The following is a 142,778-nucleotide window of genomic DNA, read 5'->3' on the forward strand; positions in this document are numbered from 1 at the left end:
TGTCATCAGTTCAAGCTTAGCAGGGCACCCTCAGAGGAGCTGGACCTCCCTCTGGGTCTCAAACCTTAGTTGCACAGAAGTGCTAACCCATGGGATTCTGAGGTTCACTTGTCTTGGAGAAAACCGAAGTGGAATGCATTTCCCCCCCTGCCGGTGTCTTCCCCCAGAGCCGTTAGCCAGCCCCTGCTTGAATGCCTCCCCAACTTCTGATTTCCTTCAGGACCTAAAGTTCCTTCCCTGCTTCCTTACCCTCAATTATCCTGCTCCTTTCCACTCTGACTTAATTACCACACCGGAGCCCATCAGAGCTCATTACCCCTGCTGCTCAGACTTGCTGTGAGGTTAACGACGCTGGCAGCACTCATGAGGGTTCCAAGCATGGTGGGGGCCTCTGGGAGCCCACTCGGGGATCTGCGAGAGGTGAGGGTTCTGCCGTTTGGATACACCCACCCCTACACTTGGTGTCTGACAACATCAGTGCTCGAAGCTTACGCAGTTAGGATCTGGCTAGGTGGAGGTGTGGGGGATTCGACTCTGGACTGCCATCTCACTCAAGTCCAGATTTTGCTGTTGTTTGTTTGTTTTTGTTTGTTTTACTGTTTAGGTTAGTACCTTTTTCTGTTAGTTTTTAGTTTCATTAGTGTTGCTATTGTGGCACCTATTATGACATTTTTACACATGTGTGATATTGCATTTGGCTTATATTCATGACCCTCCTCACCCTCTCCTATTCTTCCGACACCCATCCCTGCTAGCCTTCTTTCTATCAAACGGACCCCCTTTGCTCTCACACAATGTATATTTATACCTAGATTCTGCATGTAGGAGAAAATATGATGTTTTATTAGTCTTTCCCCACACGTTCTCTTGTTCCCCAACTTTCCTCCGTAGTCTCCCTGCACTACTAGGCTGTCAACGTCATTTCTTGCAAGATTTCATCCGTCAGCACACTTGGATGTCTGTTTTCATGATCTGTGTGATTCCCAGAAATTCACGGCCCAGGTCCTCTGTACCTGACTCCGAAAGGCTCTGCTCATTGGAATCGTGGGCTCAGTAGATGCCAGGGGAAAAACTGGCAGCTAAGCTTGCCTTGTGGGAATGCTATCATGGAGCTAGTCACTCAGGGCAATGGCCTGGCATACCACCTCTGCCTCCTTCCACAGCATAGATGCCTCCAGGCAGAAGGGCTGTGAAAACCCTTAGCTCAGTGCACAACCCAGAGCCCTGCCAGCCAGCAACAGAAGTCAGACACTAAGGATGCTCTTCTGGGCCTAGCCCTGATGCAGGCCAGCCCTCTGTCCAGCCCCAAAGTCAGAAAGGTCACAGTCTTTGAAGCTGGAACTGCCTCTCTGCTGCAATGAGAGCAGATCTGAAGGCAGAGCTCCATTTGTTCAGGACCAAGATATTCCCCACACAGCAGAGTCCTGTATCCTGCTCTAACCTCTTCACTCCTGCATCCCCTAACTCATCTGGCAGCAGGTCACTTCTTGAGTGATGTTCTTGTCTGTGAGTGTGTGAGCTTGTGAGCTGACACTGAGGATCAGAGCGAGCAGTGTTTGCCTGTGAGTGAGTAGAAGAGTGTGCTCGTGCAGGAACAACACTGCATGAAATCAGATACAAGCCAGAGACCGCTGGCCCCATCAGTCTCCAAGTCAAGGTGTGCGGTCCCAACAAGGGGCCCCAAGAGGAAGCCTTAGAGAAGGCTGTTTCAGGGACTCCAAGCCAGCAGACTCCCAGCCCTGTATTTTTTCCAGGGTCTGTGTGTATCTCGGGGCGAAGGGCCCTTTTGGCCACTAGGGGGGCTTTGCTGGGTTGGAGGAGCTGAGGAGATCATCTGGGTCATTCAGAGCAAACACAATCTCTTTTTTGTCAGAGCAAAAACTCGTTGGGCTGGAGAGATGGCTTAGCAGTCAAGAGCACTGGTTGCTCTCTGTGGGACCCAGGTTCACTGCCCTCCTAGCAGCTCAGTGTCCTCCTCCTTCAGATGGTCACCTCACAGAGTCTCCTTTCTGAGGCTCCCGTCTTACCATGGCTCTGTGCCTACCTTCCTTCCTTCCTTCCTTCCTTCCTTCCTTCCTTCCATCCACCCTCCATTCTCTCACGTCCACTATGCTGCCCGTCTGACTTCAAACACATTGTCAGCAGCTTCAGGACAACCCCATGCGATGTCCCCATGCTCTGTAGACTCAGCCTATAAAGAGGGAGGTCACCCAAACCCAGGCCTACTGCTTCCTCCTTCTTGACTCAAATCACACTCCATTGACAAACTCCCAGAGATCTTTCTGGATGTTCTCAATTCCCTGGGGAGTTAGTGTCCCACCTCAGCCGGGTGTTCATTTCTTACCTCCATTCTGGCATCTGAACAGTGTGGTTCACCTGTCCTACTCACGGCTCCGAGTGTCATCCTAGAGGGACTGTGTGTAATGCCCTTGTTCGGGTATCCCCGGGGCCAGGGCCTGGGACAGGGTAAATATCACCAAGTCATGAAAATTAAACTATGCAGACTCATGCGCCTGACCTCACTTCACTGAAAGAAGCAAGGTGGCATAGAGGGAGTGCGGAACGCTTTTATACACATAAGTTAATGCAGGATTTTGACATTCAGCGTCAGGAAGTCCCTGAAAAACCAAAGTAGTCTGGTTGCCATGGTCTTCGCACCATAAAGGCATCCAACAAGAAGCTAATTCATACAAATTAAAAAGAGGGCTGATTATCTGTATTTTTAAATTAACGTTTAAAGGTAGCATGCAAAGTGGAGTCCATTGTGACATTTCACAGGCGTGTACCGTCATGTTTTGTTTTTTACTCAGCCTCTCTCCCCTACTACCCTCCTCTTCTTCCTCTGCCCAGATACTGTGCCTACATTTTTAGGAAAAAGCCGTAAAACGATCACATTCAGAGGGGAGTAGAGTACAGCTACCTCTCTTCGTCTACAGAGGATTTGGTTTAGGACCCTGCATGAATCCCCAAGTCCGTGCACACCCCAGTCTCTCATATTCAATAGCATGCACATAAACTGTACAGACGGAGCACCTACTTTAAACCGCCCTGGGTGAATACTTAAGACAGAGTAAAAACCACAGAATCGGTTATCATGGTGCCTCGATTAGAAAATAATGACAAGAAAAAAATTGTACATGTTAAGAACAGAGACAGTGTTATTTTTAAAAAATTTAAAGACCATTTTTATCACATTTAGAAACTGTGTGTGTGTGTGTGTGTGTGTGAGAGAGAGAGAGAGAGAGAGAGAGAGAGAGAGAGAGAGAGAGAGAGAGAGAGGGGCAGCCATGGCACGGATACGAACCCGGAGCACACCTTGCCAGTGCTCGTTCTCTCGCTCCTCCATGTGGGTTTCAGGGATTGAATTTAGACTATTAATCTTAGCAGCAATCACCTTTATCCCCTGAGAAATCTCACTGAGCAATCGAAAGACCTTATTCTTTATTTACTTATGTATTAGCGTCTGCTTGTTTAAATATTTGTCACATCTATGCAGAGGCCCACAGAAGCCACAGGGCGCTGGTTCCCCAGAGTTTGGTGTCACAGGTATCTGTGAGCTGGTTGACATGGCTGCTGGGAACTGAACTCAGATCCTCTAGAACAGCAAGTGCTCTTAACCACTGGACTATCTCTTCAGCCCATGAGAGATTTTTGAGAGAGAGAGAGAGAGAAAAAGAGAGAGAGAGAGAGAGAGAGAGAGAGAGAGAGAGAGAGAGAGAATGTAAATGGTGCTATCTTGGGTATAAGGATCTATGGAGAACACCTTCCATCCTTCTTGTATTGGTAGCTACTTAGGGTGTCTGGCTATGTTTACTGATCATTCTAGAATCTAAGTGGGGGCACGACTATAAGAGAAGCATACTAAAATGCCACTTTATGGTCTTTCTTTCCTTTCCCTCCTCCTCCTCCTCTTCTCCTGCCCCTCTCAGCAATATCTCAGGTAGCCCAAGCTAACCTTGAGTCCACCGTACAGCAATATAGCTACCTCCCAAAGGCTCGAATGACAGGCACGAGCCACCACACCTAGTTTATATGGTGCTGGAGACTGAACTCGGAGCTTCATGTGTGCTAGGCTGGCGCTCTACCAACTTAGCCACATCATCAGCGATTCTCCCCACGCCCTACGCATACACTTTGGAAAATGTCTTCCTTAATGAGAGAGTTATGACTGAACCTGGCCTCAGAGTCCTTGGCGTGGTTTTCCTTGCAGTGTTGCTGATTATCATGGCGCCTGCCCTGCCCAGGGGAGTAAAGGTCCTGAGGAAGGCGATGGTGGAGCAGAGACACACTGAGAACCACCTGACAGCTTATGGGTACCTGGGAAAATGACCCCTGATTGCTGAGGGGAGCCAGACCCACTCATAGGATGTATGTTCCCAGCTGGTGACCGACACAGCCGTCCTTCGCAACCGTTGGAGGGAGTCATGGCAGAACGCCATGACTGGGTGGGTCAGCAGTGTGGTCAGGAAAGGGGCTATAATTTGGGTGTAATTAGAATGTTTCATAGGCTCAAAATAAACAACCTCCAGACCCCTGCGATGACCCAGAGGAGAAAAGGGAACAGGAATCTTAACTGTGAGAAGATGATGGTGCCTTCCTCCACCCCACAGGAGAGCTAGGACCTTGGGTCAAGCAGGCAGGGCTGCCAGGCAAGAAACCCAAATGTGCAGCCTGGTCTGTGGTGGGTCAAGTCCTGAGATGCCCGTGGCGATCTGGCAAAAGGCCTGCTTCAGGTGGCTGAACTTGTTTCTGTGTGACATTACCCCATGTTGAGGGAGGTGTGACAGTGGCCAGAGCTACTGGAGCCCAGACACCCAGTGTACATTATTGGAGGGTGGGGGAGGGAGAGGGAGGTGGGGAGGATTTGGGAGGAAGTTGGCGGAGGGGAAACAGCTCACAATACATTGTATTAAAATTTTGGATAAAAAGATAGAATAATGTTTTTAAAAATGAAAAGGGGAAGTGCTTTTCCTCACACTTAAGAAACAGTAGTCTGAAAACTGGAAAGGATTCCTATAAACAAACAAACAAACAAACAACCCACTAACCCAGTAAACCAAACCAGAGAGCTGGGCAAAGCATTCAAATAAGAAAGCCATAGAAGGAACAGGAAGGGTTCACACATGCGACCATGTCCTCCATGCTGCTTGTCAGGGGGTGAAACTCTGAAATACCATCGATTGAAATCAGTTCTCATCTGAGAGACTGAGAGACTATTGATGATATCTGCATCCACTATGATAGCAAAACACACAAGGCTTTTCATAGGACTCAGTTTATATACAGAAATTAGTTTAGCTCACAGTTCTGGGGGCTCACGGGTCCCCCAGCCAGTATGGACTCAGCTCTGGTAAAGGCTTTTTGGTAGATAATGTCACAGTGGCTGCAAGGTGGATGGGGAGAAGTGACCAGCTTCTCAGACAGGAAGGTTTGCTTAAATTCTTTCCAAACACAGCGGTGAGTGACCTAAGGACCCATCTCTGAAAGGTCCATCCCATCTCTCAGTATTATTATAGTAATGGCTAATTTTTCATGAACCACTGAAGACCAAACCACAACCAACTCATAGCAATACCCAGTGTTGACAAGAGTTGCTATATAATGTGGGGACTAGCGAGAGCCCTCTACTCTTCCGTGGGACCCAAGTTCAGTTTCCAGAATCCGCATAGGGCGGCTCACAACGTGTCATAACTTAGTCCCCATGGGGTGTGGGTGCCCACACTCATGTGTACATACCTATACAGAGACACGTAATTAAAAATAAAATACATCTTGGAGAAATAAAAAGCATTGCTGGCCATGTAAGTTGGAACAACTTTCTTGGAGACCATCTGACACATTCTACTGGAATTTAAAATATATGGTATTTACCCCAGCAATTCACCCCCAGGCATCTACCCACTGAAGAAACACCTGGATGCATGCACAGAGAAGTCTCCTGAAACACTGTTCATTACACTAAAGATTGGGAGAAACAAGAGCCAGTGTGGGTTTCAGAGGGAGTTCCAGGACAGTCAAGGCTACACAGAGAAGGCTGTCTTGGGGGAGAGAGAGAGAGAGAGAGAGAGAGAGAGAGAGAGAGAGAGAGAGAGAGAGAGAGAGAGAGGGAGAAGAGAGAGAGAGAGAGGGAGAGAGGGAGAGAGAGAAAAGAAAAGGAAAAGGAAATCTGGCATGCTCATGATTCCACACAGCAACAGAGCAAGGCGTCCATGCAAGTGTTGTCCGAGGGTGAAGGCCTGTGCTTATTTGCCTGCCTGTCCAATGCTCCAAATGTACTAGAAGCTGAGTAAGGGATGGAGCAGTGAAGGCTGAGGGAGAGGCCTGGGCAGGTGCCCATGAGAGCTCAGATTCTCAGAGCTCAATTGTAGGCAGCTCAGGCAGAGGCATTCCTGAACTGGCTAAAAAGACCCCCAAGTTCATGAGTTGGGAACCCTCCCGAGGAACCTTGTGACTGGACAGGTGGGAGTTTGACCTGTGGAGGCAGAGGACATCGATGAGCATGCCTCTTCAGAGTAACCTTCCTACTTAGGTATCCGAGCCCCCAACAGACCCCACTTACCCTCAACATTTCCCCACACTCGAGTAGAACCAACACTGCCTGAAGGTTGACAAAAGTGATGGCCTTAGTCATTAAGTTTTAAGTTTTTAGGCAGAGTCTCATGTAGCCAAGGCTAGCCTCAAAATTCCTGTGTAGACAAGGTCAACCATTCTTGAAATTCTGATTCTCCCACCTCTACTTCCAAATGCTGGGGCCACTGTGCCTGGTTGTCTGCAGTGCCAGGGCCTGAATCCAGGGCCTCAAGCATGCAAGGCATGAACTCTCCCAACCTGAGCTACACATCCAGCTTCATAGTTAGATACAAGGCAGCGTGGTACCTGGGTACATAAAAAGATCTTCGCAGACTGAGCTTTTAAAAATATACTCAGTAACATGATGTAAGTCTTCCCTGTCAACCTAAGGAAGAGACAGGGAGGAGTTCGGGAGAAAAGTCACATTAGTAATAACATAATTACAGCTTCCTTGTGCATCAGAGCAGTGAGCTGAATCTTGTAACGCCTCTGCCAAATGCTTGGCTTCCTCTGTTTTCTCTGCCTCTCGTGGTTTCCCATTTTCCTCCTCCGGATTACTTCCTACTCCACTTTTAGGTTAGCCTTTGGTGTCTTCCTCCGGAAGCTACCCTGTGTCCAGACAGACTTCCCCTATCCTAGCTATCCTTTATGGTGGCACTCAGTGTGCAGTGACGCCTGCCTCTGTCCTCTGACTATGAACTGAGACTACCTAATGTCCCCTTAGCATTTAGCATGATACTCAGTTCACGGCAAGGTTGTTAAGGATGGCTAAATGGATAACCACGCATCAAACAGATGCCTGGGTAAGTAGGGCTTCGTTTATAGGAGGCCTGAAACAGTATGACTTCAGCATGTTCTCCTCTTTCCAACCCGGACCTTGGTTTTGATCTGTAAAGAGCTGGGGATAGGGGCTGAGGGCTGGAAATGTAGCCCAGTTGTACAGCACTTCAACACATGAGCAAAGCAAGTTTGAAGCCAGATCCTGTCAGAGACAGGGAGGAGTGTGTGTGTGTGTGTGTGTGAGAGAGAGAGAGAGAGAGAGAGAGAGAGAGAGAGAGAGAGAGACCCAGCCAAGACTGCTAAATCTTCTATGCCCCAGGCTCAGTCTTAGACCAGAGTCGTAGATCTGCTGTGCCTCCCTGCACTCGGTACTCAGGCCTCTGTTGAATCCTCTTCTGTGTGAGGCATCTGCCCAGCTCTCTCCTCAGCCCTCAGTCTGGAGGGAGCCTGTGAGAATGGCCTTTGTTCTTTTCCAGAGTCCAGCAGGCAGGCAGTGCAGCCAGTTGAAGAGCTGTTCCTGGGAGACAGCCTTCTCCCCTCCTCTGACTTGTCTGCTTGGTGGTCTTGGTGCCCTTCAGACTCTGGGTCTGCCCTTTGTGTCTGTCTCTGTCTTGGCCTTATTATTTCTTCTTTCTTCTTCTTCTTCTTCTTCTTCTTCTTCTTCTTCTTCTTCTTCTTCTTCTTCTTCTTCTTCTTCTTCTTCTTCTTCTTCTTCTTCTTCTTCTTCTCTTCTTCTCCTTCCTCTTCTTCTTCCTCCTCCTCCTCCTCCTCCTCCTTCCTCTTCCTTCCTCCTCCCCCTCTTCCCCCCCTCCTCCCCTCCTCCTCCTCTTCTTCTTCCTCTTCCTCCTCCCCCTCCTCCTCCCCCCTTCCCCTCCTATTTCCTCCTCCTCCTCTTCTTCTTCCTCCTCTTCCTCATCTTCTTCCTCCTCCTCTTCCTCTTCTCTCTCTCTTTACACACACACACACACACACACACACACAGAGAGAGAGAGAGAGAGAGAGAGAGAGAGAGAGAGAGAGAGAGAACTGTGGAGGGCAGAGGACAATCTTGAGTATCAATCCTCACCTTCCACCTTGTCTGAGAGAGGATCTGTTGTTTGTCTCTTGCCTCAGGCCAGGCTACGTGGCCTGAGGGCTTCTGGTTTCCTGCCTCTGCCCTTCTGCCTCATTGTAGGAACATTACGAGCACAGGTATGGGGCTCCTGATTCTGGCTTTCTGTCGGTTCTGGGTCTTGAACTCAGGTTCCTGCTTACACCGCCAGCACTTTATCCACGGAACCATTTCTGCTGTCCCTGTCTTCCACCTGCTGTTTCTCTGCACTGCCCTCTCAGTCTCTGTCTCCTGAACTTTGCTTTCCGAGACCTCCTAGGCTCCTTCCTCCCCTCCATACTCCTGTTGAACCAGCTATACTCTCCCCCTACCCAGGCCTTCCCCTCCTGCAGCCTGGCAAAAGGTGGCTCTCAGTTTCCCCAAGTCCTTTCCCTGCCCCTAGAAGCCTGAATCCTGCCTGGCTGTCTCCTTCACACTTCCCCCACTGGTTAGGCTCCACAAAGGTCTGTGGGCATGGGCCAGACTCACACTTTCCTAACATTGCTTTGCTGAGGCAGTAGTGGGACAGCTATGACTCATGGGTAAGGTCATCTGTGCCTTTTCTACCTAGCAATGTCACACCTCCATCCTGTATAGGCAGCCTGGGCCTCTTCCTGTCCCTTATTGCCCTAGTGTTCTGGCCAGGGAGCAACCCCTTACTAGGCTGATTTCCCCCAGGGGACTGCATTCCTCAAACACCTTTATCTGCCTGCTAGGCTATTAGACATCTGGGAGGAATTAGCACCCAGGACAGGTGGGGTATAAGAAAAGCCAAGCAGGAGGTGACAAGGGAGAGGAAGTAAGAATGGATTGTGACACTGGAATGTGGGAATTCAGGGATTTCAGGTCCTGGGATCCGCTCTCCCGGCAACCCCCTGAATATAGGGAGGGGGGTGTTGGGTCTTAGTCAAACTGCTTTCCTCTTCTTAATCCCTGCTTCCTTTCCTGAAAATAATAATAATAATAATAATAAGCAGGTTCCTGCAATGCACTGTCGTAAGAATTAAAGGTTAAGTCATAGATAAAACTCCCAACATAGACGTCTCAAATTTTACTTGAGGTAGAATTTGAATGCTTCATGAAGGAATAGGCTAAGAGTCAGGGAGCCGGCTTTAAGCTCCAGCCATGCCTCCTGTGAGTGACACAGGGAGAGTGCTCAGAATAAAGAGAAAATGAAAGATGAGTTGTAACCAAAGGCAGTGGGTCCCCATCTTAGTGAATACCATGCCCCAAAGCACAACCAGGACATAAGTGGAGAAAGACACATTATAGCAAATACGAAGGTTGGGGTTATTTGTGAAAGAGTGCTTTCTGGGAACAAGGGGGAAGCATGGGGATTTATTGGGAAGCCTATACATACTAATATACGTGCGGAAGAGGGCACATTTCCAAGAACCATCAATCAGTTCAAGGTCAGAGAGAGCATGTTCAGGAAGAAAAGATGGCTGACATGAATACTTCTGGGCATGCTCAGCTCAGTACTGCAATGAGCCAAGATTACTCTAGATTCCCTAAAAGAGTAAGTCAGAATGGTTCTGTGACCTTGGCTGGTTCTTGTTAAATTTCCCCGGAGAATTTCAGCTGAAACAAAGGGAAAGAGGCTTTGAAGATGTATTAACATTCTTTAAAGGGATGGCAGCCTCAGGTAGCCGCTCAATGAATGGCTGAATCTCAGTCATTGATCAACTGTGGCCTTGCATACATCACAGGTCCTCAGTGAAACAGAGATGGAACATGCATATTGCAGTTTGCAGGAGACCGGAATTAAATAAGAAACCTCAGTAAATACCATCCACATATAAATTATAAATACCATAGCATAAGAATTGAAATTTAAAATCCATCATATAAAGACAAGACAATACAACATGGGGGAACAGTTGCCCCATTTAAACCTGTACTGCTAAGGGTCCATGGTAAAAGGGCCTGGCCTGTTCACAGTGGCCCTTAGGCGCACAGCAATTGAGAGATGGTGCCTGAATGTTACTCCTGCAGGTTTTTGATCAAGTGCCCAGGGGGTTGCTGAGGAGAGAGTCGTCCAGATCCAGAGGAACTGTGACTGGAGCAAGCACAAGGAGGCTGAGGTCAAAGGGACAGTTCTGCCAATGAGGATGCAGGCCCAGGGGCTTGGCTGTTTCCGTGACTATAGCTTTATTCTTTCTTGTGGTAATGATCTGGGCATCAGACTTCTGTCTCACCTAGCACGGGTCAAGACCACATACTAGGAAGACAAGCCATTTTCTGATTCTGGCTGCCCTTGGTCATACTGCCATGTCACCTTCTCTGTACCTCGGACCCTGCTGTCCCTAACACCAGGGTCATGTAGTTCTGCCCTCTCTTCCTGCTAATACCTGCCTACCCTCAACTCTACTGTAACCCCTGAGATCTCCGTTGGTCAGGATGACACATTGCTAACTGACTCTGGGAAGGTTAGTACACCACAGAGCCTCAGTTCACCTACTTGCAAATTGATGTCTACATCTGTGAGTCCTACAAACATTGAGTGAGAGAATTTACATGAAATTACGACTCTGGCACATAAATTCATCCTGGCACTTTCTTCAGTGAAAAATGGGTCTCGCTTTCTGCCTTATGTTAGTTGGCATATGTCCCTCCTCAGAATGAGGAGTCCTTGAGACCTGGGTCATTTCTAGTCCTGATTCCTAACCCAGGACCCATCACAGTATCTGTGGATGGTAGTGTCCCAACTTTCCACAGACAAACAGAGTCACGTGCTCTGTATGGTCAAAGTGTGAAACGTTTTCTGACCACCCAGTCATTTAACGAATGCTCAGTGATCCTCTGCTAGGCACCAGTTCTGTCCACAGGGCTTGGGTGACATCAGTGATAATCTTCATGCCTTCCGGTAGAGGGAACAGACAGCCAATAGCAGTGGACATTAGAAGGTGACAAGTGCCTTGGCTGGAAATAGATTAAAGCTAGAATGATGGGGGTGGGGCAGCAAATTTATTTCGGGCTAATACAGGCCTCTTTAGAGGGTCTGGAAATAGAGGAGGGTATTTGGAGACAGAGATCCTCGGAGAGTGTGTTCTTGGTCACATGGGGCAGCAGGGCAAAGTCCCTGAGGTGGAGCAGACCTGGCTTCCTGAGGTGTTGCTGAGGTCAGTGGAGTCCAAGCGTGCTGAACGAGGTTACAGTTTAGCAGAGGCATTACAGGGCACTGGAATGTTGGTTTTTTTCAAGTGACTTTGGAACCTTGGGAAGCTTCTAACAGAGAAGTCACCCTGTTTGCCATTGCTTTGGAAGGATCACCCCACTTGGTTTCCTGATGGGCCCCCAGGCTCAGCCCCCACCGCCCCCCGATTTGTAACTGTATCAATGACTGAGTGATTTCTCCACCCTGCCTCACTCTTCTCTGAAAAAAGAAGATTAATACTATGTCCCGCCCAGATCCTTGGCAGACATTCCTGTCTGCTTCTAGACCTAAGAATAGCGTCCTTCTGAGCAGTTGCTCTGCTTGTCTCATGAGCACAGGGTGGCTCACGCTTCCCGGCTGGCTGCTCGGGAACCCAGAGTGCAGTGTTGAGCAGCACAGCAAGAGTGACCGTCTTCACAGTCTGACGTGGTTCCTGGGCTTGCTTTTTCTTTCACACCTACTTTAAAAATACATTTGAAATGTTACCTCCTTTAAATATTGCCTTTCAAATAACATTCTCCCCTCAATTGCAGAAATCAGACCTGTTACTGTTAGATATTTTGGGAAATATATAAGAAAAGGACCGTGAATGAAAATATGCGTAACTCAAAGATAATACTTAAATCGTTCTGTAGTATATTTTTGTCACCACGAGTGTGCATGTGTGTGTATGGACATGTGTGTGTGCTTGTGCATATGTGTCAGTGTGTGTGTGTGTGTGTGTGTGTGTGTGTGTGTGTGTGCGCGCGCGCGCGTGCGCACATGGCCAGAAGAAAATGAAGCTATTAAACATATTCCACCCTTTCCCCAGGCCCCTTAGCCCTATGCCCTTGGCCTTCCTCGTTGTTGAGAATAATGCCTTAGGCTAAGGTAGGTTCCTTCCTGGACCCACCCAGCCTCTGTGGTTGGAGGATCAGCTGGTCATTCAGAAGGCCTGATGAAGGGTGACAACCTCACACCCCAAAGCAGACAGCACTCCGAGTGAGAGAGAGCTGGAAAAAAGGTGAGGCGTCTGGCATCATACACCCCATCAAACTGTGCCCCAGAGAGAGAACTTGGGGACCAGCTGCCAGAGGCAGAGGCTGTTGTGGGACTCCAGGAGCAGGCTGGGGGTAGGTGATCAGATCCTGTCCAGAAGAGCAGAGGCAGCTGAGGGGAGTCCAGGGAAACAGACCAAAGGAGCCTCATAAATGTCCCCAGCCCTGGAAAAGCTCAGGACAGCTGAGGGAAGCTCGGAGTCCGGGAAGAGTGGGGAAAGACATCGAACCTTGGCAAAACGCCCACTCCACAAGTAAAGTGACCTGCAGCCTGCACGCTAGGCAGCTGCATGTGATTCCTGAAGCAGTGTGTCCTTCTGTAACCCTGGGCATCCCAAGCTGGCAGTGGTGTCAGAGGCTGAAACAGTGCGTTTGCAGGCTGCACACCTCTGGAGCCTCTGGGTCAGACGTTTCCCTTCCTCTGCAGGCTCCTGGTGGCTCTCAGTCCTCTTTAGGCAGCTGCATGCTTCCCTGTGCCTTCTGCACAGGGTCTTCTCTGTGTGTCTGTCAACCTCTTTCTTGACTGCTCCCTTTGCGGTAACTCGAGATAGGCCCCTCCCTTCAAGAGTCTCGTCTTAACCAGACCTTTTGCCATATAAGGTCACATTCCCTGGTTCCAGGGCTTTTGAAGTAGGTGTATCTGGGAGTTGGGGACACTGCAGTAGCCAAGAATATGGCTTGGAAGCAATAGCCTTATGACTGGGGCAGTGAGCAGTGGGAACTGACCAGCTGGGGCTCAGACAGGATCCTGAGATGTCTGTCTTAGGGCTTGCCACTGCAGGCAGATGACATCTGAGGACCTGCCTATCAGAATAGAGACAACAAGACAGACTCTCAGAAGTGATTGAGGATAAATTTCTACCTCGTAGAGTGTTATCTTAAACTTAAAAAAAAATGAAATTAGCGATTTTGTGTCCTTGTGTGGTCTAAGGTTGTAATGCATTATTTATGTGCATGCAGACGTAAGTAAGTATAATTCTTAATACCCAAATGAGTTCTCACCCATTATTTTGTGGGCTAATTATTCTAACCTAATAATGCACTTTAAACTATTTTCCTTGTTGTTGCTGAAAATCCTTGATTTGACTGCCTTTGACAGTCCGCTGATAATTGAGTATATAGTTTTATATCCGTCATATTATCTTGTATTTTTATGAAATCATAGCTGGGCCACTACACCTGTATGTTACCCTGTCTCAAAAGATGTGATACAGACAGGAGGTGGGGGGACTCTTATAAGTCACATAAAATCCGGCTTTTCTCTTTTGACAAATGCGAAATCAACTTACTTATTGAGTTGCTATGAGGTTGCTATGAGGATTAACTATAATTCTGTGTATGTAAAATTTAGATATAAAATTTTAAAAATTGAATCCAAGTTGAATTTTTAAAATTGGATCCAAAGCTCATTAAAACTGGAACTCCTCAGAATCCATTATCTCTTACTGCAGGAAAGGTGCCACCCAACTTGGAAACCCTCTCTCTCTCCCTACCCCTATATCTAGTCATTGCCCCGGTTCTGCCCACTCTCATGGCCTCTTTCCTGCGTCAGTGTTTGACATCCACCCCACCAGCTCAGCCTGCCCCTGGCTATCTTCCTTTGGGCTGCTCCAAAGCAGATCCTGAGGTGATTTAGAACATGGCATTTATTTGTAAGGTCTGTGACCATAGAAATAAATAAGCATTGAAGAACGTGGGGAGGAATGACAATAAAGTAGGTAGGGCATGAGCTCTGGTCACTGTGGAACCTGAGGTACCTGCAGGTGGAGCAGGCTTCTGTGAAAGCCCTTCTCTTTCTAGCTACAGAGGCAGGAGGTGGGAATCATGGCAGCAGCAATGAACTGTTCATGGAAGCCAGAATGGTCTGCTCCAGTATCATAGTATCTGCTAGCCTAGTCTCCTGCCTCAGTCTTTTCTCTCTCTCTCTCTCTCTCTCTCTCTCTCTCTCTCTCTCTCTCTCTCTCTCTCTGTCTTTCTCTCCATGTCTCTGTCCCTCTGTCTCTCTGTCTCTGTCTCTCTCTCTGTCTCTCTCCTGCCTGTCTCTCCACTGTCTCTTCTCTCTCCTATAGCCAGAAGACAGCTTCTTGAGACTGTGGATGCAAGGCTGTGCTGTGTGAGGGTAGAGCAGTGGTTCTCAACCTTCCTAAGGTTGCAGCCCTTTAATGCAGCTCCTCATGTTGTGCTGACCCCCAACATAAAGTGATTTTTGTTGCTACTTCATAACTGCAGTCTTGCTTCTGTTATGGATTGTAATGTAAATGTCTGCTTGGCAGGATATCTGATGTGTGACCCCTGTGAAAGGGTCATTCAACCCCCAAAGGGGTTTCAACCCACAAGTGGAGAAATGTTGGTATAGAGGAACAGGCAGAGGGGCAGTGAGACAGACACAGGAGGACTACAGTTGGGCTTCCTTTTGTCCCAAAGTCACTTTAAAACTGAACAGGATGGAGCTGGATTGAGCTATAGGTAAAGATGAGTGACCACCAGGGCTGCGGGTCCTCCTTGGTTCAGACTAAATTGGAAAGCAGGTGTTCTTAGCTTCAGGTTTTAGGGGGTGGGGGCAAGGAACCATATCAGACTGCACATTGGCTGTGGCTAATCCTCACACACAGCACTGAGTGTGCTCTGCGGCTCTGACCATGCCATGGAGGGCTAAGAATGTATTTCAGACAACACAGATGCCAACTCATGTCTTCATAAATTCCCTGCCGATCTTAATAGGGGAAAAAAAAAGACTGCTCCTACTGGAATCCTGCCAGTGTCGACGAATTAAGGGACTCTCGTGTCTGTCATGAGATGTGCTGAGAATCAGCTGTCTGATGACAGTGACTTTTCCCTGCAGCTCTGTGACTCCTATACAGAACTCCCTAAGAAGATGGGGCTCCTGAGGATGGCTATTAACAGACCATGTGGCTTTCAGCAGAACAGGCCCTCCTGGGTCCTTTCAGAAGAACAGCTTTCCTTACGTATTGATCAAATATTGGATCCAGCAGCTACTTCCTGGGCCAAGCTTTGCCCCAGTCAAGAACTGGGGTCTGACGTGCATAGACATCTCCCATGTGATCTCTGCTGATGGAGATGCTGGGTCAGAGTTGATCAAGTCGGGAGGCCCACTTCAATGCTGGTGACTACCGCAGGAAGACGGCTGTAGAAAATGTCAGTGTTACTTTTAAAGAATGACAGATGAGCATCCCAGAGCTCATCAGAAATAAGAGAAACAAGTCCAGAGATTACAAGCTTCTTGGAATGGCATTGCACTCACACATGAAGACTTGTTAACAATACCTTATCAGATGAGAGATGTTTTCGTTAGACATTCTCAAGAAGAAACTGGAAATGTTAGAAGCAGCAGACAAAATTTGCAGGAAGAGATTGACGCCTTAGAATGCAGTTGGAGATCCATTCAAATTGTCTTTAAATGGTATGGAAAGGAGGTTGGGGGTTGGAGAGATGGCTTAGCGAGTTAAGGGCCCTTAACACTTTCTAGAAGACCTCAGCTTGGTTCTTACAACTCTGTAACTTCAGCTCCAGGAGATCTGATACCCTCTTCTGGCCTCCTTGGGGACCTGCATGCTCATGCACACGCGCACACATACACACACACATACACACACACACACACACACACACACAGATAGACACAGACGCACGCAGAGAGAGAGAGACAGACAGACAGACACACATGTACATACTTTAAAAATAAAATAAATCGTTAAAACCTCTCATTTATTTAATGGAAACTAGCCTATTTTCACATCTTGCTTATTTATTTTATATTTTTGAAGAAGACAATATTCATAATGTATTTTGCATAATGATTAATTCAAGTTTAGGAGCTATGTGTTATGTTATAGATAATAGATACACAGACGAACAGATAAGGAGATGATAATAGATAGGTAGATAAATAGAATACAGACAGACAGACTTCCTTGCCAGGATGGAAGGAAGCTTGGGGCTACATGGTGGCTTGGTGAGATAAAGGAAAAGGAAGCTTCCTAGACGCAGTCATCGTGAGATGGGTATTGAAAATGACTGGAAGCAGGAGTTTAGGTAATGCCCACATTGTGGGCATCCCTGCTGCTCTGTTTATAGTCAGACTTCCTGATGTACGCGGGCTCTATGCAAGTGATATGCACAGGACTCCAGGGGCTAAAGAACCAAAATGGCCTGCCCTGAGTCATAGAGCACTTGGAGACAGGTCAGAGATGCCAACTGTCTGGGTTCAAACCTTTGCTCCCCAGTATTGAACATGACTCCAGAGGGCAGACTGGCATCCAGTGAGTACCCAGCCTCCGGCTCAGAGTGCCCACGCAGGTTTACCCTCAACCCCAACATACTCCTCCTGCTTCAACTGGACCCCTCAGCACACACAGGTATTCAATAGTCCTTTAATCTCCGAGTTCTGTGCTCCTCTCCGCTTCTCAAGCTGGGTGAAAGTCAACATTCAGATTCCTAGATCCGCGCATGGTGTCACCTGACTGAGTGGGCTGAGCAACGGCGCTCAGCTCAGCCAATCAGCTTCTTAAGCACTGGTGTGATCCCGACCCCTGGCAGGAACAGGGAGTGAGGGCTTATCTTGCTTCACATTCCCAGAAGGCATGGAGCTCACAGGGTTGGGAGCACTTGACAGCTGGAGAGGAAGCAGAGAACTGTGCCATGTGACCCTCAAAGACCTGCCTCTATCGGCTGTTTCTGCCAGCTAGGCCCAACCTTAAGGGCCTCACATCCTCCCAAAATATTGCCACCAGCTGGGGAATGAGTGAGACTTTGAGGACAGTCGCCACAGGATGAGACTGAAATGTGTGGCTTTTTACGACCTAATTCAGTAGTTATATGACACCATGCTGGCTGCATCCTGTCACTCAAGGCAGTCCCCAGAGTTTGCGCAGTTCCAGGCTATGAACTTTCCCTCTTGCCTGTGAGTGGCAGGGCCCTCAGAAAGCATTTAAGACAGGTGTTGTCCCTGCTATCTTTGGAAGATAGAGCCTGCCGTGCTGTGCCCGTTCATGCCTGCGTTTTTTGATCCCTATCTGACACCTTTCCGCCAGCCAAGCTTCCGATCTCTACGGTAATTGAGTTTGTTGCAGGCGCCCTTTCTGTTTGCGTGTTAAAAGGTCTTGCTGGAGTTCTTCCCTACCCCAACTTCATAAAAGAATGTTCTTATCTTTTCTTCAAAAGCTGACCAAACTCTCGGCCAGCCATGTTAAAGACCTTAATCCACCTGAAACTGGTTTGTAAGTTTGTCGTTAAGTGTGTGACTCGTGTTACAGCTTTTCCATATGGACAACCACAAGTGCCAGGCCGTTTGGAAGCATTTTCCCCTCTTCCTCCCTGTGCAGCTGTCATTTATCGGGTTTCTATATGTGCCCAGCTGGTTTCTGGGCTCTCTCTCATTCCTCGCTGTGTTCACCCTTCAGCAACCGCATTTTCTTAATTTCCATACGGCCTGTGATACCTCTCAATAGCTTGTTGGACAGGCCTGATAACCTTATTTCTCCTTTGGGGGGAAGTATTTTGGGGGGGACCTTTTGCTCATCCACTGAGAATAAAAGCTTATATTGGGGACTATGGATGACTCAGAGGTTAAGGACATGCACGGCCTGGTAGAGGACCCAAGTTTAGTTCCCAGCATAGTTCCCATACACCGTGGCTTGTCTGTAACTCCAGTTTTTAGGGATCCTATACGTTCTTCTGGCCCCCACGGTCTTCCACACACACCCTCATATGCAGAAAATTAAAAATAATTCATTTTGTTTCAAAGTCCACTTTAACTTCCGTTACTATTATAAATACACCTTTTCACATTATGTTTCTGAGCTCTACGTCGTCAGGATACAGTGCTCCTGTTTTATATGTGTGTCGTATACCCATGCATCTCACTAAACTCTTGTTTTAGTAATTCGTGGATATTTATGGTTTCTATGTAGACAATAATATCTTCTGCAAACAATGAGTTTTCGTTCTTTTTTGTTTTGTTTTTTTTTCCTTATCTTTGTTTCTCGTTCTTGGCATTATTTTATAAGGCTGTTTAGTGTCTCCAGGAGAGAATTCAATAGAAATTATGACAGCCAGAATGCTTATCTCCTTCAGCGTTCTAAAGATTTAAACAACAAAACTTCCTGGTGAACTCAGTCTAGTGCTTGTTCGTGGGGCTTTTGTAGGTGTTCCTTTATGAAATCAAAGCCGTTTTTTGTCTCTTTTAAGTTTGCTAAGAGTTATTTTTAGAATCATGAGTGAGCATCAAACTTTATTGAATTCATTTTTTTTTCATTAAGAGATGAAGTATACTTCTTTATTTCCCTGCTGAATGCTCAAATTAGGTTTGGTTGCAAATGACATACCCCTGCCCCAAATACTGGCTTTCCTGTGGAGGGAGTTGTTAGCATGTTGTCTAGGCTCCACCCTATTGTTACCTGGCAATAGCCAGGTGTGCCTGACTCTATAAAAGGGACTGCCTGCCCCTCCTCTCTTTCTTTCTTGCTTCCTGCTGCCCCTTTCCCCTCTCTCCCCATTCCCTTCCCCTCTGTCTCTCCTCGTGCTCATGGCCAGCCTCTACTTCTCTACTTCTCTCTCTCTGTTTTTCTCTGACCCCACTACCCTCTCATCTCTGCTCCACATTCCCTGAATAAACTCTATTCCATACCGTACTGTCTGTCATGTGGCTGTTCCCTCAAGGGGAAGGGATGACTCAGCATGGGCCTCAGGAGCACCACCTTACCACACATCCACCAAACATATTCATTCCCTCATCTTTTTATATAACACAACAGGAGTTGTCCTTCTTACAGATGAATTTAGAGCCAACAGTACAGGAGCAGTTTGGTGAGAGTGCTCCAGGAAGTGCTCCAGGCCACAGACTCCTCCTTCAGGGTGCTACACCTCTTCCAGTGAACTGTCACTGTTGATCCAAGATGGCACCCTAGCTAGCACAAACCTTTGTCCCAAGGTGGGGAGGAGGGTGGGACAGGGCCAGAAGGCCGGCTCACCTGAGAACCGGCTCTTGGAATCTAGTGCCTGAGACCTCGCATGTTTTATTGGGTATCTTCGCATTCACGAGCCTATAAACATGATTTTACTTCACGTATAAGCTTCCATTTTGATAGGGCTGAGTTATAAAACTAGGGGGTTTTTCATTTCTGGGAAGCTTGGTATTTATTATGGGAAAACTCTCTTTTGAAAATCGTACTGTATGTACACACAAAAAAGTATTCAACTGTGCAAGCAGAATGAATGTTCATGTTTTCCTGAACAGACATCCCATTGTAACCTACGAAACAAGGCCATCTCCCTGTATAACCACATGGGGACCATCAAACAACAACAGCAGCACAGCAGGAGTGTCCGAGTGTGGCTGTGTTATCTCCACCTACTACTTAGGCTCCTTGTGGGTTTCTGAAAACAACCCAGCAAAGTCCTTTACAGCCAATGATCCAGTTTAAAGTCTCCTAGGGTCCGCCCCTTAGACCAGACTGAGGCAGAGCTGCCCCGCCTTTCATGTGCTTAATACTTTCAAAGCCGACAGGCCCGTTTCCTGTAGGGTCTGTTTCAACGCTGTTTTGCCTGGTGTCTCCTCGTGACTAGACTCAGATTAGACTCCTCAGCAAGAATGTTCCAGGCATTGCTCTGTTGTAGCCCGCTGTCTGACGCACAGGACTTCAACCTGTCCTGATTCTGATGGGGTGCTCTTTGATCTCCTGACAAGGGCTTGCCAGGTTTTTCCACTCTAAAACCTTTGGAGGAAAGGAATCCTTTGCCATCCCCTGAACAGTGAACAAGCATTTCGTGGGAAGGTGTTGTGTGGGAAGGTGGGAGGCATGTGTAAATATCCCATGCCTCATTAAATGTCCCCTCCCTCCTTCCTCCTGTCTCCAACAGCTTGGGGTCCTGATCTCATTATTTTATTCAAGGACTCATAGTCTGTTGTGACCAGTATCTATTCTGATGCACAGAGAATTCCAGCTTTGCCCTGTGGGAACTCTTCCAGGGAACCTTCTGGTTCTTTCTGACATGTCTCACCATTCTTTGAGCATGGACTTCTGACATCTCAAGCTGTCCTGGGAGTGAGGAAGACGGAGCCCAGCACCAGCTGTCAGCCTATAGACAGGGAGAGGAGGATGCCCACACACTGGACCAGTGCTCGTCGTGGGTGTGCACTTGTATATGTCTGAATGAGAAGACAGGGAGAGCATGATTGGGGTGGAGGCATGAACTCACAGACAGGTACATTCTTTTGCTTTCTCTACTGACAGGGCTCCGGGGCACCCCGCCCCCAAAAGCAATGGACTCAGAGGTCCTTGCAGGCATGACTGACACTAAGCCCAGGGATAGGGGATAAAGGTTGCGGCTGCCATGTTGGAGCCTTTGTCCTCTCATCTCAGGCACGGGAGGGGGTTGACCACTGTAAATTCTGTCTTTTCCAAGCACAAGCCCTGAGCCACATCCTTTTATTTGTTCTGGTCTGTCATTGCACGTTCTTTCCCCTAACTCTCATTCTCTTCCGGTATCCCTCCCCCTCCTTCCTCTTTTTACGATCCCCCTCCCTCTGCCTTCCAGCATTTACTTCCCGCCTTAACTTCCTCAAAATCTAGCTCTACTCCTTTCTGTCTTTCTGTTTCTGCCTGTGACTCTTTGCCTCCCTCCACCTTCTCTCTTTTCTGTCCATGGCAGCTTTGATGTGAATCTTTTTCTGACCTCATGGCTATTTGGTTCCTGCCTCCTGCTTCCTCCCTGCCACTGCTGCCCAGTTCTTCCCTTGCCATGGTTTCCGGTTCTGATCCATTTCACTAACCCTGCTCAGAGCCCCCTTACCATGGCATCCTGGCTGTGGATTGGGAGTTGATGCTACATGGCTTCTACTGAGCCAGCCCCCACTTCCCTCCCCTCGCTCGCACGCACCCACAGCAGCAAGAGCTACTTGCGGCCAGTTCTGGGAAGCATGCGGTCCAGCTGGCTGCCTCCGTCTCAAAGGAGGTTTCCCAAGCCGAAATGGGCACTCAGATGGCAGAAAGCCGGCCACAGCCCAACCCTTAAGTGTAGACATCAGCAGCTTCTAGCAAACCAAGCAGCCCTGGTGGGCAGTACAGTCATATGCCACGTACACACCACACACACACACACACACACACACACACATTCTTATACTCACACACTTGTATACACACACATACTCACACACACTCATGTTCTCACACTCATGTATATACACACAGGCATATAAAGACACACTCATACACATACACTCATGCACACTCATATACACACATACACTCACATATATGCTCTCACACATATATACCCACACACTCACACACATGCTTGCATTCACACCCAATCACATACATACACTCACACACTTGTACACATGCACACACATACACACTCACACACACTCATGCTCTCTCTCTCTCTTCCACACACTCACATACTCACATACAGGCATACACACACATACACTCATGCACACTCATATACACACATACACTCGCATACATATGCTCACACACATATGCACTCACACTCATGCATGCACTCATACTCACGGGCATACACACACACACACACACACACACACACACACACACACACACACACCTCCCCACAGCTGGACACTTCGCTTCCATGGGAACAGCTGCTGTTGTTCAGGCTGCACTTAGGATCTCTTTCCCTGTCCCTTGAAGCTGACTCCAACCTTAGTTGTCAGCTCTGGCGCCAGTCTGGCCCTTGGGATGTTCCCCATGCAAGTGTGGATGAAGATTTAGCAGGGAGGGAACATGGATGGACCCATCTGAGGTCTTGGAGTTGTTTGACACCCCATCAGGCAGGCATCTTGTAGCCTGGCTTCCAAGGTTTTTTTTTAGAACTCAGATCTAATGTGACATTTGCTGTGTATCCACAGTTCCAAGAGCGCACCACTCTATGGGACCACCATAGTCACCCTGAGAGGAAGGCAGCATGGTCCTCTATGTCACAGGTGAGGCAACTTGGGCTCCAGAGGTCACAGATCATCTGGGGACAGAATTATCACCCTGGCACCTGCCCTATTACCCACAGTGACAACCCAGGCTTGAAGAGTTGGCTATAGGGGGGTTCAGCTGAGTTTGCAGTTAGGCCAGCCTTGGGGACTGCTCAGCAGAATGAAGCACGTTAGACTTGCTGTCCCAACAGGGACTGGGCTAGATTTAGCCAGGATGAGGCCTTATATAAGGGAAGGCGCTTTATGGTAAGAGCTGAGGGATTAGACACATCACATCCTCATCCAGAGGAAGGGCCAGGCCTGCCTGTCTAGGGATGGCAGCTGGTGATCTATCAGCATAGAGGACCTGCTTCCTTCCTGGGTCACCATCTAGGGCCAGGGAAACCCTGAAAACTCAGCATCAATGCTGTGCACTCTGCAACTCCTAAAATACCAAGTTAGGTTGGATCTACTGGGTCATTGGCCGGGAATCAGGGTAGACAGCTGTTTAGGCTACAAATGCTTGCACCCCATGTCTCAGGGCACTGCCAAGGCTCCCTTTGGCCATATATTATGGTTCATGGCTTCTGTATCTCTCACTTGTACCTATTTGCTGTCACCTTTATGCAGGAGGCAGGTTCCCCTGCAGTCTGCCCACCGTTGCTTCTGTTATTTAGCTGTGGGTGGTGATGGACTAGTAGACAGCTCATTCACCTGCATGAGAATGGAGGGGCAGGAATTCAGATTGGGGACCCCCTTTCCAAGTTGCTCTCCACTTCTGCTGTGCCTCAGCTTCTACTGGGTGCTAGCAGTCTGCCTCCTCCACCAGGTTACAGCAGTTACCCTGTCTACTGACATCAAAACACCTTGCAGAGCAGAAGATGGGAGCCGATGGAACTCCCATGGGCATGGAGGCTTCATTGCAACAAAAAAGACTACTAGATGGGATTCTCTTGAGTGCTTCATGAGGGATGAAGGCAAAAGAAAGGCCCTTTGAGCCCAAGCCTTGGAGCTTGGCCACTCACTGCCAGAAGGTGCTGACCCTCCTGTGTAGAGGATGTTGGCTTGCTTTGCGCGAACCACACTGAGGCTGTAAAGATACAGAAGTGGTCTCATGATGCAGCACCAGCAGGAGTGGTCATGGACCAGGATGCATGTGGTTCTGGCCACTGCCTTCCCCATGGGGGCCTTTCTCCATCTTCAGACCTGCTCCAAAGAAGCCAGGGAGCCTGTTCTGCATGACATCTTGTGACTATTTGGGTTCTGGGCAGTACATCCATTCAGCCCAGAACAGAGAGTTCTCTCTCTCTCTCCCTTCCTCCTCTCCCCAACTCCTGTCTTGTCTCTCTCTGTCTCCCCCCCCACTAACCCCTCCCCCTCTGTGTGTGTGTGTGTGTGTGTGTGTGTGTGTGTATGCACATGCACACTGGGGATGGAGTGCAGGGCTTTGTATATGCTTAGTAAGTGCTTTATTACTGAGCAATACCTTAGCTCACAGTTTTTGAGACCGAGTCTCACTATATAGTTTAAGTTGACCCCAAACTGATGATCTTCCTGTCCCCAAACCCCAAATCCTGGGATTATAGGTGCGTACAACTGTCCTCAGTTTTTTATTTGCTTTTTGAAGCCGTGTAGGACCTGGCTTTGATTTCTGCAGAGTGTCCCCTGTGGACACAGAGCCCACAGGTCCATTCCTAGTCCTAAGATACATCTCTGGCATGGATCAGGAGTGACTGACAAACCCCAAAGAGAAAAGTCAGTGTTCTTATTCCCCTTAAGATGCAAGCCAAGCCCCTGCTTTTGCACACTGCCGACTTACATCCATAGCTCACCATGGCGTGTGAAGCATGCACTTGACATTCTCCCAAGTGGCAGGATGAGTCCACTCAACACATCCTCATGTTGTATCTTCAAGGATCTTCCCTATCCTCAGAGCAACCCCTCCCCACTGTCCCTATCCCCTGAGGAACCCCCTCTACGTTAACCAGACTTCCCTTCCTTTCAGAAAGACCTCTCCAGGCTCCTCAGATACTGGACAACTTGAGTCCCACCTCACACTTGTTGGGTGGTCTGGGGTAACTCTCTGGGTTCCAAATGCTTCATTCTGTAGCACATTCCGTTCAGTTCTTAGACAAGTACTGACCGCAATTATGTCACTAATTCCCCCTGAGATTCCATAGCGAGTGTCAGGTGCCACTGAGCTTCTAGCCTGTGCTTTCTGTCTCTGTCCTGTGCCCTGGGATTCTGGCCTAGCTCTCTGCACCTTGAGCCTCTCACCCACTGCCATGAAGCCCAGCATTTACAGCAGAGGTACTCATTGGAACGCTAATGGAGCCAGTGAGTGCAGTCTTGGCGCCCTCTGCTGGAAGAGACGCTGACTGGACTGCACATCTAAACATGTATTCTTTCATCTACCTGTCAACACCATTCTCTATTCACTCACTCATCTGCCTATCCAGGTACCAATCACCCCTCCATCACCCATAAATCCTTGGATCTACTCATCTGTCTGTACGCTTACCATCTATCCACCCATCTAATCACACAATCATCATCCATCTACCACAATCCTTTAATCTACGCATCCAGCTACCATCTGTCTATCCATCCATCCACTTATCTATCTTTATCATCCATCCATCTATCCACCCATCTAACCATATAGTCATCCATGAATCCACCCATTTATTCATCTAGTTATCTTCCATCCATCCATCCACCCATCCATTCATCCATCTATCCACCCATCCATTTATCCATCCATCCATCATCCATCCATCCACCTACGAGTCCATGCTCTATCCAGACACCTACTCCTACAGTTGCAATGGCTCCCTTCCTCCCTCCCTCCCTCCCTCTCAGTATCACTTATGTCCGAAAGACACCATCCCCTTCCACCATGCCTTTCATTGCAGCACCACCAGCTCTTCATCTGGCCCAGTTCCTGCACAGCCTCAATGCCAGAGTGAAGGAGAAATAAAGGTCCCAATCTGTGTGCTTTTTTCCCATTTGCAGAGCACTTTCCCATCCACCAGTAGCTATCAAAGGCTTAGTCAGGACTCCACTTAACTGATGGGAAACTGACACATGGCACCACCTAATAGCAGTACATTAGAAATAGTCTTTGCAGACAGTGAGGTGTCACTAATCTTGTCACACTGGTCAGGTGCCTCAGGCGCTTGAGCCTTAGCTCATCAATGCTAACGTTAACCATTTAATGGCTACTTGCTGTGTATGGCATGGCTCACGGACACATCTGGGGGCAGGTCACCAGGGGACCCCAATTGTCTTCAGCTTGCACTGTGACATTATACTGAAGCTTATGTGACACAAGAACATCACACAATGCCAAGGTGTATTATGTTTATGTATGTGTGTCTGACAAGCCCAGGAGGATGAACGGAACCCAAACCAACCTTTCCTCCCTCAGGTTGTTTTGTCAACTGCCATTCCCAAATTACAGATTCAGGAACAAAATAGCCTAGGGTTCCACTTCAGGTATCTTCCCCTTGTTACATAACTAGATCGCATAATGCAATGCCACACTCTGCTTGTCCCCTTCAGAATTCAGAGAGATGCTCTAGAACATAGAGTCTGTACCTTGCACAACTGCGTCACCCCATGAAAGTCACCTTCTATGGGTCTCAGTTTCCTCATCTGCAAAATGGGATAACAGTTGTAACACTTGGAACGTGCGGGCCGAGCCACACCACTCCACACAAGCTTGATTTCTATTCTCTCAGCTCAGATGCTGCGATCTGGTGTAGCATTTCACCAGAGGACACTGCATCTCCCCAGGCAGCCAGCTGTCTGTGAGACCCCTGAAAGCACCCTCTCCACAGCCTGCCCCATCTTCTAAATTCTTTAGTTATTAATTTATTTAGAGTGTATGTATGTTAGAGGAAAACTGGGAGTTGTTTTTCACTCTCTTCCATGTGGGTCCCCAGAACTGAACCCAGGTGGTTAGGTTTGGCAACAAACCTCATTTGCTGAGCCACCTCATCAGCCTTACTACCTCCATCTTGAGCAAAGAACCTTTCGCAAGGCCTCTTGGAGTTACCCCAGTTTAACCGCACAGTCTCTGTGGTGGTCCTAGTATTACCGGTGGCCTTAGAAAATGACCAACCCAGCAAAGCAATGGAGTTGAGTTGTTGGAAGTAGAAATAAAATTCTGTGGCAAAGCATTTGCCTAAGCAGTAGGCCTGGATTCCATTTCTGGAATTTAGAGCTAACTAAACAATGAATTGAGTCACGAAATGCATAAATACTCTGTTTTGCGCAAGCCTGGGAAAATCTCTTCACTGAGGAGACAGGGAGTAAGCAACTTGTCCTAGGTGGTAGTATGGGACAATACATAGATTGGGGTATCACAGGGCTCTGGTACTAAGCCCCTGTGACAATGATGACTGTAAAGATGGCAGAGGGGCCTGGGCCATTACAGCCCAAGAGAACATGCTTAAAGTTGTGTATTCCTAAACAGGGGTGCAGCCGAAGAGTGTATTGCTAGGCACTTGCATCACACAATAATGGCTGGTCTGTGCACACAAACCTAGATGGCATAATGATACATGCTTAGACCATACCATGCACACTCATGTATGTAGTCTGTCGCTGACTGCTATGTGATGTGTATGTTAGGTGAGAAATAAAGGGTGTAAATTATGATCACACAATTTGAGGGCATGATCATGGATGGCTTCCATGACACCTAATAAAGTCCCTCAAGCCCTGTAGGGACAGGTAAGATGTAGTGGAGGCCTGAACTCAGGGTATGGTGATAGCATTGCTTCTACCCTAAGGGAGGGGCAAGGACGGGATCCCAAGTCCCATGGGGGAGACGTTTAGGAGACCAGAGATGGGTCTGAGAATTCTCAAATTTCAAGTTGCCCTGAAGTTGTCCTTTGCTGGCAAAGGGAGGCCCTCTGTCCTTTCTGAGCACTCCCAAAGCTACATAAAATCCTCCCGGAGCAGGCTTACATCATTTTATTGCTTTCAGACCACAGCCAGAATTCCACCCCAGCAGAGCCTGGAGAACCCCACAGTTCAAACTACCAGCAAAATTGGAGCTGACCCCTGACAGCAGAAGCCAAGGGAGCGGGTGGGGGAAGTTTTATTACCATGAACTTAGCTGACTGGAAGATGGAGGACCACCTTGTCCTGGGGAGTGATCCTCCTGGGAGGTGGTCTTAGGGGAGGGATAAGATGAGGGTCAACTAAAATGTTCTCAGTGCTCAGCATTTCACATGCAGGGAAAGACTGTAAGTCCACGCCAACCCCCAAAAGTTTAGATCAAGAGTAAAAAGCTAAGGTTAAACTGGGCCTAATTCACTGATATGAGAGCTGGTTTCGGGATCTGATATTTTGCCTCAGTCATCTGTTGGGTTTGGATTCAACAGTGTCCCTGCTCATAAAGAAGAAATGGTAGAACCTCTTTGGAACAGCCAGAGGGAAGCATCTGGAGGTCGAGACGAGCAGACAAACTGAAGCAGGTGAAGTCTGTGGCACATGCTAGCCATCTAGGAGAGCGGAAGGAGGCTCCCTCCACCACAGCAAAGAGGAATGCATGCATGGAGTGGGCTAAACCACCCCCCCACGCTCTTGCTGAAGACCTCTGGGAGCCAGAGGGGACTGTGGGAGTGATGTAGTAGATGCTCTTTGAGAGCCTTTGACTATTGGAAGCAAATGAGGGAATACAATTACCACAGGACAGGGTGATTGTGGAGGTGTTTCTGGGATCCGTGGAGATTCTTAACTAATTGCAGTGTCCCTGACACCATAGGTGGGATGTTCTCACATGAGACCAATAGAGAGAAAACAAACATAAAGGTCATGGGTCAGACAAAGTGGCTTGGGCGTGCAGCTGGGTGATAGCATATTTCCCTGGTATATGCAAGGTCCTGCAAGGTCCTGGATTCAATCAAACACTCCAAAAACTAAAATCATTTTTAAGAAGGTAGACAAGACTTTACTAGGGCTTGAGCTTGTGGGTAGAAAGAGGTGAGGTGGCACTGGCCAAAGAGGTGACCAGACTGCCTACTGAAGGGAAGAAAGTCAAACATTCCGCTGATCTGTTGCAGTGAGCTAAACTGGGTATAGCTTCAAAAGATGTCTTTTTGTTCTGTGTTCAAACAACTGGCCTTGAGGTTTGCAAGCTAGCGAGGTGCTTATATTAACTCAGGAGCTGCTGAGTTGCTTCTGCTGTTGGCACCACCATCAAGGATGCCCTGGCCTTATAGTTTAGTCTTGGCCCTACGATAGGAAGAAAAACTTTCAGTGTTTGGGCTGCTAAAGAAGCAGCAAGGTGAGGTAGAGCACGTTCCAGCTCCAGAGGGCATTAGGCCAAGTGAACTCCGTGTGATTGTTCATGGACAGAACACTGTAAAGGAGAAAAGTGTTTCTATGTGCAGAGTCAAGTAGAATCTGGTTCCCGGGGCAGGGTAGCAAAGGGGCAAATGCACTATGAAGACAGAGATGCCAAGCCTTTCACCTGGTCAGACATCCTTCAGACAGATGCAAGGAGAGTTGGCGTTCTCACTGAAAGTGGTTGTTTTCCACAACGAAGTTAGTGGGAGCTAAGGATGTACTGCCCAGTCGAAGGACTTCAAAATAAGTGATTTTTCAAATTAACCAAAATCAGGAGTTGTCACTGGACTCTGACTGGACCTTTGAGTCTGTTCTTGGGGTTTACCAAAGGCATTTCTAAGATGAGTTTTTCCCTTGGTAGTGGTTTCCATCTTGTCTTCATTTACCCCTTCATCTTGAGATATTTGGGATCCATTAGAGGCCGTGTGTGGCCATCCTGAACCCCACCTGCTCAGCTGGTTTCATCACAGGGGCTCCTAGAAACCTTCTGGCCCCTCAGCCTGACCCAGCATTCTATGACAAGGCTGTTGAGAGGGAGCAAGGATAGATCAGAAGTTGTGCTGTCAGTGGGTAGCAGATTAAGGGCTGGGAGGGGTCCCCCCATTTTGTCCCCTTGTGGCGATTTCTGTATCATCCCCCATATAGAGAAAGAGATAGCAGCTTTCTACAGTTCTGCCTGGCAGCCAAAATCTCTCTGTAGTCACCACAGTGTGGGCGCCTTGCTTCCCACACAGCTCCCAGACTGCCATTCCCAGTCTCAGAGCCTCATGGGGATTGGATGAGGGTGGATACCAAGGCCCTTTGAGGTAATCAGATGCTTACGGGTCTTCCTCCATGGAGTGGGGAGGCTGGGAGGTGACTAGACACAGCTCTGACTGCCACTGAGCACTAACTACTAGGCAGGAGCAAGCAGGGCAGTCTGGGCCTGAGCCTTCCTAATGGAGGATATGGTGGCTCATTTCCCAGCTGCAGAATGAACAAATGAAAGTGGGCGGAGCACAGCAAGTAGCCAGCTCACCATGTGGCCTCTCTGACCTGGGGAATAAGGGCTCTAGGAGATAAACTATGAGGCAGAAACATTGAACCACCCCACCCATCTATCCCCTGCCCAGAGAACAGAGCCAAAGCAATGCTAGATTCCCAAAATCCTGAAGTGAACGAGAGGTATGGGGACAGTCATTCCTCTTACAACCCTGACAACTAGCATTTCTTTTGTAAATTAATTTATTATTTATTATGCATGTGTATGTATGCATGGCACATGTAGGCAGGTGCTCATGGAGACTAGAAGAGGGAGTCAGACGCCCTCGATCGGCTGTCACAGGCTGTTGCGAACAGCCCAGCATGGGCTCTGAACTTGAGTCCTCCGGAAGAGCAGCATGTGTTTTTAACCCCTGATCCATCTCTCTAGCACCTGTACTTGCATTTTGACTGAGGAAAAGGCTAGCAGGGTCCTGGAGGACACAGATGGTTGTCACCAATGCAGTCTGAGGTGATGCTGAAGAAAGCTTCTGTCTCACCCGTCTATACTGGACCGAGCCAACACAGCCCTTGACACCTGCTCTGTGGCTCTTGTCCTAGTGGATATCTTCCCTCCCACCTCCATCTAGAAGTGCATTAGAGGTGCTGTGGAGAACAGCAGAGGTCTCTATTGTTTGGTCCCCAGAGCTATCCAGCACTCCAGTTCTCTGTCATAACAGGGCTCGCGGGGACCTTGGATCAGCTGGATAGCCCACAGAGTATCATGGCAGCAGATTATGCTGGTGCCATTTTGCTAATTGGATCTGGTGCTAAGGAGGCAGCTAGAATCCTAGCTGTCACAGTGGGAAGTGTCAGGGAAAGACAACAATTCAGGAATTGTCCCCCAGGGCCCAGATGACCTAAAGCCATGTTGGGACACCTTTTCTTCTTCCCTCCCTCCTTCCCTCCTTCCCTCCCTCCTTCCCTCCCTCCTTCCCTCCTTCCCTCTCTCCTTTCCATCCTATTTTCTTCCCTTTTTCTGTGTGTGTGTATGTTTGTGGGGTGGGGGTGGGGGGGGGTAGGGGTGGGGTGGGGCTGTAGGTGTCAGTGCATCTGTGGTGGTTGAAGAACAGAGTCTACCTTGAACACTGTTTCCCAATTAAATTTAATTGTTAAAGAGTAGAATCGATATTTTATTGTCATTTATAATCGAGGGATGTTGGATATAAATTTTCATACTTCATATTTTTTTCACAAATTAAAAATTGGCAAGTTTTAACCAGCTGGTGGCTATTTTGCTTTTTCAGGACATGATTAGGAAAATTTATTAACATGGATTCAAGCTTTTCTTTGTTAGCTCCAGAAAATTTCACCCAGCTTTTGACCCCTTTTCTGAGACGTTGAAGATTAGCATGCCTTTGGCCTCACAGTTTGCAGCAATGTCCCAGCAGTCGTCCGCATCCACATCAAGGAACAGCACATTGGAATACAGTTCAGAGAGGGATGAAAGGAATCTGGTCATTCTGCAAGGTCCACAGCACGGGCCTGGGAAGTCCAACACCGTAGAGTCATCTCCTGAAGCGTCCAAGGCCTCCTGAAAAGCTTCCAAGCTCACGGGGTTGTGGATTTAGCTCAGTGGTAGAGTACTTGCCTAGCATGCACAACGCCCTGAGTTCGGTCCCCAACTCGAAAAAAAAAAAAAAAGCTTCCAAGCTCTTAATCTGCTTCATCCTTTTGGCTGTTGTAGGAAGGCACCTGATGAGCTACTGAAGAAACAGATCTGAGGCGCCAGATAACATGCACTAAATCTAATATAACTTATTATTGTCCCGTGTGCGTCCTTGCATGCGCAGGCGCGCGCATGCACGTCCTTAGCTCTTAGTTATACAAAATGACCCGTAGCTGTCAGCCAGCTGTTTCTCCCACACCCTAGAGCTCCATCAATAGGTGGAAGTAGCCTTGACAGTCAGAATGTAGCCTACACACGTGCACGTGACCCATAGACTTCGAGTTTGACTATGCAACGCTGTGTATCCAAGCTTCGAACAGCAGAGGTCGCTGCTGAGCAACAGTTCCTGTAGCGGGGAGGGTATCAGCCAGGTACTGGAGATGGGCTGACTCTACAGATCTCTCCCTCTCAGAAGAGTGGAGAGTTAGAAGCTGACCTACGCATACATTCGTTTTTCCCACCCCCAGTGCTTTTGCTGACGCTGTGATTATAGTCGTTCTGACCATCCCATCTTTTAGCGGCACCGGACGTCGCCCATGACTGTAGGAGGCATTTTACTGCAAGAGCACAGAAACAGGAGCTGACTGGCTTCACCTCCTCTGTCACCCAAGAGCATCGGCTGATGGGACAGAGAAAGGGAGTACCTGGGGTACTCCAAGTAGGTAAAAGGGAGTACAGTGACGGGTCGGTTGGAACAACATCCTGCATGATAGGGTGCAGTCTAGTAGCCAAATGTGTCTTCTCACAGTCAGAGCAATGGGCCAGGAGTGAAGATAGAGGGGTCTCTTTCACAGGCGGGCTAAAGGAAGCTCATTTGTTGCCATGTCTATGAGCTTGGGCTTGGAGTTTGGAGGACCTTGGTTCCCTAAAGCAGTGGTTCTCAACCGCTCTTTTCCTAGTGTCACGACCCTTTAACAGAGTATCTCACGTTGTGGTGATTTCCAGCTATAAAATTATGTCGTTGCTACCTAACCACTGTAATCTTGTTTGCCACTGTTATGAATCGTAACATAAATAACTGATATGCAACTTCCAAAGGGATTACGACCCCCAGGTTGAGAACCACTGCTCTAGAGCGTCCAGAGGTTCTTCTAGCGAAGTGGGCTGGGCTTATCCCCGGCCAGATGGACTTCTCATGACTCCAGGTCAATCCAAGAACGGAGCTGCTACATAAGAATCTCCTTTATAAGAAGTTTTGTTGGTACCCCATAGGTTGCAAGGACTATGGTAAGAATACACAATGTTAGCCCCCAGAACTGCTTCACCCTACAACCCTGGCTAACCCTGTAAAGACTTGACTCAGATCTTCCAGGAAGGAAGCTTAGCTTTACCCACCTAGCAGTTTCAGATTTTTATATAATTGTTTATATAATTGTTTTATATAAAGTTTATATAATTGTTCCTTATATAGAAAACTGTCCTGTCCCCAATGATTGTCAATGTGTTTGAGTGAAAGTCACCCTGTTGGACCACAAGACATCTTGTTGTCTTTGTTCCAAGCAGCCATGTAAGGGCAGAAGTGTCGCAGGCCACTGTCAGTCCTGCAGTAAGAACAGACTCCACAGGGACCTTCCTAATAGATGGGCTCAGATAAAGGACAGGTCCCACCTGGAGCACGGAGCAGGTCTGGAAAGAGAAGGAAGGAGTCCGGGTGGAGGGAAGCAGCTTCGCTCTTTCCTAGCAGCACTCTGAGGTGGTGAGGAGTGTGCAGCGAGGCCTGGGTCCTAGGTCAATCTCTGATCCTGCTCACGAAAGAAAGCATTTTATCTTTGAACCTCTGTGGGCTGTCGGTTCCTTCCACTGTGAACATACAGTGAGCATACTGGGATATGGTGCCTGCCTCATGCAAGCCCCATTCCCCGTGAGTAAGGGGTCCAAACAAAGGACACAGCAGAGATGGTGACATTAGATCAATTAACATTATACCATGAAAGGTGGGCTTGCTGGCAGACTCTGTGCTGCTGGCTTTGAAGAGACAAGTGGATCCCATGGCCCATGGGCAGAAGAGCTTGGAAACGTATTTTCCTGGTTGAGTTTCTAGATGAGACAGACCAAGGTTTGGACCCTTGATTGAAGCCTGTCAGACACTCAGCAGAGGTCTCCAGCTACCCCCTTGTTCAAACTCAGGACCTACAGAACCCGTGGGGCAATACTGACTTTGGGGAAATATATAATGTGACATAAAAATATATAATTCAGGATTTTTTAAAAGTGCTGTGTAAGGAAAAAACCCTTAATTATTGGTACTGAAGAGTGTATGGTAAAATGTGTATCCCTACATTGTTCACTGGAATTATTAAATTACAGAAAAATTTCAAATACACACAGAAATAGAAAAGTAGCATGAACCCAAAATACTCATGGAGAGTGAGGGGGAGAACATCCCAGTGTCTCCCTTTCTCTGTTCTGATGTCTATGAGTATCTCCTATTGGCTGAAAGCGGCCAGAAGCCATGGCAAAGGATGCTGAGAAGGGCAGCTTCTGGGTTAGCCCCCGCAGTGCATGCAGACACAGCTTTCCTTTCCTGCTCCTTCCTCTGAGACTGGGCAGCCTGCTGAGGGATATGAGAGCCAATGGGCCTGTGTCTGGCAATCAACAGGGGCCTGAAGCCCTCTCAGAGCATTATTGGGCCTACATGAAAATGCACAACCAAAATTAACCTATGACAGATGTGTCTACCTTTCTTTTTAAATTTTATTTCTTCGTGTATTTTATGTATACAAGTATTCTATTTGCATCTGTGCCTTCATGACAAAAGAAGGCATCACATTCCATTACAGACGGTTGTGAGCCACCATGTGGTTATTGGGAATTGAACTCAGGACCTCTGGAAGTGCAGCCAGTGCTCTTAACCATTCAGCCATCTCTCCAGCCCCTTATCTACCTTTCTTGACTGTTAAAGCCATGCTAAAGACTGCATAATAATAATATAAAACTCTCATGCTGAATTGTGTGTCTGATACTATTGATGCTTGTCACCCCGTTTTATAACCTCTGTCACTTGCCGACTCCTGTGCCCCTCTTTATCCCTGCTAGAAAGATCTGTTAAGAGAAACAACCTTTGTTCTCTCTGTGAGTCAATGGGGCTCAGTCATCTAGGACAACACCTAGGAGGTAAATGAGTTTGTGGTGGGAAATGGCAGGGCCAGGGGTATAATTGAGACAAGGCAGGTGGTGGTGGTGGTGGTGGTGGTGGTGTCTTTGACTCATTCCATAGAACTGGGAACTGAGTTCTTATAAGTTCCAGATGAATGAATAAGGTGACAAAGAAAACAAGTCACATTTCCGTGTGACAAAGTCATCTAAAGGGGAGGTGGAGCATGATGTCAGTCCTTAGCGGAACACAGAGACCTCAAGAAGAGCTGGTCCACCAGAGGGAGTAGTGGAGGGGGATGTAGGCAAGCCCACCGGACTTAGCCACCAAAACCATCTCATGCAAGACCAGCATGGTGTGGAAAGCCTAAAGCTGCAATTAGCCATGCCCCTTACTGGTTCTGTGCCCTCGGTTAAATTATCTAACCTTTCTGGGCCGGACTTTGTATATCTCTAAAGCGAAGTAATAACAGTGCCACTGTGGATAGAATGAACTGTGCTTGGCACTCGGAGGACGCTTGTCAAGGCTGGGCTCTGAATTCCCTGCCTTCCCGGCATCCCAGAGTGGCCAGAGCTGTCCACAGTGCTGAACACACCCTTTCCTTCTCCTCCTCCCTCCCACCCTAACTTCTTCCTTTCTCGTGTGGCTCCCCAGAGCCCTGGTGTTTGAACAGATTCAATTTTCCAGATGATTTCTCTGGAATCCTGAGGGAAACGGGGAGGGAATGAGCCATATCTGAAGCACTCCCCAGGCAGGAGTTTCAGGAAGCCAGCAGACAACAGGAGCAGTGAGTGGCTAGGACACCACACAGACCTGGGAGACCTCAGGTCAGAGAGCGCTCAGAAAGCGTGACCTCTGAGGACCCTGGTGTGAGACCCTCACGGCTGACAAAGATCCAGTGCCAACTCTGAGAGGCCACCATGGCAGGTGAGTCTGCTTGGAGGATGCACTGAAGAGGGCAAAAAGAACCAGGCTGGGGCAGGAGGGTGACCCTGGGCTGATAGGAATTCTCCATCCTTGTCCCTTGTGCTACTGTCGCTCTTTTTGGTTTGGTGCCTTTGTGCAGGCAAATGCTTCTGTCTTTGAGCTCCAGAGCTCTCTCTGATGGGATCCTTCAACTCCATGAGTGTAGCCTCATAAACCAAGCAACCTATGGCTACCCAAAGGCCCATCTCCAAATCCAAAAAAAAGATCCCCCTCCCCACTTCAAGGTTGCCCATTAACCTTTTGTGCCCAGTGCAGGACTGGAGGATCTTGCACCCTTTGCAGCAATAGGTGGAGGTAACTATGGCTAAGCCCAGAGACAGAGATCTGTTTCCATGTTCTACCAACCCATGGAACATCAGTGCAAAAAGGATGTTTAGAGAATTTGAGATGCAAACTGAGCTCTCTCTGCACAGTTGGGGAAACCAGGGCACAGACCAGGGCAGAGATATGGAGAAAGGTGGCCCCTGCTGTGTCCTGCTAAAGCCCATGAGCCCTTTGTGCACCTTTGTAGGCCATTGACTGCAGGACTCTTGCAGGCAGTCTTACCAGCAGGACCTTAGGTCAGGGGTCCAACAAGTGTTTTGCAGGACCAGGGGAAGGAAATAGAGCTTCCTCTCTGTGTTTCAGTGCCCTCATCTGAACACATAGAGGTTAACTTAGACATCAGCATCTTTAACGTCCTGGTGTTCCCTATGAGATAGATAGATAGGTAGATAGATAGATAGATAGATAGATAGATAGATAGTTGACAGATAAATAGATGGTAGATGATTGATAGACAGATGATATAGATGATAGATGATATAGACGATAGATAGATAGATAGATAGATAGATAGATAGATAGATAGATAGATAGATAGGTGATAGACAGAGATAGAATTTGTCTTTGGCTGAGAAGTTGGTGGCTAAGTTCTGGTTCTGATTTGGTCCCACCTTTTGTAAGACCTCAGACAAGTCACTGTACCACTCATAATCAATTTCTTCCTCTGAAACTGAGAGTCAAGCATGTGCTTGGTAGCTTCCGGGATGCCCCATCAAAGCCTGAGTCAGGGCACTTCAGGAAAAAGACTGCGAGAGAAATGACTGCCACTTAGAACATTGAAGGCTCACACTTTGTTCTCAGCTGGAGACAGACAGGTCCCTGTACATCCAGAGCTCACCCCACAGCCCAAGGGATTCATTTCCAGGGCAGGCGGACCTCCACTGGATGCTAGGAGACCACTAAGTATCACAACAGAGAGCGGGCGAGTGCACAGGGCTCAGAGACAAACAGAAGATTAGCCTTCTATTCCCTAGCCCTGAATCGGGAGGAGCTGAGTACTTAAGGCTTCAGTCATCAGGGCAAAATGTTGGAAACTCCAAAGGTGGAGAGGCTGAAGCCTTGCAGGAAGCTAGACTCAACCTCCTGTCTCCTTCCTGCTTCACTCTTTCTGAATCTTCTGCCTCCCCTCAAAGATCCAAAGATGGGTTGGTAACGAGCATTCATCTCACCATGGACACAACACAATCTCGTTTCCATAATCTACCAGGTAACTGTTTGCACCTCCATTTTGCAGGTTGGGAGACTGAGATTCAAAGCCTAGCCCAAAGCTAGGAGATTGTGAGTGAGTCTTCAATATGGTTCCAAGGCTCTCATCTACCTTTAGTATCAAACATGATTTTTAAAGAACTGCTCTCCCCAGACCCTTTTTGATGACATTCCAAGAAAACCTTCCCTTCCCCTGAGCTGTCTCCAAGTGTAGGGTTGCTGTGAGCTCTGCCTCCTCCAGGAGGCCCTCACTGCTCTCGTTCTTTCCTATCCATCCTCCTGTCTATGGCCCAGACTCATGGCTAACTCTTCCCTCGGCTGAGCTCTGCGTCCCTACTTGCCTGTTAGTTTCCTGGGAGCCAGAATGGATCTTATTCCTTGCTGGGGTTCTCAAGATGACTACACAAATGGTGTGGGCAGAAAGATGGCCAAGCCCTGTGGGTGGAGGAGAGGCTGTGGTGTTTTCAGGCAGAGGCCAAGAAAGAGTTAAAGGTGGTACCAAGACCCTCTAGCAGTGGAATAGTCCTCAATGGCAAGGGATGTGGTCCTCGTGCCCACAGCAGACACAGCCGAAGTGAAAGCCAGCCGTTGTCTTCGCCTGAAGCTAGCCTGCTAGGGTCTTCAGCTCTCTGTGAGCCCCTGCAGGCCCCTGGCTCCAGAATTCTTGAGACACAAAGGCCAGCAGGGCCTTAGGAAGCAGAATCTCACAGCTGTTTTGTAGGACAGAGCCAAGTGTACTCACTCAGAGGGAAATCCAAGTGTCCTGGTTGAGAAGGCCCTTTGGAGTGGGGGAGGAGCCAAATGAACTTGGGTCATATCCCATCTCTCTACTAACTCTGTGCTGGTTCCCCTAGCTTCTTCCTCTATGCAGTGGGGTGGAAAGGCCATTTGTTCCAGGCAGGTCTGTGAAGGATGTGAGGAATGGGCTCACTGGCAGTGTGAACACTTTAGCTTCCATTCTTAGCAGGTGAGCTGTTTCACTTGGCATGTATGCTTTGCTCCCAGAGCCTTGGGCTCAGCAGCCAAGGCCTTTGGGTGGAGCTGGGCTTGTAGAGAAGCAACAGGTCAGGGAGACCATGGTCCTCCTTAAAGAGGTAGGACACTGAGTCCCTAAGCACTGGCATTGTGCGGAGTGCTGTCCACAACACTACATTGTCACCACAGTAAGACTTCTGAGCAGTTTTGCTGTCCATATTCCCAGAGGAAGAAAACAAGGATCAGAGAGACCCAGAGACAAGACTGGGATCTATGGGGGGAGTCAAGGGGCTGGGTGTGGATGTTATTCCTGTAGGTGACATCCTGTTTAGGCTCCATGCTTGGGACTCTGCTAGACATCAAGGCTTATCCATACCTTCCTCAGATCTGCAGCAGGGCTGTCACCCCGAAGGCCAGGACTGGACAGCGCCACACTGGAAGACCTGCCTGCCCTGCCAGGGCCCATGGGAACTCACGGTCAGACATTTGAGGACAGTCTCTTCCATATCGGTCTTCTCTGTGGTATTTTGGGGTGTCTTACTGTGGGCTGACTCTCTTTCCCTGCCAGCATGGGCAAGAGAGACCTTCACCCTTGGGGTGCTGGGTCCCTGGGACTGTGACCCTATCTTTGCCCAGGCACTCCCTAGCATGGCTACCCAGTTGGCTGTAGATCGAGTCAATCAGGACGCCTCACTGCTGCTGGGCTCACAGTTGGATTTCAAGATCCTCCCTACAGGCTGTGACACCCCTCATGCCCTGGCCACATTTGTAGCCCACAGGAACACAGTGGCTGCTTTTATAGGCCCTGTCAATCCTGGGTATTGTCCAGCAGCAGCTCTGCTGGCCCAAGGCTGGGGCAAGTCCCTCTTCTCCTGGGCCTGTGGAGCTCCAGAGGGAGGAGGTGCCTTAGTGCCCACTTTGCCTTCTACGGCTGACGTGCTACTGTCTGTCATGAGACACTTTGGCTGGGCTCGCTTGGCCATCGTGTCCTCTCACCAGGACATCTGGGTAACCACAGCCCAGCAGCTAGCCACAGCTTTCAGGGCCCATGGGCTGCCTATCGGACTGATCACCTCCTTGGGACCTGGAGAGAAGGGGGCCACGGAGGTTTGCAAGCAGCTCCACAGTGTGCATGGTCTGAAAAGTAAGTATAGCAGGGCCCCTCCCCGCTGTAGGCAGCCTGGACTTCACAGGGCAGTAAGGAGGCCCTGCCTGTATCAACTGAGCTGAGCACTTGCCATGTATCTCAGCAATGGTCCTGTAAGTCATCCGTGCTGAAGGCTTCCTTCGTCAGGGAGAGCAAAGAACTTGTCACACAGCAGTCAGGCAGATCAACAGGATCCTAAGCTCTGGTTCAAATGTGGGCTGTTGAAGCCTAGGGCATTCTTGGCGCTTGCCTTTGAAATGAAAGCTCCAGGGGTGTTACAGAGATCTCATCACAGCTTAGCATTATAAAAAAAGAAAAGAAATAGGAGAGAATGAAAAGAATAGATTTGAGAATGAACTAAATAGAACAGTGCATGTGTACGTGAGTGTGTGAGTGTGTGTGTGGGGGGGGTGTGTGTACATCCATATATGTATATATGTAGGTCTCAGAGCTACTTTCATTGTACCCCACAGGTTCTGGTATATTCTATTTTCATTTGATTCTAGGAATTTAGAAATTCATTCTCTGGATTCTTTGATGATTCATTCATCATTTAGTAACGAGTTGTCCAATGCCCAGCTTGTGTAGTTGCTCTTGCTATTGATTTATGGCTTTATTCCATTATTATCAGAGAGAATAGATAACAATTATTTCAGTGTTCTTTTTTATTTGTTAAGAATTGCCTTGTGTCCTAAATTGCAGCCACTTAGTCCTCCACTGTTACTGTGTTTAGATCAATCAGCGCCTTCATCTCCAGCGTGGACTGTTTTACAAAATCAGATGTACTGATGGTTGGCGCATGCATGTTCAGATTTGCAGTAGCCTCCTCCGAGATCATTCCTTTATCAAGCATGCTGACTTTATCTCTTCTGGGTCTTTAAACTTTGAAGTCTATTTAGCCAGATGATAGAATCGTTATAGTTGCCTGCTTTCTGGTTCCATTAACTTGGAATGTCTTTTATTATCCTTCCACCAAATGACTGTCTTTGTCGGTGAGACATGTTTCTTACAGACAACAGTCGATGGGCCCTGTTTTTGTTTTATCTAATCTGTTAATCTATGTCTTACAGTTGATGAATAGAAGCTGTTAACTTTCAGCATTGTTATTGAAATGTATGCGTTCATTTCTGTCACTGTTACTTTTGTAATATTTGATCCCTTCCCAATTCTAAATTGCTTATATACTTTTCTATGTAGTTTATTCTTTCTCATGTCCTCATGCATATGTTTATTTTTCCCATTTGTTATTGTGCTAGCCTTTTATATAGAAGGATAGTAAGAAAGATAGCTTTGTTGGGTATAATAATTCATGTTCTCAGGTCTATCATAATAAAAGCAGATTTCTTAACAGAAATTCTAAAGCCAAGAGGTTATGGACAGTACTTCAATCTCTGCTATTGTTATGATAGACCTGTCCCAGATGTGACTTTGTGCTTAGCTTTGTGGCTTTTAACATACATTCTTTGTTCTGTTCATTTGTATTCTAACTATAATATGATATGGGGATGTCTTGTCTGTTTGGCATTCTAAATACCTCTTGTATTTGAATAGCCCACTAGATTTGGGGACTTTTCTGTTCTTTTCTTAAAATGTATTTCCCATGTATTTAACTTGAAATTCTTCTTTTTCTATGTCTATGACTCCCAGATCTAGTACTGTGGTGTCCCTGAGTGGATCTCCTATCTTAGCACTGAATTGACCTCATGTGTTCTGTTCACACTTTCTTACTATTTTATTTTCTCCACTGTCTAAAAATTTGAATTTATGTACTTTAACTTCAAATTATTCTCTGTCTTATACTTGGTTCATTCTGCTCTGAGGCTTTCCACTGATTTTTTTTTAATTTGAGTTTTTGAACTATTCACTTCCAATATTTGAACTTGACTTCTTCCAGTACTTTTTTTTAAATTGATGATGATGTTCTCTCTCTCTCTCCCTCTCCTCCCTCCCCCCTCTCTGTGTGTGTGAGATGTAAGTATGTGGATGCCCATGCTATGGTACACATGTGTGTTCTGGGGACTGAGCACAGGCTGTAGGTCTGCATCATTGGGTGACTAGCATTTTTACCTGCTAAGCCATCTCTCCATTCTCTTTCTCCAGTTTTCCTCTCTATTGGATCCCATTTCATATCATGACTGACTTGTTTCACTTGCCGTTTATCTGTGTTCTCTTTTAATTCAGCCAGTACTCCTCTGTAGGCTCTTCGATTCTGTTGAACATTTTACACTCATTCTTTAGAACTTTCCATTTCGAGCTCTGTTTCCTTCTATTGTGTGTGCCCTTCCTAAGGAATTAATGATTTTCAAGCTGTCACATTGCCTTGGTCGTTCATGTTTCTTGTGTTTCTCTATTGGGGTTTATGCATCCAGGATTAGGTTGTCGGTTGGATTTTTTTTTTTTTTTACTACCCCTAATATTTCACTGGAAACATCTGCAATGTTCAAGTGAGCCTAGATCGTAGCTGGCCTGAGGTGCCATTTCTTTCTGCATTTCAGCATTTCTGCCCTCGTGCTGTGTGCTCAGGGTACTGGCTCTGGTCCCCAAACTACTTCAATGTCCCGGATTCTGACAGCTGATACATGAGTCATTACAAGTAACTCAACAATCTTCATTCAGAAACCTCAAGCCCAGCCCCAAACTGGCCGGCTAGTATTTATGAGAGGGACTAAACGTTCTACCTCGCCTTTCTGGGGATGCTTGACTCAACATTTGAATACTCAGCTTTGTGAAATGTCCCCCCAGCGGAGGTCTGGGAACACGGCAGTGACAGGCTGGGTCTTGGCTATGAGGACCCTGAAACTGGAGAAAGAACAGGCTCCGAAGGGGGTGATGACCTGTTTGGAGGTGAAGAGGGCTTCCCAGTGAAGGCGGCATTAGGGTGGGATTGAGCCATGAATTCAGATAAGGAGGAGCATCCGAGACGGAAGCACCTGCTAACGCAGGCAGTGCAGGCAACAAGTCTCATGGCGGAGGAAGATGAAAGGCAGTTTTACTCTTCACCGCTGGACCAGGGTGGGAGTGGCTAAGGAGGCTGTGAGACCAGGCTACTGCCACCTCCGCAGGGAACTGAGTTCCAGCCATGATGCTAATGTCCAGATTCAGGCGGCCAAACAGTGAGGGACACCATAGGAGTTCCTTGCTGGCCCTATTAGCTGTGTGGCCTCTGGCAAACTACTAAAACCTGTCTGTGCTTTCCCCGTTCGTTCTTTTCAGTGTTCTGTGCTTTTCCATAGTTCCTTCAAGGGCACGAGGCAGTTTAAAACTCCAAGCTAATGGTGTGTTGAAGAGGAGATGGATATGGCCAGTCAAGAGAGGTGCCCTGACTGATTTTCTCCTTAGTTATGTGGTTCTCGGCTCCCCCTTGTGGCCAAATACAAATATGCTTCCAACTTCCCCTAAGAGAAAACGGGGAGTCTGGGAGAGCGCTGGACAGAAGAGTGGCAAAGCAGGCAGGGCGCGGCTAAGGCCTATCCCAGTGAGTCTTTCTCAGGAGCTCTTCTCTCTGTTTAGGTTTCAGATAACTCACAGCCACTAGCCCAGCAACAGCCCCTCGGGGTCGTAGCCAAGAAAAGAGCTCCATCCATGCTCTGACCTCTGTGTAGCAAGGGACCGGCGCCCCAGCAGGGAGACCTCTATTCTTTTGTGGTAGCTCCATCTTCCTGGGTTTTCTAGGAAAAGGACAGCAGTTGGGACTTGACCTCATCTCAGCGAACGGTGGCCTTCTCTGCCGTGGCTATAAGCCTGTCAGGAACCTGAGGTGGGAAGAAAGCAAAGAAGCAGAGGGCATCTGTGGACCTTATCCCTGAGTGGGGTCACTCCATCTTGTGCCTGGGGAGGCAATTAGAGGCTGTGGTGTAGATGGCCTCGCTATAAAGAACAGTACCTGAGGAAAAAAGCTTGGAGGGGGTAGGGGTGGGGGAGTTTTCTTGGGTCTTCAGTTCAAGATCAGATGGGTCCATTGCTTTGGGCCTGAGGTGAGACAGGACTTCCTGGTGGTGGGAGCAGTGACTCACCTCCTGGCACCAGGAACCAGAGTCAGGAAGAGGCAAGGATAAATTTCAGAGGCATGTCCCAGTGACCTACTCCCTCTAGCAAGGTCCCACATGCTATCACCTCCCAACGGTAGCATGAACTCTAAACTCGTCCAGGGATGAAGGTGGACTCCACCAACCAGAGACCGAAACTCCAATACACGATCCCTTTGGAGGACAGACACTTCATAGCCAAGCCATAAAGGATATTTCTTTTGCTAAGGCAAAATGTAGCGGTCTCTGCTTAGACCTTTAAGTGCCACCCAAGGCCACAGTTAAGGTTATAGGCTGATTATGAATGAAGCAGAATGTCGTCAGATGGTGGAATATTATACAGCCATATAAAGAATGAATTGTTGATGCTTGTTATCAAGATGGACCTGGAGTACTTCAAGTAAAAGAAGTCAGATAATGAAATATCTGGACTAGACAATCTATTGAGATGGGCAATAGACTAGGAAGGGGACAGGGGCATCAGTGGAGTGACAAACATTCCCACAGATTAAATAGTGGTGATACAATTATGCAAATACATTCAAACTACCAAAATGTACACATTTAAGGATATGATTTCTGATATGGAAATCATGTTAATTAAAAAATATAATCACAATGTCATAAACCTATAATCCCAGTGCTGGGTGGAACAGGGCAAGAGGATCACGGTTCGAGGCCAGTGTGCACTACATGACAAGACTCTATTCCAAAACACACACACAAATCTTTTTAAGTACTATAAACTGGTAGTGAGCCCTGGGTTCAAGGCCCAGCTCTACTACTATGGTGCTTATATGCTCTGGAGAAATTCATAAACCTCTCTGTGCTTTAGTCTCCTCTCCTGAAAGATTGATAATGATAAAGATACGGCTTCGTGTTTTGGTGAAGGTTTGTTTTGTTTTGTTTGTTTTGTTTGTTTGTAGACAGGATGTTGGATTGTAAGCATAAACTCATAATCCTCCTGCCTCTGTGTCTCAGTGTCCTGAGTGGTGGCATTACACATGTACACCCCACAGTCAGTAGTGAATGACTAAATGTAAGGGCACTTGGATCAACCATAGATAATCAGCAGTAATCATCAGGGCCGGAGGGTCGGGATGGGCGAGGCGCTGGTGCAGTTTCTGGGATGGAAAGCCAGAGGGTCATCTTAATGCAAGGGTACCCTTGATTGAGAAGATTTTTTTCCCATCTAGATTTAGTGGCCTCAGCCATAATTACATTCCAATTGAGGCAAATCTCAATTATACCCGGAATGCTTTGGGGCTGGGGCTACAAGTGTGACCACAGAATTTGGGAGCTCTGAGGGCCTCGGGATTGGGGGTTCTGACAGGGGCTGGAGTGCACAGGTGACCCTGCATGTCCACCCCCCAGTTGTGGTTCTGTGCATGCACTCAGCGCTGCTTGGAGGCCTAGAGCAGACCGTCCTGCTGCGCTGCGCGAGGGAGGAGGGCCTGACAGATGGCAGACTGGTCTTCTTGCCCTACGACACGCTGCTCTTTGCCCTGCCCTATCGTAACCGCTCTTACCTGGTCCTGGATGACGACGGGCCCCTTCAGGAAGCCTACGATGCAGTACTCACCATCAGTCTGGACACCAGTCCTGAGAGCCATGACTCCACTGCTACCAAGACGAGAGGAGGGGCAGCTGCCAACTTGGGGCCTGAGCAGGTGAGTGTGTCAGTTTCTCTCCAGCCTTGGAGGGTGGAGCCCGAGTCACTGTATGTGCACACTTGCCCCATCACAGGCCTTCCTGGCTTGGGCTTCTGACCCACCTGGCCAGCCAGCCACACTCCACTGTGGCCACATGACCTGTGTCAGCCTGCCTAGCCCTAAGTATGGGCTTGTGGGCTTGTAGGCACTCTCCCTCCCTCTCCCTCTCCCTCTCCCCGTCTCCCTCTCCCCCTCTCCCCTTGAGGTTTCTCCTTGATCTCTCTCTCTCTCTCTCTCTCTCTCTCTCTCTCTCTCTCTCTCCCTCCCTCCCCCCTCCCTCCCTCCCTCCCTCCCTCCTTCCCTCTCCTACTCTGTTGTAATCTCCAGTGACAGTGTACTTGATTCCCATAGTCTTAATTTCCACCACTCTTCCTTCATGCTGCCCTACTTCTCCGGACTCAACCTCTCTAGCAGGTTGTGAAAACCAGAAAAGAGTGTGGAGAGGGAACTTTTTGAGGTCACCCCTGTGACTCTAAAAGGTGTTAATGATGGGATGTGGCTCCTGGCTTGGTTTTGGCTTTTCAGGATTCAGCTGAACTCCAGTGCCATCACCACCACCAACTCCTCCTCCTCCTCCCCCTCCTCCTCCTCGCCCTCCTCCTCCTATTCCTCTTCCTCCTCCTTCTCTCCCCTCCTCCTACCTCTGCCTCCCCCCTCCTTCTTCTTCTGGTTTTTCAAGACAGGGTCTCTCCGCCCCCTTAGTCCTGGCTGTCCTGAAACTTTGTAGATCAGACTGGCTTCAAACTCAGAGATCTGCCTATCTCTGCCTCCTGAGTGCTGGGATTAAAGGTGTGCACTGCTGTACCTGCTTCTTAATGAAGCAAGATAGTAGTGGCTTGAAGTGCTACGGGGATGCAGTGCTGAAGGAGGTTACTCATCTCCTGACACCTGACATCACATGCCAGGTGTCAGGGACCTATTGATAAAGAAGAAAGGCTTCATTCTGTTGGGGAACACACACAACAACCAAGAAACAAATCTAAAGGGGTGGTACTGCCCAGAAAGTAGACCAGGATCAAGGGATGGAGGGGTTGGAGTAGAGGAGTGGACAACAGGGACAGGATGCCAGGAAGCCCCTCCAGGAGGAAGTGACACCTGAGTGGACCAGGTGTCACCTGATGGGCCACAAATTAAAAATGTCTTTCTATGTCAAATCCATACCACACACATTATATATAATATCATTGTCATATACTGCTGGGCATGAACACTCTTGCTTATGGATCCCATGTTGTCCTTATATGAGACAGAATTTAGCTCACTTTGTTACTGTGTGTGTGTAGCTCTGGGGGATCAGGAAGCATCCAGAGGAAGAACTAAACAAAGAGCAAAGAGGCAGAACCTGCTAGCACCACAGATCTGCTGTTGGAAGCTTTGAGATCCACCTGAGTTAGAGGATAGTACAGCAGTATGGTGACCAAGGAGACAGTGGGGTTGTTCAGTGGAGCTGGGGTAATGTGCGGAGAGACGATAACAGTCTAAATGATACTGCAGGCCCCTGAGATGTCTAGGGTGCTAGGATGGAGGACTTTCTCTTCCACAGGTGTCCCCACTCTTTGGAACGATTTACGATGCCGTCATCCTGTTGGCCCATGCCCTAAACCACTCTGAGACCCATGGAATGGGGCTCTCAGGGGCTCACTTAGGGGACCATATAAGAGCTCTTGATGTGGCTGGTTTTAGCCAGAGAATCCGGATAGATGGGAAAGGCAGAAGGCTACCCCAATACATCATCCTGGACACAAATGGTGAAGGAAGCCAGTTGGTTCCCACCCACATCCTGGACGTGAGCACACAGCAGGTGCAGCCCCTGGGAACGGCAGTACACTTTCCTGGAGGGAGCCCTCCAGCCCGTGATGCCAGCTGCTGGTTCGACCCCAACACACTATGCATACGAGGTAAGGTAACTCACTGTCCACCCACTAATCTTTAGTCTGTCTAACCATCCATCTGTCCATCCATCTAAACACCTATCTTTCCTTTCATTCATCTGCCCACCCATCCTTCCTTACATGCAATCATTGTCCATCCATCTGTCCATCCATCCATCCATCTCCATCCATCCATCTGTCCATCCATCCATCATCCATCCATCTGTCCATCCATCCATCCATCTGTCCATCAACCTATCCACAATTCATCCATCATCCATCCATCTGTCCATCCATCTGTCCATCCATCCATCCATCCATCAATCCATCCATCCATCCATCCATCCATCCATCCATCCATCCATCCATCCATCCATCCTCCCAATCCATCTCTTCATCTAGCCATCTTCTCACCTGCCTACCTATCCTTCCATCCATCCACCGCCAACCCACCCACTCACCCATCTACCCACCGACACCCATTCCACCTGTCTCATCTCTACATGTTTACTTAGCTGTTCTACACTAAAACTCTCCATGTGGGTAATCAGTCCTACAAAGGGGGCGAGAACAGATATAAAGAAGAGTTATAACCATTCATGGGGAAACCTGACCAGAAGCTGAAAAGCACCAGGAGAAACCAGCGAGGCTTCCCTTGGATGATCAGGACTAGAGATGCTCCCAGCTTATAGATCTCTTAAGTGCCCCACAGCTTTGTGCATAGGCCATTAACCTCCACAGACACCACTAAAGAATTGAAGTTCAGAAAACCTTGGTGACTTGCCCAGAGTCCCACAGGAGGGCAGTGGCTGAGCTCATGCTGGACCCAAGTCTGCTGACTCCAGTACAGGATTCATTTTCCTTATGACCACTGGGGGCTGTGAGGAAAGACACCCACACAGTTTTGATGTCTGTCATTCATCCATCCTGTCTGTCATACTTTATGACACATGACTACGAACTCGCATATGTGTATATAGGCACATGTGTACAAGCAAATTCTTTAATGCACGCATGATCATTATGGTGACAGTGACAGGTTTAACCAGACTTGTATATGTCCCTGTCCTGCCTCACACCTTCTGTGCCTGCTTTTGTCCAGGCTCAGCCAACCCTCATCTTTTAGCTGTAATCTATGGACACAGCAACCCTTGCATCTTCCCTAACACTCGCCAGCCATCCGGCCTCCCTGGACAGGAACGCCTGTATCCCTGACCCTGGTGCCACCTCAGCTTGCCTGACCACATCTGCTCTGCAAAACGTGTGTTCTAGCACCGAGCCACCCATGCCTCCTTGGTCCGTACACACCAGCTCCTCCTCAGAGCATCATTCACCCCAGTGTGCCCAACTGGGCAGGACCATCCACCACAGACTGTGTGTGAACATGGAGAAGCTTCCTGGGCAGGGAGGGACTGAAGCCTTCAACTGCTCACCTGCCCCTCTTTTCTTCTACAAATAGTGATTCCTGCCCCCTGCCCCACCACTGCTCACGCTCAGTAGGAAAGAACAGGACAAAGACCCTATCCTCCCACCGATACTCTTGAAGACAAAGCCAGGTCAGACCCTCCAGGGGCTTCAGCCTGTGACAGTCAGAGATGGCTAGAGCCCACACAGGGTAGGGCGGCAGCAGGGCCAGGAGGGACTGGTCACTAGTGACCCCTATCTTTCCTTGCATAGGCGTGCAGCCCCTGGGCAGCCTCCTGACTCTGACGATAGCCTGTGTCCTGGCTCTGGTTGGTGGATTCCTTGCTTACTTTATCAGGTGAGGTTCACCAGCCTGGCCCAGACTCTTTGAGTCCCTGAACTATGGGGTCTCCCTTGGCAACCTACAGGGGCTCTCCCCACCTCTACTTCTAGATCTCAGGGCCTCCTTTCCCTTTCTTAGCTGCACTCAACAAGAAGAGCTAGGAGTCCTGGCTGCCTCCTGAGAGGTCTGTTTGAGATCTGAGGTGGAAGCCAGTGACTCTGGATGAGGCTTTGCTTCTGAGTTTCAGGTTCCTATTTGTGCAGTGAAGGGCTAGCCAGACCCATCCCAGGGATCCCTTCTCTTTGCAAACACATCATCTATGTGCATGAATTCAGATGCTCCTGAGCCTCGGTCATACCTGGAAGCCTTTTCATGCTCACCTCTAACAAAGCCTCAAGGAAACTGGTTTACGCACCAGTAGGCCCATCAGGCCCTGGGAAGCTGCAGACCTGAGACCAAGGTCAATGGGCTCTGTATTGGCATCACTCAGCTGCCAGCCTTGAAGCTGGCACGGAAAGATGAGGAGGAGGTCGGTGCTGAGTCAGAGGCAGGGCCAATAGCCCAACTGAGCCCCACTTTCATCTTCAGGTTAGGCCTCCAGCAGCTGCGGCTGCTGCGGGGCCCCCATCGGATCCTGCTGACATCTCAAGAGCTCACCTTCCTCCAGCGAACCCCCAGCCGGCGGGTGAGTGGGCAGACCTGGGCTGGGTAGGCAGAGGGGCAGGCTTTGTCTAGACTCTTGACCTCCCACCCCCATATCTATCCCAGAGGCCACATGTGGACAGTGGCAGCGAGTCAAGAAGTGTGGTAGATGGTGGGAGTCCACGGTCAATGATCCAGGGGTCAACAAGGAGCGTACCAGCCTTCCTGGAGCACACCAACGTGGCCCTGTACCAGGTGAGGGCTGCCGCCACCACATACCAGGCCTGGAACTGGCTGACTGGCTGTGGCTAGTTTGGAAGAAGCCAATCAAAGGCAGTCTTAGGCTTCCAGGGGCCCCATCTTTTCGGGATTTTCTTGGTTGCCCCAGCACATGGACAACAGCTCCAGAAATGAGAAACAGGAAAAGACACATGGCTCCTGCCAGCATGGTTCATGAGGCGACCTTGGGAATAAGTCTGACCTTGGGAATCAGTCTCAGCTACTTAGCTTTGGCCTCCGCTCAGGTCACCCACCTGCTTAGTGAGATCTCCAGTCCCTAAAGCAGTGAAGGCAGGATTCAGCCACAGACACTTCCAGGTAGAAGCTGGGTCTCTGGCTAACAGGGCACCTATAGAGGGAAAGGTCAAACAAGCAAGGTTACGTTGCTGAGAACCCAGCCATTTCCCAGGAACCAATAGTCTCAAGTTCAACTACTTACTAATACATGGTCCTCTGCCTACGGCTGCTACAGTTACTTAACACGGCTAATTGTTTCCATAGGAAGCAGCGTGAGGCTCCTGTTGCTAATTTTTCCACCTTTCCCCCTGGGCAACCCCACCTTTTCCTTTTCCTACCAAAAGGAGGCTTTAATGACGCACAAAACACAATAGCCAGCAGACTGCAGGTGAGGCTGCACGGAGGAGGCAATCCCCAAGGGACCAGAGCAGAGGGCTGGGACCACAGTGAGAGTTGGGCCTCATCTCACGTCTCTTCTGGAGCCCCAAGTCACAGCTAGCTTATCACGGGTACCTGAATTCTTCACGGCAAAGACTCCAGCTAGGACCCTGTTTCCTACCTTTACCTCCTTAGCCCCCGCCTTTTGGTTGCCTTGCTTTGCAGACTGGGAAGCTGAGGCTTCAGGCCTCAGAGATCTCCAGAGCTCCAGGGAGATCAAGTGACCAATGGGCCTCAGGTCCACCAGACAAAGCCTGCCCCTGGTCCACCCTGAGTCTCAGTAGAAGTCTGTTTACTGTTAACCAGGCTAGGCCTAGCTCGGAACACAGAAGAGGCATGCGCATGGAGTGGACACGGGACCAAGAGGCGGTTGGAGTGTTCTGAGTCCACCCAGCTAGTGAACTAAAGCAGGCAAACTCTTGTTCTTGCTTAAACAGGGAGAGTGGGTGTGGCTGAAGAAGTTTGAAGCAGGCACGGCTCCTGATCTGCGGCCCAGCAGCCTCAGCCTCCTGAGAAAGGTAGGAATGCAACAGGAGGCACGTGCTCAGAACGCCCTCACTGGTCTGGATTGGTCCCTTTTATCTTGATCACCGCCCAGTGCTAGCAACCCATCAGTCACATGGTCACCTTCACACACTAGCATCCCACAAGCCATGTCAACATCCCAACAGAAGCCTCACCATAACTGTCTGGGAGCAGCTCTTCCTCTCCCAGCAATGGAATCTGGGTACCACCACGTGCCCTCAGCCTGTGCCTGCCTCCCTCTGCCCATCCCTGTATCTGTTGTTTCCTCGGGGCCAGGCAGAGTCCTAGGATTTGGAGATGGGGTTCCTGAGAAAGCTTCAGGCACCATCACTGGCCTTCCCCCAGAAGTATCACCATCAGAGAGGAACATGGGAGGAAGGGCCAGACCTGGGAAGACCTCAGGTGCTGTTCTGCCTCCATGGAACGCCCAGTTTCCCTATAAGGCAGAGCTAATACTTCCCAGCCCATGGGGCTTGTGAGGAGGGCAGGGGTGTATAGGACGGCCTGGAACTGTCCTCAGCAAGACATGCCTTTGAGAAATGGGGAATTTCATTCCATTGTGACTTGTTATTTTTTATTATTCCCAGCATCAGCTGTTTTAAATGAAGTTCAGAGAGATTAAGTGACTGGAGGTAGTTAGGCATTTCCGTTGTAGTCAGTGTGAGCAGCTTCTCTAAGAACAAAGAGCCTTATACAGGGGTCAACCACGTTTGTAAGTTGCTTGGGGGTAGCCACAGAACTCCCCGGAGCCTTCATTGTACTGTTCTGGCTGTCTATTGCAGTATACTCTAAAATACTGTAGAAGAAATTTAACTGGTACTTAAATGGATGGTTCTGTTCAGTTTTCCAATGGGTGGGGACTGGTCTATGGGGCTCAGAGGTCAGAACTTGGCCTGTGGGCCACTCTGACCCAAGGCTTTTCTTTACCAATAGTTAGGACACAGCCGCACTCTCTCCTTTGTGTCTATCGCTGGCTCCTTGCCATGGTGGTGGAAGTGAGTGTTTGTGACAAGGACGTGTAAAGCCTAAATATTTTCTATCAAGATCATTTCAGAAAACCTTGTGGTTTCTTGGTCCAGAGGGACTGAAGAACTTCATTCACAGTCAGGGCAGTTTAGCACTACAGGGGATGACTTCTTCTTTCTTATATTCTGAAGGCATCTACTGGGCTCTCTGGATCCAGAGAAGGGCTCCATACTTGGGGTGCTGCAAGCCATAGGAAGTGGAAACTGCCATTTCCTAAACTCTGAACCCCAAAATGTATAAGGCCACCCCACTTTGCTCTGTAGTTTATATTAGTCACTGAGCATACTCAGAAGGGGTCAGAGGTCACCTCTCCATGGCAGGACTGTCAAAGGCTTTGAGGTCATCCTTTTTCTCCATGCAAGCTTCTGACTTGGGCATGTCAGAGGAGGGAGAACATTTAGTTGAGTCCTGAGTCATCTCGGTGAAGAGAGCCTTGCCAGATAAGGGTTCACTCTGTCCTGCTTGGGCCCAGCCACTGGGGAGGCTGCTTTCTTTCACTGCAGGTAGAAACCCTTGAGTTCCTCTTCCTCCTCCAATCCTGTAGGCTGCTGGGGAGAGGATGAGTAGTTTCTAGATCAATGACTTCAGTCAGGTTGAGAAATAGACCTAGATCTGACTATTGGAAATACTGACAGTTCCCCCATTCATCCATTCATGATGCTTCCACTCATTCATCTGTCCATCTATCCATCCATTCATCCATCCATCCATCCATTCATCCATCCATCCATCTATCAATTTGTCTATTCATCTATCAATCCATCTGTCCATCCATCCATCTATCCATTTGTCTATCCATCTATCCATCCGTCTGTCCATCCATCCACCCATCCATCCATCAATTTGTCTATTCATCTATCAATCTGTCTGTCCATCCATTTATCCATTTGTCTATCCATCTATCCATCTGTCTGTCCATCCATCTATCCATCTATTCATTCATCTATCCATCCATTTATCAATGTGTCTATCTGATCATCCACCCACCTATTTCCTCATCCAATCCCTGTCCATTTATATTCATCAATTCATCAATCCATCCACTCAATTATCCCACCTATCAACCATCCACCACCATCTACCCACCCACTGCTCATCTACCTCCCTACTTCCCCCCTTGTCCATCTCCATTCACCTCGTTACTCATCTCTCCCAGGGGGCCTTGATGAAGGGGCCCCCAGAGGACTCTAAAGTGCCTTTTGCCTCTGCAGATGCGGGAGATGCGGCATGAGAATGTCACTGCCTTCCTGGGTCTCTTTGTGGGCCCTGAGGTTAGCGCGATGGTGCTGGAGCACTGTGCCCGTGGCAGCCTGGAGGACCTGCTACGGAATGAGGACCTGAGGCTAGACTGGACCTTCAAGGCCTCCTTACTGTTGGATCTGATCCGAGTGAGAGCCTCCCCAGGAGCTGAGCCAAGGGTGAGGGGTAGATGGGAAGCGCTCAGATTTCCCATGCCTTTAAATATCTAACAGGGCCAAAGCAGAGCTGGGCCAGAAGGCCACTGGGTCCTGTGGACATTCCACAGTCCTTCTCACTCCTCATTGACCCCATATGCCCCCTCCCAGGGTTTGCGGTATCTGCACCATCGACATTTCCCCCATGGGCGCCTCAAGTCCAGGAACTGTGTGGTGGACACTCGCTTTGTGCTCAAGATCACTGACCATGGTTATGCAGAGTTCCTGGAGTCTCATTGCTCTTCCAGGCCCCAGCCAGCCCCAGAAGGTCAGCTTGGGAGCAAGGGGCCATGAGTCAGTCGGTTGTGATACATTGGCGCTTGTGAAGCAAGGGAAGAGGGGGGTCTTGTTGGGACCTGGAACGGAGGGCTTTTCTGTTCTGGAAGAACCTGAAACTCTTAACCTGGGAGTCCAGGAGAACAGATGCACTTAAGTTCTGTCAGGAACAGGGCATGATGGCTGTGTGACCCTCTTCTGTGATTGCAGAGCTTCTGTGGACGGCTCCTGAGCTGTTGCGGGGGCCTAGGGGGCCTTGGGGGCCCGGGAAGGCCACCTTCAAAGGTGATGTTTTCAGCCTGGGCATCATCCTTCAGGAGGTACTGACCCGAGACCCACCCTACAACTCCTGGGGACTCTCAGCAGAAGGTACACGTCTTCCTCCCCTTCTTGGCCTCCCTGGCTGCTGTCTCTGATAGCTAGGAAGTTCTGTGACTTTCAGGAAAGTTGGGTACACATGCCTAAAGCATGTCTCCCACACACATCTGCAAGTGCGCCTTCCTGGGCCACGTGTCCCATCACCACCCTGTCTCTATACAGATCTCAGTCCAGCTCTATTTACACAGCACACACCCACTTTGAGTCTCAGTGCTCTCATCTTTAAAATGGAGTTCCAATAAAACTGTTGGACATTAGGCTCTGTGGCTGATGCGGCCAGGCAGCATCGTGTTTGGAGGCTTGGTTACTTCCCCAGATGGTGTGCGATCCGAAGTCTCTCTGTCTCCATTTTCCAGGTGTTAGCTACACATATTCCCTTCGTTGCTGTCCGCCTTGTAGACAGCTTCTTCTCTTGCCACCCAATCCCAGGGCCAGGCTTCAGAAATGTCCCTCCATTCTGTGGTCTCTGTCAGGGCTCCCTGGACCTTAGGATGCTCCCGCAGTTGTCGCTCCACCCCACAGATCTGCCCAGCCCCACAGATCTGTCTCCTTACCCAGGTATGGCATCCTAAGGAACCAGAAGCCAACACTGTTGAGAACACAGGTATGTTGTGCGTGAACAGTGGATCTGGTGCAGCAAAAGTACCTGGACTGTGGCCATTGCTCTTACGCTGCGTTGTTTAACCTCAATTATGCTGGAACCCAGGTCCGGGAGGATGGCTCAGTCGTAAAGCTCTTACCAAGCAATCATGAGAACCAGACCCAAGTGTGGGTCCCCAGCACCCACGTAAAAAGCTGGGCATGGTGGGCACAGCACCAGGGAGGAAGAGACACGAGGAGCCCAAGGGATGCTGGCCCGTTTAGCCAAATTGGCAGGCTCTAGGTTTACTGAGAGATCCTGTCTTTAAAATACGATGGAGATTGATTAGGGGAGACACCCAACATCAACCCCTGGCCTGTATACGCATGCCATCCATACGGTTCTCCCCCACTTCTGCTCCCCCACCCCCATACACACCCTACCCAGAATGCTGGAGCCCCCACACTGTCTTCAGCTTTAACGATCTGCTGACTGCAGCAACACCGATGACAGATGCTACTCAGAAATCCGAGCTGCTTTGAAATGGATTTACATTTCATTCATCACGATGCAGTCGGTATGCTTTTAAAGCTCAGCTGCCCGCATGTGCATGGTCTATAACCCTTCCATCTGCACGCACTTCTTTGTAAGCGCACAGTCTCTCAGTCCCTGTGGTTTGAGGCCCTTGGAGTCTGACGCCTGAGGCTGGGACCCTCTAGACAGACTGAGTGGAAATCAAGCATATTTTCATGTCTGCTTTTTACTGTCCTGGATAAGTGCCCCCCACCCCATCCCTAGGAACCTCGGTTTCCCTGTCTATAATGTTGGACATTAATAGACAGTGTATGATAGCACTGACCTCTAACTTCACAGCATTTGGGGAACAGAGGCAGGGGGATGGCAAATTTGAGTACAATCTGAGCTATATTGTGAGTTCCAGACAAGCGTGGATTACCTTGTTTAAAAAGCACAGCAATCAGGGCTAGGGACGGAGCTCCGTTGGTAGAGAGCTGCCCAGCACGCACAAAGCCCTGGGTTTGACACTTAGCCATGGGGGCACATGGCTGTAGAATTGGGATCAACGCTTGGGACACATCTGAATCAGAGATTTAAGATCATCTTTGCTTGAGGCCAGCCTGGGAGAGACCCCGTCTCAAATAAAAGAAACAAGCAAATAAAAACCAACCAAAAGAAACCAAAACCATAAAGAGACAGTGATCCCTCACTATGCCTATCTAGGGCAGAGGAAAGAGGACTGTAGAGGAAGAGGCTGCTCCTCACAGGCTCCATGACAGGAGGCTCCCAGGCCTCTGTTATGCCCCAACCTGCATAGACCACGTAGATGACAGAAACCTATGTTAAGCTGCAGGCTCAGAGCCTGAGCGCAGAGCCCAGCTCCTCATCTTCCCAATCTTGACGAATTCTTGGCTCTGCCAGTGGCAGGTGTCTGGAGTGGGTGTGGAACTGGGGCACAGAGTGGCAGAGCCAGAGAGCCATAGAGTCAGAACACTGGTCTCTCTGGCCTTGCTATAGTGGATGGCCCTCCCCCTGCAGAGCAGGAATACCAGCCTGCTGAGGGCTGTATTCTCCTCATCTTTGCGTAGTCTCTGGATGAACAAGGCTAGAACAGCAGCCTTGGGTTGGGGAGAGCCTGTCAGGTGCCAGGTACCACCTTCCACACTTCCTCCCTCAGCACCCTTTAAGAGGTGGCCCTTGCTAACCTTGTTTCACAGATGAGAAGACTGAGGCTGGGGGTTTGCTATCTTCTCCACCACCCCATAGAGAGTGATAGCATATTCAAAATTTAAACCTAGTTCTCCTTGTCCAAGTCTTCCTCTGACCACAGCCTGAAGGAGACCCAAGAGAACAGCAAGGCAGTATGCACTGACCAGCGGGAAACAGAGCTTGGGAGCATCCCTAGCGTCCAAATTCCCCCTTTCTACCCTGCCCCAAGACCCCTCCCATAATTCCTCAGGGCGCCTTGACCCAAGGTATCCATGGGGTTTGCTGCAGAGATCATCCGGAAGGTGGCATCTCCCCCTCCTCTGTGCCGGCCTCTGGTGTCCCCTGACCAGGGTCCCCTGGAGTGCATCCAGTTGATGCAGCTGTGCTGGGAGGAAGCTCCAGATGACAGGCCAAGCTTGGACCAGATCTACACACAGGTCAGTGCTCCCCAGAGAAGCAGGTGCCTATAAGCAATGCTGTCCACAGGCTTCACTTGGCCCCGCACAGTCTCATGCATTTCCAGGACCTGGAAATGCCAAGTAGTCAGGGGACATAGGCCAGCAGCACCACTCTGAGGAGAGCCATGTTTGCTGGTGCACTCCCAAGTGCCAGCCTGTTTTAAGTCTCTCCATCCTGAAGGTGACCCTTTGACACACATCACCATGGTCTTACCTCTGTAGAAGATTAACGAGGCAGAAACAAGTACCCAAGGGATGTGCTTGGTGACCTGTCTGTCTGAAGAGCCTCACCCAGAACCAGGCCTCCTGGCAACTGGGAAGCCCTTAGTGACTATGGAGACAGCCCTGGTTCCCAAGTCACTGAGAAGGTTAGAGGGACTCTGGGGTCCCTCTAACCTGCCTTGGGACTGCAGTGGAACAGCTGAGGCAAGCCTGCATGCGTTCTCAGGGCTGTGTGGGCCTGACTGGGCAGGACACCCCTCCTCCAGGGCTGGTCCATCAAACGCAAGGGCACATCTCTGCCTCCTGTTCTAATCTCATGGTCCCTAGCCACAGCACCAAGTTACCAAGGTGACGTTCAACAAGTCTGAGGGGCAGCCAAAGGGGCAGAAGCAGCAGGGGAGGCAGAGACAACCTGCAAGGTTCCTTGGGACGCTGGCACACATGCCATGCATACTGTAGCATCATGGGTAGCACCCACTTCACAGAGGGGACCTGAATTTCAGAGTTACCAAGCTCCAAGTTTTGTGATGGGGCTGGGAGGGTGGGATGAGTTAGGTTCCTAAGACACTAGGCTGTCAACTTCCTGTGGAGGTTAGAGGTCACCCTAGCTGGGAAGCCAGGGGGATGAGGCACTGACTCTGAGTGAAGGGTTCCTGTGAGAGAGACCCCTGGCAAAGAAAGCCAGATGGGCACTGTGCTTGGCATGACAAAGGAGGGATAGTATCACACAGCAGGAAGGACAGAGTCGGGAGACCTAGACCAGCTGCAGCAACTCTTACCTACTGGCTTGGCTAAACTCCCCCTTTCTCTTAGCCTTTTATATGTTAGCTGGAAAGAGGTGTCATTTGTGGTTCAGTGTCCTGATATGAAAACCCAAAAGCGGTTTCTTTCTGCTGGGCACTGGCAGTACTTGTATTTCTTGAGAACAATGGGTTTTATCCTGTTTCCATTTGCTTTTGTTGCTAAGAAGCTTGTATCTAAACGATGATAAATTTCTACCTGCAAACTTCACTCCTGGATTTAACTTTTTTTAAAATCTTTAGTCTCTTTTGGTCCTAATACCATCAGATATTTAAAGATTGAAGTGGAGTTTCACATATTTTATCTATTTGTCTACCCATTCATCTATCTGTCCATCCATCTGTCTGTCTATCTGTCCATCCATTTATCGCTTATCCATCCACCCACCATGCCCCCTATTCATCCATCCATCTATCCATAATGACTCTATCCGCCCACCATCACTGTGAAACCTGGGTTTGTTGATGATGTATGCTTGCCTAGACACAAACTCCTCTGCCAAGCTTCTCTTCCTACTTGCCCATCCACACAGAGGTTACCCCACATCCTCCAGGGCCCTTGTCTCCTGCTGATCCACATATCATCTTCCATTTCATTCCAGCTCCCCAGGCTAGGGCTCTGCTTGGCTCACTCCCAAGCTGTGTGCAGGAGGCACTGATCCTTACGGACGAAGCTGAGCTCTTGTTTTCTCTTCAGTTCAAAAGCATCAACCAAGGCAAGAAGACAAGTGTTGCTGACTCCATGTTGAGGATGCTGGAGAAGTATTCCCAAAGCCTGGAAGGTCTGGTCCAGGAGCGGACTGAGGAGCTGGAACTGGAGAGGCGGAAGACAGAGAGGCTGCTCTCACAGATGCTCCCCCCGTGAGTGACCTGGGGGTGCTGGTGTGCCTCTAGTCTCCCCTCCTATAGGGCTGTAGAACTCAGGAGGTGCTCAGGGAGCCTGGTCTCGATGAGCTTGCTCAGTAATTCATTCCTACACTGTGAGCACACGTGTGTGAGGACACAGAGGTCCTTGTGCTCACAGACATGCATTAGGAGAACCTGGAATGTTGTGCGCACAATTGTTTCTTCAAGGAGAGGAATGCAAAACCAGTTTTCCACCCACTGGAGCGGAAAGGGTTTTCTAGCCTGGTGAGCTCTTTGCAATCTGTGTGGCCAGGGCTGGCACCAGGTGCTCCCCAAGACCCTTCTCTTAAAATCGTTTTTCTCAGTCACCCTAGATCACCCATCTTTATGGAGCTTTACAAGAGTTTCAACTTTACAAAGAGTTGCAACACAGTCAGGTCTGATCCTTGTTTAGTTTACTCTATTCCTCAAAGAGATTTAGGGATGCTCTGTTGTGCGTGTGGGATTGAACTCACCATCACAAGAACGGTCTTCTCCAGATCGTGCTGTGCTGTAGGTAAACAACTCGGGGTCAGACTCCTGGAGTTTGAACCAACACTGGCTCCTGAGTGCTGTTGCACCAAACTGCCTTCTTGCCCCAGGGGCAGGAAAGGGTCTTAGGGAGCATCTGGGGCCAGCTCTGGCCACACAGATTGCAGACTCACCAGGCTAGAAAGCCTGTCCGCTCTAGCCTTCTTCAGGGAAAACAGGTTTTGCTGTTGAAGGAGCAACTCTCTGTGCGTACTATTCCAGGTTCCCCTAGTGCATGTCTGTAAGCACACACACCTCCATGCCCCCTACACATGTGTGGGTGCTTCAGTGTACATGTATGTGCATGTGTGTAAGGACAGAGGTCAGCCCCAAGTGTCATTTCTTAGAATACTTTTCATGTTGCCTTTTTGAGATACAGTCTTTCTTCATGGCCTACAATTTGGCTGGGCTGACTGGCAACTCCAGGGACCTTCGAGTCTCTATGTCCTCGGTGCTGAGTTTACAAGCATGCATACCACCCTGGGCTTCTTATTTGGGTTCTGAGAATCAAACACTGAGTGATCTCCTCCCCAGCCTCATTTCTTCTCATCTGTTTAACATACTTGTCTAGCCTCTCCCCATACATTGAACACTGAGCTATGCATATCAGAGTTGAGCTCCTACTGCCCTATATCCCAAGAGCAAAGAGTGGCCTCAACCCTGAGAAAGTCAGGACAGGTGTATCCAATGTGGCCGACACCCTGGCCAACTGGGGACGTCTTCCCTATCACATCCCAGCCTCCAAGCTGGAAAAACAGGGTCCTCATACAGCCTCTCTCGCCTCTCAGGTCTGTCGCCCATGCTCTAAAGATGGGAACAACTGTGGAGCCCGAGTACTTTGACCAAGTCACCATCTATTTCAGTGACATCGTGGGCTTCACCACCATCTCAGCCTTGAGTGAGCCCATTGAGGTGGTGGGCTTCCTCAATGATCTCTACACGATGTTTGATGCTGTTCTAGACAGCCATGATGTATATAAGGTGAGGACAGCAGGAGACCTGCTTCTAGCTCTCTCTGTAGCCCGCACTGCTAATTTGTTTCCGTTCACTCAGTTTGAGCACTTGTATCAATTAACTACACTGTGTAACAAATAATCTCAAAGTCCAGAAGCATACAAAGAAACCATCTGTTACAAACCTCAGCATGAGCTGGAAGAGGCTCCTGGATTCACACACATCTGCAGCCAACTGTGGACAAAGTGGGCAGCTTCCTGATCTTAGCTTGGTTTTCTGCATCTCTGGAACCTGAACTGGAGGGTCTGGGCTCTGACCCAAAGTCACTCTGAGATGGTTCACCACATAGCTGGCTTCCAAGAGAGGGCAGAGGGCATGTTAGCCCTTGATCTCTCGCCTGGAATTGGCACGCTGCTTTTCCTGACAAATTCTGTTGGCCAAGGAAAACAACTTGAATAGGTAGAAGATGTGATATCAACTGTAGGTGGGAACTGTTGCAGCCACATCGCAGGGGATGTGGATCCAAGGAAGGATGGAGTATGTCATTTGGGTTTTTTTCTCATGAGTGTTCATGAGTCCATGATCTGTCTGTCTATCCTTTAACATTTATGGGCAGGCCCTTCTGTGCTTGGAACAAGGGTACAGAGATAAGCCAGCTCTGGTTCCCACACTGCAGGAGCTCTCAGACCCCTAGGCAGAAGATAACAATAGCCCCTGTGACAATGAGAGAAGACTGAGGGAGCGAGGGAAGAGAAGGCTGTCCAGTTTGGGTGAGGCCACTTCAGCAGCATTGTGGGACCACAAGAAAATACTTGAGGCTCAAGAGGGCTGCAAGTAGGCAATTCCAGATGGGTCACTGCAGAATGTAGCATGGGCCAGCAGTAGAGGTGAGGAGACAGGTTTCAGGGCCTTGGGAGAGGCATTAAGACTTTCTGTGACCTGTTTCTGGTGTGACTCTGGATCCTGGGTTCGGTTTCAGGCTGGCCAAATATGTTGTTTTGGCCAAATGTCTTCCCCTCTCTGGGTCTGGTTTTTATCTGTGGATTAGACAAGCCCTATCCTGGCAGTTCACCAGAGACACAGAAGTGTGTCAGTCGCAATTGGGAAAGCAAGAAGTTCACTGCTTCCTCCACAGCTCAACTGTGCTGGAGAGACCCTCCTGCAGCCCTGTCTCCTGCAGCCCTGATTCCTGCAACCCTGTCTCCTGCAGCTCTGCCTCTTATGTTGGTCTAGGAGCTGATGCTCACAGGAAGCTCCAGATAACAGAGAAGGTGGAGAGGGTTTTCAAATGTTACCCTCCCCAGGCCCTATTTTGACCATGTCTATGCGTGTCCAGCAACTCCTTCAGACCACAGCAGTTAGGAGACAGAGGCAAGGGCAGCTTCTGGAAAGTGTCAGAGAATGGAGCAGGCAAAATGCTTTCATTATTTGTAGTGCCCCAGCATTTACCGAGCACCTACTGTATACAAGATGCTGGGTTAAGGGCTTCATGTGCATGAGGATTTAAGAGAAAGGCAACCCGAACTTCAGATGAGATGGTGGAGGTGGGTGGCGTGAGAACCTGAGGGCTGAACTTGCCATTGGACCCTCTGTCCCTTGTAGGAAGTTCACCCTCTTCATGACACAGTTTCTCTTGGGATAAGGTGGCAGGTGACAGTGGCCCACAAGTCCTCTGGAGTTGACCCAGCTCTTCTCTGTGTGTATTTGTTGGTGCTGCTCCTCTGTGGATCTCCACGTTTCTGAGTGTTCGAGGCTCACACCACCAGACCCTCTCACATGACCTTTTCTCTTTCTGATTCATCTTCCTTTTCCCTCTCCCCCTGTTCCCCATTAGCCATCTTTCCAGTCTCCCATCTGTTCCCTTGCTTCCCAGACATGAGTAGGTGTTCTTCTTGGCACTTTCAAATTTCCCCTTGGCAGAATTTGTTGATTCAGTCCAGAGTCACAGAGAGGAAGGAAGCCTGCCCGGGTCTACACAAACAGCTGGCAGAGCCATGAGGAACCCCAAGTATCCACAGGCTACCACAAGCACTCTCTCCTGCAGACAGTACAGTGGTGACCACCAGACACCTCTGCCACTGCCACTGCCACTGGAGACCCCAGCCTCTCTTCTGGGGACTCCATGGCTCCTAGTGACGTCTGGAAGGCCTACACCCACCCCAGCCTCCTGTGTGTCCCACAGATCTCCCTGAAACCTCCAAGCTTTGATCTGCTCTGAGTTACCCCTGGCCTGTCTCTCCTGCCTCTGCTAATCTTTTCTCGCACATGTGGCCCTCCCAGCTCTGAATCATGACTCGGCTCTGCTCTGAACTCTAGCCAAGAGGCCTGCATCTTCCCGGCAGAGGGAAAAGAAATCAAACAAGGCCTGCACACCCCTCCAGATGTGGGGAACAGCAGGCCCAGGCTCTGTGATGTGTGATGTATCTCTCATCACTCCCACCCATCAACAGCAGGATCTAGTTACCGCTTTGAATCTTCTCTGGGCTGAGAAGCAGCCCTATAACTACTTCCTGCATGGGTGGAGGTACGGGTTGGGGTGAGGGAGAGAGTGGGGGATTGTGAAGAGGGTGGGGTGGAGGGACCACCCCGGGATCAGCATTGCTGGGTAAGCACTTTTCTTTACATAGCAAAGAATTGGGTGCTGGGGGAAGGGGGAGGCTTGGGACAGGAAAAAAGGGACAAGGGCAGGTGTGGTTCCCCAGCTTGGCCTGCCTGTGTGAGGAGTGAGGCCCTAGCCATCAAAGCCATCAAACAGCACCAACGTTTGCCCACCCTTCTGAGCCCAGAGCTCCCTTTAGTGAAGCACAGGGTTGAAATGCAGGTGGCTCAGGTCCTTTACCTAGTCACCAACATGAGGCTAGCCATGGCTGACTGCAGCCCTTCCCCAGTCTCAGGCCTCCACTGAAAACCTGGAAGTGGGAAGCACTCACACGGAGGGAGAGCTTGGCCTGAAGTCTTCACAGCATGTCTTATTTAGCACTATGAGTGCCCTTTTTGGGATGACTTAGCCCTCCGTACACATGAAGCTCAGAGAGGGCAAGATTCTTTCATGGAGGTTGCACAGCAAGTCGGTGGCACAGTAAGAGTCCGTAAGCATGCACGCTGGGATGCAGCCCTTTGTCTTGCTTCTCCTCTGTGGTAACCTCCCCTCTGAAGGAAGTACATACATTACAGGCAGCCATGGCCTCACTTGACAGTGGCTGCTCATCGCCAGACGGCTCTGGGCACACCACCACCTCTGTGAGGGCCAGTGTGGCTGACCCTGCAGTGCTGGGATGTGGGGAGGTCAGCTGGTAAGAGCCAAGGTACATGGCTGACGTGGGAGTGAGGCATGATGGTGTCCCGAGAAACAAACAATTCTGACAGTAGAAGGGTGCAGTGGAGGGGGCATCATGCCCCACCTCAGGTCCTGAGGCTGCAGGCGCTCCATGGGGGCAGTGTATAGCTCACAGGGAAGAAGCTGTGGCTGCAAGGGAAGCCCCCTATGTGTGCAAGCAGCAGAGCTACAGTGGTTCCAGAACTTTCTTTCCTTCCTCTACCTCTTCCTCCTCCTTTTTAATTTGTGTGTGCCTCTCTCTCTCTCTCTCTCTCTCTCTCTCTCTCTCTCTCTCGCTCTGTGTGTGTGTGTGTGTGTGTGTGTGTGTGTGTGTGTGTGTGTGTTTGAAGAGAGAAAGAGTGTACATGTGTGTGTAGATAGAGGGACAACTTGTGGACACAGTTCTCTCCTTCCATCATGAGGGTCTGGGCTCAAGCTTAGGTCATCAAACTCAGCTGCATACACTGTTACCCATGACTCCATGATTCCATCACACACACACACACACACACACACACACACACACACACACACACACACACACACAACTTCCAGTCTCCTTTTGAGACAAGTTCTTACTATATAGTTCAAAGATTTCTGTCCTCAAACTTAAAGCAGTCCTCCTGCCTCAGCCTCATGAGTTTGAGAATTGCAGACTGCTACAGGCTGCCCTTGAAGCCACTTTCTTTCCAGTATCCTTGGAAGCCAATAGTCAGGACACCAGACTGTCCCTGATAGCCATCTTCTTCAGATGGAGGCCTGGCTGGCTGTGTGACTTCATGCATACTGCTCCCTGGGTCTGCTATCAGAGACAGAGCAGACCTGTCACCTGCCTTACAGACAGAGGCCACCTGAAGCTCGCAGCGCTCATCAGTGCCTGGGCCCAGAAGTCTGTCAGAGCTGCAGAATGTGTGAGATCTGGAGGTGGTAGGGTGAGAGCTATTGATTGGTTGCGGGTAAGTCTGGTTGCGAGACAGGCTGTCCCAACATGAGGTTGTGGTTTGCAGGTGGAAACCATAGGGGATGCCTACATGGTGGCATCTGGGCTCCCTCGGCGCAACGGAAATCGGCACGCTGCTGAGATTGCCAACATGGCTCTGGAGATCCTTAGCTACGCAGGCAACTTCCGGATGAGGCATGCACCTGATGTGCCCATCCGTGTCAGGGCCGGTCTGCATTCAGGTAGGCAGGGATCATGGTCAGGCTATATCAATCCCCAGAATTCCCAGGGGCAGGGGTTGGGCCAGCTCTAGTGCTGCATCTGGACCTCTGGCATCCTGACACTCTGTCAGAAAGTTTTGTTTCTGGTCACCCTTGGTTACCAAAGGGTCTAGACACTCAGATTCATAAATCTTGGTTCAAAGTTTTCTGACCTTAGCATCTAGTCAAGGAAAGATGATTCCACACGGAGAAGTCGATAGTCTGATTGAAGAGGCAGAAATATCCTATAGTCATGGGGACAAGTAAATGTCTGCCGACCTGGGTGTGGAAGAGGCCTCACAGGTCTCTATGCTCCTCCCACCCCATAGCTCCACCCCCATGGCTCCTCCTCCAGGATCAAGAGCAGAGTGGAGGACTCTTGTAGCCTCAAAACCCTCACTGACCTCTACAGTCTTCCCCTGCAGCTCCCCAGCATTCTCTCACCCACACTCAGCCATAGTTTCCCAGGCCTTTGAAGCTCATCTCCTGCCCGCTCATCTTCCCTTCCAGACAGCTCAACGCCACTTCTCCACGTTGCTTCCCTTATCCCTGGCTACTGTTTCCCTGTCTCCCACGGGGCCGCCGGGCCCTAGCCCAGAGCCTAGCCCATGCACGGCCTCCCTCAGAGTTGCCACTTACTCCAGACACCATGATCCTCAGCTCAGGACACACAGAGGGTGGTGTGGTGGCATGGGGGATGCCCTGTCTGGCCCCTGAGGTCCCAAGCACATTTGGTTTTCAGGGCCCTGTGTGGCTGGTGTTGTGGGTCTCACCATGCCTCGGTACTGCCTCTTTGGGGACACCGTGAACACTGCTTCCAGGATGGAATCCACTGGACTGCGTGAGTGTCTCCGACTTCTATCCCGCCCCTCGGAGAAGTCTTTCTCAACAAACTCAGACTGGCTACGGGAAACAGTATTCAGTTACCATGTCCCCTCCTGGTGGCAGCATGCCCTAGGCTTCAGCACAAGGAACAGAAGGGAAGGATGTGTGTTCTTTAACTTTCCATGGGTTTCTCTGATGATCTCGTGGGAGAACTAGCAGAGAAGACAATGATCCAAGGAAACCTGGGTCCTCCCCTTAGCGCTGTAACCAACCGACTTGCCCAGTGTCCTTGAACAGGCTCTGCCTGGAAGGCCTTGGTCCTCCCTTTACAGTGAGGTGACCTCTTGCAGCTTCTGATTTTACTTGGCTGCATGCCAACCCCTGTTATGCTAGGTCAGCTCCAGTGCCACCATGTAAAGATCTCCAACATTTTAGGCCCTTACATGGGAGAGCCCTTCTGGTGGCTTGAAGAAAGCAGCCAACAGTGCCACATCTTAGGACCTGTCTCTGGGTGTCGATGGTGCAGTCTTTAATGTGCACACACTGTGCGACTGGATGTGGTAGCCCTACAGGCAAACACTGTATTCCTGGGACACCACCTCCTAACACTTCATTTATGCAGTTTGCTTTTTTGGGGGGCCTTTTAGCTATCAAGGGGAATGAGAGGGTTAGGAGGGAGAACCACATGCATAACTGTGTGGTGTGACTGGCTGGGGCTGGAGTCATAGGCTCTTAGGAAGTAGGCTGCCACCAGGCTGTGGCTTGATTTCTGTCTGTCTTCTCAGCATACAGAATCCACGTCAGCCGAAACACTGTCCAGGCCCTGCTCAGCCTTGATGAAGGCTACAAAATTGATGTCAGAGGTCAGACCGAACTGAAGGTGAGGGACTGCCCTAGAGACCGGGTTCTGGGTGCAGGAGGTCTCAGCTGGCCAGTTCGTATGAGCTGGGCATAGATGTGATCCTCTATGGTCCCCAATTTAGAAGCAAACAAGATTTCTTCCTAGGAGCCATTTGGTTCTATTCTAGAGTCAGGGGCACAGCAGAGAAGTTTTGGCCACTGATGATCCACTTGAGTAACACCCTGGTGCCCAGCCCACATAGCACATACAACCCTCAGAGCAGCTATGAAAAGAAAGAAATACCTCATTACATAGTTGAGTGAATCCAATTAGAAAAGCAAAGGCTAGCTCATGACCGATCCAATGATGGCTCTGAGCTTGTGTCTTCTCTACAACACTCCTGGGCTCCTGTGCATCCTTCAGAACCCAGTTCAGACATCACCTCTCGCCAAAGCCTACCCTATCCCAAGAACATCCGTGCTTACTCCAAATAGTGGCTACCATAACTTCCCTGTGCATCCATTAATGGCTTTCCACGGCCACGGTGTGATCCTGGGCTCTGAACTTGTCCGTGAGCTCCTTCGAGGCAGAGAAGAGTCTTGAGCCTTGGTTGCCTCCTTTTCTTCCTCCTCCTCTTCCACCTCCTTCTCCTCCTCCTCCAGTTCCTCTGTTAGGGGTAGACCTGACGAGGAGGCAGGCACCCTAGTTAGTGTAAAGCCCCCGCCCCAGGATTGGGACTGGACCTCAAAACCAGGCACTCCTTATGATTCATGACACTATGGGGTGTTGCCACAGCAGGAGGTGTAGCTGCAGGAGACACCGAGGGCATGGTCCTCAATCCCTTAGGGGCCAGTGTCTGCCTGTGACACCCTGGGATCGACAGGGATAGAGGAGGCCGGGGATAGGGGAATGAGCCCAGGGTAGGAGTGTTGGACTTGGGGACATGAGGCTGGTATGTCCTGAGAAAGAGGACAGAGTCAACAGAGGAGTCAACTCTGAGTCAAACTCTGCGGGCTGGAATAGCATAGGAGCCCAGTGTCCTACAGTTCCCCCCACCCAATCCAAGGAAGGCTGCAGTCTTCCAAGGGAAGATGGGGAGGAATTCTACACAGTGCATGCCTCAGCTTTTGAGGATCCCAGGCCTGCTTCATCTCTTTAACTGGTAAGTATTCTATTACTAACCCTCACAATGGCTTTAGGACATAACAGAGGAAGCACAGACAGGTGAAGTAAGTTGGTCAAAGTCACACAGTTGTAAAGAGGGAAAGCCAGGCTTCTCCTTGCCTGGAGATGTGGCCCAGAGCCTGGGCCTCTCACCTCTTCCTCTTTGTTCCAGGGGAAGGGCTTGGAGGAAACTTACTGGCTGACAGGGAAGACGGGATTTTGTAGATCCCTCCCTACACCTCTGTCCATCCAGCCTGGGTGAGTGAGGGGTTCCTTAAAACCACTTCCCTATTAGGGGTGACCCCGTTATTTTAGATTATCAAAGGCCTGACTACTGGAAAGACCTGGGAAATAACATAATTTTCCTGGCGCTAACCAAGTACTGTCTCTGTGTGACAGAATGGGTGGCAGCTGTGATTGTTCCACAGCCTGGCTGAACCACCATTTGGGGTGCAAGTAGGGTCCCTAGGATGCTCACTTGGCTAGCATGAACACTTCCTGTGTCCGTATAAAAGCTGCATGAACAGGCCACCTGTGGGCATGTCATGCACCCAGCACTGAGGGTCTTTCTCTTCTGAGCTGTCCAGATGTGTTCTTGTCACCATCTGCCACAGACACGGGACTCCTCCATCAAAAGGACATCAACAGCAGCATGAGGAAGATCCTTTAGAGCTTGGGCCTCTGACAGCACATTCTCTGTCCTCCATCCTTTACTGAGGGCCATGGGGAGTATCAGTGGGTTCCTCCAACAGGCTGCTCCTCGTTCCCCTGCCCTCATGAGCAGCCTCCACAGACAAAGGCAGCAGGCATAGATGTTATCAGAGGACAGAAGGTTCTGGGACCATGATGCCCAAGGGGCTTAGTCCATGCGGGAAATGGGACTGGGGGTGCACCAGCCCCTCCCAGATGCCTCTAACACATCGGTTCTCCACCTGTGGTTGGCCACCTGTTTGGGGTTACATACCAGATATCCTGCATACATTCTGATTCAAAACAATAGCAAAAATCACAGTTTTGAACTGACAATGAAATAATGTCCTGGTCGGGGATCACCACAGCATGAGGGACTGTATTAAAGGGTTGACTCAGCTGGGACTCACTGCTAAACATGGCTGCTCTGAGCCAACGGCTTCGCCCCTGCCAGTGCTTACTTTGCCGGACACCTTCTCAGGGGCTTCTAGGCCACTCACTAAAGCACACCTCGGGTCTCCCCACCCCAGAGCCTTTGTTCTTGCTGTTGCTATGGCTTAAGATGCACTGCCACTTTTAGGGGTTTCGTTTTGGTTTGTTTGTCATCGCGTCATTTTATTTATTTGCTTGTTTGTAGTACTGGGACTGAATTCGGATTTTACTCCTCCGCTGAGTCACACCCTCGATAGCCTGGCCCCTTCCTGCATTCAGGCCTCAGCTCACAGCCCGATCCCTCGGTTCATCTGATCTGGCCACACCCTGAGGAAGGCCCAGTCCCCTCCTGCCCTGTCCCCACCCAGGCTCTATCCATGCCCACAGTTCAGAGAAGTCCTTTCTGCCCCAGCTACTCTGTCCCAGGACTGGGATCTGCCGGCTTGGTTGCAATTTATCAACCCAGGCTCCCTAAGCTGATGTTTTCCATTCCTAGGCAGAAACTTTAGAACGTGCCAGAAACGTTTTCATCTTCTGGCTCAGGGAGGGAAGAAACTGAAGATTATCCGCAAGGAGCATCGCCTGACCCAGAGCCTCAGGCAGGCAGGGAAGGGTCTGTGCTCAGGCCTACTGTGAGCTCAGAGCATCTGTATACACACACACACACACACACACACACACGTATGCAAGCATGCACGCACGCACACAAGCGTGTGTGCACAGCATCTGGTTACAACGCTATCCCATCGAAAGTGAGGCTGAGATCAGAGGCAGGAGCCTACGCTGATTTTGTGATGGCAAAGCCATCTACCGGGCAACAGAACTGAGAGAGCCCCACCCCCATCACGCCTCAAGGAGACACCACAAAGCTCCCTTTCTCTTCCCTCTGCTCCTGCAAGCCAGCATCCATGATGTTCCTGAGAGCTGGAAGTGTGGTTCAGTGGCAGAATGCTTGTCTAGCGTCTATGCAGTATTGGGTTTTACCCCTGTGTAGTGCTGTGAAGTCTTGGCTGTTCCTCAGATGCCTGCTTCATTCTCAAAGCAGTTCTGGGGGTTAGCCAGCTCGGGGCATCGTGGGCAGAGCAGACAAGAAAGTGAACATTTATGGGGGATGTCCAGGGAACACCTTGTCCCAGGGCCTCCCAGATCCTATTCCAAGTAGAGCACAGAGGGGTGGCCACAGAAGCAGAAGACATCACGTTTGAGCATTGGGATGTTGTGGTACAAAGGTGGGACGCATTAGGTCAGTATGTCCCTTGTACCCACTGTGCCCAGTGTGCACCGTGTGCCCAGGGCAGGCTGCTGGGTGTCATCAGACGTAAGAGGGAAGGTATGACTGGCACCATTAAAAAGCCCTGCAACCTCTCTCTGTCGCTCCTCTCACTTTATGACCCTTGCCTTTTCTTTCTCCTCAGAGACCCATGGCAGGACCATATAAACCAAGAAATCCGGACTGGCTTTGCCAAAGCTCGCCAGAGTCTGGCTGAGCCCAGGAGTTCAGGGGACGCTGGGCCAGGTCCCTGATAGCAAGTCGGTGGGCAGGTGCCAAGGCAGCCAAGATGCCCCCATCACCCCTGCCTCCTACGAATGTCAGCTCCCTGGCTGCCTGCCACCATGAGTGGTATGAGGGGCTGGTGTCTTCCCTAGTGACTCTGGGGGTGTCCTTGCCTCCTGTCAGGAAAACAATAAAAATGGAAATACTCCCTTCCATCCTGCAGTGCTTCACTTCGTGTTGGGCAAGCCATTTGATGCAGAGAGCCCACTGTTTCCAAGTCTCTTGTTCCTTATGGAAGACCCTGTCCACAGCACATGGCTAAGGGCCCAAGGCCAGGGTAAGGAGAGCCTTTGCCCCCAGTGGCCGGTGCACACACCCACCCCTACTCTGTGTGTGTGTGTGTGTGTGTGTGTGTGTATGTGTGTGTGTGTCCTCTCTATTATCCTCCCTACGAACATCAAAAAGATTCTCAAAATGCCCAGAGTATACCCTTGGGCCCATAGGTAGCATCCAGTCCTGACTATTTCCTTGCCTCACCAGAACAGGTCCAAACTTCAGCACCTGAGAGCACAGTGCTGAGAGGCCAGTGTGGGGTCCCAGAATCTTGGGAGAGGAGCCAAGAATTTCTTGGCTGTCAGGAAGTGAGAGTTTGGAAGAATAATACTGAGGAAGAGGAAGAGGAGGAGGAAGAAGAGGGGGAAGAGGAGGAGGAGGGGAGGAGGAGGAGGAGGAGGAGGAGGAGGAGGAGGAGGAGGAGGAGGAGGAGGAGCCCAGCTCATTAAACAGCAGCATATCAAAAGAACGCTCCCTAAATCCCTGCAGCTGATTTCAGAGCCAGCAAGATCAGCTGACATGTAACTCATTTTCCTACTGATGGCTGGGGCCCTTTGGGAGAGGGAGATGATGGTAAGACTCTACCTGGGGGTTCTGGAGAAGCCTGTGTAGGTCACTGTGTCCAGATTCCCTTCAGCTGGCCTTCCCTACCTGCACAACTTTGCACCGAATCCTTTTAAGCCTGTGGAGACATTATGCCTGTCCACCAAGTCATCCTGTAGATGTTGAGAAGGGAAGTCCTCCTGGGTGTTGGTGGGATGTGGCTATGACTTGTGTGGTATAGCTACGGGGGACCTGCTTTCTACAGGGTCTTCACGCTCTGCCTTAGGCCTGTAGCTCTTACCAGGGGGCTTCCCTGTGTCTTCATCTGAGACATGGTTAGATAGTGAGGCCCTCTGGAGACTTGGATGTGTCCTGAGGCACACAGAGGTATCTGCACATGATGGGCAAACACAAAGAAATTGCCTTCATCTGGGCCTCAGTGTTCCGTCTGTGAGCTGTATGACCTTGGCCATCACACAGGTCTCTGAGCCTCGGTCCCTACTGTACCACAGAGACCAGATGAATTTACTACCTTGTGGGCTCTTGTGCAATCAGAGGGGGTCAGGGAGCAGAAGCCACACAAACTCGGGGTGTAGGACAGATGTGACTTAGGGTGCAAATGTGCAAGTGTCCTGACCCATAAATCTCTGTGGAGCCTTACCTAGACACCAGAGCTCAGACACTTAGCAGGCAGAACATATGAGCCTGTGTGAGCTGTCTCTGTGTCATGCAAACACTGTCTATGGGTCTCTGTGCCTGTGCACTTGTGTTCTGTGTTTCTGTGTGCATGTATCAGTGTCCATGTGGGCCTGGAGATCTGCAAGCCTGGCTTCAGCATGTGCGTTGTTGAATCCGAGTGTCCATGTAAACCCTGCTGCGTGTGTCATGCAGCTCACCTTTGTCTGTCCTAGAACATGTGCCCATGTACGTGTCGTGTCTAGTGTAACTGGCTTTACCCATGGGCTTTTACACTTGAGCAGTCCAGGAGAACAACCAGCCAGCTGATCACTAAGATGTCCCCACTGCTGGCCCAGGCAGCTGTCCCCAGGCTTCTGCACAGATGCCAGGGGATTTGGACCTGGGGTGGGGAGTGGGACCCTAGTTCTAAAGTTGGCCCACTAAGCACAAGTAGTTGTGTGAGTTGACCCCTCTGAAGGTGTTCCCCTGCCCTACACTTCCCTGTCATCCAGAATTTGGGAGTGGGCTGTACCCCCACTGTGCCCTGCATGTTGTCTGCTATAGGTCAGGCCTGTCTTTAGCTCTACCATGCCCACCACCCTTGGAGGAACTGTTTGCCCATCTTATGGACCAGGAGATGGAGCGTTGGAGGGGGTAGTGTGCCCTCTCCCTTCCCTGATCCATGCCTTCTAGTGCCAGAGAAGCTCCACCTCCAGAAAGCCATGGTCCCAAATGTGCTCCCAGGGATTTGCCTCCAGGACATAGCTCTTCTCTCCTAGCTCTGGGGCCTTTGGAGCTGGGTGCCGTGGCTCTGGAGAGAAGCCAGCCTGGGGTCTGCATGAATGAACTCACCACTCATGCAGGGCCTGAGCCTAGGCTCTATGCTGGCTGTCAGCTGGCAACTGAGATGTCCCTCTGTCCCACCAGCATGGGCTATCTATCCTTCTATCCTTTCGGAGTGAGATCTGAGGGAAGGGCCATCCCAGCCTGACTAGGAGATGGGGTCACACTTCAGCAGATGGGGTTCTGGTGGAGGCAGGTGATTGGGAGCCGACGGTCCCTCATCATGTAATAGGGCACAATTTGGGCAGTGGACTTGGAACACTGCAAAGTCTTTAGCTCGAAGCCAGCTCTGCATCTGTCTGCTCCATTGTAGCCTCCCAGAACCCCCAGATCTGTTGCCATGGCACATTCTACACTCTTCCCTGGGGCCCCTCAGACAGGGTGCTCCAGCTTTGCTCTTGTCACCACCTATCTAAATGGTCTTAGCTCTTTCCAATGCCCAGTAAACCGCCACACACCAGTCAAAGCCCACCTGAAGAAGCCTCCTCCAGTTGCTATAGTCCCTCCTTCCCCTCTGAATGAGTTAGCAGTTGCTATGGCTGGCATCTCTGGGGTGGCAGCCTTGTTCAGTTCATTTAGCCTAATGCCTAGGTAGAGGCAGGTGAGGGGCTGAATTAGAGAGTGGACAAATAAAGCCAAGGAGCCCATAGGCGTCTTACGAGCAATCCTTCCCTGGGATGCTCGGACTAATGCTCACACAGGACCCAGTGGTTTAGGCTCTACAGCATGTCAGATGGCCCTAGCCTGTCCTGAGCAGCCTCTGCTCACAAGCCCACAGCAATTCCAGCAATGCATAGCCTGTGTATTCCTTCCCAGACCTTTGACTTCCACCCCCTACTGACAGATTCCTTCTTTCTAGGTCTCTGCTTTCTGCTGTTTCCTACAGGAAGTCTTCCAAGACTTCCCAGAAGCCTTTCTCCCACCCCTGAGTGCTATGACTTTTCATTCCCAGCCGCTCTGGCTATACTGATCTGAGTATGCCTCTACTGCAGACCTGGGGCTTCCTGAGCAGGGCCTTGCTCTTGGGACTTGAGTCTCTGATCAGTGGAGAAGGGACTTAGTGTGGCAGCAGTGGTAGTGCAGCTACAGTGGTTAAGTGAGCACCAGTGTAATGTAAATGGAACACTGCTCAAAAGAAAGCCAAGGCTACACTTCATGGGAGGCCGTTAAATACTGCAGAGCAGGGACACAGGGATTGGCCATCTGCTATACAGTCTCTAGACAGCCTTGAGGTCCTTAATGAGAAGCCAAGGTCCCCAAGCCAATTCTGGCTCCCCCCCCTGAAGGGTCTAAGGTCTACAAGGCCCTCTTCCCTAATCTTCACTCACTGTGCCTGTTCAAGGCGCCAGTCTCAGAGAGATGTGTCTTTAGTCGTCCACTAGGGGGCAGGCAAGGCATTCCAGACAGGCTTTATGAGCTACAGGCTCCTGGGCTGGCCTGCCCGCTGGAAGAGGGAGGCAATGGTAAGACTCACTCAGCTGTATCCACTTGACAGGGGGCTCCACCTAACCACTGAAGGGCAGCGAGAGATGGCAGGCCCAGTGTCTCGTCACCACACAGAAGGCCTGGAGGCATTGGGAGGCATGTATCAAAGGGTTGGTTGGTGTTTCATTGGTCACACTTTCTACCAAACGACAAGTAAGTTGAGTTCATTTAGAGCATGTTCCTGGCTCATGTGGCATATTGTACCCTCTCCTGGGAAGCCGGCCAAATTGTCCTATTTACAGACAGCGAGACACTTGGTGGCCTCCCACTGATTGGCTCGGCCTTTCTTCTGAGCCCCAGACCTACAGATATCTCCTTGGGGAGTCCCAGGTCACCCAACTATGCAGGGTACAGCCAGATGTGTGTATATGCATGTGCGTGCACAAATGTGTACAGGTGTGTGTACAGGTGTATGTGCAGATTGTGTGCATGCACAGGCGTGTGTACATGCAATTGGAGCCAGAGGCTGAATCTGAGTCTTCCTTGATCGCTCTCCACCTTAGTTTTCTCGCTGTACCCAGAGTTTACTGATTGGGCTGGCCAATGAGCTCGTCTCAGACTCCCCACCACTATGATTAGAGGAGCATTTCACCACAGCCTCCTTTCTCTGGGAGTGCTGGGCGTCAGAACTCAGGCCGCTGTGCCTGCATGGCAAGCACTTTACTGACTTAGCCATTCCCCCAACCCTAAGGCCTGGGTTCCTTCAAGGCTTGGTCTTCCCCTGGGGCCTGGGCATACTGTGAGGCTCTCACAGCCTTAGGGCATTTTCATGCCACACCATAAGGAAACTAATGTGGACAGGTGTCTGGGACTCCATCTTCTCCACAGTGCCACGAGGTAAGTAGGGGCCATCCTTTGAGATGAAGGTATTCAGGTTGGGGTCAAGGTCACCCAGCCACCCTATGGCAGAACTGAACCTCAACTCCAAAGCCACCTCTAGCACCACCCTCGCAACCTCATGAGCTGCAGTAATAGGTGACACGGACACACACACACACACACACACACACACACACACACACACACACACAGTGGGGCCCAACAGTGGTATCATGATCATTCTGAGGTGAAACCAGAAAAGCAACCGGTTAGGCCAATGTCATGAACAGGTGTCTATGTGGATGGAGGGGCTAAGGTGGTCACTGTGAACAGGGGCAAGGTCAGGCTGATGGTGTGTCAGGCTGCAGAGAGCAAAGGGAAGGCTAAAGACCCAGGCCGCTTCAGACTTCTGCTTCTGTGCACGGCAAAAACCCCCTAATGTCTCTCCGGTCCCTCCCTTGGTGGCCTTTTCCTGGCTCCTGAGCCCAAGAAATACAGACCCCGGCACCCCTTGGGGCCATTTTTGCAGGATCAGCATGGAGCTCTACATGAAGTCCCTCTAGCCCTTGCCTCTGGAATTTTCCACGAGAGAGGGAGGAGGTGGGGAAGAGGGAGGCAGAGAGGGAGGGGCGGGAGAGGAAAGAGAGGGAGCGATAACCAAGGAGGCCTGGGAGAGCAGGAAGGGGAGGGCTTTTGGTGGCGATAACCAAGGAGGCTTGGGAGAGCAGGAAGGGGAGAGGGGGCCGAGGACATGTGTGGTTGTGTGATTTGTGAGATGGTGCGAGCAGTCCAAGGGAGGGGTGCTGTGAGCCCCGCCACAGTGGCGTCACAGGTCTTAAGCAAGGGAGTGGCCTGGTCCATGGCTGCCACAGGGACATAGGAACAAGAAAGGGGGCCTTGGACTAGAAAGCTGTCCTGGGGGAAGGGTGAGAACACAGGAGAGGTTCCAGGTTCAGAGGGGAGGCGGGAGGTGCTAGAAGGTAGACACGGGGAAGGATGCAGACCAGTGGCTGTGTGAACCGCGGACAGAATCCATTTATGGTGGCGCTGGCCTGAGGGCTTTGAACGAACTCAGTAGACTGAGGAGCTGGAGGCACAGTGAGGAGCAGGGAGACAGGAGAGCAGTCAGCTCCCTTCTAGGTCTGGCAAGGAAGAGGCCTGGAATTAGGGCTTTGTCCCTACTGCTGGAAAAGTACACAGGGAGAACAGCTATGTAGAATGCTCCTTCCTCCATACTGTGTCTGCCACAGGAAGCTGGGGACACCTACGGACCCATGCAGACAGGATCAAGTTTGTTCTGAGGAATGGAGTTCAGACCTCAAACCCTGGTGTCCTGCGTGCCTGACCCAGAGGAGTGAGAGAGCCAGCAGGCAGCAGTCGCCAGCCTGGAGAGCAGAAGTCCTGGACACCCAGTAACCATTTCCAAGACGGCAGGCATAGCCCGGCCTCCTTGTATCTGTCTGGATTAATCACAGGACCCCCATGGCTGCTGCTGTCTGATGCCAAAACATGCCTTCCCCCTCACTCCTTTTTGTGCCTTAGGAATCAGCCGAGTAAAAGACATTTGGCTCATGTGTAGTCTAACACTGAGAAAATCTGCTTCTGGGCCCTGAAGATGGCAGCCCAGTTCCTATGAGTGTGTCTACAAGTGTGCCTGTGTGTCTGAGTGTGTGTGTGACTTACACACAGAAAGGAGGCTTTCCCTACATCTCTAGTAAACAAATGAGGATTTGGGGGAGCTGGGACATTTTGTCCCTCCATACACACAAGATGTGAGCCATAGTTTGCATTATATATATATATATATATATATATATATATATATATATATATATATATAGTGTATGAGCGTGCATGTGTGCTGTGTGTGCTGTGGTGTGTTCTGCATGAGCCCTGCATGCTTGTGTTGAGGTGTGTGTGTGTGTGTGTGTGTGTGTGTGTGTGTGTGTATCTATGTGTGATGACTATGTGACCTCTCTCTCTCTCTCTCTCTCTCTCTCTCTCTCTCTGTGTGTGTGTGTGTGTGTGTGTGTGTGCGCGCGCGCACATGCTTGCACGTTCATGTGAAGGTTAGAGGTCAGAGTTGAGTGGCCTCCACAGTCACTCTCCACCTTATTCATTCAGTTTTGGTCTCTCACTGAACCTGGAGTTCACTGAATCCCAGGGATTAGCCTGTCTCTTAACCTCCTCTATCCCCCAACTCCTGCTCTCAGTCCAGCCCAGCACTGAGATTAGAAAGCACCACGCTCAGCTTTTAAAGAGGGCTCCAGATCCAAACTCATGCATTCGTGATTGACCAGCAAGCACTTGATCAACTGAGCCATCTCCCCAGCCCTGAGATGACCTATCAAGAGCTTGAGAGATTGGTGACACTCACGCCTATGTGGCGTTTTGTGTCAGGTGACAGGTCTTGTTTCTGTGACCATGCTCCAGAGATCTCTGACTGTGCAGAAGGCATAGGTGTTGCAATGCTGACACACAGTGTTGGTGGAGCACGTGTGTGGCTCTTACCAGCAAGTTAGTGACTGTCATAGGATTGGGGATGTAGCGCAAGAAGCTGAATCCACTTCCTACCTCCTGGTTCTGTGACCTTGAGCTGGTCACTTACCATCAGCATGCGTCACCTTCAGGATGGACACGATATTGTCATTGATGATGACCTAAAAACCTGCCTTATTAGGTATATCAGAGCTTTTCTGTGCTATAACTCAAAAGTTGCCTAGTCTAGCCTTCCCTTACCAGCGTGAGGCCACCTCTGGTAAGGAAGACTAGGGATCCTGGAAATAGGCTCCTGAACTTCCAACCAAGCTCTCACGCCCATGGGGATGCCCTGAGATGTGATCCTAGGCTGGGAAGATGGCTTGGTTGGTAAATATGCTTGTTGACCAAGCACAAGGGCATCTCTCCATTGTCCTTTTGTTCTACAGCTCCTTGTCCCCCATCACAAAGCTCCATGTCCAGGTGCCTCTCAGAGGGAGGTCCATGGACCAGCGCCTCAACACCTCTAAGGTTCACTAAAGATCCGGATTCTGGGGCCTCCAAGGTGCCAACCTGCTGAACCAGACCCACTTTAACCAGCCTCAAGAATCTCGTGTTAGGAAGTGTGGGAGCAGGAATCTCTCTTCTCTGAAGAGGTTGTGGTGTGAACCCGGGAGCTCTGCACCCAGCGTGAAGCATGTTGAAGAAAGTCGAGCTGGGCTGAGAACTGGACTCTTCCTGTGTGAGGACAGGCTGTGTTCTCACCTTACTGGCCTAGAAGGGAGGAGGCAGACGGCATTCCCTGAAGTGTGGGAAGGTGACCCTAGCGGTGGGGATCAACCACCATTGTGGTAGCCAGATTCCAGAGGCTCTGCTGAGCGTGGGACTTCTAGGAAGAGGGAGCCTGATGTCTACTGCAAACTCAGCCCAGGCAGGACCCTGGCATCTGGCCTCCATCTTAGGAAAGGGCCTCAGGGAACCACCAGGACAAGGTGCCCATTGTGAGAGTTTTGCCAGACCATTGCCCATGTCCTAGCGGTGCGTGGAGCCTGAGGGGTAAGGTCTCTGTGTTACAGCTCTCCCAAACCAGGCCTCCCAGGGCCTTCCTCCACACTGTTTCCATCTTCCTGTCACCCACGGAACTCAGGTTTTCCCCGAGGGAAGATGACACCACCGACCAGATGACCCAATCCTACACCATCCTCTTCCACACTGCCATCAGCCCCTCACCACCCCTGATGCTGGGCTCCATTCTACTGAAGATGATCTTGAGGCCACAGTGAGGATGTTGAGCTGAGGGTGTCCTGTTCCCTGGCAGGAGCCTTGTCTTCTACCGGAAATTCAGTTCTGCCAATTGCAGTACTGCCTCATGGACCATGGATAAGGTCATACCATACCACCCTCATGACGCTCTGACCTACAAATGGTTAACCGGGAAGCCTGTGAGCTGGGTCTCCCCACTTCCCAGCAGTCCCCGGCTGCAGCATTGTGGTTTCACGGTCCATGGCTCAGCACAGACACGCTATGAAGATGTTTAGAGCTTCATGTTTGTCTTAAAAGTTCTCACTTGGCACCTTGCCATTCCCTGGGGGCCCGGGGAGCCTGTAGGGGGATCAGTCACAGTGCTCACTGCTGGTACTCAGAGCCTGGAGGCCCCTGTGTGATGGCGGGGAGGGGGGTTGGAGGAAACTGGGCCTCAGCAACACCTGTTACCCCTGCATGGATGACTCGGACTTGTTCCACTAAGAACAGAAAACCAGCCCTCTGGGGGTCAGCCAGGCTCAATAGACGTGCTGGCTTCAAGACGACCTACCCAGAGGTCAGAATCTCTGAGCCTGTCCCTAAAAGGAGCCATGATGACCAAGGCAAGGGGAGATCTCCAGAAAAGCATTCACCCTGACCCCATTCCACAGCCCTCTACCCTCCACTAAAGCCACTCATTCCCCAGTGCAAATCACACACCTAGTTCCTACGTGGGCTTGTCTCCCTGGCCCCCAGCATTGGCTTTTGGCTTCAAATTCTCTTCTCTGATATGTCTGAACTGAACTTTCTTCTTGTCCCTTCAAGAGACAAGGGTCAGAGTCATGATCCTGAACAGTCATGGTCAGCACCCTGTCTGTCTAAGGTGAACAGGGGAAGAATGGGGGAAGCCAGGGTTCCGGCCCGGCAGTCAGGGCCCTAGTAGCAGCTGATGGGGAACTCCCTGGCTCCCAGGAGCCCGCATGGGTTGTAAGCAGGGTCACAGATGAAGAAGCCAGAACTGAGCACTACATTCTGGTGCCGGATGGAAACCTGTGCTTGGCTCCTGACTCCCAAGTGGTATTTACCAAATAAGGAGGACTGAGCCAAAATCGGTGTCCGGGCGAAAAGCAAGGGAAACTAAATTAGGGATCTGATCCTTCTCGTTCTGTCCTACAGGTAAGCAAGGACAGGAGGCTCACAGAAGTTTGGCAACATGCGCATGCGCACATGGGCTGCATCATCGCTGGCTTTCTGGGTCACTAGCTTCTACACCTCAGGCGTTAACCTGCCCGAGCAAATTCCTCCGGAGGAGTCTTGAGCAAGGCTTGGTGTCTGAGAGCCACTCTCGCAGAGCAGAATCAGTAAGTAAGGACCCAGGAAAAGTTATGCCCCCTGTCCGGATAGAAGCACGTCCATTAAAACACCAAAGGTCATGTCTGACCTGCCACCTGAGGACTATGTTGAAAACACCCAGTTTCTGGCAGATGGAAGGACAGAAAGCCGCCTGTCCTCCATAGGTCTTAGAATAAAGTGCGGCCCATGCCTCCTTGTGAATGAGACCCTGCTTGGTTTCTGGCATCCCCTCAAGACTCAGGCTCTGCCTCCTGGGGGTGGGGGGCATGTGGGGGAGTGTAGAGGGGGGAGGAGTATAGGGGAGGAGGGAGGAGGCATGTAGGGAGGAAGGAGGAGGAGGTGGGGGGAGGGGAGGAGTGTAGGGGAGGGGGGAGGGTGTAGGGGAGGAGGGGGCAGGAATGTAGGGGAGGAGGGAGGAGGAGGGAGGAGTGTAGGGGAGGAGGAAGGAGTGTAGGGGAGGACTTTTACACTTCTAGATCAGCCACCCTCCTTGCTCTAACTCCTCAGCCTCACCTCACATCTGCCCACAAAGAAGATGCTGGACAATTTTATTTCCCAGCTTCCCAGGGCCCATGGAAGAGGGTCGTCACTGGGTTCTTAGCCCAGGCTGTCTTATGTGATCTCCCCATCCATCTGATCTGTGGGTTTACCATTTATCTCACTCTGCAGAAACAAGGGGAGGTCAGAAAAGTCAAGCAATCTTCCCCAAGTCACACAGTGTGACAGTTCAAAGGGCAGAGATGCAGAAGGTGGGGGCTGAAGAGTTCCGGCTTGGTCCTCAGTCCCAAGAGACCTCTGTAGTGTGTGTGTGGGGGGGTATGCATGGTTGCCCCTATATCTTCTATCTCTTGGGGAGCCCCATCCGGGCACAAAACCCCATGTGCTTCCTAACCACAACCCCATCCCCTGGGAGCACAAGGGAAGCGAGCTGCTCATCCTGTAGCTTGGGCACCAGCCCTGCCCTGCCCCCACCTTAAGCCAAGCTGCCTGAATCTTTGTTTGTGCTCTGACCACACTCCAGAGTAGCCACAAACCCCTTTCTTGGTACATGACCCCATGGACACGAACCTGAAAAAGGTGTCGGACACCTAAAGCTGCAGATGAGGGGAGGAACATTCTCTAACATCCATTGGGTACAGGCCCATCAACTTCATCCTGTCCTCGTACTATGTCCAAAAGAGCAGCTCTTGTCATCCCATACTTTGCAGATTCAGTCTGACTAGATAGTACAGACAAGGGCTGGGGTGCTCCTGGGAGCCAGGACCCTGTGAGTTCCTGAGGTGGGGTGGGGGGACAGGAAGCTTGGCTACTCTGCTGCCCTGACATCAGGGGATGCCTCCTTCATGAAACTTTTCCTGACCGTGGTGTCAGGGTTCCCACTACTCAACACTGAATTAGATGGGAGGGAAGGCCCAGCTCCACCCTGGCTCACCCTGCTTGGTGCTGCTTACTCTCACGCTGGCTGCCGTTAAGATAGGGTGGACGGCTCTGAATCTTTGCTCATGCTCTGCCCATGCTCCAGAGTAGCCACAAGCCCCTTTTTTGGTACATGACCCCATGGACGCGAACCTGGGAGAACATTATGAATGCCGAACCAGGGACTGGAACACAGTGGCAACGCTCTTCTCCCAGGATCACCCATCTTTCAGTCTGAACTCAGCAGGACCCGTACCAGTGACTGAGAAGGCTAAGTACCTTGAAAAGGCAGCAGCTTTGGGTAAGTTGTGAGACTATCATTATGCAATTCAAGCTATGCGAGCCTCGGGTCCCCCAATTGTACGCAGTCTGAATTGAACTGACAAGTCTCTGTCAACTGGCTTTTCATACCTATTCGCCGTCCTATCCTTCACCCCAACTCCAACTCCTGGCCTCAGTTTCTCCATCCGTTAGTTGGGGACTTTGACAGGCTTGGAGATGACTTAAAGGCAGGATACCCGAGGTACGGGGAACCCCCTCAGGGTCGTCCCAGGGCCAAAGAAGGGTCACTTCCTTCCGTGCCCGAGGTTGTCAGTCACCTCTGGGTGCGCCCACCCCCACCCCACCCCACCCCCGCCTTAGTGCGGTGGCGCCAGGATTTCCTCCGCGGACCTGCGGCTCCCCGCATCCCAGACCTCGCATGCCCACGGCTGCACGTGCGGCTGCCCCCGCTCAGTTTCCTTTGTGATCCTTCTCCCTCCAGACGTTTTTCGGTTTCAAGTGCCGCCCTGGCCCGGGGCGGGTGATTCCAGAGCAGAGGTGATGTTCGGTTCCTAGGTCCGCGCAACAGGCAGGGCGGTGTTAGGACCCCGCGGCTCCCAGCCCCAGGGGGCGTGGCCGAGCGGGGTGCTATTTAAAAGGCGGGAGCCGCCCCCTCGCCGCCCGCTGGAGCGGCGCTGGAACAGCCGGGCCGCGGCGGGCCAGACCCCCGGGGTTGTGTGAACGATGTACGGAGGAGTCGGGCGGCGGCGGCGGCGCTGAGCCAGGTAGGGGCGGCGGAAGGCGGCGGTGCCTAGGGAGCTGGGGCCGGACTCTCCCTCTGCACCCGGGTCTTAGCTTATCTACCCAGGGAAGGGTTCGGATAGGCGTTCCCATTTGACAGCTGGGAAAATCGAGGCCGGAAACTCCGTGCGTGCCTCGGAGCATACAGCCAACCTAGCACTTCAGGATTTGAATTCAGGTCTGCCCCAGGCGGACATGGGCTTTCCACACCATCACTCTTGTCTCTGGAGGGAATACCCAGCACTCTGGGGAGACTTGAAGCCACCCTTCTTTATGGATAGGAGGGACCTCCTACCCCATCTCCTCCCTGACATTTCACATCATAGGCTCATTCCTTTGGGTTAAAGTCTGATCCCCTGAGATGTGGGATGTCTCTAGAATGGGCTGCCCTTAGTGATTCACTGCCCTGTGAGCCTTGAAGCTGCTCTCCCAGACCCCTTTTGCCAGTACATCATAGCAGATTGAGAGCCCTACCGCTCAGTGTACTCCTGAGCCAGGCCCAGGACCTGTGGGCTCCTCGGCTACCTTAGGAAGGAAGTCTTGGCAGTTGCTTTGGAGACACAGGGCTTGGATTCTGATTCTGACCCTTCTGTTTACTGTACAAGTGACTTTGGGTAAGTCATTTCTCTGAACCACATGTTCCAGGAGAGATTTCTACAGGGTGCCAGTGGGGTCTGCACTAGTAGAGACCACACAGCACTAAGGGACTATATAGATCTGGCTCGGTCCCAGTTTTAGCACACGTAGGGCCTAGGGATCAGGCACTTGGCCTTCCCAAACCTCCGTCCTCTGGTCTGTATATGGGAATTATAGTAATCACCTCACTTGGTGGTCATGAGAATTAAAAGACCTGTAATCGACCTATGGCTTAGAAAAATGTGTGACCTCCTTGTATAGTAGGGGCAGTCTTATTTTTATTATAGGATTGCCCCCATTATCTGTCTGTCTGTTTCCCTCTGTCACACACACACACACACACACACACACACACACACACAGAGAGAGAGAGAGAGAGAGAGAGAGAGAGAGAGAGAGAGAGAGATTCTTTGACACCTCTCCAATCAGAATCCAGCCACCTGCCTGCAGAGCTAGGACCTCTCTCCTCAGCACCATTGGTACTGAACCGTCAGGGAAGGACACTGTAGGGTCCCAGTGCTTTCCTGGTCACACCCCACCTCATCATCCCATGGCTAAGGATAGCCAGTGTCGGAATGGGAACTGGTGTGCGCTGCAGATGAATCACCCAGGCAGAACTTGCCCTGGGGGCCATACTAGTGAGTGCTGGGACTTGACAGTGACCCAGGGTTCGAATGCCTCTGGTCTTCCCTGTGGGACTGAAGATCTCAATGCTGCAGATGGGGCACAGCAGGGGGTTTCTCCATCATAATTCTGTGGTTCAGTGGGGGCTGTCCCTTCTGGATGTGCAGAAGCCCCATGGTGGGGTAGAACAGGACTTGGCAGAAGAAGGAGAGATAGGGTCCCTTTGGGCATCCCCAGCTTAACCCCAGGTCCTGACTTGTCCTTACTGCAGCCAAACTTCTGACGTAATTCAGCCACTTGTTCCCTGAGAGAAGTTTAGTGAGCATATACTTAAGGAATGAAGCAAATGAGAAATGGGGGGAGGAGGGATACAGCACCCAGGAGCTTGAGCAGGAACATCCTGGACCAGGAGGGAGCAGCAAAGCAGAGTCCCCAGGCAGCCAGGAAGGTACTGAGGTGACTGAGGAGTCTGCTGAGGGGAAAAAGGTGGTAGGAGGAGCTGATGGGTGAGTGTGTGAAGCCTGAACACTACTGGAGATTTCAAAGTGATTTGTAAGATCTGGCATGTGACTTTGAAACGTCACTGGCTGCCATGGATGGGACAGATTGTCCCGTACTGGAGGGAAGCAAGAACAACAAACAGTGGAGTTGGCTGTTACAGTGAAGGTGGGCAGCTTTGAACCTGGTGGGCTAGGGCAGGGAGGGGTGGGGGATGGAGGGAGTTGGGAGACCTCTCCTCATCTGCATCCCACAGAGAGATTTGCCTGCCGCTGTGCTCTCTATCTGGCTTCCCTGTGTCATGAGGTGTACCCACGGGTACTTTCATTTTAAAGGGTAGGGAATCATAGTGGGGTGTGCTCTGTGCCCCACACTGGGCTGTCCAAAGCTCAGCAACTTCAAGAGCCCGGAGAACACAGGGCATCTGTGGGGGACCAGAAAAGGCTCCCCAGAGGATCTGGCATCTAAGCTCCACGGGGTGAGGAAATATTCAGCTGCAGGGGAGGCAGAGGAAGCGAGGGTTCCAGAGGTCCAAAGGAAGCACACGTGTGTACATGTGTTCAGGGCCCAGAGAGAGTGGGGACAATGTCAAGTCAGGTGGGAGACAAGAGTTGGCCCAGGGAGGGCTGGCTGCCCAGGGCCTGGAGATGAAGGCCGGGGATTTTCATTTAGCTCAGAGTATGCTGCTGAGTTAAGCAGGTGGGGACTTCATTTGAACCAAAGGAACAAAATTTCCTCATAGCCTGCAGTGAAAGTGGAGCACTGTGGGGCAGGGCTGGGCTCTGGGGGAGCCAGGAAGGAGAGTCGAAAGGCCCATGCTGGCCCCTGTGTGTCTCAGCAAGATGGACAGCCACTGCACTGAGATTCATCCCCAGTGGGTTCTGACCGTCAAAAGAGCCGGCACAGGCCTGCAGATCTCTCCCAAGGCCGTCTTCAGAGGGACAAGTCTCATTCTCTTACCAAGCACCCACCGCGGGAGACCTTCAGGTGAAGAGCGCAGAGTCTAAGTCTACCATTTAGCTGTGTTGTCTTAGCTATATTCCACAACCTCTCTGAGCCTGGGTGTTGTTTTGGTTTGGTTGCTTGTCTTTTCCCTTCTATAAAATGAGACGTGTGAGGAAACAGAACTGAGTCCTTGTGGGGATTAACTTAGTGCTAACCGTCAGGTTTGATGGTGCTGCGACACTCTCACAGACTGTCTCAGCTGTCCGCAACAAAATTCGACACAGTTGACATTTAACCCCGGAAACAAGGTCAGAGAGATGACAAGACCCGTGTAAGGTCACCCAGCAGGAGCCTAGCAGAGATGGAGGGAGCAGATATCAGCCCTGAGGGCTGTGGGGTGGCACTCAGAACTAGATGTGGGGTGACACTCAGTACGGGAGTTAAGTCAATGCATGCAGTTGTTAATTAATTAGGTTAACAGACTGATCTGTGTTTCCCCAGCACCTGGCTCAAGTCCACAGGGATTCACCCCTGCTCAGGGCCTCTGAGGTCCCTGTGGGCCCATGGACCTGGGCAGCCATAGCCTTCAGTGAAAGTAGCTGGCTGGCAGCCTGCTGGGGTGGGGCTTCCTGTCGGTGCTCCCGCCAGCCCCTAACAATGACCAGGTCTGAGAATTCCAACCAAAAGTAAAAGGTCAAAAGGAAGGATTTGCAAAGAATGAAATGTTCCATTTGGGGCTAAGGACCTGGGATGGGGGCCTGTCTGGGGCTTGGAGGGAAATTGAGTCAGAGGCCCAACCTCCCTCCAGCCCTGCCCTAGGGTAGCTCTGTCTCCTGAGTGCCCATCCTAATTGCCTTCTACCAGGTTGGCCTTCTTTAATGTTTTGGTTACATTTTATTTATTAGAAGAGAGGGGTGCATGCGTGGAGGGGAGTGGAAGTTTAGGACCCATCATGTGGGTCCCAGATCAAACTCAGTCCTAATGGCAAAGGCCTTTACCCCTGAGCCATTTCAATGGCCTCGGGTGGGTTAGGTAAACGCAGATAGTCACACATGCAAGCTTTAAAAGTCTTACTTCCCCTGAGTAATGACTCAGCTCGACTTCAAACTTGCAATTCCTGGCCTCCTACCTCAGCCTCACTACTCTCAGCTCCCCTGAGGCCCACGTGCCTCCTGCTTTCCTGGGTCCTGCTGGCGGTAGAAGGAGCCGTGGTCTCAACATTCCTCTTTCCTTTCCACCCTAGGCAGAGCCATGAGCTACCAGATCCTGATACTCCTGGCCATGCTGACCCTGGGCCTGGCTATCTCTCAGCGCCGAGACCAAGTGCCGTGTAGGACGGTAAGACAGAGTGCAGGCAGAGTAGCGGGTACCTGTCCCACCTTTGTCCTGAGAGGGAGGGTCCCACAGCCCAGTCCAGGAGCAAAGGTTAGAGAACCAAAAAAGGATAGAGCTTTGCCTTAGTATTTAGTATTTGTTGAGCATACACTAGGCTGTTGAGCCTACTTACCCAACAATCCGATTTGTTCCCATTTTACAGAGGGAAAGTTTGGAGACCCAACCAAGACCATTCAGCTAGTGACAGTGGAGTCCTCTGGCTCTCTATTCCTCAAGTTGTCCCTCTTATAAATGGCTGGTCTTCTAGGAAATCCTGGGCTACACAAGCTGAGAAAGGCTCCGCTGTACTGATCCTCCTGGGTACACATCCCTTCCCTGGCTGGGCTCCTGGACTTGGCCTGCCTGCTGGACTGTTCCTCACTTATTACAGCCAGGTCAAATGCCACCCTGCCCAGGAAGCCTCCCCCACCATTGACAGACTGGTTTCCTCTGTTGCTCCCTCCTCTGGCTCCATGTCCTCCACCCATCTCCTTGCTGAGAAGACTGAGGTTATGTTGCTTCATGCACAGCCCAAGACTGTCTTACCTGGCCAGCCAAGAGCTCCTAGAGGACAGAAACCAGGCAAACATTCGGAAGACATTGTGACCCCGCAAGGCATAGGGAAAAGAGCCTCTAGGTTAGTGGTTCTCAACCCGTGGGTCGTGACCCCCACAAGGGTTTCTATCAGACATCCTGTGTATCAGATACTTACATTAGGATTCAAAGCAGTAGCAAGGTAACAGTTATGAAGTAACAGCAAAATAACTTTGTGGTTGGGACTCACCACAACATGAGGAACTGTATTAAAGGGTCAGTGTTAGGAAGGTTGAGAACCTACTTGTGAGGCAGGACTAGAGAGAGAACAGGCCCTCCACCAGCTGCACTTGGGCACAGAATGGATAGCTGCATAAAGAGGGCTGAAATGCCAGCAGCCCTTTCCTGGGGTCTGTGTGCCCTGCTGTGGCCACCGGTTCCTTCTGGGAGACCTCCTGAGAGGCTCACACCCCAGAATAACGAGAGCCACGACCCCAGATCTCACCATGTGCTCACAGCCTTGGAGGTCTGAGGCCTTAGATGGCGAGGGCTCTGGCACCCGCAGACACAGGGCATGGGGCAGGGACTCTCTGAGAAGCATGAGATAGGAGAAGACTTTCTGAACTATCAAAAAGAGCTCTATACCTAGCTGCAGAAGAGACATGTGACCCTGTGGGCCCTGATGTAGAAGTGACAGAGACGGGATTGAAATCCAGCCTCCCCTGAGCAGGTCATTGCGGGAAACTCGCCTCCCATGTATGGATGGGAAGTGAAGTTGGATAGCATGCCCTCCCCCTCCCCCAGCTCAGGAAGAAAGCAGAGCAGTGGTTAACACAGCAGAGGGAGGGAAGATGCTAACCCCCAGCCAAGGCCCCCATCATCTCTGCACCAGAGACGTCTGGCTGTCAGTCAGAGCTCAGCAATAAGGGCGGGGAGGGCACCAAGAGGGCCCAAGCCCTCAGGCTTCTTCTGAAGTCTGGGCTGGATCACAGAGGTGGGTACCAGGTGCTTCCCTGGACCTCTGAGGTATCTGATAGGCGGTCTCAGGTTATGCCAACCCCTGTCATGGTTCCTCTGGAGCTGGTGTCCTGGGGAACCTTTGCTTATCCACAAGGGAGAGGACATAGGCGTACGCTTACATGGGGGAAGTGGGGCATGTACACTGCAAATGCAGAGTCCGTCGTAGTGCGTGGTGGTGTTTGTCCAGCCAGCCTGGGTACCCGGGCAGCTGAAGGCTCAGTTTACACAAAAAGAAACCCACACTAGCACTGAGTTCATCTTACTGCTGCTTACAGCAGGGTGGTCCTGGGAGGTAGGTGCCAAGTAGGTGTCTGGTTTCTGTGAGTGGCAGTGATGGGGGTTAATGGGTCTGCTAGAGCCTCAGCAGCTTTTCCTGGAGGTGTAAGGCTAGTCAAGGTATTTTAGGCATTCACACAGGTGCCCATGTCAGATGGTGCCCCACCTCACCCCATTCCCCTTGGGGTCCTTGTGGGAGCCTCAGAGCTAGGTCAGGCGGGGAGGCCAGACTTGGGTTTCTTCCTTACTACCTCAGCCACTGGACCTCTATGACACAGGCAGGTTACTGCCCGGGCAAGCCTTGACCTCACATCTGGACAGCAGGTGAGCTGGCTCACTCGGCTCTAATGCCTCTTTCTGGCTTTAATCTGCATATCTGGATTAGTTCTTCTCTTTCCGGCATTGATTGAATCGAGGCCCCTTACTTAAGCACAGATGTCTGCGACTCATTCATAAAAGACATTTCCAGAGGACTTTCTTTGGGCCAAGTCCAAGACACCCATGTCAATCAAAGTGGCCCCTCTCCTCTCAAAGCTCACTGTCTGCAGGTCCCCATTCAGTCACTGTTCAGGGGCACCAAGCCATAGGGAGAAGGCGCAGTTAGGGAGGGCCTCTGGGGAAGACAGGTTAGGATTCCCGGTGAGGAGTTCTCATACAGATCTGCTCCATGCATGTCCACAGATGGTTATGCAAGAGTGTGAGACCAGTGCTAGTCGTGGTCACTGCATATAAACTGGATTGGGGTGAGTAGACGGGTTGGGCAGTGCCACAGACAGTCTTGGTGGACTCTGTTCTGTGTTTAGGCCAAGGGTACCATAGGCTTGTGGGGTTCGAGCAGTCTGTGGGCCTTGAACAGGTGGGTAGTTGGGTAGGAGTGGATGGAGACAGTTTAGATGCAGGGGCAAAAACTGGCTGACGTAGCCATTACACTCTTTGCTAGGGAGGGCGGGATACCTGGGGTGAGAATCTGGGAGCCACCAGGTGGAGACATGCATTTGCATAGAGTTATGACCCTTAGAAACGCATCTTGTGGAAGGAAAAGAGTTGCCAAGGGCCCTGTGTTCGAATCCCAGCTCCCTCCACATCAGCTGGATGATCCTGAAGTCTCTCTTACCTTCTCCAGCCTGGACTTTGGTAAAAATATATAATTACGTCAGAATGCCCCTTTACACCGAGTAGGCTGTTGTAAGGCTCTGACAGGGTCACCAATCTGAAAGTCCTGATGTGTAAAGTAGGTGCTGGGAGGGACAAGTTAATTTTGGGATGAGAAACTGGAGTGTCCATGTTGATGTGTCCTATACATGGTCATTCGGTTAAATTGTCATCGGGTGACACCTGTTGTGTTCTGGTATCCCTTTACCCTGCTCTGTCTCCTTACTCCTACTACCTTTGGGGTGCTGTGCTGGACCAGACCACCAGAGTGGGGCCACTGATGCGGGGGCAGATAGCAGCTGCAGAAAGGTTCAAGTCCAGAGCCCACTCCAAGTCACAGGAGGAATGTGGTCTGAGGCTGGCTGGACCAAACCAAGGAACTGGCAGGAAAGCCTGCGGGTCTCCCTGTTGCAAACATCTTTTCCGGATGACACTTTGAGCCTAAAGCTAGGACTGTATATCTAGGATGTGGCAAAGACCCAGGTGTGGAACTGGACGCTACGGGCCCACCTTGGTCATGTTGCTTCTTGGTTCTGGATCACTATGAGTGAAACATGTTTTAGTTTCCCACAGAGCAGGACAACAGTCAACACATACGTGTTCTTAGCACTATCTACTATTTCTCTGTCTACTGTTCCCTTCTGTTTAGCACCGGCAAGACTGCCAGTCAGGGACAGAGAGCAGCATGGGGGCATCAACTGGGTGGGGGCAAGGCTAACATCCCAGGTCTCTGGGGTAAGCACCCCATGCTTAGGGAGAGGGTGAGCATCTTTCCTACAGAACCCTGTCCCCACCTACTGTACTGTCCCCATTAATGCCAGCTTCCTTGCAACCCTTGCTCTCCCTAGGTGAACAAGGAGGCCTTGTGCCACGGCCTCAGCCTGCTTCAGGTCCCCTCGGTGCTCTCACTGGACATCCAAGCTCTCTACTTGTCCGGGAACCGGCTGCAGAGCATCCTGGTCTCCCCGTTGAGCTTCTATACAGCACTTCGCCACCTGGATTTAAGTGACAACGAGATTAGCTTCCTCCAGCCGGGGGTCTTCCAGGCCTTGCCCTACCTGGAGCACCTCAACCTGGCCCACAACCGGCTTGCCGCGGGCATGGCACTGAACAGTGGTGGTCTGGGCCGCCTGCCCCTTGTGGTCTCCCTGGACCTGTCTGGGAACAGCCTGCATGGCAGTCTGGTGGAGCGGCTGTTGGGTGAGGCTCCGAGGCTGCGCACGCTCTCCCTGGCAGAGAACAGCCTCACTCGCCTGGCACGCCACACCTTCTGGGGTATGCCCGCCATGGAGCAGCTGGACCTTCACAGCAACGTCCTGATGGACATTGAGGATGGTGCCTTTGAGGCCCTGCCCCAGCTGACTCACCTCAATCTCTCCCGCAACTCCCTCACGTGCATCTCGGACTTCAGCCTCCAGCAGCTGCAGGTACTTGACCTGAGCTGCAACAGCATTGAGACCTTCCAGACGGCCCCAGAATCACAGGCCCAGTTCCAGCTGGCCTGGCTTGACCTACGGGAGAACAAGCTGCTCCACTTCCCTGACCTGGCCATGTTCCCAAGACTCATCTACCTGAATGTGTCTAACAACCTCATCCAGCTCCCTACAGGGCTGCCCCAGGACAGCGAGGACCTCCATGCACCGTCGGAAGGCTGGTCAGCCTCTCTACTGTCCAACCCCAGTCGGAATGCCAGCATCCACCCCCTCTCCCAGCTCCTAAACCTGGACCTGAGTTACAATGAGATTGAATTGGTCCCTGCTGGCTTTCTCGAGCATCTGACCTCCCTGCGCTTCCTCAACCTCAGCAGAAACTGTCTGCGATCCTTTGAGGCTCGGCGAGCGGGCTCCCTGCCCTGCCTGGTACTTCTGGACTTGAGCCACAATGTGCTGGAAGCGTTAGAACTGAGTACCAAAGTCCTGGGGTCACTGAAGACATTGCTTCTGCAGGACAACACCTTGCGAGAACTTCCGCCCTACACCTTTGCCGGCCTGGCCAGCCTGCAGAGGCTCAACCTACAGGGAAACCAGGTCAGCCCCTGTGGGGGACAAGCAGAGCCGGGTCCCCCGGGCTGTGTGGACTTCTCTGGGATCCCCACCCTCCATTTTCTTAACATGGCGGGGAACTCGATGGAAACACTCAGGGCAGGCAGCTTCCTCCACACCCCACTTACTGAGCTGGACCTCTCTGCCAATCCTGGTCTGGATGTGGCCACGGGAGCCTTGGTGGGCCTGGAGGCATCCTTGGAGGTCCTGGAGCTTCAAGGCAACGGGCTGGTGGTCCTGAGAGTAGACTTGCCCTGCTTCCGTCGTCTCAAGCGCCTTAACCTTGCTGAGAACCGCTTAAGCCACCTGCCTGCTTGGACACGGGCTGTGTCCCTGGAGGTGCTGGATCTGCGGAACAACAGCTTCAGCCTCTTGCCGGGCAATGCCATGGGTGGCCTGGAGACCAGTCTCCGGCGGCTGTACTTGCAGGGAAATCCACTCAGCTGCTGCGGCAATGGCTGGCTGGCGGCCCAGTTGCACCAGGGCCGAGTGGATGTGGACGCCACTCAGGACCTCATCTGCCGCTTTGGCTCCCAGGAGGAGGTGTCCCTGAGCCTAGTGCGTCCAGAGGACTGTGAGAAGGGGGGGCTGAAGAATGTTAACCTCATCATCATCCTTAGCTTTACACTGGTGTCCGCCATAGTCCTTACCACGCTGGCCACCTGCTGCTTCCTCCGCAGGCAGAAGCTCAGCCAACAGTACAAAGCCTGACGGGGCTGTGGGAGCCTCTTCCCACTCCCTGAGGAAGCCAGAGAGGCAGGGAAGCTGGGGTCCAACTCAGGTTACACAGTGGCCAGGGACTTGGTGTCCCACACACTGCCACGTGGACTACATACGTGGTCCAGCTGTGGCGCTCAAAGTGGGACAGTTCACTGAACAGGGGATGCCAATAGCTCTCCACTGAGCATGTTTCAGGCCACACCCATCTCCGCGTACTAGTAAGTGAAACACGTGCCTATCCTCTGGCAAGAGAGGCTGTCACAGAACCACACAGTGACCCCGTCGTATGACCCCGTCGTATGGGCTTGAGGTGGGGAGGCGATGGGCCCCCAGACCCCGCAGCCCCCAGCTGGTCATGGAGAACCCATCCTGACTGGCCCGTGAGTCGAGCCCGTGAGAGGATCTGTCTGAGCCTTTCCCACCCAGAGCTCTGTCGCATCTGCTGATAATGACTTTCAGCCTCTCTGGAAATGAAGAACTCGTGACCTGAAGAGAGAGCTGGAACTTCCCCCAGAGGTCTTAAATCTAGCCTCCTGGGCTAGACTGCAGCTCCACAGAAGTGTGGTCACCTAGGCTTCCACGCGGGCCCGGGCCGTCCTGTGGCCTGCCTCTGACAGGCCTTTCTCTCCAGCACGCTCTTCTGTCACACACACTGACCCTGGTGCTGCCTGTTCCCCAACCCCCTGCTCAGGCCTCCTTCCATCCCAGCCCCACCCTGGCTTTTGAGCCAAGAGAGGGAGAGCCTCAGCGATCTGGTTCTGCTTTGTGCTCAGCTTAGCAGCTGCAGAGGCGAATTCAAGCCAACTCTCAGAGGTTTCCATGTTATCTGGGTTACACACAAGAAGAAAACAAGGTTCCTTACGTGTCTCCTCTGAGAGCCTCGTGGCTGAGAGAGATGCCGAAGCCAGAAATGAGTCAAGTCCATGTCCTCCCACCTCTGGGGCCAAGGCCTGGCCAGTGCGGTGCCTGTAGGCTGTCAAGTGGACAGGAAGGGGCCCTACCCCAACCAGGATCCAAGCATACCTGCTGCGTATACCCACTCCCTCTCAGACAGGCACCCACAGACCCTCTGTCTCCCTGCCTCAGTGACCCTTCTCTGTAGAAGAGTATGAATTCTTCCTTCTCTTCTTGCTTCCCAAATCTCATCCCTGGAGTTTGAAACCATTGGCTGTAATCTCCCCACTGAACAAATAGGGAAACCTAGGTGCAGGGCCTTGCTCAGAATCACACAAGTCAGTGGAAGAAACCATGGGGGGAATGCAGCTGCAGCCGTAGGGGGTTTGCTTTGTTTGCTCAAAGCCCTGAGCTAGATGCCTGCATTTCCCTCCTCTCAACAGTCACAGCACAAGGCCGGCTATCATTCCAGTCCTCACCAGGCATGGGAAATAAGAGGGTAGAACCCCCCCACACACACACACAAACCCACCACTCATTCTCCAGACCCATGGGCTTCAGGGAGAAAGGGGAGCCCTGGGCCCAGTCACAGAGCCTCCATCATCAGCTCCTCTGTGCTCCGCCCACAGGCTGCCACAGCATCAGTAACGTCCAAGAAGATGGAAACACCACTCTCTCTGCCCCACTCTACAGGGGAGGGAACTGAGGCCCAGAGAAGGTTAAAGGCTCAGAGAACCGATGGGCAGATCCGGGGCTAGAACCCTCACTGGGATAGCTCATGGCACTAGGTGCTGCTGCACACGGCACTCCTCGGCCTGGAGGCCAAGGCCTGGCCCCTGTGCCCGAGCTCTGAAAACACTATATCAATGCTGCTCTCACTTCCCAGGACTGGCCTCCACCAGGCCCTGGGACCTGCTCTTTGTATAACTCACATGAATGTATTAAAGTATAATTTTGGAGAAGCTGTAGCCTGCCAGCCTGCTTACTTCAGTAGCCCATACCCTCACACTTGAGTCTTGACCCTTTCTTCCCCCATCAGGGGCTTTTGATCCTTGTGAGGCATCTGCGGGGTGGGGGGGGGGAGGGAAGAATGAGGCTCTTGGCCTCTGTGCCCTACCCCAACTCTAAAAACTAAAATGCCTGTGGCTCCTTCCTACCTGTCTGCAGCGATGTGCCTGCTGCCTTTCTCTGTGCTCACACTCCCCATCTTAAAACCAGTGAAAGGCCCTGGTACCACTTTCCCATCTCGCCTTCCCTCACTCTCTGTGGCAGGTCCCCTTCCCACCCCACCCCACCCCACCCATCTCCTCAGCCCACCCTACCCTGCCTTAGCTGAGGTCTACCAAGGCCTCCTTGCAAGATCTCCGTACTTTTAGACCTTTGTCCCTGGACTGCAGGGCCCCTCACCTCACCTCAGCCTCCTTAACTCCATCCAGGAAGCTGTCTTCTCCTTCTCAAGCTACTTGTTTTCCAGCCTCTCCGTGTGCCACCCCCAAATGATGGATGTCTAATCTTCCCTCCTAACTGCTTCTATGGAGACATCCAAGCATCCCCTGTCCCACACTCCAGCCAGAGAGTTACCTGTCTCCTGGGGGCTAGAGACCCCAGGGAGGATTTAGTCTACAAGCAGGTCAACTTGAAAGAGGGTGGGGAAGAGAGGGAGGGAGGGAAGAAAGGAGGGAGGGAAGGAGGGAGGGAGGGAGGGTTGAGGAAGAGAGAGGAGCTGCCTCACTGAGGGCAGGCATGGGGAGGTTGTCAAGAGGGTCTCAGGGAGAGCAGCATCAGCTCAGCACATCAACACCTAGGCACTTGCCCTCTGCAGTCTGCTCAGCCTGCTTTTCCAGCAGCCCCCACTCCCACCCTGGCCTCCCAGCACCCTGGACACATCTCCACAGCTGAGTGGCCCCTGGGCCCTCCCCGGATGGACAGCCTTGCCTTCTAAAGATCCCTTCGAATAGTTTTTCTGCCTTCAGCCCCTCACCACAGTACTGATCCTCAGCTGTCTTTCTCCAGAGGAGAAACTGAACTTGGGTTTCACCAGGCAGAGCTAGGGATGGGGAAGTACACAGTAGGGGCTCAGTGAAGGCAGGGTTGGACCAGGCCATCGAATGGGCTGGGTCTGGGAGTCACTCATCCAACAGGACCCCAACAGGACCCTGACCTCCTTTCCTGGCAAATAGCAGAGTTATTCACCTGGCCTAGACCCCTCCCACCCCGCCCCCAGTGAGACAGAAATTCCTGTTTTCAGGGAAACACAATACAGCTGCCAACTAGGTCATCAGAGCACCCGGTTCTCTAAGCTTCCAGCCAGTTCCAGGGAGAGGGAGGCCCTCGAGTGCCCTGCCTGTCAGAGGCCACCTGGAGTGTCATCCTCAACTCTTCCAGTTCAGTAGGCTCTTGCGGTGCCCCACCCCCTTCAGCTGCCTTACTATCTCAGTCCTCCTGATCCAGGGGTCTGGGTCACTGCCCACTGCAAACAGCCCGGTCCTCCAGACAGCCTGCAGAACCTTGGGGGGTAGATACCTGCTGCCCCCAAGCCCCTTTCTGCTGTCACCCACTACGTATTGACCATAACTAAGGGCATCCAGCTAAGTCCACGCTGAGCAGTTGATGGGACCTTATTCCTACAGTGTTTGGAGGGATTTCTATTGTATCTCGAGATTCTAGAGCTGAGACCTAAACCCTGAATTCCCACTCTGAAGCCAGTGATTATTATTTTTTTATTGGTTTTTGCTGTGGCTGCCGTTTTGTTTTTATTATGTTTTATTTATTTGCATCTGTGCACGTGTGGGTGGAGGTCAGAGTATAGCTTGTGAGGATCAGTTCTCTCCTACCATTGTAAATATCGAGGCTTGAAATCAGGTTGTCAGGCTTGGCAGCAAATGCTTTTCTCCACTGAGCCATCTTGCTTGCTTCTGGTTCTTTGTTTTCTGACTCCTGTTTTGGGTGTCCTGTGGTCCAGGTTGGCCTCGAACAGATGACCTTCAGCTCCTGTCTCCTCCTGCCAAGTACTGGGATGACAGGCGTGTACTACGAGCCCAGCAGTGAGCAGCATGGCAGCCCTAGCATCTGACCCTAACAACCCCAAGCTCTCCCCTTCCCTCCTCTACCAGGAATACCCCACTCACCCGACTCACCCACAAACTCCTGCTACCCCTGTCTGAACGGACTACCTCTTCTGAGGAGATGGCCTGGATTGCTTTCTCCTGCTGCCTGTATCCCCATGGAACCCTCGCACCTAGCCCTGTGTGTATGTCTGGGCCACTATCAGAGTGAGAACCCTGCAGGGTGGGGGTTGGGGAGAATTCCTACCCAGAATCCTCTGTGTGTCTCTAGGGACTGTAGGCTCAGAAAAGATTTCCAGAATTAATGGCCCCTGCCCTCCAGGACTTAGGAACTCTTGGGCTCCTGACTAGTCTTCAGACAGACCCAGGGGATCCAGAAAGGGCGGAGGAGGGCAGGACATGAACTTTCCAGAGCACATAAGTGCTCTCTGGCTAACCTTGCTGTCCTGTCTCCCCTTGCCCTGTGGACTCTGTTATCTCTGTTCTTCCATTCTCTATACTACTCGTCCTCTCATCCTGTCTCCCCCCACCACTAGCACCTCCATCTCCCTGGAAACAGTTGTGCTGAGAACAGGAGGACTGGGGGCTGGAGGGGAGGTCTGGGCTGTTTATAGGAACTGGAGTGGCTCCATCCATCAGCTCTGTTTGGAGCTCAGATCAAACATAATAAACAGCCTGGCTCCTCCCCAGCTGTGCTCTCCCTGAACTCAGTCATCCCAATTTCAAGCTGGTTCTCAGGACCCAGCTCCCACCCCACACAGCTCCCACCTCCAACCTCCCATCAGAAGGCCTGCACAGAGAGAATCCTGTCTGTGAAATCAAACTCAGATCCGGGGCCACCCTTGCTGTGGAAGTGAGGGCAAACTGCCCTGTTGTGTCTCCACTTCTCCATCTGCATAATGGGCTCACTAATAAACAAGCTTATTTTCAATGCCCGAGTGCTTGAACACACTCGAGGTCCTGGGTGCTGGCTCTTGGGAAGCCTGGGGACAGTTAAACAAAGCCTGTGCTATGGGAGGAGAGGCTGCAGCACAAGCCAGGAAGCTGTCGTGGTGAGGGAGATTTTGTGTTCTGAGAGTTTGTTTGCCTCTAGGCACCGGTCTCACAGCTGGAGCGATGAGAGGCTTGGAAGGCCTCTGGGCTGCCTATGGGGACAGCAGGGTGTCAGTGTGAGGCAGAGAGGTCCAAGGTGGAGCCCCATCTGGCTGCAGGAGAGCCAAGCGCAGTGAGGTTTCATCCTTGTGCTCTCCGCTCTTTCAGCACCACTCAGCATTCTGGAATCTTCTCTCAGCAGGAGAGCTTCCAACTTGCCTGGCTCCACCCTTCCAAGTTGCGGACTCTGTTGTGTGTTCACCCCACCTTCCCTAAGACACCCTACAAAGTGAAGATTCAGGAAAACCTACAGACCAGCAGCAGCTGGTGCTTCCGATGAACCAGAGAACAAACGGAGAGTAAAGAAAAGTGTGGATCAAAGGAAAGGAGACAGCTGAACAGATCTCTGAAAGCAGCGATGGCTGCAGCCATGGGGACTCCTGAGTCTTCTTTTTAATTCATTCTCTCTCTCTCTCTCTCTCTCTCTCTCTCTCTCTCTCTCTCCTCTCCTCTCTCTCTCTCCCTCCCCCCTCCTCTCTCCTCCTTCCCTCCTTCTTCAGCCTCTCCCTCTTCTCCCCTCCCCTTCCCTCCCCCCTCCCCTCCTCCTTCCTTCTTCCTCCCTCCCCTCCCCTCCCTCCCCCCTCCTATACACATTAAGAACAATGACAAATTGTGCTGAACTATGACAGGAGAGTCAGGGAGACAGGGAGTGGGACCTAGGAGAGTTCCCTCTGAGGACCTGCTGGGGGCTGAGAGATAAGGAGGGGCTCTCTGGATGATACCCCTCAGATATAACTAAACACTTTCTGAGAGCAGAGACAGAGCCGTGGACCTGGGGCTGAGGCCGGCTCTGCACTGAAGGCAGTGGCTCTGAGATGCCCCCCCCTCACCTACCCCAGATTCTTTTGATTCCGTTCTGGAATCATGAAGGAAACCAGTGGTGGTGGGGAGAGGTTGAGGGGTGTAGGGAGGGACCCATGGGTGTGTTGTTGTGCTGAGGGCATGAGAAGCCCAATTCCAAAGGCCCGAGTTTTCAGAAATACTGCTATTCTTATTAGCTTGCCAGAGATGAATGGTTTCTGGTCTCTCCACATTGTTCATGTCAGCCCGTCCCACCAGCTTCCCCAACCATATTTCATCCTTCTGTCTGAGCTGCTGTAAGCTTTCCCTGGAATTCAGTCATTGCTGACCAAAAATAAACTGTGTGCAAAAACAAATATGTGTAAATTAGAGATTTTCACTCACTGGCTTTATCAAAACATAGGACTGTATAGTCTCTGTGCCTTAAAACACACTCAACCATATTTCAAAGAAATCCCCTCAAATAAACAGATGGACCTCTGTTTGTGTTTTGGAGTTCATGATATTCCAGTATTAACGTTCTTGATGTGTTTAGCCACTTATCATGGAGGGACATTGCTTTCATTTTTTACACTCTTTTGGAGAATTTCATACATGGATACGATGTCTACATGATGTCTCCCCTTTTTCCCTGCCTCCAGCTTCTCCCATCTTCCCCAGCTCGCCCACAAATTCATGATCTCTTCTGTGATTATTATTGTTATGTATGTGTATGGATTTACACACATACATACATAAATATAACCTACTAAGTGTGTTTATTGTTCATATGTGTTTTTATTTATGGCTGACCACTTAGGATCGAATAACCCATCAGGGGCCTCCTCCCTGGGGAAGGCTGATTCTCCCTCTCTTAGCAGCCATTAATTGATTGTAGCTCTTCATGTAGGAGTGGTATCTTAAAAGATTTCCTGCATGCACATTGGAATGTCAGCTGGTGCTGTTCTTGTGCAGGTCTTGTTTGTGTGACCATATTGTTAAAATGTTGTAGGTTGATGTCTGTATGCAGGTGAGGACTGGCACAAGTTAGGTCAAGGCCATGAATGGACAGTAAAAAAGTAAGGCAGGGACAAAGTTTTTTGTAAGGGGAGGGAGAAGGGAAAGTGGGAGAATCAAGATACAGATAGAGAAGGACGACCCAGATCCGGGTGGTCTTAAAAGGCCCTAGATATATTTCTTAAGGGATGGACGTCTGTAGGTCAATTTATCTTATCTAGGTGGCCGGTTTATTTCCTTATCAATTGGTTGTGAGTTTATTGTGTGGATGTATTGTGGATTGGGAATTTAACATATAAAGGTGATTGTTGGGTTACAGTTTGTTGAGTCTTGATTACACCGGGTTGTTGGGAGTTCTTACTTTAACTACCAGGGGGCGGTTACTGGGAGTGTGTGGGCAGGGATCCGCCATAGGCCAGCCCAGGCTGGACTTCTAGAGCCCTGATTTTACTGGGTAGTTGGAACCAGGGAGTTCTTAGCTAGCAGAGAGCCGAGGGGAGAGACACTAGTCAGAGATAAATTATGGTTAGTTCCAGATGGCCCTCCGGTGCCGGAATTAACTCTAGAGACCAGCGTGGCAAGGTGCCGCAATGGAATGGCTCTCGGATCACCTGGTCAGAGAGTACTTGGGGGCGACGTGGAGCCACCAAGATAAAGATACCAAGTAGTGCTATATGGCCCCATGGGTGCCAGCACTAGAGCGGGATAAAAGGTTACCTATTTTTTAATATTTACCACAACCAAATGTCATGGACATACTTACCTAGCAGGGGAGATGCCATGGTTGGGAAGGTGGTTTTCTCAGGGCAAGGCGTAGCCATTGTGTTTCAGATGTCCTGACTCCTGAAATTTCCCAAAATTCAGGAATCTTGACTTCATAATTTGTGGTAATAAGGAACTAGGTTCATGCTCTCCCCTGCTAATGAAGATGATTGACAGTGGTGATGGTGGTGGCGTAATGATGGTGGTGGTGATGATGATGGTGATGATGATGATGATGACGGTGATGAAGGTGTGATGGTGATGATGATGATGATGATGATGGTGATGAAGGTGTGATGGTGATGGTGGTGGTGATGATGATGGTGATGATGATGATGGTGGTGATGGTGGTGGTGGTGATGATGACCACGACAATGAAGATAATTCATGGGCACAGCTCCTACCATACATAGACTATTTTACAATCACTTTGGTCCTCTGGCTCGTGCAATCTTTCTGCCCCCTCTTCCTTAGTGTTCCCTAAGCCTTAGGTGTAGGGGTTGAGCTGTAGATGTTATCAATCAGGGTGGGCCAAAGCCCTCGGACTCTATGTCTCTGGAAGCTTTCACAGACATAGCCCAGTGCGTGCTTCTGAATTCAACCAAATTAACAAACAGAAATAGCCGTGGATACAGATAGACAGAAAATAGACATCAGATGGTAGCAAAAAATAAGTAATATATTCTAAATCCCTGTTGATTTAGAATTTTACAGAATGTTATGTACATGATTGCTTTGCCTGCACTCATGTCTGTGCACCACATGTGTGCTGGTGCCTAAGGAAGCCTGAGGAGTCAGATCCTCTGGAAAAGGAGTTCACGGTCAGTGGTGAGCCATCTCGGAGGTGCTGGGAACTGAACCCATGTCCTCTGGAAGAGCAGCCTGTGCTTAATCGAAGAGCCATCTCTCCAGCCCTGATTTAGAATTTTTCCATTAAGTTTATTTATTCACTTTACATCTTGATTGAAGCGCTCCCTCCCCTCTCAGTTTCCTCCCTTCACGTGTCCCCTTCCCACCCCTTCCCTTTCACCTCCCCTGGCACCTCAAGCCACTGCAGGACTAGGCACATCCTCTCCTACTGAGACCAGACAGGACAGTCCAGTTAGGCCCAAACTCAAGATCCACCTGCCACTGCCTCTTTAGTGTGGACTAAAGGCGTGCGCCACCACACCGGGCTCTTCTGGGATTTACATGTAAGTTTTTAATTTTAAGATGCATTACCGTGTATGTGTGTGGTATGTATGTCTGTATTATAGGTGCATGCATACTGTGGCACACACGTGGACTCCAGATGACAGCCATCAGTGTTTGGTTGGTTCTCTCCTTTCACTGAATGTTCTGGAGAGGGAACTCGGGTGGTCCGACCTGCATAGCAAGCCTCTTCCCCTCTGAGCTGCCTCACCGGCCCACATTTAAGTTTCTAAGTAGCCCGACATAGACCTCTACTTATGAGTCGTGCAGAGATCAAACTCGATTTGCTTTCAGGTGAATTTATTGAAATTCATATGTCACTCTGTCAAACATCTATGTTCTAATATGTATTTGGGATCTATCTGAATTCTGGTCTGTCTCACTGACCTGTTCCTATATCGGCTCCCTGATGTCTGTTTTACTTTAGTTTGATACCTGCAAGACAAGTCCTCTTGCTGGTGTTTTCTCCACCCGCTCTGGGATATCTGTGGGAATCTCTTTCCCCACAGAAGCCTGGTGGTCATGGCTCTTCCTGTACATCTCTCGTAAAAACTGCTTTGGGTGGAAATGTGCTGAGGTCCGACCTTTTGTCTGTCTTTCTTTTATTGTTGGTTTGCTGTTTGTTTTGAGGCAGAGTCTCTTGTATCCCAGGCTAGCCTTAAGCACTCTATATAGCTGAGGGTGATATTACAATCCCAGACTATATGGCCCCAACTTCCCACACTCTAGGATTCAGACATTGCTACCACACCTGGATCACACACGACTTAGAGTAAGTGCTCCCTTGTTCAATTTACTTCTTAGTATTTAACTATTCAATGTTGTAAATGAGTTTGCAAATATTTATGTTTACGAACATTATAAATGTCAAAAATCAGAAAACCATTGATTTTTATATTTACCTTATATTTGAGAATTTTGTCATTATTTTTTGATTTTATCATTATTTTTGTCATTTGTTTCTTTACTAGAAGCCCCTGGGCTTCCCTGGCCACAGCCATTTAGTTCCTGTCTGACCATCTGACACCTCTCCAGGTGACACTCAGTTCCAGTGGCTCCTCGCCTCTCCCTAGCACCACGATTTCCTTCTCTGATCCCTCTTCCCAAGGCCCTGGTCTCCCTGGTTAGTAGGAACAGGGACGGAGTCTACTCTCTAGGCCAAAGATTGAGTGCCGATGGTCTTGGGGTCAAACTTAGCCTTCAGTCTTGCTCGATTTGGCCCACACAAGCATTGATACAGTTTTGATTAGTTTACAATATTTAGAAGCTGGAGTAGTTGTTAGACATTGAAGTCTGGGCTTGTCTCTGTGGTGCGTGTGTGCGTGCCTGGACAAAGTAAGAACTAACGGCTGACGAGTGTCTTCCTCTGTCGTTCTCTACCAGCATCCTAGGGTTCTACTGCTAGACGCCATGACTATGGTGTTCTTATAAAGGAGAAGAAAATAGACACAGTTTCACTCCAGAGGTTTAGGCCATTGTCACCATAGCAGGAAGCATGGCGACATAAAGGCAAACGTGTCAGTGGACAGGCAGCTGAGAGTTCTGCATCTGGATAGGCAGGCAGCAGGAACAGCAGGCGAAACACTGGGTCTGACTTGAGCTTCTGAGACCTCAAAGCCAACCCCCTCAGTAACACACATCCCCTACAAGCCACACCTACTCCAACAAGGCCACACCTCCTAAGAGTGCCCCTGCCTGTGAGCCTATGGGGGCCATTTTCATTCAAACCTCCACAACCACGCTTATCCTTATTTTGGTTTGAATTATCTTTTGTTAAAGAATACAAAGAAAACAAGGACCTTTTGCTGTTGCTTTAATTTAATTTATTTATTAATATATTTAGTAGTGTGTGTGTGTGTGTGTGTGTGTGTGTGTGTGTGTGTGTGTGGTGCATCTGTATGGGGTGGACATGTATGACACTTATGGAGGTCAGAAGTCAACCTTGCAGAACTGTTTCTCTCCTCTCAACTTTTAGTGGGTTCCAGAGAGCAACATGTGCATGCAGCTCGTGCCTTCGCCCTCTGAGCGTCTCACCGGCCCTCCACCATGCTTTCTGAGACAGGGTCTCTCACTGAACCTGGAACTTGCTGACTCAGCCATGCTGGCTGCCCAGGGACCCCTGAGATCCTCCTGACTCTGTCTCCCCAGGACACGACAAGCACGCACTACCATACCTGGCTTTTTTGTTTTTTAATGTGGTCTGGAGACATAAACTTAGGTCTCCATGTTAGTTTAGCAAGCACTTTACTGTCATCTCCCAAGTTCTGATTTCTCTCAAGACGCCGTATAATGTGGATCATAGAGTAATGTGTGGCAGGAGCTATGGAATGGCACCTCCCATCTTGACTGTGACTTTCTCAAGGGCAGGGCAGTCTGTCTTCTCAAATCCCCAGCACATAATACAGAGCCTGGTTTTGCTGAGAGTACAGAAGGGCCCTTCCTTTCCTACCACACCATGCACATGTATTAAAAAAGTGTAAGCTCACCAGTCAATAAGCACTCAGAACCTGATTGTGCCCTGTCCCCTTGGCAGTAAGCAAAGCACACAGACAGACCATTTTCCAAATGAGAGTTTTGACTCATAAAAGAGACATAAGATTCTATAGGGAACCAGTTCTTCTGAATGCAGTTGTCAAAATGTTTTTTTTTTCCTTAAACCACACTGAGATTTCACAAGTTCTCATTAGCATATGACAAAACATGGCAGGTGTTCTGACTTGTGCTTTCCAGGCCCTGATGGATAAAGGATGTTTTCAGAGACCCATGGTAGCTCTGACACAGCTCAGAGAACTCTGACTTCTGCCTGTGGCACTATGGGATTGTGGCCCATGTCCAAACAGGGAGAACTGCTGCACATCAAGGAGAGGCTCATGTCGGGGGGAAGGCCTAGGCCTTGGTTTGGGGGTTGTTTCCTCAGCTGAGTTCTACCATGGACCTTGCAGGTCACAGTTGTTCCTTCAGAAGTGTGAACAACAGCAATGACACCCAGAGCCAGTCACAGGGAAGAACAAGCCTGTCACAATCATCCTCATTTCGGGTGGGACATGTTGGTCCGCCTGTCTGTAGGCCCCTTTGGTGCTACGTTCAAGAATTTCAAAAATGTGTTATCTGCTTTGACCCAGAAATTCCATCTCTAGGAATCGGTCCTAAGGAAATAAGAAACTAGTCCAAAAAAAAAAAAGTGTGAGAATGTTTATAACAGCCAATGAACATATCCAGGTTTTTTGGAGCCTGGTGTTTATATAATTTAGGAGGGTCCCTTTAACACAAAGAATGCAAAATAAGGGTATGGAACTGTTAGATCCCTCTCGGGCCTTTGGAACACCCTGGGCAATTGAGTGGGCTTTGATCGGTTTCCCATAGGTTCACTGTTTCAGTAGTCCCTGATGCCATGTAGAAATTAATATCTTCTAATGGTCAAACATTTAAAAAGAGAACATGCTATCAGTGGTAGTCAGTTTTAAAAGTAAACCAAGAGCCTTTAAAGAACCAACAGTTGTATTTTACCTACAAGGTTGACTAACAGCTCCACTGAAATTCCTGAATTCCCAATTGCACCTGAAATTGCACTGGAACTGCTGATGGCCGCGAACTTCCTAGATTGTTAAATAAAATAAATTATAATAAACTGTTAAAAAAAAATAAAAAAAGTAAGACAGAGCCTTAAAGAACCAACAGTTGGGAGTTGACATAGTGGACTACACTATGGCTGCCTGGATGGGAGAGAGATCAGCCAGCTGTGCAACATGGTATGAACATAGAGCCTATTCGTTGACTTGGGAAAATGACCAAAATACAAAGTCTTAGTCTCCTCATTGCTGGGACAGCCACCTGGCACAGCCACTTAAGGAAGAAAAGATTTGTTTCTGCTCACAAGGTGAAGGCACAATAATCTAGCCTCTTTGCCTTGAGGCTGTGTCTCAACACGTAAGCTCTCAGCTACTGCTTCAGCACCATGCCTGCCTGCCTGCCTGCCTGTCTGTCTGTCTGTCTGCCTGCCTGTCTGTCGGTCTGCCTGTCTGTCTGCCTGCCTGCCTGCACACCTGCCTGCCACTACCCTCCCTGAGGTGAGGTCATGGACTGTAATCCTCCAAACTGTAAGCCCTAAATTAAACACTTTTTTTTTTTTTATAAGTAGCTCCGGTCATGCTAGTTTATCACAGCAATAGAGCAGTAAACCAAATATGGTGTGACCAAAGATCCCAGTTTTTGGTCAAATCACTTATTAGTTATGAGTTATGGTTTGAATGTAAGTGTCCTCCACAGGCTCCTGTTTTCAATGCTGGGTCTCCAGTGGGCAGCACTGTTTTGAGAGTGTCCAACAGCTTTGGGAGGTAGGGATCTCCTGGAGGTTGCTGGAGGTTGGTCCTTGGGGATAAATTATCTAGGCCCATTTCTAGTTTATCTCCCCTTTCTGGGCCACTATGATGGGAGCAGTTTCCACCACACACTAACCACCATGAACTGATTCCAGGCCTTCCTTGCAATGATGGGCGGCCCCATGACCGAAATAAGTCCCTTCTGCTCATAAGCTGCTCTGTCAGGCCACAGTTTTACAAAAGGAACATAGATTGTGTCTTGGAGTCATGGCTGTGCAGAGCCTCAGAAGCAACTCCAAGGTCCAGCAGGACACAGCAGCCTCTGACCTGCTCATGCCATGCCCTCCAGCTCTAAGCAGGCCCTGGACAGAGAAGTCAAGCAGGAGTCAGCTTTCTGGAAGAGAGTCTTATCTGGGCCACTGGGGCCAGAACTAAGAGGACTCAGAGCTTGACCTGACTCCTCCCTGGGAAAGTCTACAGATGAAAGGCAGGCGGGAGCTTCCACTGGTGGCAACACGCACAGCAAAGGCTGCAGTGAGAGTGGCCTCCTCATCCTTAGACCTTGGCAGTTGGAGTGTTTCCTGTATGTGACCATACAAGGCACCAGCCCGACTAAAGGATCCCTGCCCTGTCAAAAAGGGATCTCTTACAGAGGGTTCCTCAGCAGGAGAGGGCAGGTACAAGTGTCAGTCAGGTGCTATGGGACACAAGCCAGGGACCAACTGTAACAGGTCCAAAAAGGGAAATGTTTGTCTCTTAAGAGCAGACCAGAGCTCTTAAGAGCGCCACCCAGAGGGGTCTTACTGCAGTTACCAGGGACCCCTACATCCTTATATCTCAGATGCCTGCCCAATCCTGAGACTGATGCAAAGTTGCAGAGCAGGTAAGAGAGGGGTTGGGGATTTAGCTCAGAGGTAGAGCGCTTGCCTAGGAAGCGCAAGGCCCTGGGTTCGGTCCCCAGCTCCGAAAAAAAGAACCAAAAAAAAAAAAAAAAGAGAGAGAGATGCAGCAGGGTGAGCCCTGTCCTCTCTGGATGCCTCAGTGATGGCCTGGCTGAGTGCCACAATGGGACAGAAACTCAGAAAGAGTGACAAATGCCACTTCATTTGTTCATCTTTGGAATGCTTACAGATGGTAAACTTTACTCTTAATACTACTTCAGTTCCTGTGTCTGTGGCCTGTCCTCCCAGGTGCTAGGGTCACAGATACACACCACCACACCCAGTGAATTGTTTACTCATGAGCGTTTAAGAGTTGTCTGTGTGTTTTTGGACCATAGTCCTTTGTTAAATAAGTCTCTTGTAACCATTTTCTCCCACAGATTTGGGAGAAATTTGGGCTGTCTTAGATTTTTTTTTTAACTCCTTTTAATTTTTTTTATGTTTAGTTTTAAAGCACGAGTGATCATCTCGATTAGACATACATTTTGTTCTTATGAGTCAGTTTTTTTGAAAGGTTATCACAAGTAGTTCAGTATTGCCTTAGGAATTTCAATAAACTTGAGTCATCAAACAAACTTCTGCCATGACTTTTGGAAGAATTTCAAGCTTGTGGAGGAAATGCAAGAATTATATACACCCCCCCCCAGCTCCCTCTGCATGGATTCTTAGTGGTTTTAACATTTTGTCACCAACTCTCTCCCTATGTATACATTTTTCCCTGACCCATTTGAAAGTGACACACATAATGGGAAGATATTCTTTTATATAGAGAAATTTAACATAGATGTAATGTGAGCTAAATGTGGTGGTTTGAATGAGAATAACCCCACAGCTCATGCTTGAATACTTGGTCTCCAGTCGATGGAAATGTTTGGGAAGAATGAGAAGGTGTGGCCTTGTTGGGGAGGTGTCTTGCCAGGGGTGTGCTTTATAGTTTTAAAGCCTCACACCAGGCCTAGTATCTCTCTCTTTCTGCCTCCTATGGATCCAGATATAAAGCTACTCCTCCAGCACCACGCCTGTCAGCTTCCAGACATGATGATCATAAACCAACCCTCTGAAACTGTGAGCAAGCCCAGTTAAGTCCTTTGTCTTAGAAGAAATGCCTGGGTCCTGGTGTCTTTTTACACAATAGAACAATAGCCAAGACACTAACCATCAAGCAAGAGCCAAATTTCACTAAATGACCCCATTATCCCTCCTTTGTAGCACCCTTTCCATCCCTGGCAAAGTCTAAGGTCTCCTTTAACACTGGTCAGTCTGCCACTCTTTCAAAGTCATTTATCACATTGATCCTTTAGATGGGTGCGGATTGGTTATCTTGTAGACAAGTCTTTAATTTAGTCTTGTCTGGGTCTTCTCTGTCCATCCTGCCTTTTTTTAGTTGGAAAACACTTTGTAAACATAAAACTAAATTGTTCTTCCTGCTCCAAAGCTGCCATAGGATACACTGAGCTCCAGAACACATGGAAATTCGCCTTCCCAATAGCTAGTCCTTCCTCCAGGAGACATCAGCTGTTGGATTTAGTGCTGTTCTGAGATTTGCCCAGAAAGAGCACCAGCTCACAGGTGGAGTGCTCAGACCCCATCACTGCCTGTTCCTCACCTGTGGCTCTGAAAGCCTCAAGCTGGTCCACTTTCCAGAGAAGCTACTGGAACCTGGAAACATTCATATACACTTGCTAGTTTCTTGGAAAGATGATTTCAAAGGTTCTTGGAGAAGAAATTTCAGAAGCCACGGAGCCTCCACACCCTCTTGGGTTACACCACCCTCCTAGAGACCCTACTAGTCAACTGTCCAGAATCTCTCTGACACCAATCCTTCCTGGGTCTTTATGGAATCTTGCGTATTTGCTGATAGTGTTGGTCATTAGAGATCAATTTAACCTTTAGTGTCTATCCCCATCCTTGATGTCAAGGGTTGGGGCCAGAAGTCCAGAGATTTTCCAGTGATTGGCTGTCAGTGGGGGTTACCAGAGGTCTCAGCCATCCTGGTTTTAGCACCCAAAGGACACTGGTATCATACCAAGGATCTACAGACAGAGATCATATATATGTTTCTTGTTTATCTCAGCATGACACAAGAGTAATACATGTTTTCCTCAGGAAACTACAGGAAGGCTCTTTCCATCAGCTCCTTTTGCATCTGTAAGATTTCTCTCCTTATAACAACAAAAAATGAGATTTGACTTATTTCTAATACAGTCCCTTTGAAAAGCTTTGAGATTATGCCAGACATGATATATAACCAGTGATTCCAGCATTTGGGCAGTGCAGCAGGAAGATTTGAAATTCAAGGTCATCATTAGCTGCATAGTGAATTCCAGATCTAGAAAAAAAAAAAAAAAGAACCAACTAGGGCCAGGGAGATGGATCAGTGGATAAAGTGCCTACTTGTGCAAGCATTAGGTCCTGAGTTCAGATCCTCTACACTCATATAAAAGCCAAGCATGTTGGCTTGGGGGATCAGGGCAGAGGCAGGCAGATCTTCGGGTCTCCATGGCCAGGCAGTCTAGCTAAACAATGAGCTCTGGATTCAGTGAGTAAACCTGTCTCAGAAAATAAGACAAGAGTGATAGAGGAAGATACGCAAAGTCCCCTGTGACCTCCATGCATACAGACAAACATACATGCTTGCTTATCATATACCATGTGCCCATAAGCACATGTATACACACACACACACACACACACACACACACACACACACACACACACTCACCAAGCAACCCATGATCCAGGCTATGAGATCTACTTATCTGGGATGAGAGGCAGGAAGACCAACACTGTTGTCAGAAAGAGCTGTGCCATGATTCTATCCCACCAACTCTAGCTTTACATGTGTTTGGGGCGAGAGAGGTAAAATGAGATTTGATGAAAAATAAGAGTGGATGGGAGATCCTAGTAGATTTTTAAAAAAGATTTTATTTATGTATTTGAGTATACTGTCTTTGTCTTCAGACATAACAGAAGAGGGCATTGGATCCCATTACAGATGGTTGTGAGCCACCATGTGGTTACTGGGAATTGAACTCAGGACCTCTGGAAGAGCAGTCAGTGCTCTTAACCCCTGAGCCATCTCTCCAGTGCCCCCTAGTTGACTTTTGTCTTCTCTAATGGTGGACTTATGCCAAAAAACATTTCATTTGGCCATGGAGCTCCTCACAGCCAAGCCCCTCACGCTATGTTGAGCTGGACATTGGCCTGTGGTGCTCCAGGAAAAAGGAGTCAAACACTAAAAATGGTCATCGTTGTCATGGCAACTTCTGATCTTCTGGTCGATCCCATTATGGTTTTACCCATAGCCGTATTTCACTGTCTGTAATTTTACCTCATACCCATGAGACCCAATGCCACAGGCTAGTGAGACAGTTCAAATAGGTAAAGGTACTCGCTGACAAAGCTCATGGCTTGTGCGCTGATACCTACACGATAGAAGGAAAGAAGTTATTCTCTGACCTACACGTGCAGACTTACATGAATTAAAACATAGTAACAATTTTTCAGACTATAAAAAGATCCGACCTCACCAGACCTTCACATACCTCTATACGGTTCACTTCTATGACACACGAGTGTTCACAGGCACTTGATATTTTAAAAGGTGGGGAAATGACCTTCTACCACAAGTTGACATTGTGAATCGTGGCTAGGGTGCGGTTATTTGGTGGCTTTGCTCTTTCAACAAGGGTGTCAACTGACCTATGTCATTGCAGACATCAGGGACCGTCTCCTCAGCAGCTTCAGTAAGAGGCAGGCCCTGCAAATGGGGAACCTCAAATCAGGGATCAGAACTGAGGTGTCAGTGTATGGCTGTAACCCCAGCGAGTGGGAGGTGGAGGCAGGAATTCAAAGCCAGCCTTGGCGGCTACTTAGCCGGTGTGAGGCCAGCCTGTATAAGCGATGTGAAATCCTGTCTCAAAAAGACAAACCAAGTGGGGTCTGGAGAGATAGATCAGCGGTTAAGAGTGCACACCCTTCTTGCAGAGGACCCGAATTTGGTTCCTAGAACCCGTATCAGACAGCTTACGACTACCTGTAGCTGCAGTTTCAGGGACACCCAATGCCTCCAGCCTCCATGAGAACCACGCTCACTTATACACACATACCCTACACACATAGTTAAAAGTAAACAACCTGGACAGCTCAGTGAGTGAGGGTCGTTGTCACCAGGTCCAGAACCTGAGTTCAAGCCCCAGGTTCTACGTTCAGAAGGAGAGAATCGACTCCTGCAAGTTTCCCCTGATCTCCACGTGTGTGCTGTGGCATACAGACCCCTACACACACAGTAAACAAATAAATAATAAACAAACAAATAAATAAATGTGATACAGTTTTTATTTTAAAGGAAAATAGCTACACATCAACCAGTAATCAAACTGCCCTTTCGAGGCAGGGTCTCAAGTTATCCCAGTCGGCCTTGAACTGGCTATGTGCCCAAAGATGAATTTCTAATTTTCCTTCCAGTATTCCCAAGTCCTGAGATTACTGTGTGTGTACCACTATCCCAGATTGGGGTGCTGGGGATCAGACCCAGGGCTTTGTGCATGTCAGGCTGCATCGACCCTAGGCTGCTGACATTTCTTCCTCAGTTTGTCTCCCAGCCCATGCTCATAAGCGATCTAGCCTGTGCCTCTCACCTGGGACTGCACTCAGGTGGTCTTGCCTGGTCTCACTATGGTCTCTCTGTTTTATGTAATAGGACCTCACTATGGTCTATCTGATTCCCACAACCCCGCCATGGTTCCCCCAATCCACAGCTTCCACTGCCACATAATTGCCCGGTAGAATGTACCCTTAAGTACCCCAGCGGTGTGCCTCAGTCCACCCTTCTTACCACTACAGGATCTACACCCTGACTGCCCGTGGGCTGCTCACACTATCTCCAGTCTTTTCCATGTCTGCCATTCTCAGTGCTGCCTGTCTCAGCCTTCCTGGCCATCCACAGTCAGCATCAACACTGCCTGTGTCTGGACAGCTTCAGCCCCCTCTTCCCTAGTGCTTTCCTAGGGCTGGCTCTGCTCTGAGACCAAAGACACAGTCTTAGCAGTGGCTCAGGCTCCACCTCCAAGCTCTCCACTACAGCAAGGAGATGTCTCAGTACAGGAACAGAGTACAAAGGCTGGATACAAATGGAGAGAAAGCATTGTATTTGCAACAGAAAAAACTTTCCTGGCTAGGATGGTAACAAAATAACAAACTGCTCAGCTCCTAAAGCTGAAGGCTGACAAAGTTTGAGATCAAGGAATTAGCCAAGGTTTGCACCCTCTGAATATTAGAAGGGATCTATTCCTGTCTTCCAGGTTCTGGAAGGTTCTAACTTGTGGTGAAATAGCTCCAATCTACACATGGCCTTCTGATATATGTGTCTTCTGTCCACACTTTAAAACTGCACCAGCCATTTTAACCAGCCCCCGTCTGCAGTGACCCAGTTTCTGGGGTTAGGCCTGCAACAAATGAAACTGAGGGGATGAGTAGGACTCACCCTCCAATAGACAGGCCCAGACCCAGAGGACAGGCAGGAGGGGGAAGGATGGCACTTGACTTCTGCTGATGTCCTGGCCAGGCTGGGACCAGGAGAAAGCTGGAGCACAGGCTGGTGACCAGGGCTGCTGGGTCACACAGATGAAATAGGTACGGGGCTCTGAGGAGGTGGGAGTGGGCCTGGATGGGAAGGGAAATGAGGAATAGTCGAGGGAGTCAGCCTCACAGGAGAGCTAAGGAACTGACCTTAGTGGCATCCAACGTCAGACCCTGCCAGATATGTTAACTTCTCGGGATATTCTCGATTCTCCTAAACATTTATTTGGGAAGATGTATGAGCAACTTCATATTGTGCACGTGGGTGCAAGTGCTGGTCGAGCTGTCCAAAAGTCATGCTCTGGTATATTTCTCTAGCTGTTTTGAGATAGTCTTTTGTGGGCCTGAGACTCATTCAGTCTAGGCTGGATGGCCAGCAAGCCTCAGGGATGTCTGTCCGCAACGCAGCTCTGGGGCTAGAAGCACATGCCACCACACCTAGCTTTTTGATGTGGGGTTTTTGATGTGGAGTCTGAAGACCCTTGTGTTTGCACAGCAAACAAGCACTTTACTAACTGAGGTATCTCCCCAGCCCCTCGTAAACATTTCTATACGGTAGAGATACCATCCTTCCCTTCTAGTTGAGGACAGTATAGCTCCAGAGTGCTATGGGCTGATCAAAGCTGAGCAAGGTTTGAACTCAGGAGGTCTGACAACAAAGCCCATGCGTGTCCAACTCTGAGCACAGCCTCTCCCTCAGCACCCCACATTCATGCTCAGCTGAACTCCAGCCATCTTCTCGGGCTGACTCATTGAGGACGCTTCTGTACAACCTCCTCAGTCTGCATCGGATCTAAGCCGTAGCAGAATTCGTTACCGGCTCAGGTTCAGTCCACAAAGTTAGCATTCTACCCTAACCATGTCCTGAAGGTTTTCAAAGGTGCTTCAGGCTGCTTGGGTATTTTGGGAATGAAGTTGTGTAGGCAACATAGCCTAGATGTCTACAGACCCTCATCTGGAGGAGGCTGGAGTCAGCAGGTCCATTCCCAGTGTCTAGTGGTAGTGATGATTCTGGAAGGCATTCTGGGGCTTTCGCGGGTGGTGAGGGAACACAGCTCCCTTATCCACAGTAGAGACTCGTAAAACACACTGTGGTATCAGCCTTTTCCTTCGCTGTCCCCTCTCCTGACATTTTTACTCTTGCCTCACAGCAACTGGCAGCACGGAGCTCTTGTTTCACAGAGGTGGGCGGGGGCATTGTTTATTTGTTTGTTTGATATTGACACAGAACTCAATACAGCACAGGCTTTCTTGAATTTTCTATGTAGCCAAGGGTGACCTTGAACTACTGATCTTCCTGTCTCCATCTTCTTGATAATGGGCTTACAGGCATGGGCCACCACATCCAGTTTATGAAGTGCTGGAGAGAGAACCCAGGGCCTCCTGCACTGAGGTGAGCAGATTCACACTGAGTCACAGCACACTCATAATCTGCTTTTGTGGGAAGGCAAACGATAGCAATATTGGAGGAGGGTCCCTCCTCCTAGCCTGTTCTTGCTGCCGAATCAAAAGGGAGTCCCCAGGGGACTGCCAGAAGCCCTAAGGCCAGCAGGACAGCCTCTGCCTCTTAGGCATCTTCTACACAGCCTAAGTCACATTTCTAGGCCCAGCTGAGGGTAGGTAGAGAAACCTGAGGCCAGGTCGCTTCCCCCCATGACCCTTAGCAGGAATGCTGTGATCCCCAGACCCCCAGGCCCAGAGGAATAGCCTGCCCTGGGAGAAGTTATGACAGGACCCCATGACAGCCTTTGAGGACTTCCTTATTATCTCTACAGCAATACAGACCCGAAAACAATCCTAGAGGTTCTGGGGAACCAGGTCTTGCCAAGTCACTCCCCTGCCTTAGGCATGTAGCCAGGTCATGCTGGGAACAGCAAACCAGGCAGGGAGATGGGCAGTTCTGACTCTGAGAATAAATTGTGCTTGTGGTTCGCAGGCCGGACATAGCAGGCACAGCAGGCACAGACCCTCTGGAGGAGAGAAAGAAGTCCTGCACAACATCCACACAGTGCAGAGCTCAGATGAGAGTCCCGTTGGCTCTGCCCTCTCAGCCGATGCTCTTCTATGGGGCAGCACTTGCTCACGTGTGGAGAGGGAAGAGGTGCCAAACACTCGGTGGACCTCATTACTTCCGTCCCATCATCCCCTTCTTCCATTCTCCCATATATTTTATCCACAGCAGAGCCGCACCCCACAGACTATATCAAAGACCCCCTCCCAGCAGCTCCAGTCTTAGGTTTGCAGTTAGACTGGCTGCTTTGTAAAGCCTTCTGAGGAGGACAGAGATGATTAAGAAGGGAAAGGTCAAGTGCAATGATTTGAGTCTGCTCCCCAGAACCCACCCAGTGGAAGGAAGGGGTCTTCTGAACTGCACACACATGCCACCGAGGTCTGTTCCATAAAACAAGCAAACAGATACAATGTTTGAAATGGTTTTCATTTGTATGCCGGAGACAGGGTCTCACTATGTAGCTCTGGTGTGCCGGAACTCACTGTGTAGACCAGGTTAGCCTCCAAGTCAGAACTTCAATTGCCTCTGCCTCCCAAGCTCTGGGATGAAAGACATCCCCACAGCAGGTCTTGTTTATGATTTTTAAAAAAGTATTGTGGAGGATGTGGGATGTGCAAAGTCAGGTCCCAGACCCAGGCTTTTCATATCTAAACTTCGATCCCCTCTCACCTACCAAAAAGCCATCTCTACTGATCTCCACACATTAGGACTGCTTTCCTGTGCATCCTGAGACTTAAGGTAAAGCTGCCTGCACTAAAGGAGCGAGACAAGCTCTGAGCTTTTAAGGCCATGAGAGGTAGAGAGCCAGAGGACTTAGACGGTCACTCTAAGGGGAGGCTGTCCTTTGTGTCTCTGTTCCCAAGACTCAGCACACTCTGATCTCATGGTACAGGATAAATGTTGGTAGCGAGCTGCTGAACCTTATCTAGATGAGACTTCTGGATACTCACGTGTGTGTCCAGGACAGAAGGGATGACTGAATTCAAAGCCATGTCTGGGTGTGAGGCCAACCACATCCCTGGGAACCAGAATATTTCTTCCTCTTATGCAAGAAGTCAAAGCCGTTGGCAACAGCTATAGCCTGCTGGCACCAGGTCCCAAAAGGGTCATTGTTTGGCAAAAACAGGAAGCCACTGAAGAGGAAGTGTGATCTCACCTTAGTGAACCCCTGAAGAATGGCCCCCGAAAAACTGGAGGACGTGCAAGTAGGCACTGACAAGTAGCAACTGTGCCCCTCCTGCACTCCAGATTAGGACTGGACCAATCTCAACTGGGGGCCTAGGGCAAGAGACAGGGCTGGGAAACCAGGGCTACGTTCTAGTCCTGTGTGACCTTGGGCAGGTCACCAACGCTCTTGGGACACATCTCTTCTATTGCCAAGTAGATTCAAAGCTTGTCTGTTCCCCCACAGCTTTCCAGTGCTTAATATATTCAGTAGAGGGGAAGCCTAGTGGTTTCACAGCACTTCACAGTTAGGGAAGTGCCATTTTATTCCATCCAGCCCTCCAGCAATGAAGCCAAGCGGTACCGAAGGTGGGGCCCTTAACCCTATCTGCCAGAGAACACAGAAGATCAGAGCCAGAGTTCAAACCCACATCCCCAGCTGTGGATGGAGTCTAAAGTCAGCTCTGAAGCAGCTTCAGTGATGGGTGTGTGCGCCCTTAGGTTGGAGCAGAGCCAGCCCTAGGGGACAGACTGGCTGAGCCTGGAGGAACCATCCATGGGCTTGAGGCGCACCTTGCAGCCTCTGGGCTTCCGTATACTTATTTTCTCAATTCAGCCCCTTACCCTTTGGGTGGCCCAAGTTCCTCACACTCTTCCCCTCAGTGTCCCGGTGACCTGGGTGCCTGCCCTGCCTAGTTCGGTCAGTGCTGAGACTGAGGGAGCCCACAAGCACAGTGTTACCGCCTCAGAGAACCCCAATTCTGTTTGGCCATTCTCCCCACTCCCCGTGTTCACACTAGATCCCAACTGCAGATCCCAGGCAGTAGAGGGCATTCCTAGAAAGGCTATAATTAGATGGAACAGGACCCAAGTTGTCCCACTCAGAGTAAAGAAAAGGAATCCCAACCCAGGCCAGAAGAGCCATCCTCACCGCCTCTCTTTAGCCAGATAGCCATAGGGGAGCCTGGGGCCTCCACTGCCGCTGGCTGCCATCTTGCACTAAGGCGAAGGGGGCTCAACAGCCATCCTGGAAGCTAGCTGAGGCCAGGAGAGGTAGAGCAGCCAGTTGACGGCAGCTGCGTATGTTGGGATGGGGTGGGAGGATGCAGCCTTAGCCCTGCAGCCAGGTGACACAGAATGGGGCTGCTTAGCCCTGCAGCCAGGTGACATCTATGTAGCTCAGGGGAGGCGAGGTTTGCTTTCAAATGCCATGAGTTACCCGGGTCTCTTCATCCTCATCTGTCTGCTCTGAGGCAGGAGGGGAAATGAGCCTGCCTCCCCCACTCTGGCTCACGAAAGGCTGATGGCACCCAGCCAGAGACCACAACTTGTTCACAGCTTTTTGGAATCTGTCCATTCTTCCTGTCTGTTCTGCCAGCTGAAACAGTTCCTCTCTCCTGCATCTGGTCCCTGGCCTAGGCCAGGGCCACCCTGCTGTTATTAGCAAGATGGATGAGGTGGAGAGATCAAGCTGGAACCCTGACCCATCTTGCTCCCTATGTCCTGGCAGCCCCTTTGCTCAACATCAGGTTCCTCTCTTCCCTGCAGGAGCCCTGGCTGCCTGGCAGTCTGTGGAGCATAGAATTCTGAAGGTATAAAAGTCTTCAGAGATGAACCAGCACAACCTTCTTGGGGTAGAACGGTAGAAACGGAGGCCTGGATGTAGGCCAGAGATCCGTTCCAGGTCATATTTAGGAGATACTAAAATCCAGGTGTCCCGATTCTGTTGTCTGTGAACTGTTGTCCCTAACAGTTGGGGTAACTTTTTCCATTCTGTGTCCCCAGTGTCACTCAGCTCCTTGATCAGATTCTGTCACCACAGTGTCGATACTGTCTCTGAGATGGGTGGTGTCTCTCTATATTTGCCCAGTCTCCACTCTCAACCTTGCCCTCATCTCCATCAGCCTAAAGGTTATTCTCAGTTTGGACATTCCTGCCATTGCCTGCTTTACTGTCTGTGGCTTAAGATTCAGTGTCTGCGGACTTGGCTTAGAGAGGCCGACTGCCCTCCCCCACCCCCACCCCCGCCTCATCTGTCAAGTACGAGCTATGTGCCTATCACTGCCCGCACTTGTAGCTTCTTTCAGGTAGTCTCCCAAGTCCCAGCATCTTTGACTTGTGCAATCCTTCCCAGAGTGGGAGGGTCTGACCCCAGCATTTGCTCCACTGCCCTGTGAGCGCTTACAAACACAGGCCTGCTTAGCATCCATACTGCCCCTCACCTCTCTCTGTTTCCCCCCTGCCTGTGTGTGGCTTCCTCCTGTTGGCTCCAGGTCATCTGTTTATAGCCCCGGGAAGGCAGAGAATATGGGTGGATGCTAGGAGAGGCCCATTTTTTTGTTCCAGGGGGGACACAGCCCATCCATCTTCTTAGCAGCCTTAGGTGTGAGTGTGTCTGGACTAGAGATCTCAGGCTCTGAGAAGCAGGCCAAGGCAGGGACTCTATAGAGTCACGGGGCAAAGCTTAGCAGACTCACCCCTCTGAGTGTGGCCAAGAAAAACCATGAACTCAGATCACAGTGCTGGGATTCCAGGAATCAGCTCTAAGGGGTGAAAGTCCAGAATGTGAACAAAGATCACCGTGGAAGAATTATTTTCATAACGGCAAAAATCTGGAAATGATCTAGAAGTCTGGCAGTAACAGAAAATACATTAACATATATTGGACTAGAGAAGCAACATATGGCCATTCAAACGATATTTGCAAAATTGTCATGAATGGAGTCTGTGGTTTGGATGTTGAACGTCCCTCCCAGTGGTTTATGTTCTAGAAGCTTGGTCTTTAGGTGGTGACATGAGAGCTGATGGAATGTCTAAGAGGCGGAGCCTAGTATGGTAGGTTGTTGGGGCTGTGACCTCAAAAGGAATTAATGTAGCACTTTTGAGAGGTTATGATGTAGCCAGTCTGAGAGGTTATAATCTAACCCTTCTGAGAGGTTATAATGTGGCACTTCTGAGAGGTTATAATGTGGCACTTCTGAGAGGTTATAATGTGGCACTTCTGAGAGATTATAATGTGGCACTTCTGAGAGATTATAATGTAGCACTTTTGAGCCTGGCTTACTTCTCTCTGCTAGTTAAGTTTCTATTGCTGTGACAAACACCACAACCAAAACAACTTAGGGAGCAGAGGGTTTATTTCCCCTCCCATGTTGTAGTACCTCATCAAGTCAGGCCAGGCACTCAAGGCAGGAACCTGGAGGCAGGGTCCCAAGCACAAACCATGGGAGCACATTGTTCTCTGGCTTGTTCCTATGGCCTGCTCAGCCTGCTTTTTGATGTCATCCAGGATCACCTGCCCAGGATGTCCTGGGCCCTCCCACAGCAATCATTAAGCAAGAAAATGCCCTACAGACTCATTTATAGGCCAATCTGATGAAGGCATTTTCTCAGTCAAGAATTCCTCTTTCCAGATATGTGTAGGTTCCTGTCAAGTGACAGAAACTACCCATCACACCAACTCTCCAGCTTCCTGCTCCAAATGTCTTCCTTCCACACCACATCCACCATTCACCTTCTGTGTAAGACCCTTGCCAGAGTCTGGCCCTCACTGCTTAGACTTGCAGCCTCCAAAACTTGGAGGTAATAGGTATCTTTGTTGTTGTTGTTGTTGTTGTTGTTGTTGTTGAGGATTTGGCCTAAAGCTTGCATTATGTTATTTGGTTTCCCCAAATTGCACAAGAATCCATATGAAAGATGCTAAGGGTCCCTGCCCCCAGTTGGTTCTGACTGGTAAATAAAGTTGCCAGCAACCAATGGCTGGGCAGGGAGACAGAAGTGGAATTTTAGGATTCGTGGGCAAGGGGACCAAGAGGAGAAGGGAGAATTGCTATGCCAGAGATCCAGGTTTGAGAACTGCAGAAGAGAAAGCGTACCAATCATGGAAGAGCTGGGAAAAAGCAGCCCCAGGGGGCCCTGCAACTGGGACTCAGGTAGCAAAGATGGAATAAAGATTTTAGTAATAACTCAGGATTATCAGTGGGGAGGTGTGAGCCATGCAGAAGTTTGGGAGTGGCCTAGCCATTGAGCTGATTAAGGCATATTAAATATATGCTGTATGTGCATACGCGCGCGCGCGCGCGCGCGCGCGCGCGTGTGTGTGTGTGTGTGTGTGTGTGTGTGTGTGTGTGTGTGTGTGTGTGTGTGTCTTTCATTCAGGAATCCAGAACACTGGGGCCGATAGCAAGGAACTTGTGTCACTGCCACTGGGCAATCTGAGTAGCGTTAACTGTAATACATTGTAACTCACGTAGTTGCCTCTGATAATTCATTGTAGTGACCAAAATACATGGGAAGTGTTAGGGAAGGACAGTGCTGGCAGATGGCTCCACAGGTAAGGACTTGTGCCACAAAGCTTGATGGTCTAAGTTCAATCCTTGGGAAGGAGAGAATGAGGTCCTACAAAGCGTCCTTTGACCTTACACAAGCACCATAGCACAATCACGCATATGTGCATGTGCACATGGGCATGCACACACAAACAAATAAATAGATTTAAAAAATGTAAAGGACTAAATAGAGTATAAAACCATGGGTGAGATAATCAAAATTAATTTTAAAAAACCATCAAGTCTGTGAGTAAATAAACTAATGGATGACAAGGTGGTGAGCTTGATTTCCCTGTTTACCATTTCCTGTGCCCTGTAAACTCTGCTATATGCTGCTCTTCAGTTTTCTGTCAGAAAAAAAATATTTAAAATTAGACAAAGAGAAACCAATGAAATCAACTTTAGCCCCTGCTGTGATGCCTATGGAACACATGACCTTGGTCAAGTCAGCCCTTCCTCTTCAAGACATCATCCCCTCATCAGGTTACCTACCAGTTTTTCTTTTTCTTTTTCTTTTTCCTTTTTCTTTTTCTTCTCCTTTTTCTTTTTCTTTTTCTTTTTCTTTGTGTATGTGTGTGTGTGTGTGTGTGTGTGTGTGTGTGTGTTCGCGCGCACGCTTGTCTATGCCTATTCCTTTGTTCCAGAACTCTCTCTCAGGGTTCCCTTCAGAGCACTGGAGACCCAGAAGTGAATCAGGCTCTGAACATAAAGAAAACTGTAAACGTTCTTCACAGTCAGATAAAAACTTGGCCAAGATGCTCCTTTTCATCTATGAGATTGACCATAAGCCAAAGGCGGGAGACCAGACCCCCTTGGCAGTACCGTGGGAAAACGGGCCTTCTCACACCCAGTCTGCTGGGAATATGAAATGGTAGGAGCCATATATGGAGAGGAATTTAATAATCTCTAGAAATTTTACATATCTATATCCTTTGACCAGGCAATCTCGCTTCTAGGAATTGATTCCAAAGATATGCTAACAGAAGCAAGACACACATGCATAAAGCTATTCATGGCTGGATCCTCTGCCATGTGAAACCATGAAGGGCCCATTAATAGGGATAGGTTTGCCACAGGAGGGAAGGAGGGGCTCTCTGTCTGTTCTGACCAATAATCTCCAGGGCACAACATCAAGTGAGAGAATAAAGCTGGAGAAAATAGTATGGTGCATTAAGAGGATACACAACCATTTGCACAATTTCCTTAATTGAAAAAAAAAAACAGTAAAAATACAAAAAAAAAAAAAACCCCACAAACCCACATATTAAGAAATTGAGATGGGGTCAACGGAGTAGAGGCAAAAATATCCTCACTGAAAATACATCACTTGTAGAATATTTTTAGAAACAAGAAAATATACTTCAAAAGAATAAAAAAAAACTAGGATTGGCGTGATGGCTCACCTGGCTCCCAGCCATTCATCCCAGGAACCCAAGTGGTGGCAGGACAGAACCAAGTCCCCGGAGTGGTCAGACATCGTGTCCATATTGATATTTCCAGCATTAGGGACTAGACATCCAAATATAGGCACCAAAAGATCTGAGCAAAATCCTTCTAAGCCTAAGCATTCCTTAAAATAGCAACACAAACTCTTCAGTTTGGGTCTTTATAATAACTTTGCATTACATTTATTTATTTGTTTATATTTATTTATTATTTGTGTGTGCATGCCTGGCATGTGAGTGCAGGTCAAATGACAACTTTAGGAGTTGATTCTCTCCTTCCACCATGTGGTCCTAAAGTTCATACTCAGATCATCAGTCCTGGTAGCAAGTACCCCTACCCACGGAACCGTTTCACTGGGCCAGGTTTGGCTTTTGTCCCAGTCTTATATAGCTTAGGTTAGCCTCTACCTTACTGTGTAGCCAAGGCTGGCCTTGAACTTACTGCCTCAACCTTCCAAATGCAGGGTTTGCAGGCATGTATCACCTCACCCAATTATGTGGTCCTAGGCATCCAACACAGAGCTCTGTGGCTGGGCCAGCATTCTAACTGAGCTACATCCCCAAGGTTTCTCTGTGTAGCCCTGGTTGTCCTAGAACTCACTCTGTAGACCAGGCTGGCCTCAGACTTAGAGGTTCCCCTGCCTCTGCCTCACAAGTGCTTGGATTAAAGGCATGCACCACCCCTGCCTGGTTATGGGTGCTTGATAAGTGTCCTTAAGAAAAATAGATTTCCAGCTCTGCCTACTGGAAAGGGGTAAGGTAATGTGTGGGACTCTGGTCTTTTTTATTTTTTGTTGTGTGCCTGAAATTTTCCACAGTAAGCACCTTTGCTGCCCTCAAGGAGCCTGAAGACTCAGTCACACAGGCTAAAAGATGAGCTTCCCCTCGGAAGGGAGAGGACAGCCGAGTTTCCCAGGGGTGACAATCAGCAGGGGCAAGGTGGGGTTCCTGCAGAGGAAGCAGCATTAGTGACTGGGTGACTGATTCCTTCTTTCTTTTTTTAAATTATGTGTTTGATACAATACATTTTTCATTCTTCCTCATATTATGTCCCTGCCAGTTTCCCCTCCCTCAGCTCCTTCCAGTCCCTCTCTCTCTCACCTCCCCAACAAGTCCACTTCTCTGTTTCCCTTCAGTAAAGGGCAGATTTTCCAGGGATAATAAGACTAGGACATCCCCTCATGTTAAGGCTCTCCAAAGCAACCCAGTAGGAAGAAAGGGTCCCCAAAACAGGCAAACCAGTCGAAGACAGTCTCTGCTCCCACTGTTAGGAGTCCACAAGAACAAGATACACAACCATGACATATTAGCAGAGGACCTAGGTCAGTCCCGTGCATGCTCCCCAATTGTCAGCTCAGTTTCTGAGCTTCTATGAGTCTTGGTTAACTGAGTCTATGAGTTTTCTTTGGTGTCCTTGACTCCTCTAACTCTTAGAATCCTTCCTCCCCCTCCTGAAGCAGGACTCCCAAGCTCCTCCTAATGTTTAGCTCTGGGTCTCTGCATCTGCTCCAATCAGTTGCTGGGTGAAGCTTCTCTGATGACGATAATGCTAGGTTCTGGTCTATGAGTGTAGGAGAGTATCACCAGTAATCATTTCACTGACTTCCGTTGTTGTCGCTGCTGCTGCCGTTGTTGCTGTTGCTGTTATTGCTGTTGCTAGTAGTGCTTGGGTCTGTCCTGGGTCTCTGGGTTATCCAGCCTCTGGTTCCTGAGCTTCCAGGCAGTGTCAGGTGTGAACTTTCTCTCTTGTGGCATGTGGCATGGGTCTCAAACTGGACCAGTCGTTGGTTGGCCAGTCCCACAAGTTCTGCACCACCTTCATCACAGCACACCTTGCAGGCAGGACAAATGGTAGGTTGAAGGCTTTGTGGCTGGGTTGGTGTATCAGACACTGGAAGCCCTGCCTGGACGGGGAATATCTCTATGTTCTCTATACTAAGGGAACAAAAGGGCCTTTGAGAGGCAGCAGCAGAACAGAGGGTAGGGTACCATGGAGGTACCCCAATACCTACTTAAGGAACTCTAGGAGGGCTGCAGCTAAAGAGTCACTTACTTCAGGGTTGGGGATTTAGCTCAGTGGTAGAGCGCTTGCCTAGCAAGCGCAAGGCCCTGGGTTCGGTCCCCAGCTCCGAATAAAAGAAAAAAAAAAAAAAGAATCACTTACTTCATGGATTCTGTGCATTGTTGATGTCACCAGGTAGCTGAAAGGAGGATGGAGAAAAGGTCAGGAGGTGGAGGGGGGGGACAGCCTAGGCTGGACCAGTCCTGGAGAGGGACAAGGAGGCTCATATTCAGGATTGCCTAGCAAGGACAGGTGTAAGTAAGTGTTGTTGGAAGGAGGAAGGTGCTGGGAGGCAGTTTTCCCAGGTGCAGGTTGGATTCCGGTCTGGGTGACTTGGTAAGTGTGGGGGCCATTGTGAAGATGGATGAGGTAGCTGGTACCCTCCATCTGTGGGCCTGCACTGGCCATGAAGCCCACAAGTCTTTGGCTTTCTCCAACCTATGGGGCCTCATCTCTGAAGCAAGGTCTGGGAGCCTCAGATGAGTGCTCTGTAAATCTACCCCCCCGGGGGGGGGCAGGGCTTGCGTCTCATTCTACCTTGCACGCTTCTTGACTACAAGAGAGTCACGAGTTCTTCTCCCGCTTCCTTGCTGGAAATCCAGTTGTGTGATGTCAGTGGCATTTCCCTTCAGAAAAAGGAAATGAGGGTAGGGTGACACTTTCCTGGAAAGGAAAGTGAGCCTGGCCCCACCCTGCAGCCCTGGGCATAGCCAGCCAGCCCCGCCCACCTGGGGTCAGGGACAGGACTGAGACTGTCACCATTCAGAGGCCCCAGCACAGCGCTTGACTTTGCAGCAAGCTTGATTTGCCCCTACAGAGTCAGCACCTTCTCTGGTACCAGTGACCCAGTTCCCAGCTGTACGGAGGGGTCAAAGTTGCTGGAGGGATTCATGAAATGTCCCAAGGTAAATCCTTTGTACCAGAAAGAAAGAAAGAAAGAAAGAAAGAAAGAAAGAAAGAAAGAAAGAAAGAAAGAAAGAAAGGAAGGAAGGAAAGAAAGAAAGAAAGGAAAGAAAGGAAAGAAAGAGAAAGAAAGAAAGAAAGGAAGGAAGAAAGAAAGGTAGGAAGGAAGGAAGGAAGAAAGAAAGAGAGGAAAGAAAGAAAGAAAGAAAGAAAGAAAGAAAGAAAGAAAGAAAGAAAGAAAGAAAGAAACAACTTGGTCGAACTCAAAAGGCAAGACAGGAGAACAAAAGTCCAGGTCACATGTAGCATCTGAAGACATGTCCCCAGAAAGTCCCTATAGGGCTCCCAGAAGGCTGTTCCTCACAGATGTGTCCAGTACCTTTATTAAATTAAGCCAATATCCCACCAGGCAGGGGTGGTGCCCACCTTTAATCCCAGCATTTGGAAGGCAGAAGCAGGTGGATCTCTTGAGTTCAAGGCCAGCCTGGTCTACAGAGCAAGTTTTAGTTTTAGGACAGCCAGGGCTACACCAAGAAACCTTGTATTGAAAACAAAACAAAACTAAGCCATTCTCTGATCTTTAGCTTTTGGCCTCTGTAACATTCCTTAAAGTGCTATTTTGCATACAAAATGAAAACAAATATTAATCTGTCTAATGTAATTGCTATATGCTTTTAAATTGTTCATTATGTGTGTGTGTGTGTGTGTGTGTGTGTGTGTGTGCGCACGCGCTCACGCACGCATGCAAGAGTGGATGCCATGCACACATGGTAGGAGTTGGTTCTCTCCCCCCATCATATGAACTTGGGAACTGAACTTGGGTCATCAGGCTGGCGGTGAGCACCTTTACTTGCTGAACCATCTTACCAGCCCCGTGTGCCTTGGAATTGGAAAAACAAGCGGTAGATGTAATATGTTTACTACTATCTAGCAAACTGGCCACTTGAAACATTGATTGGGAGTTGATAATCAAGTTGCTACACCGTTAGAAACGTTGCCTGATGTTCCCAGAGGACCTGCTCAGCGTCCTTGCCATCCCATACTACACAGCGCAACCCCAAGCTCATTCCTTTCTCCATCCCTAACCCTTTGAGCCGTCCACATGAATTCTCAAGTTGACCATGGCTCCAACAGCTGGACAGACCCATGGAATGCGATCAGGTATGGTTGCCCTAGGCACCCGGGCACATTGATGCCGCAACAGCTTGGAAATACCCCTTACCCTCACCCTGCCCTCTCTCTTCTTGCAAACGTGGCTCGGGTCATACTTTCCACCATAGCCCCCACATGGAGGGCGGCTGGCTCGACTTCCTATGCACCCACGGGCTGGGGTTTTCAGGGCTCGGAAGAGTCACATAGGTACATGCTGTTCGGTGAGAGTTTGTACATGTTTCCGTGTGTAAGGTCTTAGTGTGGGTGTGCAGGTGTGTGGACGAGTGTGCAGATGTCTCAGGTGCGTGGCAGTGTTCCACATGTGCAGATGTCTATTATCTGTGCTGGTTGCTATTGGGTATAAATATATACAACTGAGGCCTGTACATATACTTGTGTTTGCACAGGTAAACCTTTGTTTATATGAGCATCTATCGCTATGCAAGATCTCACAACTCAAACGAGTGTGTTCTGAGCAGATGCACATGCGCAGAAGTGTATGATACTGGGATATAAATCAATACGTGTGTGTGCATGTTTGTGCTTTTTTTCGTAAGTATGCGTTTAAGTATGTTCATGTACATAAGTGGGGGGCATAGATATGTTTATGTAAGGTTTATGCGATTTATGGGGGCATCCTCATGTAGGAATATGGGTAAGTGCCTGTGTTTGTGCTTGGTTGAATGAGTGTGTGCTGAGTTCTTTGAGCCAGGGGAGAGGTACATTTGTGGGGCAGGTGTGCCTGTGCATGTGGCAAGGGTAGCCTCTTGCTGTCTTTTCTATCTTTCCCTCCTGGGAAAGCACAGAACTTCTGAGTCCTAACCTCAGCTGGTGGCACTTCCAGGAATGGGATTTCCTGAGACCTAAGGAGCACAGTAGGGTAGGGGTGAGACTTGGGCTCCTCAGAGAACAGGGCAGAAAGCCTTCAGAGCACTACAGTAGACCAGACTGGTGACAGGGCCCTAGCCCCCACCATAGTTGTCCCCAAGTGTGTACTACTAGGAAAGACACTGATTTAAGCACAGTCCTTGGGCTTTCAAAGCCCCTCCTTTTTTCTGGTTAGGACATGAAATAACCCTGTCAAGTCACTTATATGTCAAGCAGGGGCACAGTTTCAAGACCCGGGCTGCAGTGTTCCCTAGAGTTAAACTACACACCCACATCCGTATCCCTAGCTAATTCTTATGAGCTTCCATTGCTTGGGGAGGTTGAGGCCCAGTGAGTGAAAGCTAGCCTACTCTATGTGTTCTCCTCCACCCAGCCTCTTTTCTGGTAAGACTCACTTTTGCTCAGGTGAGAAGACACCTCGAGTTGGTAAAAACATACACTACCATGCTTGCTATGGCCCACAGCCTTCTAAATGAGGAAACTGAGTCAAGCAGAGGAACGAGGAAGAAAGTGAGGTGCACCCAGACTTCAGATGCCTTCTTCCGTCATCAGAATGGTTGCTTCCGGACTCGACCGGCCATGCTAACCCCCACATGTGGTTCTGTGGTTGGCCACAAAGCCTAAATATAGCCAGCAGGAAGCGGGGAATCCCCACTGGTGAGTGGAGATGGCCATTCCCCAGGTGTCTGCTGACCTGCCTCCCCCATAGGCTTGTACTGTCTAGAGAGAGCTGGGTGTCTGGGAGCATGTACTGGAGGCCATGCCGAGCCTGGAGCACAGACTGTTTTATTTCACTGGACAGCAGAGGAAACTGAGGGACGAGAACTAACCCGTTTGAAGCTAAGGAATGCCAACATCACCCCTACTGTGTCTTCTTTATCTCGAGCGAGGGACACAAGTCAAAGAGCAGGCCCTCAGAGCTGCTTAGACTTTGCTTAACACTGAAGCTTCCTGGGTGACTCCCCCTTGGCTGCCTCACCTGCACAGTAGGGAGTGCGTTGCCCCCTTGTAGGAGGATGTGATTGGGATCGAGGGAAATAAGGCTCTTGGCACCACAGCAGGGTTAGCACTACTTCTAGAACTCGGTAGAGGCCATGCTTGCAAAGTAGAAGAAGGGCAGGCAGTGTGCCCCCTCTCATCAAAGAGGTAAGAGCACCCACACAGGCCAGGGAGGCCCCTGTGGCAGACAACAGATGGTGGCCATCATCCACGACTGGCCTCTGGAGTATGTGCAGTTCCCTGAACTGAAACCTTGTCATTTCCCATGGGAAGATGGAGTCCATCACCTTTCTTCTGGAAACCATCACCTTTGGAATTTCCTCAATGAAGAGGAAGTGGCAGAAGCGACATCACATCACTTCCTAAGCGTAACACTAGCTGAAGGCTGGTGATAGTGACGATGATGACATCCCTCGTGAGAAAGCCCCTGCCTCTGCTAATGTCACAGTCAACAGCCAGCCTCAGCAGAGTGGCATGCCTGTGAAGGACTCTTCAAGTGACTGCATTCCCCAGACAGCCCCGCCCAACGCCCTCACCCCCCCCACCCCACCCCCCGTGTCCCATCTCCCCATCTCCCCCAGCCAGTGAAGGTCACCTAGAGCAGAAGCCACCTCTCCCCTAGGTTCTGCCAGAAGGCAAGTTTGAGAGCAAAACAATGTCATTGTTCCAAGCCACTGTCTCAGGTGACTGGTGACAAGACATTGAGTTACAGGGACACACTTCCAGTTCATGGCAGAGATTCTGCAATCATTCCTCCTGCTTTTGTGTCACAGGCTGAGCTACAGAACTCAGGTTGGGGCCCTTGGACAGGTCCCCACTTTTATGACAAATATCTGTTTGTCATATGAGAACCTCTCAAAGGAACTGGGGTTTGAACGGAGCAGCTGGGAGCAAGGAGACGTGAGTTTTAAGGAGCCTGGGCAGAGAGGAGTTCTGAGGGGCCACACTGTGGTGCTCCATCCTGTAAGGACCTCTCCACAGGATGCTCACGGACTGACCACAATATGAGGGGAAGCCCAGGTGGGCTGGTCAGGTCCTGGCAGGCTCTGGTCAGTACCGAAGGGGGGAGGGACAGAGGAGGGAACAGCCTGCAAGAGCACACCAGATGGGGTCCAGCAACTGAGGTCAGCCTCTGAGACTTCTCAGAAAACAGAAGGAAGGTTCGCCTTCCCTCCCCCTCTGGCCCTATCTTCAGAGATTAAGTCAGGAGCTCTCCAGAGCAGAGTTGGAAGCATCCTTATCAGCCATGTCTGGGGTACTTGGAAATGTGAACCCTCCTTGACTGCAGCCCAGCTCTGAGAAAACACAAAGCAGAAACATGGCGTATCTTACCCCTGCAGGCTTGCCAGCCAGTGCCCCGGGGTCCTCTTCATCGATCTAAAATGTGTGTTGCCTCTTGGAGCTACTGGGCGTTAGAGGAACTTTGAAGTTTTTCTGTCAGCGTGGTCCTAGCCAACACACCCCATGAAGAAGATTCCCTGCCTGGTGGAGAAAAGTAGGGTGCACAGGCTGTCAGGCCTAGGGATCTGCAAAGCCTTTCATACACTTGCAGCATGCTGGGTGCCACTCTGAGTGCTTTTCCCATGTCACCTTGTGTAATTCCCACAGCATCCCTCCAGAGGGGTTCCATTAGTACCTTGCAGAGAAAGAAACCAGGGTCCAGGGTGCTGACCGAAGCAGCAGAGCATCAGGTGCAGTGCACAGCTGGAGATTTGGATGGGGGTTCAGATCCCAAAATGCTGTCCTGCTGTGCTCTAGTGAGGAACAGACCAAGCAGGGCTGAGAGCTCTAGGGACCCTGAGCCCCCAGGGGCTTCCCATTGCCATCAAGGTTTGCATACCGTATGGAGGAACGAGAGGTTGAAGGCACAGGAGGGGGCTCAATGCCACCATCTGGGAAGATCTTGGGAGATAGGACCATTTGGGTGTTAGGAAGGTTTGCTAGGTAGGTCACATAGAGAGAAGAATGAGTCCTGGGCAGAGGGTGGAGACCCAGAGTTCTGGCTGCTGTGGAAATGGTATCAGCTGGAGAGGCTGGAGCACAACAGCTCTCAGGAGCCAGCAAAACTGTGAGGGCCGCTATGACCACATAATAGAATTGGGTTTTGTCCCAAGGGTAGGGGGCTATGGGAGGGTTTTGAGAGAGGAGGACCGTGGTGAGTCATGTAGCCACAGTGGATACATGTATGCACGGTGAGGAGGGAGAATGGAGGGGGAGACAGTATGTAGGGGATACAGTTAAGAAGAGAGCAAGCAAGCAGTAAAGTCCACCGAAGGTACGGAACGGAGTGGTTGTCGGGAAGGGGGGGGTGGGAGGTATAGAGCAGCATATCAAGAACAACCTCAAAGGCAGAGAGTAGAGCCAGGCTCAGCTGACAGGTTCTGCTGAGGACATACCAAGCATGGTTGTTCAGGGGCCCAGCTCTGAGCTCAGCCCTGACTTGGGAAGATGTACATCCAGGTCCTAACAGGAGTGTTTGGAGTGGATAGAAGGTGACTGGCCCCTTTCAGCAGATTGTTGGCTGAGGTGACTTGGACAGAGTAGGACTTAAGATGCCCAGTGTCAAACACAGAAGGACAAACACCTCACAGACCCTACTCTGTACCTGTAATGGCCAAGGATCCGAACTTCTCAGGCCTCTGCTTTGTGTTCTGTTCTGGGTGCACAGCATGGACGCCAGATCAGAAGGCCTCCTTCCTTTCTCTGACTTGCTGACTTGGCTTCCTCTGGTCCTAATGGACCTCAGGCCTTCCCCCAGCGTCAGCAGCCTCTGCTAATCCACAGCTGGTATTGAGCCGAATGAGCTCTCAGCTTGCACGGAGGCCTCAATGTTTGCGCTTTGAACAAATGAACAGACTCCAGCTGCCAAAACCCGGCTTCTGCCCTCCTGTCCAGTTAGTAGTGCCCTGGGACATGGACAGTTCTGAGGCTCCCAGTTCTCCCACTACTCGATATCCCTGACAGTTGTCTGAATGTTGGGACAGGAGGTCTTAAATTCCCTTCAGTTTCAGGAGCAGATCTTGGTACATCAAAGCCCCCTGCTCCAGCTGAACTGGAATGTGAGAGGAAGGCCACTGGGCAGATGCATCGTGACCTTTTAACCTTCTTTACAGAACACTGGGCAGCATCCTATGGTCCCTTCTCACAGGGGCTCAGCGATGAATAAAGGAGGGCAAAGCCATGTGATAATGCAGACTAGAGCTTAGGGGGAGAGGCTCGTGTGCCCATGCTACCTACCCAGGGTCGGGTCTGGTGCTTTGCTGACAAGCGACATGGACTCCTTCTGTACCCTGCATCCTGTCCCAGGGTGAAATGAAGAGGAGGGTAAGTGGACAGCCCAAGCGAGCATGGGAGCCATGTCCCCTGCTGACATTTCTGGACCACTGCCAGCCCGGGGCCTCCTCTCTCCCTTCTCTCCCTTATTTTTCTTTTGTTCTACAAGCTCCTGTCACGTGATCCCCTCTGCTTTTTTTTTAAACACAGCAGGCTCCCCATCCCAGGGCTTGTGTGTAATAGTTCCCTCCACTTAGAGGCATTCGCCAAATGCCAACCTCTCCCAGGCCCACAGTTAATATTTCTATATCCATCCAGCTCTTTTTCTTTTTTTAAGATGTATTTATTTATTTTATGTATTGGAGTATGCCATTGCTCTCTTCAGACACTCCAACAGGGTGGTTGTGAGTTATCGTGTGGTTGCTGGGAATTGAAGTCAGAATCCCTGAAAGAGCAGACAGTGCTCTTAACCTCTGAGCCATCTCTCCAGCCCTCCATTTAGCTCTTTAAAATAGCCATTTCTTGATTTTATAACTCTTATCTACTAAAAGTATGCATTTCGAGATTTTGGTTCCTTCACAATTGAGTAATTGTCACCAACGCCAGTTTCAGAAAACCCTCCCACCAAGATTCCAGACTCATCAGCAGTAACTCCTCTTCCTCTGACTAGGGCAGCCACGATCTCTTGTCTTTACGGATTCGTCTATTCCGGATAGTCCATGTGAGCGGAATGTCAGCATGCGGCCTTATGTGACCGGCGCCTGTAGTGCTCCTCGTGTTCTCAAGCTTCATTCACATTGTACTTCAGTTGCTTCACTCTATTCCTGGCCAAATACTATTCTGTTGAATGGGTGATACCACACTTGTCACCAGTCACCAGTGGGTAGGCTTCTGAGTAGTTTCCACATCCTAGGTATTACAAAAAATGCTGACGGACATTCATGCTGGCAAGTTTCCCTGTGGGCATGTTTTCATTTCTCTTGGGACATTTCCTAGGAATGAAATTGAGGGGTCATGTGATCACTATGTATACTAATCCTTTGAGGAACTACCAGACCCTGCCACAGAGGCTGCACCACATTGCCCAGTAGTAAATCAGTGACACTTTTGTATCAACACTTTGACTGTTTTAAAATGATGGGCTGGTGTGACTAGGGTGGCTGTGGTCTGACCTGTGCTTGTCTGCTGGCAAGTGATGCCATCTTTCTAGGACCTTCCTGGCCAGTTGTGCAATCTTTACGGACATGGCTTTTCAGATCTTTTTTTTTTTTTTCTTTTTTTTTTTTTTTTTCGGAGCTGGGGACCAAACCCAGGGCCTTGCGCTTGCTAGACAAGCGCTCTACCCTGAGCTAAATCCCCAACCCCTGGCTTTTCAGATCTTAAGTGAGTTCTGCAAGAGTTCTTTATACATTATAGTTACAAATCTCCTATTGGATACATGATTTACAAAAATTGTTTTCATTCTGTGTGTTCTGGCTTTTGCCTTTTGATGGTTTAATTTGAAGAACAAACTCTTTTCATTGGATGATGTCCAATGTGTCTAACTTTCCCTTTGTTGTTTACACTGTTTCTACCACATTTAAGAAACCATGCAAGGCTACAAGGGCTCGAAACAGTGTGTTCTTCTCCTAAGAGTCATACAGTGTCGATTCTTACAGACTTTGATACATTTTGAGTTAATTTTTGTATTGGTGTGAGGTGGGAGATTGACTTCATTCTTATCATGTATCCAGTTGCAATAGCTCCCATGTTGGAAAGTCTATGGGATGAGATTGGTGACCTTGCTGAACGGCAATTGCCCACAAATGTCCTTCCAATTTTAACTCAAGTATTATTTCCATAGAAACCATGGCCGACACATCCCTCACTCTGACCTCATCATGTTTAGATTCCCAGCACTTACCTATACCATACAGAAAGGAGAATGTACGTGTCTATATAATGGCAGACAAACTAACACAAATGGTGGGCTATACAATATAGTTACGGTTTGTAGATCACTCATAGATAATACTATGGTTAAAAGATACATTTATGGGGTTGGGGATTTAGCTCAGTGGTAGAGCGCTTGCTTAGCAACCACAAGGCCCTGGGTTCAGTCCCCAGCTCCAAAAAAAAGGAAAAAAAAAAGATACATTTATATACTAAGTGTAAACAAAGATACAGGCCTGAGCCAGATATTGGAGGTTCAAATCCAGCTCTGCCAATTTACTAACTGCCTGGACCCTGTGCATATTGTTTAGCCTATCTGTGCCTCAGTTTCCTCATCTATAAATTGGAGATTTACTTACTTCATGGGGTTGCCATGGTAACATGTAAAGGACGTGGCACATGAAGTGCTAACGAGGGATTTGTTATTAAGTATGACATTCCAAAAGCTTTAAGAGGTAAGGACAAACACACAGCTTCTCCCTTGGACTCCTTAGTAGTCTGCTAGTGGGAGATCTTCATCATCCTCTCTTCACTTCCTCGGTTTTCCCAGATCACTTCAAGGACTAAATATATACGAGTGCATCTCCATCCATGTTGGCCAGGCTGGTGTCCAGATCGGCAATGCCTGCTGGGAGCTCTACTGCCTGGAGCATGGCATTGAGCCTGATGGCCAGATGCCAAGCGACAAGACCATTGGGAGAGGAGATGACTCCTTTAACACTTTCTTCAGTGAGACAGGAGCTGGCAAGCATGTGCCTGGCAGTGTTCGTAGACCTGGAACCCACGGTTACTGATGAAGTTCACCCTGGCACCTACCATCAGCTCCTCCACCCAGAGCAGCTCCTCACAGGCAAGGGAGATGCTGCCAATAACTATGCCCGTGGCCACTATGGAAGATCATTGACTTGGGCTTAGACAGACTTTGCAAGCTGGCTGACCAGTGCATGTGTCTTCAGGGCTTCTTGGTTCCCCACAGCTTTGGCGGGAGAACTGGCTCGGGGTTCACCTTCCTGCTGATGGAGCGGCTCTGTTGATTACAGAAAGAAATCTAAGCTGGAATTCTCCATTTACCCAGTGCTCCCCCACCCCAGGTTTCTACTGTTGTAGTTGAGCCCTACAATTCCATCCTCACCACCAACACCACCCTGGAGCACTTTGATTGTGCTTTCATGGTAGTCAATGAGGTTAGAGAAACCTCAACATTGAGTGCCCAACCTACACTAACCTTAACCACCTTATTAGCCAAATTCTGTCTTCCATCACCGCTTCCCTCAGATTTGATGGGGCCCTGAATGTTGATCTGACAGAATTCCAGACCACCCTGGTGCCCTAGCCTCAAATCCACTTCCCTCTGGCCACTTATGCCCCTGTCATCTCTTCTGAGAAAGCCTAACATGAGCAATGTACAGCAGCAGAGATCACCCATGCCTGCTTTGAGCCAGCCCACCAGATGGTGAAATGTGACCCTCACCACATTTCACTTGCTTGCTGCCCACTGTACAGTGGTGAGGTCATTCCCAAGGATATCAATGAGCCATTGCCACCATCAAGACCAAGTGTACCAGTGTGTGGACTGGTGCCCCACTGGCTTCCAGGTTGGCATTAATTACCAGCCTCCTACTGTGGTACCTGGTGGTGACCTGGCCAGGGTCCAGAGAGCTGTTCGCATGCTGAGCAACACCACAGCCATTGCTGAGGCCTGGGCTCACCTAGATCACAGATTTGATCTGATGTATGCCTAGCGTGCCTTTGTGCACTGGTATGTGGGTGAGGGCATGGAGGAGTTCTCTGAGGCCAATAAGGACATGGCTGCCCTAGAGAAGGAGTCTGAGGAGGTTGGGGCACAGAGTGCTGAAGGAGACAATGAGGGTGAAAAATATTAACTCACGTGCTGCAATTTTACATCTCTGTGGTCCCATCTTTGACTTTGCATGTGTTTTAACTGTCCTAAACTATCAATAAATGTATTTCCATTTTAAAAATGTAAAGACAGGTACCCTGTGTGTTTTGGGTACCACTGTGTCTTCCTAGCCTATACTGTGCTCACAGGGAGGACACTGGATGCATGCCCTTTGGATTAATGAGGGAACAAAGGCATGTGTGCAGGAATGAGCCACAGATGGTTCTAATCCCACCCTCCCACTGTCTGGCTTGTGATGTCTTTGGACCTCTATAAAGAGAGGGTGTTGGAGTCATGGGTGATTTTTCCGTTTGGATACAGAACTCTTCAATTAAAAGGAACTCACTTTGAAAAGCAGATAATGGAGGCTGCTGTGGAAGACGTCACGGCACGCCCGGCATCCGTTCCTCCATGAGTACCTCTTTCCCAAAGCCTGCTGGACGGTGTGCAAACCACCAATGCTCCCCCAGCTCTCGGCAGCCCATGATTCAGAGGCAGCTGATATCTGAAGCACTAATTCAGGCCAAATGCTGGAGGTCTGTGTCCTGAAGCTCGTGGGAGGTAGAACGGCACATTCCAAGGGGGAAAACATCTTCCCACAGAAAAGAAAGGGGTAAAGTGCCCTAAAACCTCTGCTCCTAAAACCTCTGCTCCCTGCAAATGGAACAATACCTCTTCCCTCTGTTCTCAAGCCCTTCCTTCACCCTCAGCCTCCACCCATACCAAGGCACTTTGACCTCTAAGTTCAGGCTTCCTTCTGCCCACCCATCTGCCAAGCATCTGCCCATGTCACTAAGACACCCTCACTTTATTGCTCGGATGACCTGTGGGAGGCCAGTGGGTGAATGGGTGATCCAAGGATATAGCACAGGAAATGATAGCAGAGAAAAGACTAGACCTCGGGCCCAAACTCTTGCCTAAACCTAACTCCGACAGCAGAATATCAGTGCGGCACTAAAACCCAAGAGACCAGGGAAGACCAGCCCAAGACGTGCTGACAGTCAGCCATGTCCAGCAGCCCCTGAAAGAGAGAAAGGCCAAGAAGGTGTCCCAGGCAAGTCCCTGGGTCGGAGGTGCCCAACCATAGGCAGAGGCAACCTGGAAATGGAGTGACCCAAGGGTTTGAGCAGCAGTCTCTAGAATGTGAACTTTGGAGTTAGGCCAGTCTTCCCAGGTCACCAACAACCTATATTGGCCTCAGTTTCTTCCACCAGTGACATAAGACAATAGTGCCCACGCCACTGAGCTGTTGTGAGGGGAAGCAAAGCCTTTAACTCTGCCAGCATGGTGTCACCTCACAAACACTGTTACTGACTGTCCTTGGTACTGGGGTGCTGACGGTTGAGCCTTCCACATCCCCCAGGTCTTAGAGTTCACCCGCTAAGAACTCGCTAAGTTCATCAGTATTACAAAACACATCCCTACCAAAGAGGAGGCCAATTTCTAACATGGACGGTGGGCAGAGCAGAGCCAGCCTGTGGCATGGTGCACTGGGGACAGCTAGAAGACATAGGAGTTTGCTGTGTTGACCTCTGCCTCGGGACAGGAACTTCATTTGTCCAAAGGAATGCACAGAGGTGGGATGGTGTTCGATGGGTGCAAGGAAGGGCAAAGGCTCTTGTTCTCAGTCCTAGGGTCTGCAACTTATCAGGGCAAAAACAGAAGAAAATGAGGGTCTCTTCTTCCACCTCGGGATGTGGGGAATCAAACTCAGGTCATCTGCTTACATGGCAAGAACTTTCACCTGATGAGTCATCTCTCCACAACCCTAGGTCTTTAGAAAGTCTGCAAGGTGCTGTGGAAAGCCCTTCCATCAGGGCCCCTGGGAACACTCCCAGAGGCAGGAACTGAGCCAGAAAGAATGGGGATGGTGACCCAGATAGAGGGAACAGCTTGAGGAGAACCAGAGGGCCACACATGGCAGTTGTGATTTGGGACAGACAATATGATTCCTGGAAGACCAGGCCGACTACAGGATGATGTCACCACTTGGGAACCTGCCCCGTATCACCTCAAGAAGCAAGGTAACTAGAAGTGAGGCTCTGATCCATCGCTCTGCCTTCCCTGGAAGGGATTCTAGATCTATTCTGGGCTCTCCTGTGGGACGGGGTGGGCCGAGAGACTGTCAGCTATCCTCTTGACCTGAGCTTCCTGACATTCATATGAAAGTCAGAGTCTCTGAGGGCGTAGTTCCCCCTAGCCCCAGTCTCTCTACCCCCCAGGAGGGGCGATCAGAGTGGGTGTGACCCACGTCTAGGATTATTCATCAAACAGCCAAAAAAAAAAAAAAAAAGTCCCAAGAGACGCCCACAATAGTAATAAAAATAACAATTCCTTAAATGTATTCAGAAGCACTGGAAGCCAGTTCACTGTAATCCATCTCCCTGTGAGGTCACTAGTCTCTCTTCCTCTACGTGGAGGAAACTGAAACACAGGCAGGGAAGTGACTCCCCTGAGGCTGTGTGGGCTGGTCATTCTGAGACAGCATCTTTAACTGTGTGTGTGTGTGTGGGGGGTCCCAGTTGGCAGGTAAGGGGACAGCCATCGTCGTCGAGTGTGTTAAGGGGACTACTGCCTAGGGGTATTAACTCTGTGAGCCTCCCCATCCATTTTTTAAAGTTACATTTGTTTAATATTTATATATTTGTATGTTGGGAGGTGTGTGTGTGTGTGTGTGTGTGTAGGTCAGAGGACAACTTTCAGGAATTGGTTTTTTTCCTTCCTTAACTTGGGTCCCAGGATCAAACTCAGCTTGTGAGATTTGGAGCCAAGTGCCTCTCCCTACTGAGTGATTCTGATGGTCCGAGGTTCCCCATCTTGACAGCTGAAGTTGGCCTGTTCAAAGGGGCTCGGTCAGGCCTACTGCCTTCCCTCCCGGGTCAGCAGTAATAGGGGACACTGAAGTCAGGGTAGTAGCAGGTGAAAGGCCAGCCAATGGGGTAGACCATTCACAGCAGGAAGAACATGTATGCTAAGAGATGCCAGGGAGTCACAAGGCTCAGTGTGACTGGATCGAGTGGAGGCGTATGGGAACAAGAGGGGCTCTAGCTGGGGAGGCAGAGGTGTATCTCCTAGGAGACCTATGGACATACAATGGGGAGACTAGGGCCCAGAAAGGGGTGTCTGTTTGTCTCCAAGTGCACTAGATATGGGAGCCATGGAAAGGGTATAACCTTTCCTCCAGACTTTGAATTACCCCTACAAGAGACCCTGGGCAGAAGGCTCCTGGCTCCGGTGTAACTATGGGGGCTTCCCAAGGGTGTCTATTTCATGGTGGAATCTGGTTGGCAGAGCTGCGTCCAGATTGTACTGGCACCACCTGCTAAGTCTTCTCGTGCTGGGAGGTAGGGACCCTCTTGCCCCGTGAAAGGTAAGGTGTGGATTGCCTGATGTCCTTGTCACATTTATTAGCAGGTCAAAGACCCTGCAGGGACTACTTCTAGGTCAGGTTCACTCTTATGCAGTTAGACAATGACTGTCCGTGGACCACTCCCAGACAGGGCCAGTCTGCCAAGCCTTCCAGGAACAGAGGAGACATGATGACCCCCTGCCTGCATGCCTCTGACTAACAGACCCTTGGGTCTCTGAAGCATCACAACACAGCCTGTTGCTAGAGCAACCTGCAGACCTAATGGACCTGAGGTTTGACCCCCTCACCCATTGCTCACACAGAGCACTCTGGGGCAGGTTTCCCCAGCTTAGTGGGCTAAGGGGAGAGTTAATCAGGAGGAGGCAGCCATGTACATTTTAATGCTGAGGAAAGAGCAGACTCCTCATTGAGCTCCTCTTTCTCCCCCTCTCTCTGTCTCTCCCTTTCCCCCTCTCTCTGTCTCCTTCTCTCCCTCTCTCCCTCTTTTTTTTCTCTCTCTTTCTCTCTCTCCCTCCCTTCCTCCCTCCCTCCCTCCCCTGATAAGCCAATAGCTTTGGCCCTAAGGACACAGATTTAAAGTGAATGTCCTAAACCACCTGTTCCTCCTTATCTAGGTCATCCTTATCACAGATAGGACATGGCCACCAAGTTAGGGCAATGCCAGGAACATTCTGGGCACCTCCCATGTTCTCAAGCCCTCAGAATCAGGTTCAGAGCTTCCATCAGTGAGAGGCTGCACCAGCATAGCCTGTACTCAGCTTTGCCAACAACCTTCCCTTTGAAGCAGGACCCCTTGGGAGGCTCCCATACTTACACCAGTGAGAGAGCCAAGAGTCCTTTACCCAGGGCTCCTTGTGGGATTGTCTCAAACCCTGGACGAAGGGCCATGCCCTTCCCATCTGGCTGCCATATTGTAGTTTGTTCTAAGCTAGATAATCACCTCTCCTATGGGCCCCAGCCTCCCCACCGTATGGCCATAGGTTGCCCAGAAGACATACTTCTATCTCCCCAATCCGTCCCCCCTCTTCAGCCTGGGGAAGCACTGGCTCTCTGGCCCAAAGACTTGCCTGGAAGCCTCCCTCAGGGTTTTCTCTCTTCCAAGTGCTACCGTGTGGTGAACCCTCAGGTCTTCCTGAGCTGACTGGAGCAGGTCCTGGGCCTCCTGAATCCAGTCTTCATCCAGTCATCTCCCAGACCCTTCAGGAATTTCATTTTCCTAAGTCCCAATCGTCTTCCATGGTGCTGTGGTTCAGATCAACCAGTCCCTCTGTTTAGGGCTCAGCCTGTGCCTCCAAAAGTCTTCCTAGCTGCCTCACTATGCCTTCCTCTGTTCCTTGCAGGCATCCCTGAGTAAGAGTCCTGCCTCAGATCTGCTGCAGAACCAGGGACCCGGCCTGCCACACACACATACACACCCTCTTTTTCTTCACTGGGTAAGGAAAGCCCAGGATGGCTTTGAAGTTTCCATCCTCCTGTTGTTGCTGTGTGCTAGGATGACCAATGTGTCCTACCACACGTCTTCATGCCCGGTTTAATACTATTATGCTTGGGGGAAAAGATACATTCCCAAGAGCCATAATGTTAGGAGACATGTATTCATGGGCACGATTTTCAATTCTGGGCACAGGTTTAAATTTTTTTTTATTTAGCTGATGTCAAGCAATTGTTACTGGACACTTATCAGAAAGTATAGCATTTATAGTTCTGAGTAATTCATTCAAAACACACTAAGACTTCCAGATTTCAAAACAGTCTAGAGGGAACCAGAGAGCTGGCTCAGCCATTAAGAGCACCCACTGTTTCCAGTTTGGGATCCTAACAGCCATGTTGGATGTCTCATAGCTGTGTACCGTAACTCCAGCTCCAGGACATCTGGTGTCCTCTGCTGAACTCACATGGACACACACACACACACACACACACACACACACACACACACACACACACACAAAATTAAAAATAAAAATAGCATGCAGGGTGTGGTGGAAGACACTTTTAATCCCAGCACCCGGGAGGCAGAGGCAGGAGAATCTTGTGTTGGAGACTATCCAGGATTACATAACCAGACCCTGTCTCAATATAAATTTAAAATAAATCTTCTGGGCTGCAGAGTTGGCTCAATGGCTTAGAGCACGGGTTGATTTTCCAGAAGATCTGAGTTCAATTCCCCAGCACCCACAAAGCAGTTCACAACTATCTATATAACTCTAGGCCCAGGGGACTCTGCTCTCTTCTGGCCTCTGTGGTCACTGACACACATTCAGGCAAACACTCATACTCGTTGAACAAGAAGTAAATCTTGAAATTGGACCTCTGGATGTCTGCTTCCCTGCTTTCTTCACGTGCTTCTTTCTGTGACAGAGGTGGCAGGTCACCCCTTCAGCAGCAGATAGTGTGTCTCTGCAAAGCTCGAGTCGGCATCATGCTACTGAAGTCCTGTGGGTTTCTTAGGTAGCCACCCGTGCCCTCACCACAGGATGCCGAGTTTGCATTTGCATAATGTCTGCTAGGCAGTGGCCTCGGCCACCTCTGAAGGAGACAGTACAACAGTGTCACTGATCTTTCCACAAGTGGAAGGCGCTGGAGCTCTTCGCTCTGAGACATCAGTGTTTTTGTAGCTGTTTCTGGTGAGATTCCTTTTGTTTTTGTTTTGTTTTGGGGTTTTTGTTTGTTTTGTTTTTGGTTTTCTTTTTGTTTGGTTTTTGTTTTGTTTTTGTTTTGTTTTGTTTTGGGTTTGGTTTGGTTGGTTGCTTTTGGGTTTTGAGACATGTTTTCTCTCTGTATCTCTGGCTGTTCTACCACACACAGAGATTCACCTGCCTCTGCCTCCTGAGTGCTGGGATTGAAGGTGTGGGCCACCATTCAGTGACATCTTATGTCAGGCTTATCAGTGGTGTGAGAAAAACCAAAGCTATGACACCTGTGAGATGGACATGTGTCAGGTGCAACTCGGATAAGATGAGGGCACCAATGTTCACGGATACCGTAAGTAGTATTAGAGGTTAAATAGTTCCTTTCTAAGAAGTTAAATTCGTTATAGAGTAAGAAGTAAACGTTATAGAGCTTTTTTCTCTAAGAGTTGTGGCCAGGCTTGGTGGTGCACACCTTTAATCCCAGAACTCAGGAGGCAGAGGCCGGCAGATCTCTGAGTTTGAGGCCAGCTCTACATAGCGAGTTGCAGCCCAACCAGGAGCACACACAGTGAAATCCTGTCCTCAAGAAAGAGAACGGATGGCCCTCACACCCTTGTAGATGCTTTCAGGCTGGACAACGGGGTCTTTGATCATGTTCCCAGACTGGATCTCTGCCACTCTGTCCCACACTCGGCTCCCATTCAAGATCTCTGAACCATCACACACGGTTGTGTCTGCCTGACATGTCAACCTCCAATGGACTGGCCTTGGGTTCGATCCTTTCTTAGCCAGCCCAGGATCCCCTCCACAAAGCCCTTGGATTCTCTGGCTGATGCACTCTGACCTGTAGTGAATGCTTCCTTTAGGGCAGACTCTGACCCAAGGACTTCTGGGATACTGCAGCGAACCAACAGCTAACTCACCTTCCCCCAGGGACTAGCGGGCCAGTGGGGAAGATACCGATGTTCTTCTGTGTGAAGCCTCATTTCTTTCATCCACAGGTAGTCCAACACTGACTCACACATCTCCCAGAGAAACCATTTGGTCCTTAGAGGATGCACCTCCGAGACTGAACTCTAAATAAAGATTAGTCAGAACAAAGAGTGGGAACCACGCACAGTGATCATTCTCACACTAGCCAGGACTCCCAACCCAGGCCCTCTAGGCATCTGGTCTAGCCCAAGACAATGTGGCACTTGGAGACCCATCTCAGCCTGGTCCTCAGCAGCCTGGCCCGCCCCTAGAAGAAGGAACTGGTTGGTCCCCTGCTGCTGGCAGGAACCACTTCCACCTCCTAGTGTCCCTGTATTTAGCCATCCGCTGTGACCCTGCAGCCCTCTTCTCCTTTCTCTCTGGCTAGCAGCATGGCCAGGCAGCTGTGACAGCCTGTTTTCCCAGGCCCTGTGCCTGCTTCCCATTCGCCAGCATCCCCACGGGGGTTCAACTGGAAGCTTTTGAATCCTAAAATAGCACTGTGCACGTGTGTGTGTGTGTGTGTGTGTGTGTGTGTGTGTGTGTGTGTGTATCACATATGCATGTATGTATGATGTATGTTCTGGTTATACATTTGTCTCCCAGAGAAAGCATTTGGTCCTCAGGGTGTAGACAAAATATCTTGCGTCTGTATGGATATAGCACCTGTCAATAATACATTGGGCTGGAGCTTAGGCAGGAAATAGGAGCTGAGACGTTGATAGGTAAAAAGGATTCTGGGATACTACAAGGCATAGGAGATTCCTCTGGGAAGATGTGGCAAGACAAAGAAATGGTACCTGGGCACAGGTAACCAGCCACGTGGCAGGATGTAGATTAGAATAAATGGGCTATTTTAAGTTAGGATCTAGTCAGAGAAGAGCCTAGCTATGTGGCCAAGGTACTTGTAAATATATTTAGAGTCTGAGTCTTATTTCTGGGAGCATGGGGCTGGGAGGAAGAATGACCAAACTTCAACATCAGAGGACACACCTCCAAGCCTGAACTCTAAATCATATCTATATATCTGTATCTATATCATCTATATATATATCACTATATCTGTATCTATGTCTATGTGTGTAACACACACACACACACACACACACACACACACACACACACACACACACACATGCACATATTCTGTGTAGGAACAGGATTGCCCATACACTGTGTCTAGGATGGAGGGAAAGTCAAAGATAAATTTCCCAGGTTGCATTGGGGCTTGCCAAAAAGGGCCTATTCTTTCACTCCTCCCAAGGCATGTCTGCTACACTGTTGTTTTCCACAACACACTGTCCCCCTTGGAAACAAGCCGTCCTTCCCTCTTCACCTCCAAGTCTCTCTGTACTTTCAAATGTCCAACCAGTGTGAATTTGCAGTGTTCCTCAAACCTAACCTTGGTGTCAAAGGTGCCACCCCCACCCCTTGCCATGCACCAAGTACATGCCAGGCTCCAGTTCTCTGGCCTGGCCTAGGCCTGCTGGGTGGAGGTTGTGGGCTGAGGCCCCAGCTTGCTGTGTGATGTCAGAGCTATTATTCTTGCCCGATCCTTGGTGTCCCTGTCTAGGGAATGGTGTTGTCATTCACGGTCTTCATGAATTCTCCCACTGATCTGAGCCTGGGGGTTAAGGACTGGAACAGCTCCATCTGCAGCGTCCACCTTCTCTTCCTGGTCCTTATGCCCTCAAATGAGCTGAGTAGGTGGGATGTCTGTCTACACAGTAAGACAGAGGTCCTGGTAAGGCTACTTCCCAACCAAGGCAGCCTCCCATGCAGCAGGCTCCGTCTTCTGCTAGAGGAAGCCATCGACTAACTGTGCTGTGGCCACACTGACCATCTTGCCACAACTGGACCACAGAGCATT

At 50.0% G+C, this 142,778-nt stretch overlaps 2 protein-coding genes, 1 non-coding gene and 1 pseudogene across 4 annotated transcripts; all 4 read left to right on the forward strand.

The window, feature by feature from the left end:
* Positions 1–35,562: 35,562 nt before the first annotated feature.
* Positions 35,563–70,317, forward strand: LOC116893951 (guanylate cyclase 2D). Its single transcript, XM_032895668.1, has 19 exons — positions 35,563–35,662; positions 38,613–39,371; positions 44,774–45,069; positions 46,655–47,009; positions 48,660–48,744; positions 49,318–49,414; positions 49,498–49,626; positions 50,763–50,843; positions 53,088–53,264; positions 53,442–53,598; positions 53,817–53,975; positions 56,578–56,726; positions 58,467–58,630; positions 59,974–60,166; positions 64,463–64,637; positions 65,398–65,496; positions 66,266–66,360; positions 67,658–67,743; positions 70,023–70,317. Exons 1-19 carry the CDS (start codon positions 35,656–35,658, stop codon positions 70,129–70,131), a joined length of 3,372 nt encoding a protein of 1,123 aa, XP_032751559.1. The 5' UTR covers positions 35,563–35,655; the 3' UTR covers positions 70,132–70,317.
* Positions 70,318–81,378: 11,061 nt separating this feature from the next.
* Positions 81,379–92,449, forward strand: Lrrc32 (leucine rich repeat containing 32). 2 transcript variants are annotated; one of them, XM_032895669.1, is made up of 3 exons: positions 82,272–82,338; positions 86,301–86,395; positions 90,262–92,449. In XM_032895669.1, exons 2-3 carry the CDS (start codon positions 86,309–86,311, stop codon positions 92,164–92,166), a joined length of 1,992 nt encoding a protein of 663 aa, XP_032751560.1. In that variant the 5' UTR covers positions 82,272–82,338; positions 86,301–86,308; the 3' UTR covers positions 92,167–92,449. The 2 variants fall into 2 exon arrangements, with proteins under 2 accessions (XP_032751561.1, XP_032751560.1); XM_032895670.1 differs by lacking the exons at positions 82,272–82,338; positions 86,301–86,395 and adding an exon at positions 81,379–81,399.
* Positions 92,450–99,838: 7,389 nt separating this feature from the next.
* On the forward strand, positions 99,839–100,003 carry LOC116894930. The gene has a single exon (XR_004387129.1). It is a non-coding gene; the product is annotated as a U1 spliceosomal RNA (small nuclear RNA).
* A 32,689-nt stretch (positions 100,004–132,692) lies between these two features.
* LOC116891714 lies at positions 132,693–133,916 on the forward strand (annotated as a pseudogene).
* The last annotated feature ends 8,862 nt before the right edge of the window (positions 133,917–142,778 follow it).

Source organism: Rattus rattus, chromosome 2, assembly GCF_011064425.1.
Source record: "Rattus rattus isolate New Zealand chromosome 2, Rrattus_CSIRO_v1, whole genome shotgun sequence".
Lineage (NCBI taxonomy): Eukaryota > Metazoa > Chordata > Mammalia > Rodentia > Muridae > Rattus > Rattus rattus.

Coding starts and splice junctions, on each gene's coding strand:
- Lrrc32 (XM_032895669.1), top strand. CDS start 86,309: ATGAGCTACCAGATCCTGATACTCCTGGCCATGCTGACCCTGGGCCTG. Junction 86,396..90,261: donor ACCAAGTGCCGTGTAGGACG/GTAAGACAGAGT, acceptor TGCTCTCCCTAG/GTGAACAAGGAGGCCTTGTG.
- LOC116893951 (XM_032895668.1), top strand. Junction 45,070..46,654: donor CCAACTTGGGGCCTGAGCAG/GTGAGTGTGTCA, acceptor TCTCTTCCACAG/GTGTCCCCACTCTTTGGAAC. Junction 53,599..53,816: donor GCCCCAGCCAGCCCCAGAAG/GTCAGCTTGGGA, acceptor CTGTGATTGCAG/AGCTTCTGTGGACGGCTCCT.